This window comes from Salmo salar, chromosome ssa20 (assembly GCF_905237065.1).
Source record: "Salmo salar chromosome ssa20, Ssal_v3.1, whole genome shotgun sequence".
NCBI lineage: Eukaryota > Metazoa > Chordata > Actinopteri > Salmoniformes > Salmonidae > Salmo > Salmo salar.
The window spans coordinates 61,910,272-62,054,100 of record NC_059461.1 but is presented as its reverse complement, the minus strand read 5'-3'; the positions used below and the strand labels follow the sequence as shown (position 1 = coordinate 62,054,100).

Here is a 143,829-nt window from a genome sequence, read left to right as displayed (position 1 = left end):
AGTGCGCATAATCGCACGCACGTGCACACACACACACAAATTCCCAGGAGACAAACATCACAAACAACAACCCCTGCGCTTTTATCTGAATGTGTGAGGCCCACCAGGCTCAGATTAGAAATGCTGCTGTGTGCATATTATGATATCAGAGAGCATGACGTGGGCAAGATACAACACAGCAGATTCAGAATTTACATAATTGAACAACACACACACCCGGCTGCAGCAGAGACAGCTAACGTGGCTGCTTGATATTTGGCCAACTACAGGACGTGGCTTAAATACAGGAATCTTCAGAAGTTATTTGACACAGAGGCAGTGAGAGGGGATGAGGTGGGGGAGAAAAGGAAAAGAGGAAACTAGTGTCAGTCCACCCATCCATCCATCATCAGTGAGTGACTAACTTACCAGGCACCAGTTAAAAAAAGTAATCTCCAGTAAGGCGGCTGTTTAATCCACATACATCAGGGTTTAATGTGTGCGTGTTAGGCCAGTTCTCACTGAGAGACGAAAGGTATCAGAAAGCACAGAGTAAGCCCTTACTAACACAGTACTGAGTAAGCCTAGGACAAGCCAGAATACAAGCCAGAGTGGTACATGCAGCTGTTGTACATCGTCTCAAATGGCTGCATCACTGTGACTGCCTGGCCTGCAGATTGATTCTGGGTTCTGGTTGACTGGTAAAGAGTTTAGATATAAAACCACAAGACATTTGGTGGGTTATTTTAAATCTATTTGATGCCAGGCTTTATGGCAGCAGCATAACATATTTCTACATGTTTCATAGAGTTTTCATAGTATTTTGCTTGAGTCATGGCAGTGGAAACATTACTAAACATGTTGGACTGCCTTGCATGACTGTTAAATGGCAGGGTGTGTGTAAACCCCAGTCTAGTTGTGCTAAGCTGACAGCTGTGGTGAAACAGATCAACAGGGCAGTCCCCTACGTGAGCCTGTTTTACAGAGTTCTTTAGGGATGTTAGTTCAGGATGGTTCTCAGGGGCTTAGTCCCATATGGTGACACCAGCAGGGTGCAACAGGCCTAGGCTGTCTCTGACAGTGCCTCTATGGACACTGGCTAATAACCTTAGCATGAAAAAAGACTATCGTTTGCATTGTAACAATGCTCTAAATAATAGTCACGTTATACAGACTTTTTAGTGTTTAACAAAACTGGCCTGGGAACACCTGTGATGTGTCATATTGTGACATGTCATATTAGATAATATCTGAGAGCAAACATCCTCCAGAGATAGAGCTCACGACAGGACCTCTAGCCTATCAGTCCCACCCGCCACCATCCTCCCTTCAGGCAGGATACACATGGCGTGATAGTGACACACCGTCGTCTTACTGTGAGGAAACCATTGTGTCTATATCTATCACCTGACCCAAGCCCCGGATAAAGCCCCCAGATTTCATAGATGAGATCTATACATAATATAAGAACGGATGGCGTTAAAATGGCTGTGTGGGGTTAAATATACACTAGGTCTGTTACTTCCTGTTTACTTTACTTACAACCACAGGCTCTGAAGTGGTAGAGGACAGAGCAAAAGAATAACAGGAATTAATGTAACACTACTGTTATCAGCCCTTGTTGTAGTTTGTGGGTTTTCTGACATCGATTCCGAAATGTGCATGTGTGAAAACCAGAACTAGGTTAAAATTGTAAGGCAATGTATTTACCTTCAAATATACATTAGTGTATTGTGTCAGCTGCGTTTGATTGAATTTCAATTGATACATTTTCCAACGCAATGTCACAAAAAACATCCATAATGTGACACAGTTATTGTCCAAGAGTCTCCTTGGGAGTTGTTGTACAATAACCTCACAGCCCAAGACAAGCAGATCAAAATTGATTCATTCCAGAATCCAGACAAATGCTACAAACACAAAGCTGCTAGGTATATGAATACAGGATACCTAATCCGGCTAGTAAGAAAACAATCCCGTTTGAATGACATTTTAGTGCAGAGCTGGAGCAACCAGGCCTTCAGTATTGTAACTGTAAATGAAGCCACATATGCTCTTTAATATAGTTCACTACCACAGCATAATGATTTGTGCTGATGGCTGTTAAAAGGCTAGCTGTGATGTCATTGAGCTAGAAAATAACAGCATATCTATGAGATTATTATCAGTTAGAAAAACAAATATAACTGGAACAACAGATCTATAGTAGTCCAAGCAATTCTCATTTCAGCCTCATGTTAAGTCATGATGATACACTAAACCAGACATAATTGTCACGGATCCCCCCGGAACTTTCATTACGCACATCTGGCCCCTATTCCCAGTGATTAGTAATTGTACAAGTGTGCCCTTGGTTTACCAGTGTCCTGTCGATTATTGTTACAATGTCCGTTGGTTTGTGCGAGTACCTGTGCTGTGTGTTTTGGCTTTCGTGCCATTGTGGATTGCGCAGATGATTACGGGTCTCGTCCTGTGTGTTAATCATTGTGCACTTGTCATATTTATTCGAGGTACTCCTCGCTCTTTTGTTTGGGTTTCAACCCTGTGTTTTCTATAGTGTTTGTTTGGTCTTCGTCCCCGTGCATTTACACAGCACGCCGTAATTTGGGTAAGAAATAAACATTATCATTTTTCTTTTAAATAGGCAGGCGAAATCGTAATGTCTCCCGATCTTTCATACCAACGTGACAATAATAGAGACCACAGGGTACCAAGATCAACGGAACTGACTGTTGTCATCCAAATGAGGAGATACAGGTGAGAGAGGGAGAAGAGAATCTTTATTTAGGATAAATAAGTAGCCCTGTGCCAATGACCAGATGCACTCAGACTATGAGAGAACGCATAGTCCGATGACGAGAAAGCAGCTGTAGTAGCACTGTTCTCTGGGGTAGTCCAAGTGTCCGTCAGGGCCAAAAAGTGAAGGGATGAACTCAGCTTTCTTGACCACAGATCGGTAGTTCCAAACGCCGCTGGAATTCCACATTGGTTGTGCACGCAGAGTAAACTAAATGAGGTTTGCTGCCAAGGCGTGGGAAGTGTCTGTAAAACCCACAAAGCGAGGAGCGAGCAGGGTTATCTGAACAGTTATCTGGCCAGCCGGCCGGACCTACAGTGCATTCGGAAAGTATTCAGACCCCTTGACTTCTAACACATTCTGTTACGTTACAGCCTTATTCTAATATTGATTAAATCGTTTTTTTCACTCTTCACACAATATGGACAAAGCAAAAACAGGTTTAGACATTTTTTGCAAATTGATGTAAAAATAAATATTACATTTACATAAGTATTCAGACCCTTTACTCAGTACTTTGTTGAAGCACCTTTGGCAGCGATTACAGCCTCGAGTCTTCTTGGGTATGACGCTTCAAGCTAGGCACACCTGTATATGGAGAGTTTCTCCCATTCTTCCCTGCAAATCAACCTGACAGAGCTTGAGAGGGATGCGGAGCGTCACTGCACAGCTTTTCTGGTCTCTCCAGAGATGTTCGATCAGTTTTAAGTCCGGGCTCTGGCTGGGCCACAATGACATTCAGAGACTTGCCTCGAAGCCATGCCTGCGTTGTCTTGGCTGTGTGCTTAGGGTCGTTGTCCTGTTGGAAGGTCAACCTTCACACCAGACTGAGGTCCTGAGCGCTCTGGAGCAGGTTTTCATCAAGGATCTCTCTGTACTTTGCTCTGTTCATCTATCCCTCGATCCCGACTAGTCTCCCAGTCCCTGCCACTGAAAAACATCCCCACAGCATGATGCTGCCACTACCGTGCTTCACCAAAGGGGGGGTTCCAGGTGTCCTCCAGACGTGATGCTCGGCATTCAGGCCAAAGAGTTCAATCTTGGTTTCATCAGACCAGAGAATCTTGTTTCTCATGGTCTGAGTCCTCTAGGTGCCTTTTTGGCAAACTCCAAGTGGGCTGTCATGTGCCTTTTACTGAGGAGTGGCTTTCGTCTGGCCACACCACCATAAAGGCCTGATTGGTGGATCGCTGCAGAGATGGTTGTCCTTCTGGAAGGTTCTCCCATCTCCACAGAGGAGCTCTGTCAGAGTGACCATTGGGTTCTTGGTCACCTCCCTGCCGAAGGCCCTTCTCCCCTGATTGCTCAGTTTGGCAGGGCGGCCAGCTCTAGGAAGAGTCTTGTTGGTTCCAAACTTCTTCCATTTAAGAATGATGAAATGCTGCAGAAATGTTTTGGTACCCTTCCCCAAATCTGTGCCTTGACACAATCCTGTCTCGGAGCTGAAACTAGCTATCTGGGTCGGCCGTGCAATGGCTAATTCATTAAAAACATAGGCTTTGGCTTGCTTGTATAGATCAGGTACTATCTGTTTGCTGAATTGGGTGCAAGAGGGAAGTTCATAATGTGTCTCGAACTTTCACGAGGTGCTGAAACCCCATATTCTCACCCACAGAATGGGCGCATATACACAGCAATAAACCAAAGACTAAAAAATATAAACATAGCCTACTTATTGCTATTGTAATTTATTTTCAAGGGTTGCTTGAATGCAGAGAGGAGGTGACGTTGTGGCGGTTCTTTACATTTCCATCTTGCTCCGGTACACTGGGGGTGATGTTGGCGTAAATGTGTCAAAATATTTGCGGTGTTGGCAGCTGCATAGGTGTCACGATCGTCTAAAGGAGTAGACCAAGGCGCAGCATGCTTAGAGTTCCACATGTTTAATAAATATGAAAACTCACCAAAACAATACCGATGAAGACGAAGCGTGACGTTCTGTGCTGCTCACAGGCAGCTACACAAACACAAGATCCCATAAAGCACAGGTGGGAAAAGGCTGCCTAAGTATGATTCCTAATCAGAGACAACGATAGACAGCTGCCTCTGATTAGGAACCCTACTCGGCCCAAAACAAAGAAATACAAAAACATAGAAAAGGAACAGAATGCCCACCCATGTAACACCCTGGCTTAACCAAAATAAAGAACAAAAAACCCCTCTTTATGGCCAGGGCGTTACAATAGGCTATTCTCATTGAGCGAGGCGACGTAATGTTAAGAATTTTATCCACAATTCTGTCCATCGCCGTTGTAGTCTACTGGGAAGCCGAAATATTCCCAAACTGGAGATTTACACAATGGAGGATAGCTCCAATTCACAAAAGGTCAGTTTGAAATGTGCCAATTAAGATTTGAATTTTGACAATAACAAGCGCATAGGCTTTAGTTGTTTTAACGGAAATTGTTTTTTTTTCAGCTCAAATTTACTCAAGAGGCATGAGCCTACAAAACAGCGTAGGCATAGCTTATATGTCTAGTCTTTATTTTGAAAATATTTTTATGTATTCACTCAGGTTCACAAATATTTGCTACTCTTGTAGGACCTGATATCCTTCCAAACTTTAGATGAGGCACTAAGACTGGGGCCAAGTGAAACTCCTTAAATAGTCATGGAAGACAGGTAAGAAGTGGACACTCCCCCTTAAAACACCCGACAGTTACCATGACTATTACATAAATAGGCCTGAAAAGAATCCACAGCAAGTCACAACAGTTCAATGTAGGTTGGCTACTAAGTAGACAACACTTAAATTAAATTGCCCTAGCAAGACCATACCAACTGCAACTTATTGAATTTTAGTTTCACATCTAAAATCAAGGGACAGTGTATTAGTGGTTTGTATTGACTGGAAGAGCACATTTTACTCTAGTGCTTGTTGGCAGTGTGTAAAATGCTCTGTTTGTAGCTAGCAGTAGGACAGGTTTTTTTTTCTCACTATGTGACCAGAACACCAGGAAACTCCCTAGATATACATTAACTAGGGAAGTGGTCAACAACCTTTTCTGAATCAAGATCATTTTGAGTCAAAATGGAAGGCTTGTAAGGCACAGCTGAGTGAGCATAACTAGTTGTTTTTTTTACTGGACTGATGGCCCGCATCTAATGGTCAGTCTGAGGGGAGGGAGCAGCAGTGAGGCTGCCTGTCACCCGACTCACTGTCCCTCCTTTCTCCCTCCCTCCGCTGAGAAAGGGGACAGTCTTCCAGCTGATGGCAAAACTTAAGTAACACTGCATTATTTCTGCCTCATGCACCAATTCATGGTCATCCTATGACCAGAGAAAGTGAAATATTCCTCTATATTAAAAAAGACAAGCTGCAAATAATAACGGAAGCTTTTCGAAACACTTTGCTATACTCATTCATTGCAGCTGCAATGCTGGTTGTAGCGTGAGTGGAAGTAAGGTTAACGTGCATTTTATGGCTTATAAACAAAGTGACAGTGCTGAATAACTTACTCATAAAAACAGCAGATATTTGTTGAGTCTCTAGTCATGGTTTTCATAGTTTTGAAATGTCAAAACTTTGTCAACTTTACTGTGTGTTCGAGGAACCTGTGCAGACACGGTGATGTGTTCGAGGAACCTGTGCAGACACGGTGATCTGGGCTTCTGATTTGCCAGCGGTAGGCCTATAAGTGCACTTGATTTGCTCTTTGGGCCTGCTGGGTAGGCGGGGTTCTACATCCAGACACATGAAGCGGTTAAAAATGGGAACACAATGCCTTCCCAGCACTGCTGAATCAAGTGCATCTACTGACAACAGCACAAAACGAATAAAATAAAGCAATATTTTTTTATTTTACCTTTATTTAACCAGGTAAGCTAGTTGAAAATAAGTTCTCATGTAAAGCTGCGACCTGGCCAAGATAAAGCAAAGCAGTGCGACACAAACAATACAGGGTTACACATGGAATAAACAAGCGTACAGTCAATAACACTAGAAACGATTTGGTTGACCGTTTTATGTGTGGATTAATTGTCGGAGCAGAGGACCTTGTGCATTTCAGGAAAAATAACTCAATGTTTATATCCCAGGACAAATTAGCTAGCAACAGCAAGCTAGCTAAACAGGACAAATTAGCTAGCAAGTGCAAGCTAGCGAGCTAAATTGCCATAAATGTTTAATGCTTTTCAACCTGTCCCCAAATTAATATAATTGGTTCAGAGTTTGTTTGATATTGTGTGTCGTGATTGGTGTGGGGGGACAAAATACATTTATGCACGATGGCGCACGCGAGCAGCCGGATTGGGTTCTGTGTTACGCCTTGTTTGCAGTAGCAGCGATGCCTGAACCCTATGCGCTTTTATCCAAGCAATCTGATGATCTAAAGCTGTCAAACTTGTGACGTATTACATTGCACTTTTGAAGTCATGGAGTTCCACATCTGCGCCGCCTGTTTCATTAAATCAAGGTAAGTTATGCACGTCGCTTAATCAGTGGTGGAAAAAGTACTCAATTGTCATACTAGTAAACCTTAATAGAAAATGACAAGTAAGTCATCCAGTAAAATACTACTTGAGTAAAAGTATTTGGTTTAAAATATACTTAACTATCAAAAGTAAATGGAATTGCTAAAATATACTTAAGTATCAAAAGCATAAAGCATTTAAAATTGCTTACATTAAGCAAACCAGATGTCACAATTAAATGTTTTATTTACAGATAGCCAGGGGCACTCCAACGCTCAAGACATTATTTAAAAACAAAGCATTTGTGTTTAGTGAGTACGCCAGATCAGAAGCAGTAGGGATTACCTGTAACGATCGTCGTATGAAATGGACCAAGGCGCAGCGGGTTGCGTGCTCATTTTAACTTTTAATTAGAACACTGAAAACACAAAACACACAGCAATGCAAAAACAACTTCCCACAAACCACAGGTGAAAAAAGGGCTATCAGAAAAAACGATGTACAGCTGTTCCTGATTGAGAGCCATAGCAGGCCAACAAAGAAATACACAACATAGAAAACCATAGAAATACAAAACAAGAACATTACCCAAAAACCCCGGAACACATAAAACAAACATCCCTCTTACATAAATACATATCCCAATAAATCCCAAACCACATAAAACAAATACCCCCTGCCACGTCCTGACCAAACTACAATAACCAATAACCCCTTATACTGGTCAGGACGTGACATTACCAGGGATGTTCTCTTGATAAGTGTGTGTGAGAATTGGACCATATTCCTGTCAAAATGTAACGAGTACTTTTGGGTGTCAGGAAAAAATTTATGGAGTAAAAAGTACTTTTCTTTCTTTTTTTAGGAATGTAGTGAAGTAGAAGTTGGCAAAAATATTAATAAGTACAGATATGCCAAAAAAAAAGAATTAAGTAGTACTTTAAAGTATTTTTACTTCAGTACTTTACACCACTGCGCTTAATGCAGTAGCCTACACTGACACTTATTCTATTTTGCAAGGTGCATGAGTATATAGCCGCATCATCAAGTAATTCTGCTAAGGAGGAGATACGATGGAGAGACGCATCAAGGCAAATTGGTGATGTGACATCGTTGCAGCAACGGCAAAACGTAATCTAGCTACAAATCAAGGAGCCAATAACTATTCTCAATGAAAAATTGTTGGTAACACTGTGTTCTACCTCTTTCGCGGCGTTAGGCCGCGTTCACCGGTTAGTTGAAACTAGTGGTGCTTTCAAGACAACTGGGAACTCGGAAATAACCAAGGTTAGGCTAAATCATGACTTTGGCGATCTTCAGGTCGGTAAATCTGAGCTCTAGAAAGACGCCATAGTTTCCGATTTGGAATTCCGAGTTGGATGACAGTTCAAAACGATTTTCCCAGCTGGAGGTCGTTTTTTTTAAGTTCCCAGTTGTCTTGAACGCACTAAAGTCAGAAATCGGAGATTAAGCTCTATGAAAGCGGCACATGAAACTCAAATGTCCGATTTGCTAATTGGTTGTAGTTAATCCGGTGCCGAGTTCAACCAGTTAGCAAGTCGGAAATTTCTGTTTCTAGTTCCGACTAGGACGTCAATGCAGCCGTCATTGTAAGAATTTGTTCTTAACGGACTTGCCTAGTTAAAAAGTAAAATGCAGCGTTCAAAACAGCGAATTGGTGCCGCGTTCAAAAACAATTGGGAAATTGGTAATCTCCGACTTCAGTGCCTCCAAGACAACTGGGCACTCTGGGAAAGAAACTCCGACTGGGATTTTTATTTTATTTTACAATCATCCAACTCGGAAACTCTGGCATCTTTGTATAACTCAGACTTTCCCACCTGGAGATCACTGACATCATGATCCCAGTTTTCTTGAAAGCACCATTTGTGTTGCTTTTGACAAGCCTCGCCGGCGCTCAGAGCCGTTATCCCTGTGGCCGTGATGGGGACAACAACAAAAAGGAGGAAGACCAAAAATTTAACGCATAGTTTCGGCGCTGTATGTTATGTTCCCGCAAAGATGTTGCCATGTTTCTGACTCTCCTTGTAATATATGAAGATAATGATAAACACAAGGGAGTTATGGACTAACAGCCAATCAATATCACTCGTGAGGTTGAAGGTCAAGGGGATATGTAAATGAGCGCCTTGCAATTTGAAGTGCTTGCATGCAGTGTTAATTCTTACCAAAGTTAAAAGTCATAATACTTCAGTCTCCATTGTCAAGTTAATTCTACCATGCCATCTAGAGCACCCCACTTCTCCACACTTCACACACAACTTACTAGCAACTCTTGAAAACATCATGGCTTGTGAAATAAAAAGGTATATGATAAAAACATTTCTAACTATCTAGAATTTTGATAGCTGTCTCTCCGGCCAGCCTGCCAGTGTCTGCATCCAACTCATCTGATCATCTGATGTCAGTCTCCTCCTTGAGGAGGAGCCTCTTTTTAAGGTCCACGCTATCCGGGGTTAAGTTAAGGGTTAGGGTTACGTAATGGTTGTTTCAAGTTAGGGTAAGAGTAGGGGTTAGGGTTTAGGGCAGGGACACCCCAAGGAATCCAGATCGGATTGACCCTCCTTTTTAAGGTGGCTTGAAGAAGCTAGACTTTGAGACAACATGTACAGCGCATTTTAGTTCTGTACAATGATGTCAACATTAATCAGTAATGTAATATATATACATTGTATGATATTTCTGAAATGTGGTAAGTCGTAAATTGCCAATATTACCATAGTCTCAATTTCCCAAACATATTTCCTCATACATTATAGGCTATTGATACTAAATTGCATAGGATAGGCCTGACAGACACTATGCATTTAGGCAAGATTTGGCACTGAATTGAGACTCACTGGGTTTTTTAGTGTTGCCTGAGAGGGCGCTGTTGGATAAACACTTTGATATCTTATCTTTTTACTGTTTTATTTATTTACTTACCTATTGTTCACCTAATACCTTTTTTTGCACTATTGGTTAGCCTGTAAGTAAGCATTTCACTGTAAGGTCTAATTAATGTTTAATTAAAACATTTTACATTACACTAAGTATTTAATTTCAGTCATTATTAAATCTTTGTATTGTATATTGAATTATGGCTAAAATACGTTGATTACTGGAGTTTCTAACCGTGTGCTGTGCGATAGGGTGTAACAGTTTGCTTTCAGTATGAAGGTCCACTTAGTAGACACTTTATATTTCTTAACCATATTTTCTATATTTCTTATAAGCAAGGGTGAAATTAGTTTGTTCAAGGTGATGGAACTACTGTACATAAAATTAACTGACATTATAGGGTCATTTCAACTAAGAGTTTATAGCTACTTGTCTGCTACTGTAGGCTTGTAAGGGTAGGCCTAGAAGTGGTGGAATGCTGTGGTGTAACTCCAGCCCAGTTTGACCTGTTTTATAGGGACCGGAAACCTGATGCTGAACATGAACCAGTAGATTATAGCCCTTTTGTATGGTAGGCCGGTGCATATTGACAAAACCAACTCTACTAACTTCTATTACAGACACTGAAGACTTCATTAGAAAGTAGTCGCCTACAGAGGAAAGGGCTGAGAAAAGATGCACAAGAAGACAGTGAAAAGAGTAAAGACACCAGAGCAGGTTAATAGCAGACTCTTGTATCACTGTTTATTGTTGTTGCTCATTTTCTCTTTATTGATCACTGTGACTGTGAATTCCCCGTGACAACACTGAAGAACAGCATCAAAGCCTGGCTTGTACCACCACATCACCCGAGACCCTTCACTCCGATTGATGTGGGATGCATCTGTCACTTTTCTATCTTATTCTTTCGTTCTCTCGTTTTTCTTCTTTTGGCGATGGAACAAAACAAAAGTGCTGTAAACATGTTTGTAGCTGTGGAGCACCAGAAGCTTCAGGAGCCGTTGGTCTTGGAGGTCTAACAGGACTACTGGTCAAGCTTGGAATGATAGGGCGAAGGAGGGATGAGGGAAAGGAGGAGGAAGAGGAGGGGTGAAAGAGGGAGGAAGCTGTGGACGCTCTTACTGCTGGATGCGACGCAGAGACTGGACCTGGGAGGTCTGAGCGTGGGAGCCCCACTCCCTGTAGTGTTTGTACTCTCCGCCATGACGGTCGCACTCCATGATGTACTGGTAGCCACGGTAACCAGGGAACTGGTAGCACACCCAGCTAAAGGGGGAGATGGAGAGGAAGTGGGTGAAGTGAGAAAATACCAAGAAACAAGCCCCAGTCCTTACCCTGTAGAGCAGGGATGGGCAACTGGTGGCCACTTTTGTAGGTCCGCAGATCAAGTTCCACAAACAAATTAAAAATACTAAAGGTGCAATTTCAAAATTTGGTTGTTCATAAGCAGTTTTTCTTTTTATGACAGTCACTCACAATTAGCCCATGTCAGCAAAAAATGTTTAGATTGGTAAATTAGTCTAGCAAGCTATCTAAACTTGTAATCATCGTTGAATTACCAATCGGTTATTTTTATATATATATATATTTCTCTCCACCACATGGCAAAATGAGTAGAGTTGCAGCAAACTTACTTTAAACTGAAACATTTTCTCTACGCTTGCCCCCCAGCCACTGTGGCCCCTCATGATGTTCAGAGTCTAGGCACTTGCAGATCAGAAAGAGTTGGCCTCTACAGTACATGTTAGTCCTCTGTATAATATCCAGGGACACCATATAATAGCTATTTCTTTCAAGAAAGCTCGGGAGAGGCGAAGGTGGAGTCATGCGTCCTCCAAAACATGACCCACCTAACCCCGCTCCTGAACACCCGCCCGCTTAACCCGGAAGCCAGCCACACCAATGTGTTGGAGGAAACACCGTTCAACTGGCGACTGGGGTCAGCCTGCAGGCACCCGACCCACCACAAGAAGTTGCTAGAGCGCGATGAGCCAAGTAAAGCCCCTCCGGCCAAACCCACCCCTAACTCTGACGTAGCTGGGCCAATTGTGTGCCGTCCTATGGGACAGCCCAGGAATGAACCCGGGTCTGTAGTAACGCCTCTAGCACTGCCATGCTGTGCCACTCGGGAGGCCTGATTCCTCTATTTCTGATTTGTTATGAGCATAGTCTTCTGTAGTGTGAAAAAGGAAGCCAGGATTTCTACTCCTACTACTTACGCTCCGCTCTGGACCTGCATGGATCCGATCTCGTTGTTGCCCCAGCCCATGGCCTGCAGGGAGGGGTAGTCATCGTTCATCTCCCACTGCTTGCCAATGAAGTTCTCCCTTTCGAACACCACAATCTTGGACTCCTTATGGTTCTGTGCAGTTCAGAGAGAGGAGTAGGCAATGTCAGGTTACATTCAACCTGTTTCACTCCAAACTATTTACAAAAGATATATTGTGTAGAATTATGAATGAAAGTATGAAATCTTTATAATACTGTGTTTTATTCACTTTGTCATTTAGTACTTTTAATAATGCTGGTAGAGCCTATCAAGGACAGCTACTTTTATCTGTTAAATGTAATGTCGCTGTCAGTAATACTGAGTAGAGCTGGACTCTGTCAGTGTCAGTCACAAGAGCCAGAGACATAGACTGAGGACAGAACCCAGGCTTCTGTTCCAATATCGGTACTAGCTTACTATGTGAATGTATTGGGCATTCTAAGTGGAATTCTACAATGGATATTGGAACATATTCCACAGAGGAGAGTGTCTGTCTGGCCTGGTCTGGCAGGAACAGGAAGTAGGCTTGGATAGTACACTCACAGCAGAGCAGACTGGGCGGAAGGACATCAACCTTTCGATGTGGTAGGCGTTGCTGCCGCTCCAGGACTCCCAGCGAGGGTACTCTCCACGCTCCAACACAAACTGCTGCCCAGAGAAGCTGGAGTGCTCGTACCCTACCCAGCTACACATACACAGAGAGAGCGAGGGAAACATGGGAAGTCGGACAGATACAAAGTGATAGAGATTAATAGCGAGACATGGAGAGACAGAGGGATAGCGATATACAGTACATGTGGATAGTTGCAAAGGTGGGGCAAAGACTTTGGCATGTGTCCATGATACAGTAGGTGTCTATCAGTATCCCTTAGAAATTGTTGCCTGTGCAATGGTCCCCTGGCTTGAAGGATAATGTGTAACCTGTCAGGGAGATAAATATCCTACAGTATGTACATGTGTTTTGGCGGGCTGGCTGACTTACGCTCCACACTCGACCTTCAGGGAGCGGATGTTGTCCACACCACACTCCATGATGTTCTGGCAGGAAGCAGTGAACTCCATACGCTTTCCCTGGAAGTTCTCCTGGTCGTAGACCGTGATCTAGGACAGAGGATATAGTACATATTTGTAATCTGCCTGACCCGCTATTGCTGTTTTAAAAAAAAATATATATTTTCTGACTGTTTTTAACACAACCAGTATCTCTGCTAGAGAATGCACTTCCGTGTGCAAAGCTTTCCTTTCTCCTCTTACGTCTGTTAATTAAGGAAAAATGGAAAAGGTTGTGGAAACGTGGTGTACCTAACACTGACTCACCTTCCATGGTCCCACTGGGTTAGGAGTAGTCAGCGCCATGTTTGATATCTCAGTAATAATTGACCTGCAGTGCAGAAAGCACACAGTCACAGTCAGTTACGCAGTCACATTTCTGTTTGGCCTTACAGGGAGACCAGGGTAGACCTGACTAAACCCCAATGGACCTCATCTCCACTCAGCTCTAGCTCTTGCATTAGTCTGTGCCCAGCAGCTAATGCCCAAATATATTAATGTTATGCTAATGTGGCTGGAACTAGAGAATCTATGCAAGAGACTCATGACAAGCCCAAACAAAGCACTGTCCTGTGCTGTTGCTGATGATAATACAATGCACATAGGGCTGAGGGAGGAGGTGCACGCCACAAAAACAGCTAGCTAAAGAGAGGCATGCTACAAAAATAGCTGGCTAAAGCCAGAGTGACGATACAAAGCAGAAAACAGATACCAACAGAGAAGTGCAAATACTATAATATAATTTTGAAAAAACTCCTCTCTAATACATAGGCCTGGTATGTAACGTTGGTATGTAATACCATGAATAAAATAGTACAATGCAAAGCATCCATCCACATTTCTGAATGATATGTGATAATTATGTTTTTCTTTATTAGTTGTTATAAATTCTACATGGTGAACCATTGTGTCATGTGCCTGGATGTCATGCCATTGTCACATCCTGAGTGTGTAAAGTAAACTATGCTGTTGATGGCATCATGTATGATGTTGACTATGATGACGATTGGCGTGTCCATTTAGAGAATGTGTGTGTGCGTATGACCCTTTCTATACATTCCCAAGGCTCAGCAGAAAACAGCAAAGGAAAAAAACAGGACAATAGACAATGTAAATGGGCAACAATGCTGGCAAAAGGCTATAGGCTGAACGGTCTAAAGATGGAGGGCTTACCTGACCTACCCCAAAAAATTGCTGTGTAGCGCTCACGGGGGGCTCCACAAAACGATGTCCTGACCCCTGAGTAAACGGGCCTATTTATACACAGTGGTGGTAAATGGAGCCCAGGCCTGTGGGACGGGGTAGGAGTCAGCACATTGCTGGGCCCTCCATTGTTCCATACTGAGCCACAGGGCTTTAGGCTCTCCCCCGCCTGCCACGGTGTGCTGGTGTACTGGTCTGGACGCAGGGCACCGTGCCCAGTGCCGATTAACACAAGCCCCTGGACAAACGTCCGGACCCCGTGATTATACAGACATAGACTACACCCAGTCCTGGTCATAGCCCAACCCCTAACCCACGACACGATTGCAGTAGTTAATGTATATGCTGTTGAGGAAAAAAATAGAGACACACGTCAGAAAGAGGATGTACCAAAATTCTAACCATTTAAAAATGTGTTTCTTAGATGACAATTGGGGAGATCAATGAGCCAATTAGAAGCTGGGGGTGATTAGGTGGCCATGATGGTCAGATTGGGAATTTAGCCAGGACACCAGGGTTAACACCCCTACTCATACAATAAGTGTCATGGGATGTTTAGTGACCACAGAGAGCCAGGACACCCATTTCACCTTGCATCTGAAAGACAGCACCCTACACAGGGCAATGTCCCCAATCACTGCCTTGGGGAAATGATTTATTTTTTGACCAGAAGAAAGTGTCTCCTACTGGCCCTACAAACACCACTTCCAGCAGCATCTGGTCTCCCATCCAGGACCAACCCTGAGATTGAGATTTAAACCAGAAGTGGGATGCAGAATGTTATGCAGCTGGCTCCATTCATTGTAGTTTTTTTGTGTGGACAAAACAGTACAGTGACTACTGTAGTATACTGAAGTATTAAATATATATATATTTTTAACCTTTTAACTAGGAAAGTATTTTACAGTTAACTATAGTATAAATACTGTAGTAAAAAAACTGTAGTGTATATACTACAGTAATTAATGTAGTGTTTTTGCAGATTGTAGTATACCATAATATGAACTGTAATGTTGTTGCTGACTGTAGTATTTACTGTAGTGTTCCTGCAGACACTACTGTAGTATTTTTGTTTTATTATCTTTGACATAGAAGTGCAGGCTTTCTCCTTGAGGAAACTTACTGGAGAAATACTAAACGAGAACATTTTCTTTAAAGGGTAACTCTCAACCCCAATTTCATCCTTTGCCCAACCCCCTTCAAATTTAAAACAAAATACATTCAGGTGAGACGTTGTGGCTGGGTGGAATTTTTCATAAATATGAGAAAAAAAATTGGGGGGGGGTAGTTGTACCTGATCCCAACACTTTCTCACTAAAGCATACTTACCAGAAATCCATTGGCACACTCTGATAATAAGATTATGTGCATCTAGAGCAAACACTGCTCTGGACAGTTAGCTCACAGTGGTAAATTCCAGAGTTCCTGACATCTATTGCAACTTGCTGTGTAATTTTGAATTCCCAAAGAAAATGTAACTTACTGCCTTTTGAATTTTGTTTAATGTCAGTGGTCTAGTCAAGGAAGCATCATGCAAATATTGACACACTCCACTTACCACAGCCTGGTCTCATAGACTAGATGTAACATTAGTATGATATGGTACGTTTGGTATGGTTACTTAAGGCAAAATGAAAGTAGGGTGGTTGGTGAGGGTGCAACTTTAGCATTTTAGCTAATTTTCAACTGCTTACTACTTTGCAACTGCTTAGCATGTTAGCTAACCCTTCCCCTAACCTTAACCCTTCTCCTAACCCTAACCCTTTAACCTAACTCCTAAACTTAACCCTAACTTTAACCCTAACCCCTAGCCTAGCTAATGTTAGCAGCCAGCTAATGTTAGCCACCTAGCTACCTAGCTAGAATTTGTAACATATCATACGTTTTGCAGATTTGTAACATATTCGTAAAATATAATATGAATTGCAATTCGTAACATATCAGGACTTTCCAGAGGGTGGTGCAGTCTGCACAACGCATCACCGGGGGCAAACTACCTGCCCTCCGGGACACCTACAGCACCTGATGTCACAGGAAGGCCAAAAAGATCATCAAGGACAACAACCACCCGAGCCACTGCCTGTTCACCCCGCTACTATCTAGAAGGCGAGGTCCGTACAGGTGCATTAAAGCTGGGACTGAGAGACTGAAAAACAGCTTCTATCTCAAGGCCATCAGACTGTTAAACAGCCATCACCAACACAGAGAGGCTGCTGCCTACATACAGACTTAAAATCATTGGCCACTTTAGTAAATGGAACACTAGTCACTTTAATAATGTATATACTGTATTCTATACTATCTATTGCATCTTAGCTTACGCCTCTCTGACATCCATATATATATTCTTATTCCATTCCTTACTTAGATTTGTGTGTATTAGGTATTTGTTGTGGAATTGTTAGATATTGCTACACTGTTGGAACTAGAAGCACAAGCATTTCGCTACACTCAGAATAACATCTGCTAACCATGTGTACTGTATGTGACCAATAAAATTTGATTCTGATTTGAAACGGGTAATGGACATCCACAAATGAATAGATACCATACGCAACATAACATATCATACTAAATGGAGTGTCTCGGATTTACGTACAAAATAATACGAAATGCTTTGAGACCAGGTAAGGCACACTCTCACCTGCTTTTATAGTAAGCCTTGAAGTGGTACCACCCAGCACATCTAGAAGGGAGTGTATTTCATACTGAACCCCTCCCTTTTGATGACATAGAGGCACAATCACGATTTCAATGGTAGAGTTGAACTGCATGGGCTGCATCTCAATCCTCCGCATCTGCGGTGGAAGGTGGCCGAGCTACAGCAGTGTTTGTCAAACCATGTGACATCCCGAAAATCGGTCATCTCATGAAAATGTCCGTAGCGTCTGAACCGTTTAGGCTACAAACTAATATGACTCCATAAGTGTCACGGGACTCATTTGAAGGTAACCCGTACAAATGAATGGAATTATGGAGATGGTTAAATATATATATATATATATATATATACATTCTTTTTTTTATTTATGTATTTATTATTATTTTTTCCTGCGCTTTCTTATGTCTCCTAGATATAGGACAGACACTTCAAATCCTTATTATTTATTTTTTTGACTGTCTTTGTTGCCATTTATGAAGGTGTTATTCAATGCATTTCTATGGGCTATAGTAGTAAATCTTTTTTTTCTACCTAAGTGTCCTACATTTCAAAATCAAATAGCTAAATGATCCATGATTCGATCATCTTAAAACAATTCCATATGTTAGCTTAGTATAACCCCCCCCCCCCAACAGCTTAGACTTGCAGAGTATATTAAGTACCATTATCAATGAGCACTATTTCTATCCTAATCCACTTGACCCCCCCCCCTTTTCTTTGATATGATGTACTATATAATGTGACACCTGTACCAAACATGCTTTACAAACCTGCTTTCTTCACCCAACTGTACCTGATGATTTCCACTTAGGCCAGGCAGAGAATACAGTGAGGGAAAAAAGTATTTGATCCCCTGCTGATTTTGTACGTTTGCCCACTGACAAAGAAATGATCAGTCTATAATTTTAATGGTAGGTTTATTTGAACAGTGAGAGACAGAATAACAAAAAAATATCCAGAAAAACGCATGTCAAAAATGTTATAAATTGATTTGCATTTTAATGAGGGAAATAAGTATTTGACCCCCTCTCAATCAGAAAGATTTCTGGCTCCCAGGTGTCTTTTATACAGGTAACGAGCTGAGATTAGGAGCACACTATTAAAGGGAGTGCTCCTAATCTCATCTTGTTACCTGTATAAAAGACACCTGTCCACAGAAGCAATCAATCAATCAGAGTCCAAACTCTCCACCATGGCCAAGACCAAAGAGCTCTCCAAGGATGTCAGGGACAAGATTGTAGACATACACAAGGCTGGAATGGGCTACAAGACCATCGCCAAGCAGCTTGGTGAGAAGGTGACAACAGTTGGTGCGATTATTCGCAAATGGAAGAAACAAAAGTACTGTCAATCTCCCTCGACCTGGGGCTCCATGCAAGATCTCACCTCGTGGAGTTGCAATGATCATGAGAATGGTGAGGAATCAGCCCAGAACTACACGGGAGGATCTTGTCAATGATCTCAAGGCTGCTGGGACCATAGTCACCAAGAAAACAATTGGTAACACACTACGCCGTGACGGACTGAAATCCTGCAGTGCCCGCAAGGTCCCCCTGCTCAAGAAAGCACATATACATGCCCGCCTGAAGTTTGCCAATGAACATCTGAATGATTCAGAGGACAACTGGGTGTAAGTGTTGTGGTCAGATGAGACCAAAATTGAGCTCTTTGGCATCAACTCAACTCGCCGTGTTTGGAGGAGGAGGAATGCTGCATATGACCCCAAGAACACCATCCTCACCGTCAAACATGGAGGTGGAAACATTATGCTTTGGGGGTGTTTTTCTGCTAAGGGGACAGGACAACTTCACCGCATCAAAGGGACGATGGATGGGGCCATGTACCGTCAAATCTTGGGTGAGAACCTCCTTCCCTCAGCCAGGGCATTGAAAATGGGTCGTGGAATGGGTATTCCAGCATGACAATGACCCAAAACACACAGCCAAGACAACAAAGGAGTGGCTCAAGAGGAAGCACATTAAGGTCCTGGAGTGGCCTAGCCAGTCTTCAGACCTTAATCCCATAGAAAATCTGTGGAGGGAGCTGAAGATTCGAGTTGCCAAACGTCAGCCTCAAAACCTTAATGACTTGGAGAAGATCTGCAAAGAGGAGTGGGACAAAATCCCTCCTGAGATGTGTGCAAACCTGGTGGCCAACTGCAAGAAACGTCTGACCTCTGTGATTGCCAACAAGGGTTTTGCCACCAAGTACTAAGTCATATTTTGCAGAGGGGTCAAATACTTATTTCCCTCATTAAAATGCAAATCATTTTATAACATTTTTTATATGCGTTTTTCGGGATTTTTTGGTTGTTATTCTGTCTCTCACTGTTCAAATAAATCTACCATTAAAATTATAGACTGATCATTTCTTTGTCAGTGGGCAAACGTACAAAATCAGCAGGGGATCAAATACTTTTTTCCCTCACTGTATCTAGCTATGTCATGTTCTGACTGTTTCACTGTAAACCATTCTTGTATTGTAAAATGACATGGGTGCCAAGTCCTTTGCTGTGTTCCTCTTACTATACTAGATGTTGGCAGCCTGACAGACACTACTGTCCGTTGAGGTGTCCCATGCTATAGCAGAAAACAAAACTTAGCAAACACCAAACTGTGTGTGTGCATACCTGTCTCCCTGCGTGCCAGTTCCAACTGAACAGTAGCCGGCCCGCCTATTCGCACTACACACAATAGGTCAGCACATTGCTTGCTCTGCTAGAGAGAGCGAGACAGCGAGAGATCCACCACACAGCGCAGGACAACAAAGCGAGCAGCCAACTCAGCATGGCTTAGTGGAGATCAGCATATATGACCCCTGAACCCCCCCTAAAGAGAACCCTGCTCATCCAATGACGAGGTGGGATCCCGGCCCAATAGGCAGCATGGGGATGTAATTGTATATATATCACCACTCTGGGGGCTTTATTCCAACTCTTAGGCTTATCTTTCTGGACGTCTGTTCCTCCCTTGTACCTGACAACCAGCCGCTTGGTGAGATTCACACTCAGGGAAGGGGGTTGTGAGCGAGAGAGATGGGGGGCAAAGGTGTGGTCTCTTCGTCCCATGACCTAAATCAAGGACTGTCAAATTGAAGCTTTTGACTTCAATTAACTCTGGGATGTTCTTTGTCTTATATCCAGAGAGTGATGTTTTGCATTACTTTGACGTTCTGTCTGTTTCGTGGTTCATTTAATGGGAAATGGCAGTGAGAGAGATGAGCCCATGTTTGACTGTGATCTTCTCTCAGCTCAGTAATACTACATGACAGGCCTACCTGCGTCTGGCAGATGAAAGTGTGCTCAGTGTCACTGAATTTAGTAATTGTAAGAAAAATATGTTTGAGCATGTTGTTTAAAAAAATCTTTGGAGATTCTTTTTTTTCACAGAGGAATTGCTCTTTATGGAATATTTACTGGGGGTAAATTGCACAGGCAAGTCTCTTAGAACAGGCTTCAACATCAAAAGGTGTGTTTTGGGGTAGAGTTAATGAGAGAGGGAAAAGCCTATAAACCAGTCTAGATTAAGACCTTGAGTGACTAGATACAAGTAGATTATGTTCTCATTAATAGTTTGGGTGGATAAGTGGGTTTTCATATGGAGTTTTGCCAAAAGACGAATATTGAAATCTGTTTATAGTCATTGAGTTGAACATGAACTACCGTTCGTCTTTTTTTGTCTTTTGTATCTGAAACTGGTGGGAAACATTCTTTTATCTATTTAGCTAAACAGATATGACATGAATAGATACACAGCTGGGACATGGGCTGCAGGTAGCTTAGTGGTTAAGGGTGTTGGGCCATGAACTAAAAGGTCGCTGGTTCAAATCTCTGAGCCAACGAGGTGAAAAAATCTGTTGATGTTCCCTTGAGCAAAGCACTTAACCCTAGTTGCCCTGGATAAGAATGTCTGCGAAATGACTAAAATGAGTGTCACAATATGAAGGTCAAAGGAAGCTGTTTTTCCAAGAGGCCATGCTTTACCCCTCTTTATTTCTCTCCCTCCCTCCCACTCTCTTCCTGATCGGCCACAGATTCAACCATGTCCCACTCCGGAGCCCAGGGCAGCATTGGGAGCCACCCAGCCATGGGGCTGCGTGCCCACAAAGTAGGTCAACACACTTTTTTAACAAACTACTTATCATAACTAATAATCTCTAGCGAAGATACAGCATTTACAGTTGTTTTAAATGCCCAAGACCTGCATCTTGATCAAAGATCTCCATATCAAATCATTAACAGTATTATATTATAGCTTATTACGGTAAATTACCATACTGTGGTATTCGCTATCTTTACAGATGTACCTGTTTGAGTTTGAGAACTTCCAGGGTCGTATGATGGAGTGCATCACTGAGTGCCGTAACCTGTGTGAGAAGGGCTTTGAGAGGATCGGCTCCATCAGGGTGGAGTGTGGACCGTACGTCATATCTAACTTCATCTGTTTACATAGAAGATTAAAAAAAACATTCATAGGGATTCATATTATAAGAGTGAAGTTGTCAGCTGGAGCGTGTCCAGAAGAAAGCTTGCAGAATAATTCTGAGCGGGTCGTACACCAGCTACTGGGAAGCCTTCAAAACCCTCGGAATCATGTCCTTCGACAGCAGACGGGAGCAGATCTGCCTGACATTTGCTAAATCCCTACAGAACTCCCAGTTTGCAGACTGGCTCCCCCCTACCAGACCTCAGATTACTGGACAGGCAACCCGCAACAGCCACAAACTGAACACTCCCATAACACACACAGGCGCTATCAGGACTCTCCCATTCCATACTTCACTAAACTGATCAATGCACACACCATATAGCCCAGGGGCCTTAGAAATGCCTTCCTAAGAACTCTGAAGATGCCTTTTCTAAAGCTACCACCCCAAACCTTGTTGTCGTAGTATTGTTTTGTATATATTACATATTTTTACATTTTATTATATTAAGTGTTTTGATAGTACAATCCTAAGCTATTTGATAATTATGTGATTGATGTTATGATTGTAAATTGGTTTACAATTCAGTCTATGACTGAGAGAAACCAATAAAACCTACTAATACTAACGTTATCTTAGTCCAGTGAGACAGCTGATACATAGTTAATTTACAACATGCAATTTCCAAAGATACATGACTTTTGCGATGAACATGTGACATCTAACATGATGTCACCTAGGAACCTTCTAATCACTTAGCTGTACCTAGCCTCAAGGCTTCTGATCATGTTGATAAGAGTTGTGTTAATTCATTATAAGTGTGTTATAGTTGTGCTGTAACACTTTTATAATGTCCCCATACAGCTGGGTGGGCTATGAGCAGCAGAACCTGAGTGGAGAAATGTTCATGCTGGAGAAGGGAGAGTACCCCCGCTGGGATACCTGGAGCAACAGCTACAGGTGTGACCGCTTCATGTCCGTCAGGCCCGTTCGCATGGTTAGTCTGTCCATCCATCCATTCATTCATTCATCCATCCATCCATCCACTACATGGATACTCTAGTCTAAGTGGCTTCCCCTCCTCGTCTGAGGGATGTGGGTGAATAGGTGGTAAACTCTATTGCTGATATCCCTCCCTCTGTCCCTCTATGCCTACAGGACACCCAGGACCACAAGATCTGCCTGTTTGAGTGTAATAACTTTGAGGGCCGTAAGATGGAGGTGTGTGATGAGGATATCCCCAGTCTGTGGTCCTACGGCTTCCAGGACCGTGTGGCCAGCATCCAGGTCACTGGTGGAACGTGAGTTGGCATATTAACTTATCAATCAATCCATCCATCTACACATCCATTTGATTTAAGATGTTAACTTCCATTTCTCTCTCTCATTATCTCCATCTGTTTCTCTGGATGACAGTTGGGTTGGCTACCAGTACCCCGGTTACCGTGGCTACCAGTATGTGTTCGAGTACGGTGTCTTCAAGCACTGGAACGAGTGGGGCGCCCACCATCCCCAGATCCAGTCCATCCGTAGAGTGAGGGACATGCAGACACATCGCAGAGGCTGCTTTGAGTGGACCGCCTAGAAGGGGCCAGGCAGGCGACGGGTCATGGGCCAGCAGGACAGAGGGGAAGGGGCCTGGCTTGCCCTGGAGCTAACCATCCCTGGGTCTGGAGCTCCATCTTGGAACTCCACACAGCCAACATAAGCTAATAGCGTACATCACTGGCTCCACCTCAATCACTTTTACAAGTAGTAACATTCAGGGTGTGTGTACTGTGATGCACAATTCTTGAATGAAGACAGTGCCACCTACTGGGCAAAGGTTGCTACTGCAGTTCACCTGCAGCTGACTTCCACAATGCCTGAATATAATAATACTGGTGAAAGTGATAGCTGTACTCTCTGTTCCAAGACCTGATGGAATTATAGCATGAGAAGATTTATGATATTTATGATGGGGATTTTAATTGGAGAAAGGGAATTAGTTAACAAATATTTTAATAAGTTATATAACTTCATTAGTTTGTGTTCACTAGTTTGTTTCCATATCTGCAAACCCCATTTATTTTATACATCTTAGTTGCTTATGTGTTTCTTAGCTATATACCTAATGATGCCAAATAAGCCTGTTCATTACAAGGCTCTACCCTCCTGCGATCTGTGAATGATTTTAGAGAGCAGAGATACTACATACTGCTCTCACTCCAGTCTCTAAGCTACGATGGACAGCTGCCAGCCTTCTGTGCTCTGTCCATGCCCTGCAGTGAGCTCAATCCCTACGGGAGACACTGTTTCCCCATATACTCTCCCCCAAGGCCACCTTCTAGTCTAGGGATTGCACCTCAACCATAATTTCCCCAATGACATTCTACCTTCAAGGCTTCAAAGCTATGCCCATGACCCACTCAGTCTATGGCAGTGAAGCTATGCCCATGACCCACTCAATCTAGGGCAGTGAAGCTATGCCCATGACCCACTCAGTCTATGGCAGGGAAGCTATGCCCATGACCCACTCAGTCTAGGGCAGTGAGGCTGTCGGAAGTGAGCTAGGGGGCATGATTGGGAGACAGGCTGCTGTAGGCTACCTGGTAGTGTTTTTCTAGACATGCTGACCTTTTGGAAAGCCCCCCCCCTCTTAATGATGGGGTGGCCGAGGAATCTTGTTATATACACTATATATTTCTCAGGGATGCTGGCATCTGGAAAGCAACTTTCCAATAAAATAAAATAAATGAATGAAGATTCCTAACCTCAGTGCTGGAAATGCAATCAGTGGCTCATGTCAAGTTACTTGTTTGACTTTTTGTTCTCTTGTGTTTTGTATGATTATCTGTGGTGTTTGTCCCACGTTTTCATATAAGTTATGCTGAACATTGAAAAAATAATTCTACATAATATAGATATCCTCACAAAGGCAATCCTGCATCAACATCAAAAGTGACAAATTGTAACCATGTCATGTTCATGCAATCCAACAAATAGTCCATGAGCCAGACCCCCAAATGTGGACTGTCGGGGGCTCACTTGGGCCGATGTCATAGTGATGTTTTTTTTTTTTTAAGTCTATGTCCCTAATGTTGGAAAATGTGTGATAACAGTGCAGCAATGGTATCTTTCTGTGTGTTATCACTTTCTTTCATCCCTCCATCCCAATGTTTTTTCATAGGGAATTTACCCTATGACAAACAATGTCAATATGCAACAAGTTATTTCTCGCTTATACCCTTTAATCATATATCATTGGAAAGCTTAGATTCACAGTTATACATCAGATACATGTTCAGAAAGTTCACGTCAACAGAACTTTGACCTCTGACCTCTAGGGTACAAATCAAAATGACCTGTATAAATGGCTTTATACAGGTAAATTACCTTTCAAATTATATACAGTACCAGTCAAAAGTTTGGATACACCTACTCATTCAAGGGTTTTTATTTATGTATTTTCTACATTGTAGAATAATAGTGAAGACATCAAAACTATGGAATAACACATATGGAATGATGTAGTAACCAAAAAAGTGTTAAACAAATATATTATATATTTTACATTCTTCAAAGTAGCCACCATTTGCCTTGATGATAGCTTTGCCAGTGGTGAAAAAAGTATCCAACTGTCATACTTGAGTAAAAGTCACCCAGTAAAATTCTACTTGAGTAAAAGTCTAAAAGTATTTGGTTTTAAATATACTTAAAAACCTGTTAGTGATCCCTTCCCGCGCCAATCCCGTTAGCGGGATCGATTTGACAACATCCAGTGAAATTGCAGAGCGCTAAATTCAAACTACAGAAATATCAATATTCAAGATAACCAAAAATATAAGTGTAATACATCAAAATAAGCTTAACTTCTTGTTAATCCAGCCGCAGTGTCAGATTTCAAAAAGGCTTTATGGCGAAAGCAGACCATGTGATTATCTGAGGACAGCGCCCCACATACAAACACATGAAAATAATTTTCAACCAGGCAGGTGGCGACACAAAAGTCAGAAATAAGGATATAATAAATGCCTTACCTTTGAAGATCTTCTTCTGTTGGCACTCCAAAATGTCCCAGAAATATCACAAATGGTCCTTTTGTTCGATAATGTCCTTCTTTATATCCCCAAAATGTCCATTTATTTGGCGCGTTAGATTCAGAAATACACCGGTTCCAACCTGCCCAACATGACTACAAAGTATCTAATAAGTTACCTGTAAACTTGGTCCAAACATTTCAAACAACGTTCCTAATCCAACGTAAGGTATCCTAAAATGTAAATAATCGATAAAATTTAAGACGGAATATACTGTGTTCAAAACCGGATAAAACAACGTGAAGCACGTTCCAGTTCACGCACACCAAACAGTAGAATCCATCTGGAGTGACACTTACAGAACAGCCATACTTCTTCATTTCTCAAAAAAACATCAATTTCTAAAGATTGTTTACATCTAGTGGAAGCCATAGGAACTGCCACCAGGTTCCTATTAAATAGGGCTTTCAATAGAAAACCAATGGGAAATACTATGACCTCAATTTTATTTTTTTCCTGGATGGTTTGTCCTCAGGGTTTCACCTGCCAAATCAGTTCTGTTATACTCACAGACATTTTAACAGTTTTAGAAACTTTAGAGTGTTTTCTATCCAAATCTACCAATTATATGCATATCCTAGCTTCTGGGCCTGAGTAGCAGGCAGTTTACTTTGGGCACGCTTTTCATCCAGATGTGAAAATACTGCCCCCTATGCCTAAGAAGTTTTTAGTATCAAAAGTAAAAGTATAAATAATTTCAAATTCCTTATATTAATCAGACCAGATGGCACCATTTTCTTGTTTTTTTTTATTTACGGAAAGCCAGGGGCACACTCCAACATCATTTACAAACAAAGAATTTGTGTTTAGTGAGTCCACCAGATCAGAGGCAGTAGGGATGACCAGGGATGTTCGGTTGATGTGAATTTGACTATTTCCCTTGTCCTGCTAAGCATTCAAAATGTATCAAGTACTTTTGGGTGTCAAGGAAAATGTATTTTCTTAAGGAATGTAGTGAAGTAAAAGTAGTCAAAAATATAAATAGTAAAGTAAAGTACAGATACCCAAAACAATGACTTAAGTAGTACTTTAAAGTATTTTTACTTAAGTACTTTACACCACTGAGGTTTGCACACTCTTGGCATTCTCTCATCCAGCTTCATATGGAATGTTTCTCCAACAGTCTTGAAGAAGTTCCCACAAATGCTGTGCACTTGTTGGCTGCTTTTCCTTCACGATGCGGTCTAACTCATCCCAAACCATCTCAATTGGGTTGAGGTCGGGTGATTGTGGAGGCCAGGTCATCTGATGTACTGCTCCATCACTCTTGTTGGTCAAATAACCCTTACACAGCCTGGAGGTGTGTTTTGGGCCACTGTCCTGTTGAAAAACAAATGATAGTCCCACTAAGCGCAAACCAGATGGGATTGTTAAACAGCCATCACTAACATTGAGTGGCTGCTGCCAACATACTGACTCATCTCTAGCCACTTTAATAATGAAAAATTGATGGGGGAATGGACTGGGGGCCATCGCTGGAGGCTCCGGACTGGGGGCCGTCGCCGGAGGCTCCGGACTGGGAACTGTCGCCGGAAGTTCTGGACTGGGAAGGCACACTGGAGGCATGATACGTGGGGCTGGCACAGGTGGCGCCAGACTGGTAACACGCACCTCAGGGCGAGTGCGGCGAGCAGGCACAGGGCATACCAGGCTGGATAGACTCACTGGAGGCCGGGTGTATGGGGCAGGTACAGGATATACTGGACCGTGGAGGCCCATCGGAGGTCTCGAGCATAGAGCTGGCACAACTCGTCCTGGCTGGATGCTTACTTTCGCCCGGGAAATGCGGGGCACTGGCACAGGACGCACTGGGCTGTGAATGCGCACTGGCGACACAGTGCGCGGAGCCGGCGCAGGATATACTGGACCGAGGAGGCGTACTGGAGACCAGGAGCGCTGAGCTGGCACCACCCTTCCTGGCTAAATGCTCACTCTAGCCCGGCAAATGCAGGGTGCTGGCACAAGACACACTGGGCTGTGAATGCACACTGGCGACACAGTGCGCGGAGCCGGCGCAGGATATCCTGGACCGAGGAGGCGTACTGGAGACCAGGAGCGCTGAGCTGGTACCACCCTTCCTGACTGAATGCTCACTCTAGCCCGGAAAATGCGGGGCGCTGGCAACGAGCACCCCGAGCTGTGAATGCGCACTGTATCTCCAGTGCGCATCACCGCATAACACGGTGCCCGACTGGTCACATGCTCCCCACGGTAAGCATGGGGAGTTGGCTCAGGTCTGAACCCTGACTCTGCCAATCTCCCCGTGTGCCTCTCGTGCTTGCCTTGATGATATAACGCCTCGTAATATCGCCGTTCTGCTCTCGCTGCTTCAATCTCCTCCTTCGGACGGCGATACTCCCCGGCCTTGTCCAGGGTCCTGCTCCATCCAGGTTTCCTCCCAGGTCCAGTCCTCCAGACCCCGCTGCTTGGTCCGTTGGTGGTGGGAGATTCTGTCACGTTTGTCGTATGATGAAGGAGACCAAGGCGCAGCGTATGTATTGTTCCACATTTTATTATAACTGTGAAACTATGTAAGACATACAAATAAACTACTAAACAAAATAACAGACCGTGACGAAGAGGTGAAACATACACTGCCTCAAAATAATCTCCCACAAAACCTAGTGGGAAAAACAACAACTTAAATATGATCCCCAATTAGAGACAACGATGACCAGCTGCCTCTAATTGGAGATCATCCCCCCAAAAAATAGAAAAACAGAAACTAGAACCACACAACATAGACATTTTAAACTAGACAAAACCCCCTGTCACGCCCTGACCTACTCTACCATAGAAAATAAAAGCGTTCTATGGTCAGGACGTGACATCAACTTTGAAAGCATCATCTGCAACTATTGTTTAAAAATCGCCCATATTGTGCCATTAGCATTAGAATGTTGGACGTTTAGCCATATAATTCCATGTAATGTGGCAACTACGTTTTTGGATTGCAACTTTGGTGATTGAGGCACAGGGTAGAACTGGGTTTTAAAAAAGATTTGTAGCTATAGGGCCATCACATAATTCACTAGCCCCACAGAAGCTCTTTTCCAATATGGCTACCAAACAACTCAATGTGGTTTTATCATAAAATTTCGCAGGACCATAACTGTATGAAATATAATTGTAATATGCCCTGAAATATCTTAAAATGTTCATAGTGATGTAGAATACACAACCACGTCTGCCAGTTGTACCAGATACAGTATATAAGGATGTTAAATTATTCACAGAATTTTGGTAAGAATGTGTCCAAAAAGCTGTCTGAATCGCTGATTTCTGTAGGTATGATCAATAATTGCAAAATATCTGCAAAAGTAAATTGCATATGTACACGTGAATAGTCATGGATGTGAGCTGATTAAAAGGGACAACTGCTTGACATGACCTACACTGGCCAAGTGGACATTTTTACAGTTTCTGGGAATCATGTAATGATCATGTCATAAATTGATGAGAAGTTACAGTAACAATTGAATGAGTCATAGGCTGTTCAATGCGGGAGCGCATGTCCATGCGCTAGTTGGCCACCGCAGAGATACATGTAGGGTGAAAGGACTCAGTTTATGTGAGAATATCCTGCTATCATTTGAGTTTATATGTATTTTCATGAACTGTTTATGATGCTTTCGTATGAGCGCAGACGACCCACCACATCCTTCCTTCCTCTCTCTACATTCTGAAGTCTGTAAACCCCCACCACCACACGCGCGCTCCAAGAGCAAGGGCTATTCAGCCGCCGCACACAAGCAGTCACGGACAGACGGCTTTAAAGAACTTAAGGATTTAAATTGCATACCGAGTGAGAGAGCCGTTGAGCCTTGGGTGAGGGAGGGAGAGAGACTGATTTGTATCTTCACCAGACCGGGAGGGGGAGGAGGCACGGAGAATGAGCTATTCTTGTACCAGCACAGAGGCTGTGTGTAATAGCCAGGACGCACCAAACGCCAGTGCGAAGAAAGCGGCTACTAATAATACGAACCGTGGCAGCGGAGATCTCGACAGCAGCAGCAGCAGAAGCCCTAGTTCCCGCCAGTCGCACCCTAAACCGCTCGTGGCCATGAAAGTGAAGAAAGGCTGCAACTCGACAGACGCTGGGGTCCCGGTTACATCGGAAGACGAGTTGCTAAGAAACCCCGTAATATCGCCTGAGGATGTACTTGGGTTACAGAAGATCACTGAAAGTAAGTAGGCTACTAATTGGTCTGAAGGGTAGCTTCATGGCTACCTGAACCGTTCTGGCCACAGCGCACCTGCTGTTGCTCCGATGCCTGGCATGAAGCATCCGGTCCACAGCAACAACGTTACATTGTTAACGTGCAGCCAGCCATCCATCTATTCATCCATCCGCGTAGTAGCATATTAGTTGCCCTCGTGCCAGGTTTTCATTTTTCAAGGGTATACTGCCAGTGCATTGGATAGCGACATAGAGGAACATTAGGCTAAAGTAGTATATTTGTGGGTGGAAATACAGGTTATATAGGCTAGCGAAATGTATACCTGAATGTTTCTGTGTGGGCAATCTGGGCATAATAGATAATGATGTAAAACAGGGGAGTAGGCTATCAGCCTCTAGCTCAGACAGGTTTAGTAGACCGGAACATAGGTATGCACACAACCCTGTGTGTGGGTGTGTTTGTGTGTGTGTGAGAGAGAGAGAGAGAGAGAGAGAGAGAAGGAGCTAGAAAGAGGGATAAAGACAGAAAATGTTGGAACAAGCAAGAGAGAGTGTGTGTAAATATTACAGGCAGGGATTAATGTGATTGTTCTTTCTAATGCCCGCTGTTGTCCATGTTGATGAAAAAAAGAAAATCAGACTTTTCTTAAATCCTTTCCCCAACCTGAAGAACCTGTTTCCTCTTAGGTAACAGGTGGTCAGTGCTCTGTGCCTGCCAACTGAGATTGAGACAGTCAGAGCCTATTTAAAGATCTGTATTAGATTGTTACATGACACAACAACACAGCTACAGTCACTTGGGACACAGATAGGCTTTTTGTTGTTGTTGTATAAAACACATCCACTCTCTGTTCCTTCTGCATTCACACTAGGTTACTGGTGACTGGTGAAACTTCTGCATTCACACTAGGTTACTGGTGACTGGTGATCCTTCTGCATTCACACTAGGTTACTGGTGACTGGTGAAACTTCTGCATTCACACTAGGTTACTGGTGACTGGTGAAACTTCTGCATTCACACTAGGTTACTGGTGACTGGTGATCCTTCTGCATTCACACTAGGTTACTGGTGACTGGTGATCCTTCTGCATTCACACTAGGTTACTGGTGACTGGTGATCCTTCTGCATTCACACTAGGTTACTGGTGACTGGTGAAACTTCTGCATTCACACTAGGTTACTGGTGACTGGTGATCCTTCTGCATTCACACTAGGTTACTGGTGACTGGTGATCCTTCTGCATTCACACTAGGTTACTGGTGACTGGTGATCCTTCTGCATTCACACTAGGTTACTGGTGACTGGTGATCCTTCTGCATTCACACTAGGTTACTGGTGACTGGTGATCCTTCTGCATTCACACTAGGTTACTGGTGACTGGTGATCCTTCTGCATTCACACTAGGTTACTGGTGACTGGTGAAACTTCTGCATTCACACTAGGTTACTGGTGACTGGTGATCCTTCTGCATTCACACTAGGTTACTGGTGACTGGTGATCCTTCTGCATTCACACTAGGTTACTGGTGACTGGTGATCCTTCTGCATTCACACTAGGTTACTGGTGACTGGTGATCCTTCTGCATTCACACTAGGTTACTGGTGACTGGTGATCCTTCTGCATTCACACTAGGTTACTGGTGACTGGTGATCCTTCTGCATTCACACTAGGTTACTGGTGACTGGTGATCCTTCTGCATTCACACTAGGTTACTGGTGACTGGTGATCCTTCTGCATTCACACTAGGTTACTGGTGACTGGTGAAACTTCTGCATTCACACTAGGTTACTGGTGACTGGTGAAACTTCTGCATTCACACTAGGTTACTGGTGACTGGTGAGTTGTAAAAGTAATTTTACGGGGTCATCTTTATGTCAACTACCTGAGTGCATCCTGGTTCTATCAAGTGGCTTTGTCCTGGTCTGAAAGAGACTGCTTCTCAGGTTAAAATGAATTGCACCAGCCTCACAAAGTATACAGACTGGTGGCTGTTGTATTGCTTGCATCAATTCACCTTTCACATCAGTAGCTGATATACAGTACAATAGAACGAAGGCCAGGCATACTACGGTACTATTCTGTAGGCACTGTAGGATAAGGGACTTCTAGGCCACTTTAGAGACTTGGGATGCATCCATTTTGTACTTGACACGCTAGTTCCATTTTATATCACAAACCAATGCTCTGTGGTTGTGGGTTAGCTAGATGGTAATAAGGCCTTTAACCTAAGCCTCCATGTACGATGAGTCATTTCAATATACTGTACATACAGACTTGTGTCTGAACAATTTGGTTGCTATGCAGAGAGTCTCTGCTTTAAGCAAAGGGCATTTCTCATCATGCAGAGCAGTACTCATCCCAAAAGGCGCACTAGCCTGCCGACATCATCACTTTTATCCATGTTGCTGTCCGATAGTGTTAGCTGTTTGGTTCTGTAACCCCCAGAGGAACAGCAGAAGAGCAGCATCGGGCTGCAGTGGCGAGATAATACAGAAATCACTGATGATGGCTGCATAGTGATAATCTCTGCTCTCCACTGACATGTAATCTGGATTATGTCAGAAAGGAAGGGAATGTGGCGCTTCTATGACCTGATTGACTCTAGTTAATTAATGCTTCAGAGTCAAGCAGCATGCAACAAAACACTCAATGAAGAACACATCCGGAAATTTGTTTACAGGGCATATCATTTCTGATTAGAAGCCAAGTTTAGCTGATACTATATGTGTTACATTTTCTGTGTTCACTGTTTTGGTCTATAGTCCACATAGTTGCAGTTTAGGATACATTCAGGAAACCATAGATCAAATGGCATAAATGGCATTTCTCTGACAAATGCTTTATGATAGCCATCAGCTATGGCCTAATAATTATTTGATTCATGGTCATTGTATAGAATATCGTTGTTGTCCCCCTCCTTTAGGAGATGCAGTCGTATTGAATTTGGCCCTATGGTTGCCTTACTCCCTTTGAATCAGCACAGTACATACTGTATTAATGAACCAGAGAATCTTCATTATTCAGTCAATACATATGCTACATGCATGCCAAGACTGTACAGAGATCAATTTTGTCCATTTTCTGCTCAGTGGAGGAGAAATAACCAGTGAAAGACTGAAGCAGAAAATTGCAAGGCTTGCTGTGTAAATGACTTTCATGGCAGTGCTTTGGGAGGAAACTGCGTCCATTTTGTGGCGGCAGGGAGACACAGTGGCTCAGCGCTGATAAGGGAGGGAGACACACTGTTTCTCTGAGACAGGCATGATGAGGAAAATAAATGTCATCTAACCAGTAGAGAGAGAGTGTTTTGTTAAATGAGAAATGGTTTCTTATCAGTGTACTACTGTATGTATGCTGCATGGGGCTTATGCTATAAGGGAAGGAAAGGGGATCATAGGGGGCCCAGGGAGAAGGGATATCAAATATAGTAGTCACTGCAGGAATTTATTCAGCTTGCAGAATGCCATGTATTTAATAGTATGTAAGATTTGAAGAGTTTCATTCCAAAACGCTATATATGCATTTTCATAAATGTTGGTAAATTAGCTTTTATTCTTTATAGAAAATATGAAAGAGATTGGTGTGTTCTTTCACTATCTAATCATGGCATGGGGTTGTTCGATGGCAGACATGTATTTATTTAAAATCTATCACTCGATGGTTTCATTTCAGGGAGCCAAATAATCATGTTTTTTTGAAAAATTCTATATACCCACCTCAGTCTGAGAGAAAGATGTAGTACTGTTAGGTTTGACACAGTCAAATCTAATAAATAACTACATCTGTCATAAATACATGTACAAATGATACATTTGTGACATCAATATTATTATTATTTTTTATATATATAATTCAATACAGTAATATGAGATTTGTGTGTAAAACATTTGCATTTGACATTTGAGTCATTTAGCAGACAATCTTATCAGAGTGACAGTAAGTGCATTGATCTTAAGATAGCTAGGTGAGACAACCACATATCACAGTCCAATACAGGATACGAACACGCCATTCCAGCTAAACAACTGATATATAGAGAACACATTTTCATATACATCTAAAATCTATTCATCAAAAATCTGAGAACAGTAATATTTTATACACACACACACACATAAGAAATCATTTCTGATGAAAAAACACAAATGTGAAAAATTGGTGGATATAGTGTTTTGGAAACTCTTCCTGTACAGTATATTTCATTCTGTTATGAGATACGATGCAAATGCATCACAATACAATCTGTCCCGCGGGCCATTTGACATTTAATGTGACTAGTTCACACAACATTGGATGTCATCCTATTACTCAGATGTAGTCAGATGGCCCGCTTTGTTGTGATAATATTAATCATAATTGCTTCAGATTGTTCACCAGGGAGAATCCTTTCTCAGGGATAGCTCATTCCACTCTAGTCAGCCAACACTAACCCAACAGGCTTTTGGCTCTCAGGAAGTGTCTCACCACACAAGCAATTGCTTGAATATAGGCCACTACTCTTGGAAAACCATCCTAGGTAGCCAAAGCCAACAATACATCAACAGGCTTTTGGCAGAATACTGGGCTGCTCTGTATGTGTGCGGTGAAGTGGGGAACCAACCTGTATACTGGCAGGTCTCAGTCTTACCACATCAGATATATAGGCCACTTCAATCAGTTGCCCTTAGGTAACATAATGAGATCCTAAAAGTACAACTTTAGCTTTTTTTTCTCACACTTATTGACTTCTTACTGTAGTTGTCGAGCCACATCAAAAAGTAACAGTACTATACTTAAGTAATAAGGCCCGAGGAGGTGTGTTGCGACGTGCCTAAGAACAGTCCTTAGCCGTGGTATATTGGCCATATATCACAAACATCCGAGGAGCCTAATTGCTATTATAAACTAGTTACCAACATAATTAGAGCAGTAAAACTAAAACTAAACCACCCGGTTTATAATGTATATTAGCTATTGCTTGTTATTTTTTACACCTTGTCACCTCCAACTGTTGTCCAGTCCTCCTCACTCATTGTGTGTGTTTATTTGTCTGCAGTGTAATTGTCTTTTCTTCAAATGAGTGAATGAAAGACATTACTGTAAGTATATTACTATAAGTATATTAGCTCTCCAGTAAAGAATCTCTTATTCAGTGAGTCCAGCCCACTTCACGTCCAGCTCCTATACAGTCTCTCGATGTCTCTGTCATCATAGAGAGACTGAATTAAAGCCAGGGAAACACTGCATCACTGTCTGTCTGATAAACAACAACCTTTCCCTCTAACTGTATATTCCTATGACTGTATTTACAGTCTCTGGACTTGACTGTCACCACAATGGCTGGAGCTTTAAAAGCAAATTGATGTGTGTGGCTGGCCTAATTGAAATCTGCTGTCACAAGGTAAGCTACTGTTCTATGGGGGTCATTCATCTGATGTCGATGGGCAGGACAGTCCTCTCCTCTCTTCTATTCTCTTCTCCTGCCCTGTCCTGTCCTCTCCCGTCCTGTCCTCTCCCGTCCTGTCCTCTCCCGTCCTGTCCTCTCCCGTCCTGTCCTCTCCTGTGCTCTTCTGTCTTCTCCTCTAATTTTTGCATGTGGATAGATAGTCTTGCGGTGGGCATATTGTTCCTCACTTAGGTCAAAGCAACTCAACTCTAAATCTGATTAAACAAGTGTAATCTTTAGTATAACAAACAGTTGTGAAAGCCTGTTGATTTGAAGGTTAACAATTAACGCAAGTCCAATAACGATTCATTGACTGTCAATGTTTGCATTTGCTGTGAAACTCATCCACAGATAGGCCTAAGTAATACAACATGTATGATCTATTGAGTGGCACATTGGGGTATTGAGAATGCATCATTGCTTGTTGAAAGCAGCAAGCCATTGACTCATTTTCTTCTGATGAGGATTGTGTCAGTCAGTATGGCCTGTGTGTGTGTGTGTGTGTGTGTGTGTGTGTGTGTGTGTGTGTGTGTGTGTGTGTGTGTGTGTGTGTGTGTGTGTGTGTGTGTGTGTGTGTGTGTGTGCGTGCCAGCTGACCACAGAGTCTGCACCAGTAGAGAGGAATAAGAAGGAGCCACTCACTCAACACACTGTTGGTGGAGGAGGAAATGACTTCTTCGGTCAGGGACACACAAACCCTCCACCCTATGGCTGTACCCGGCCCACCATGACATTTCCATGTGGCCCTCAACATTATGTATTACTTAAGCAAAACCTTCCACATTATGCTATCGTATAATTTGCATAATGAAAGATACTAAAATATTATTACGCTTTTATTGTCGGACAGACCATTGTTACACCAGTCTTAGGATATGTGTTACTATTGAATGATGCAGGTCTCAAAAAAGGTTCACATGATATTTGAATGTATCTGTGCCTAAGGTGCTGGGGTAGGGGAGTCTGTTTCCAGACAGACCGGTGAACTCAGTATACCACGTAGTGGAAAGAGACCCTGGAGGAATATATGAGCTTAGTCATACTGCCACGAGTGTGAGTGTGTTAAAGTGTGTGTGTGTGTGTGTGTGTGTGTGTGTGTGTGTGTGTGTGTGTGTGTGTGTGTGTGTGTGTGTGTGTGTGTGTGTGTGTGTGTTGTTCACCCTCTGAATGGGATGGCGTGGTGGTCTGAGCCGATTCGCGTTCAAGCTAAAACAGCCCTACGGTACAATAACAGAACAGTACTTCTTACCAAGCCGTATTCATTTCACTTGCCTCCATTCTTTGTGACGTTTGGCACAGAATCCTATCAACATAGAGCAGAGTTTAAAATGGCCGCCGGCCTTTTCTCTCTCAACTGGTAGCAGTGTGACCCTGGGGGCCCAGTGAAGTATTGTAGTGGTAGATATCAGAGGAAAGCTGTCAGAGTGATGTGCTACTGCAGTGTAGCTGGAACTCCCATTGCTTTGTTTATTGTGCCTATGGCCCTAAAACATGGCTCCAACTAGGCCAACATGGCCAAGCTGCAAAGTCAAACTTGGCTATAACATTATACTTTTTTGCCCTAGAATATGCTTATTTTAAGGTTAAGGGTCAGAGCTTTTCCTTTGATCCTCCACCTCCTAGTATGTGTCTTTACTTGTTCCTGGTTGGCTGAAGCAGTGTAGTAACCTGTAGCAGCCTATATTGTGGCTTCTACTGTTCTGCCTCTGATAAAAATAGATTTGCTTCTCAAAGTTCTAAAGCAGATGAATAAAAGGATTGTGACCAGTAAACAAAACATCATAGGAAGGTTTGTTTAAATCAAAACTAAATGATAGACATTTTCTATCACTTAGTAGGTCCATGTTGTGTGTGTTTAAAATAGGCCTAGTTTTATAGTCAATGACTTACCGTCACATATTGTTGTTATAGGCTACTGTAGACACACAGTTGGTCCACTTCCTCCATTTTGTTGAAGTGGGAAACAGTTAACTAGCTGTCTGTTGCAGATGCATCTCTACAGGGTTAATGCAGTTAACCCTTTCAGGACAGCAGCACCCCCTGCTGATCATCAAATCCCCAAGCCAGTGTGCTGCGGACAGTAGCTTTCTACCTGGCTGTATGTGCAGTAAATGTGAGTGAGAGGGCTTCTCCAGACAGTTACCACAGCCACCTGCATTACAAAGCAAGAGGCCTGCATCATGATAAAGGAGCAGTACACTATGTTAACATGTAGACCTAACTCACACTAACATTAGATAAGATGGTGGTATTAGTCTAGTAAATGTGACAGACCTGTAAATGTAAGTGGAGCATTAATTGCTGTGTTGTTGTATTGCACAACTGGCAATGATATTTAATATGTCAATGGCAGGAAATGAGGATATGCGGTGTGTGTGTGTGTGTGTGTGTGTGTGTGTGTGTGTGTGTGTGTGTGTGTGTGTGTGTGTGTGTGTGTGTGTGTGTGTGTGTGTGTGTGTGTGTGTGTGTGTGTGAGTGAGATAGTGAGGTGTGTTTATGTGTGTGTTGGGGTCAGACCGGGAGGGTTCCATCTCTATTACTGTAAGTCAGCAGAGTAAAGCTTGAACAGGAAGTGAGGTTATTTGTGCATCCCAAATTACACCCTATTCTGTATCAAGTGCAATAGTTTTGGTCAAAAGTAGTGCACTACATAGGGAATAGGGTGCCATTTGGAATGTAACCTATTTGATAAGTGAGGCAATCTCTTAGTTGCCCTGATGTGTGTGGTTAGCGTGATGTAGCGCCTAGCACAACAGAACATAGTGTTCAATCACAGGGCTTGTGAACAGAGCTAGTATGTTCTGCAGAGCAACCACACAGCAACACTTCTCTCACAGCCAATTGCAGCTCAAATTCAGACCTTAACGCCTCGATCACACCGACAGCTTCATTGCATTTTGGTACACCAGAAGTACATTCAATTCCAATGGAATTCTGCGTTTGCCTTGCAGCATTGCGATGCAGAGGCAGTTGCAGTGCATTCTGTGTGGTGCATACATTGGATTTATCGAACGTATGTATCAAACACTATGCGTAGACGGCTTGACAGAAATGGTAGCAGAAAGTGAGTATTGAACTTTTGTTGCACACATATCCAGATGATGCTGCGTACCATTTTGCTCAATGTGTGATGTGAGGTGTGATGGAGGCGTAAACCCTCCTGATACATCTCCCCCAGACCGTTATACAAACAGACACAGGCCCTCTCACGCATTCCCTTCAAAATCAAGCTGCTTTAGCACACCGACCGAACAACAGACCAAGCGGAGGCTGAGGAGGAAGATAAGAGGAGGGAGGAGATCTCATCTGCATTCAGCTCTTTAAAAAAAACACAACCTTTCAATGAACCTCATAGCCAGTCAGCCAATCACCTCACAGTCAGCCAGCCAGCCAGCCAGCCAATCACCTCACAGTCAGCCAGGCAGCCAACCAGTAGCCTACAGGCAGCATATCTGAGACATGCTGTGTGAAGAAGCATAATAAAAAGCCTATCACTATCATCCTGAAAAAAAAAACTATTTCAAATGTAGATTTGTTCCTGTGGGAGACTGTCAAATGTTAGGTTTTGGGCATGTACTGTAAATAGGTCTCCTTGTGTATTTATCCATGTTGATTGACAGCTCGAGTCAAGTCAAAAGAAAGAAAGTGGGAGATGTGAATGAAGCTTGTGGCTGAAAAGTCTTCTAACTCCTCCTGGCTAATCTGGGGGATTAGGAGCTATAAATGACAGACAGTCGCTTGCTGATGATGAATGCCATGAACAGACATCTTGTGTCAAAACAGGTCCCTTTCTTTAAGAACTACATATGGCAGTCGCTTGCTGTTGATGAATGCCATGAACGGCCATCTTGTGTCATACAGGTCCTTTCTATAAGAACAGCATGACTCAAGACTGAGTCTAATTTTACTCCTCTGCAATACTTCTGTGAGCTTTGAAGCATTCGATGCAAGAAATGCAGATCAGTGTCAGCCCATGCTGTATTGTGTCCAGTTTTGGAATAACCTGAGGCTCTATCATATCCTGTAGCCTTGTCGTCTACTGTGTATGAATATAAGGACTGTACATAAAGCATAGAACCTGCATAAAACCCACATTCCTATTACGTGGAGTTCATGTCAAAGTACCATGTTGTATGTTGACAGGTCTGTTCCAAGACATATCTGAAAGTGTTCTGCATCACACTAATGTGTTACAGGCAGAGCCTCAGGCAGTAACAGCCAAATTACTTTCTCATCTCATTTATTTTTTGTATTTTTTATTTGAGTCAACGCTGTTATCCAGAGCAACTTACTTAGGGTTAAGTGCCTTTGCTCAAGGGTACAGACAGATTTTCCACCTAGTCGTCTCGGAGATTCAAACCGGCAACCTTTCTGTTACTGGCCCTACCTCCTGTTAAGTTCCAGACAGAGAAAGACACACGGACACACACACACATGCACACACACACAGCAGGAGGCCCAGTGGTCTGACACCACTTTATCAGATCACTGTAAAGTAGCATTTCATTACCCTGATTTTTCATGACAACAACAATATAAGTTACATCTATACAGCACAAACAGATCTAACACCAGCTGATAGTGTTTCATTACCATTTTAATTAACCCTAACATGATCCGTTCAGCTCTGCTTTGTCTTGCTAATGCAAAGTGGACAGGTGGAGGGGAGGGGAGGTAGAGGAGGAGGACGTGGGTGGAGGGGAGGAAAGGTAGAGGAGGAGGAGGTGGGTGGAGGGGAGGAAAGGTAGAGGAGGAGGAGGTGGGTGGAGGGGAGGAAAGGTAGAGGAGGAGGAGGTGGGTGGAGGGGAGGAAAGGTAGAGGAGGAGGAGAGGTGGGTGGGGGGGAGGAATGGTAGAGGTGGAGGGGAGGAAAGGTAGAGGAGGAGGGGAGGAAAGGTAGAGGAGGAGGACGTGGGTGGAGGGGAGGAAAGGTAGAGGAGGAGGAGGTGGGTGGAGGGGAGGAAAGGTAGAGGTGGAGGGGAGGAAAGGTGGAGGGGAGGAAAGGTAGAGGAGGAGGAGAGGTGGGTGGAGGGGAGGAAAGGTAGAGGTGGAGGGGAGGAAAGGTAGAGGTGGAGGGGAGGAAAGGTAGAGGAGGAGGTGGGTGGAGGGGAGGAAAGGTAGAGGTGGAGGGGAGGAAAGGTAGAGGAGGAGGAAAGGTGGGTGGAGGGGAGGAAAGGTAGAGGTAGAGGGGAGGAAAGGTAGAGGAGGAGGAGAGGTGGGTGGAGGGGAGGAAAGGTAGAGGAGGAGAGGTGGGTGGTGAGGAGGAAAGGGGGTTGAGGAGGAGGAGAGGTGGGTGGAGGGGAGGAAAGGGGGGTTGAGGAGGAGGAGAGGTGGGTGGAGGGGAGGAAAGGGGGTTGAGGAGGAGAGAGGTGGGTGGAGAGGAGGAAAGGGGGTTGAGGAGGAGGAGAGGTGGGTGGAGGGGAGGAAAGGGGGTTGAGGAGAGGTGGGTGGAGGGGAGGAAAGGGGGTTGAGGAGGAGAGAGGGGTGGAGAGGAGGAAAGGGTGTTGAGGAGGAGGAGAGGTGGGTGGAGGGGAGGAAAGGGGGTTGAGGAGGAGAGAGGTGGGTGGAGAGGAGGAAAGGGTGTTGAGGAGGAGGAGAGGTGGGTGGAGAGGAGGAAAGGGGGTTGAGGAGGAGGAGAGGTGGGTGGAGGGGAGGAAAGGGGGTTGAGGAGAGGTGGGTGGAGGGGAGGAAAGGGGGTTGAGGAGGAGAGAGGGGTGGAGAGGAGGAAAGGGTGTTGAGGAGGAGGAGAGGTGGGTGGAGGGGAGGAAAGGGGGTTGAGGAGGAGAGAGGTGGGTGGAGAGGAGGAAAGGGTGTTGAGGAGGAGGAGAGGTGGGTGGAGAGGAGGAAAGGGGGTTGAGGAGGAGGAGAGGTGGGTGGAGGGGAGGAAAGGGGGTAGAGGTGGAGCAGAAAGCAGAATGTCCTGGCACGGCATCAGAAGGAGCGTTGCTAGGTGATGCTGTTAAAGGAAGGGAGAGAGAGGGAGAGAAAAAGAGGGAAAGAGAGAGAGAGGCATTGAGAGAGAGACAGAGGGAACCTGGGAGACGCTGCCACTTCAGAGCCTTCCGGCATCTGGCTGCCACCGAGCTGCTGACACACATGGGCAAGCACACAGACAAACACACACACACACAGTCGCACAGGAAGAGATACACACACGCATAGCCACATATTATTCATAAACACTCATAGAGCTCATAGACACTCATAGAGCAATAACACTCATAGAGCTCATAGACACTCATAGAGCATAAACACTCATAGAGCTCATAGACACTCATAGAGCAATAACACTCATAGAGCTCATAGACACTCATAGAGCAATAACACTCATAGAGCTCATAGACACTCATAGAGCTCATAGACACTCATAGAGCATAAACACTCATAGAGCTCATAGACACTCATAGAGCAATAACACTCATAGAGCTCATAGACACTCATAGAGCAGGGTCCCTTATGTTCACACATACACAGACAGAACCACACATAGGATTCCAGACCAACCAGATCTCCATGACCATATGGAGCAGCGGCAGCCCGTAGAACGCAGACTGAGAGGACAGTGACACCCTATATCTAATTACACCCAGGATCCTTGATTCACACACAGAACAACCAAACTATACACACAAAGAACCATCCATCAATATGTACACACGCACAGACAAACCACAGGGCCTGTCTGTGCTGCAGAGCTCAGCTAATACAAAGCATCCCATATAGCACACACTGATATACTGTATCTAGATGAGAGACAGAGGACACAGTGATATACTGTATCTAGATGAGAGACAGAGGACACAGTGATATACTGTATCTAGATGAGAGACAGAGGACACAGTGATATACTGTATCTAGATGAGAGACAGAGGACACAGTGATATACTGTATCTAGATGAGAGACAGAGGACACAGTGATATACTGTATCTAGATGAGAGACAGAGGACACAGTGATATACTGTATCTAGATGAGAGACAGAGGACACAGTGATATACTCTATCTAGGCTAGAGACAGAGAGAATAAAATAATATACTGTATCTAGATGAGAGACAGAGGACACAGTGATATACTGTATCTAGATGAGAGACAGAGGACACAGTGATATACTGTATCTAGATGAGAAACAGAGGACACAGTGATATACTGTATCTAGATGAGAGACAGAGGACACAGTGATATACTGTATCTAGATGAGAGACAGAGGACACAGTGATATACTGTATCTAGATGAGAAACAGAGGACACAGTGATATACTGTATCCGCCGGATCCTAATTCACACTGAACGATCCATAGAGCTCGACTCACACTCTGTGAAGACCATTTCTATCCCACACACAGTATCTACAGTGCCTCCATAATCACATACAATAAGACCTAGAGCTCACAGTATTATCAGGTGCCAGACTGCTTCCGTTAGGATGACATGCTTCCTCACAAACAGGGAACAAAAACTTTTATCAGTTATGAATTCTATCAATATTAGAGTTGGTTCTCATGAACTGTATAATGTCACCCACCTGTCATTTTAATATCCATTTTTAGTCATTACAGGTTGATGAATGGCCACCTGTATGGCAATTTTCTTGTGATGCAGTACACACACACACACAAACGCACACTCACACACACGCTGAAGTCAGCAAGACAACAGTGGTACTCTGTGTAGACTAGACTACAAAGTCAACTGGCCTTTTAACTGCACAGTGCAGTGGCATCCCTCAAGTCTCTGCCAAGCAGCTCCTGTCTGATATCTGCACCGCCAGCAGTTTGAAGGAAGTGTTTTGGTGAAGTTCATTACAGAGAGAATCCCTCTGCTTTGAAGAGTATGCAGTAAGCCACTGCTCAATGTTCTGACTCACTGAACCATGCTGGTACTGGAAAATCAATACACCTGACAATGTAGGCATCTACAAGCATTTCGCTACACCCACAATAACATCTAGCTAAATATGTGTATGTGACCAATAAAATGAAAATTTGATTTGATTTTGGCTGCAGACTGATAGGTTCATTTGTGCTCTGTCCTGCTGCATACTGGAAGTGTGCTTGGACCAATCAGACTGAATTTAGACAGAGACAAATGTATTAATTACAAAGGAATACACACACACACACACATACACACACACAGAGACACACATACATACTTTACACACACACACACATGCATATACATATACCCTCCATAGATGCGTAGATCACCTAGGCCACCTTGCTCAATGATATCAATAGGCTGTCTCTACTCAGACAGTTATGTATTGTAATATGCAGGTCAACTCCTGGTGGGATTGCAGAAATGTCCTTTTGATGGTTTTCTCTGTAAATGAAGCCATAGCTTTATTCATCTTTATTAGCCTAGTTACTCCAGGGAATACTGGTAAAGGTCATCATGGACCAGGATGTTGCTGTGATGCAGTTAATGAACATAACTATTTTAACATTCAATTACAATGTATAGTCTTCCTCTTCTCTCCTCCCACCTCTCATCGAATCCTCTCCATTCCTTTCTTCCTCTCCTCTCATCCTTCTCTCCTTTCATCTCTTCCTCTCCTCTCCTTCTCTCCTCTTCAAGGATAACCATTCAGATGAATAAGAAGTGGAACCTCTTCATGTTGAATATGATGATTCATGACATATTTGTCGTGACTCCGTCATTCTGTCCCTCTCTCAATGTTTTAGACGTAAATCACAATCTTGTGTTGTCGTTCCTTGTGAGGAAATATACACAATGATCACTTAAATGACCCTTAAAGTACAGTGGATGAGGTCTGTTAGGATTTTAACAGCGGCTATTACTGTACTTATGTCCATCTATTATGTACATGCAGGCCTTACTCAGTGAGAGAGAATGGAGAGACATTTAGGAGCTGTGATTGCAGGGCTTGTTGGTGACTCGTTGGGTATGACATTTGTTTACAAGTAGAGTACATTTATTTCTATGCAAATGTTCACACGTCTGGATCACGATGAGGGAAATTAGCGCAGGTTAATTAGCATAGTGTGGAATGTGATGACATTCTCTCTCCATCTGTAATTCTGGCTGACTTGGTGTGTGTGTGTGTGTGTGTGTGTGTGTGTGTGTGTGTGTGTGTGTGTGTGTGTGTGTGTGTGTGTGTGTGTGTGTGTGTGTGTAAGTAACTTGGCGTGTTGCTATCCCTCCTCTGCAGGGCATCTGTCGGTAATCTGTCCAGTCAGCTTCAGATTTATAATCACACACGCGTTTTACAGTGCAGTGTTTCACAGGGCCAAAGATTCAATTTAACGCTAGGCAGCCATGTAGTGTATTCTCTCCCTACCTACCTGCTCACTGGACTGGATGAGTGGGCAAAGCTAAAGCTACAACAGAAATCAATCAGAAAGTAGAATTCCCAATGAGGAAGCTGACATGATCACTTATATGATGTGCGGTGTATATTGTGTATCGGGATGTGAAGCGAAGGGAATACAATATTTAGGCTACATGAATAATCAGGGATGGCATTTTAACGTGGCCCATGCCATGTTAGTTGAAATGATTGAATAGCTCATGCTCATACAAGCATTACAGTGAGTCATCATGACAGTCTCTGATGGAACAGGGTCCAGTCTCTGATGGAACAGGGTCCAGTCTCTGATGCTATCTTACTCTGAGCCTTCAGCATTTCAGAGCCTGTTACTTCAGATGTCTCAATGACTATTGGACCTACAGTAGGTACAGATAATGTAGTGGTATTGTAACGGCTGTCTTCGTGAAGAGAGGACCAAGGCGCAGCGGGTTGCGTGCTCATCATTATATTTTATTAAATGTGAACAACGAAACCGTTTTGCAGGCTACACCAACGCAATGCAAAAACAACTACCCACAATTAACAAACAAAACACATCCCTATATATAGGACTCTCAATCAAAGGCAACTACAAACACCTGCCTTCAATTGAGAGTCCAACACCCAATTACCTAACATAGAAAATACTAAACTAGAAAGAACATAGAAATACAAAAACATAGAACATAACCCAAAACCCGGAAATTATAAATCAAACACTCTTCTAAACAAACCACCACCCCGAACCACATAAAACAAATACCCTCTGCCACGTCCTGACCAAACTACAATCACAAATAACCTCTATACTGGTCAGGACGTGAAAGGTATTATCTGTGTCATCTTTTGTGATGAGCAATGGAGTATTGGTCACTTTGGGTGTGTCTCAATAGTCTCTCCTCGTCTCCTTCCGACAATCTACACTGACATGAATGAAATGAACAGGTGAAAGCAATTTCCTGGTTCAGTTGGCATCCTCCATAATTGATTTGTCTGTGTTCAGATCAGTAAAGGGGAGGAAGCCACTTTAGACTATTGAGATGCGGCCTTCTTTGTACTGTGGGTCATGGGGACGACTATTGAGATGCAGCCTTTGTACTGCAGTATGGGTAGTGGGGCTGATACAATTTGCTCGTGGAACTCCTGTTTAGCTAGCTGATCTGTAGCCGTCTCATGTTCTGAGAACATCACTCTTATCAGACATCACAGTCACAGTAAAGAAGGCAAGGATGCCATGTGCCAAGAACATAGTGCCAGTGTTGCCAGGGTAACAGCGCCTTCAGTTCCAACACACTGTGGCTGTAGAAATGTGGGTGGAGCCTTTGGGGTTGAGTGACAGATTGGAAAAAGGGACGTCGATTATAGAAATTGAATGGTCATATTAACGTAATTTGTTACAATTTTGCGTACGGCACAGCGTTATTTTTTCAACCAGAGATTGAATGTACACTTGACTTTTCTTACACTGTGATGCAGCATGGTTGTGTGTTGATGAGGATTTAATGGCTATTCTGCTCTACCACTTGTTAGCCGATGCCTGGACACAGCTTGGGCCTCTGATCTAACGTGTTAGGTGTTAGATAACACCTACCTTATGGCACCAGAGTCAGAGTGCAAATGAAGGTCATTCAGTCACTACACATATAACTGACCTACAATCATGTTATAGAGCTGTAATAGTCTACAGTGTTTTGTTATGAATATTTACATTCTAACACTGTAGATCTGTTCTATAATTCTTTGTTTATTATTGAGGGGACAGCAACATTTCATTTGAAATGTATTATTTCACACCGATTTGAACCTGAATGGCCTGTGCTCCCCAAGGAGCAAAAGGTTAGCCTAAGAGCTGTAAGTTAGTGTTTGAACTCAATGGTCAATTATTTAACATATACTGTAGTGTGCAGCCCTCCGTATTCCTACTGTTTATTTACCACATTTACCCCTAAATCACTGTGTTATTCACCTACAGCTACAGTATCTACCTCAATACTCCAGTATCACTACACATTGTCCATTGGGTATTAGCACCGACCTTGAATATAGCTGACATCCTTCTGTTTTTGTCTTTTTCTTCCTCTCTTATTTCTCAAGTTTTTATATTTTAATTTTTATATTAGTTATACTATTTTGATATTGAATACTGCACTGTTGGATAGGGCTTACAAGTTAAGCATGTCACTGTACGTGTGTATGTGACAAATAAAACTTCAAACTTGACTCTGGCATAATATTCTTAGTAGTACAGATAAGTGTCATACATCAACATCAGTTATTTTGTGAACCACTGTAACCCTCAACCTTACAGTAGGTTGGCCTCAGAAGTAAAAATCACAGAATTTGTGGTTGCTGGTTTAAGTTGGAGAGCTACATGTACAGTAAATCTGTTGACTGGTCTGTTATTCCAGCAGACATGTGATGTTGTGTGGCTATCCCAGTACTGAGTGCTTTCCCATCAACTCCACTGAGATAACCTTTCTGGACTTAGACATAGACCCCTGATCTTACATATTAAAAAGGTCCATTATCCCACCAGTACATAATACACAGGCACGCACACACACACGTACAGTATATACAGTTGTTACTATCTATCTGTGGGTGTAGTAGTACTGTGGTGTGGATTATAATGACAGGTGGGTAGTAGGTGAGCTGGAAAGTAGCCAGGAGACCCAGTCACAACTCACAAGGGAATTACTGCCATCTGCACACACACACACACACACACACACACACACACACACACACACACACACACAGCAGAGTCCAAAGCCTGCTACCAATTATATTAATGAACCTAACAACACCGGGGCCGGAGCAGGGAACGAGGGCGTCGTCTAAAGACCTCAGCAGATTTGTGTGAAGGCCCTTTGAGTCCAACACTCCCCTCTCCTCCACTCACATAGACACACATGTATGTGAGCGCACACATACACACAGACACACACGCGTGCATGCCTATACACAAACACACACACAAGACCTTTCATACTCACGCATACACCCACCTCCCCTCTCCATGTAGCACAGCTAGGTAACAGGAAGGCTAAAAATATCTCCTGGCCATTGGCTTGCCAGTTTGGTCCATCTGCTTCCTAACCCTTAGGTAAGTAAAGAACTGAAGAGAGAGAGGAAGAGAGACGGAGAGAGAGAGAGAAAGAGAGAGAGTGCACACAGTGTATGTTTTGTGTGTGTTTGAAGGCTCGCTGAACTCTTACTAGAATGTGCTCTTACTATTATACCTCAGTACAGTTTTGACATGAAGTTATATCAAAGGCTTAGAGGCAGGTGCCCACCTGTAGTTTCCATTAATGGGACGCAGGTAGGGAGGGGTGTATGAAAGGGGTGTAGTGGGTAATGTGTCGGGGTGGTGTCGGGGGAATGGAGGTTATAGTACAGCAAAACTATAGTTTCCCTAAATCCCCTTAACGTCTTCCAATCTGTCCATGTGACGGTGAAACAATGTAAGCCTCTTAGTCCTAATCCACAGCCTGTGGGGAGGTGAGTCTATGCCACAGGGCTGTAGATGCTGTCCCTTAGGCACAGATCTGTAAAAAGGGTGCTATCTAGAACCTAAAAGGGTTCTACGCCTTAACCCATGGGATAACCCTTTGAAGAACCCTTTTTGGTTCCAGCTAGAAGTCTTTTAGGTTTCATGTATTATCCTTTCCACAGAGAGGGCTCAACATGGAACCAAACAGGATTCTACCTGGAACAAAAAAGGGTTAATCTATAGAGACAGCCGAAGAACCCTTTTGGAACCTTTTTTTTCAAAGAGTGTGGGATCAGCGTAAAGTACCCTCGACCCAAACCTTAGGTTATGTTGGCTGGCCCCCTGGTGTTGCCCTGGTGTTGCCCTGTTGTTGCCCTGGTGTTGTCCTGGTGTTGTCCTGGTGTTGTCCTGGTGTTGTCGACAACATGCTCCAACCAACTGAGCTGTATTGGAACCATACGTCTTTGTTAGTGTTCTATTTCTGTCCTAATATTTTCCCTTCCACATATTCCAAGCTGTCAGTTCTGTGAGAGGAACTTATAGAAGTGTCTCATATTCCAAACTGTCAGTTCTGTTAGTGTGACACAAAACACTGTGGGCCTGCATGTTATCACAGAGAAGTTCTGTGGTTATTGTCAGTGTCACATCTTGGCAGACTCAAGGATTAGAGGAGTAAAAATAGCTATTTCTGTCTCTGTGTTAGGTGAGGATCTGACAGGCTGGCCAAGTGGCTGGATGGGGCAGGGTCAGAGTGCTTAGTGAAGGGGCATGTTTTGGAAGAAAACAGGCTGTAACAACTGCATAATTGTCTTATAACATAGATATCATTACTTGTAGTCCAGGTGTACCAAGTTTCATGCTTTTACATTCCTTTATTTGATTAAAGTGAACTTTTATACTAATATATTACCCCAAAGCCAATTCGTCCTTTGGCCGCCTTTCCTTCCAGTACTCTGCTGCCAATGACTGGAACGAACTGCAAAAATCTCTGAAGCTGGAGACTCATATCTCCCTCACTAGCTTTAAGCACCAGCTGTCAGAGCAGCTCACAGATCACTGCACCTGTACATAGCCCATCTGTAAACAGCCCATCTATCTACCTACCTCATCCTCATACTGTATTTATTTATTCATCTTGCTCCTTTGCACCCCAGTATCTCTACTTGCACATTCATCTTCTGCACATCTACCATTCCAGTGTTTAATTTCTATATTGTAATTACTTCGCCACCATGGCCTATTTATTGCCTTAACTTACCTCATTTGCACTCACTGTATATAGACTTTTTGTTTTCTTTTGTTCTACTGTATTATTGACTGTATGTTTTGTTTATTCCATGGGTAACTCTGTGTTGTTGTATGTGTCGAATTGCTACGCTTTATCTTGGCCAGGTCGCAGTTGCGAATGAGAACTTGTTCTCAACTAGCCTACCTGGTTAAATAAAGGTGAAATAAAATAAATAAATAAAACAATTCTGGTTTGTATGCAAGAGGTTGACAATTCTAGAATGTTCATGAACTTGAACTAATGTATCGTAAAAGTATCACATAGTCTTTGTGGAGCTACTGTTCATTCTTTTGATTAAAAGGTGTTCTATAGAGTATGTACCCCTCCTGTAGCCCTCCTGTATTCAGATTAAAAGGTGTTCTGTAGAGTATGTACCCCTCCTGTATTCAGATTAAAAGGTGTTCTATAGAGTATGTAGCCCTCCTGTATTCAGATTAAAAGGTGTTCTATAGAGTATGTCGCCCTCCTGTAGCCCTCCTGTATTCAGATTAAAAGGTGTTCTATAGAGTATGTCGCCCTCCTGTATTCAGATTAAAAGGTGTTCTGTAGAGTATGTACCCCTCCTGTATTCAGATTAAAAGGTGTTCTGTAGAGTATGTAGCCCTCCTGTATTCAGATTAAAAGGTGTTCTATAGAGTATGTCGCCCTCCTGTAGCCCTCCTGTATTCAGATTAAAAGGTGTTCTGTAGAGTATGTAGCCCTCCTGTATTCAGATTAAAAGGTGTTCTGTAGAGTATGTAGCCCTCCTGTATTCAGATTAAAAGGTGTTCTGTAGAGTATGTAGCCCTCCTGTATTCAGATTAAAAGGTGTTCTGTAGAGTATGTAGCCCTCCTGTATTCAGATTAAAAGGTGTTCTGTAGAGTATGTAGCCCTCCTGTATTCAGATTAAAAGGGGTTCTGTCTCCTTTCTGTTTCAGACTACCTATGTTCCCCAGAGGAGAACGTTCACATGATCGACTTCACGCGGTTCAAGATCCGAGACATGGAGACAGGAACAGTTCTGTTTGAGATCACCAAGCCCCCTGCACCAGGTATGTGCTATGTCGAAACTATCATATTATACAGTACAGATATTAGATACATGTCCCCCATTGTAATGTATTTAATCAAGACATGGAGACAGGGGCGGGGCTGTTTGAGATCACCAAACCTCCAGCACCAGGTCAGTAATAGGCCTGTCTGTGCTATATACACCACCGTTCAAAACACTACAAAACACTACAATAGTCATTTACAGCATTAACAATGTCTACACTGTATTTCTGATTTAATGTTATTTTAATGGACAAAAAAATGCTTTTCTTTCAATAACAAGAACATTTCTTAGTGACCCCAAACTTTTGAACGGTAGCGTATAACCGTTAGTATTTGTGTCCCCTAACATATTCATAGATACATGTTAGCATATTCTCTATTATTAGACCCTAGGATATATGACTTGTGGCACTAAACTACAGGTCATAGCCTCTGATGACGAATAGGTTTTAAGACCTACAGTATGTGTGAGCAGCTTATACAGTTGAAGTCGGAGGTTTACATACACTTAGGTTGGAGTCATTAAAACTTGTTTTTCAACCACTCCACAAATTTCTTGTTAACAAACTATAGTTTTGGCAAGTCGGTTAGGACATCTACTTTGTGCATGACACAAGTCCCTTTTCCAACAATTGTTTACAGATAGATTATTTCACTTATAATTAATTCACTGTATCACAATTCCAGTGGATCAGAAGTTTACATACACTAAGTTGACTGTGCCTTTAAACAGCTTGGAAAATTCCAGAAAATGATGTCATGGCTTTATAAGCTTCTGATAGGCTAATTGACATCATTTGAGTCAATTGGAGGTGTACCTGTGGATGTATTTCAAGGCCTACCTTCACACTCAGTGCCTCTTTACTTGACATCATGGGAAAATCTAAAGAAATCAGCCAAGACCTCAGAAAAAAATTGTAGACCTCCACAAGTCTGTCTCCTAGAGATGAACGTACTTTGGTGCGAAAGTGCAAATCAATCCCAGAACAACAGCAAAGGACCTTGTGAAGATGCTGGAGGAAACAGGGACAAAAGTATCTATATACACAGTAAAACGAGTCCTATATCGATATAACCTGAAAGGCCGCTCAGCAAGGAAGAAGCCACTGCTCCAAAACCGCCATAAAAAGCCAGACTACGGTTTGCAGCTGCACATGGGGACAAAGATCGTACTTTTTGGAGAAATGTCCTCTGGTGTGATGAAACAAAAATAGAACTGTTTGGCCATAATGACCATCATTATGTTTGGAGGAAAAAGGGGGAGGCTTGCAAGCCGAAGAACCCCATCCCAACCGTGAAGCACGGGGTGGCAGCATCATGTTGTGGGGATGCTTTGCTGCAGGAAGGACTGGTGCACTTCACAAAATAGATGGCACCATGAGGATGGAAAATTATGTGGATATATTGAAGCAACATCTTAAGACATCAGTCAGGAAGTTAAAGCTTGGTCGCAAATGGGTCATCCAAATGGACAATGGCCCCAAGCATACTTCCAAAGTTGTGGCAAAATGGCTTAAGGACAACAAAGTCAAGTTATTGGAGTGGCCATCACAAAGCCCTAACCTCAAGCCTATGGAAAATTTGTGTGCAGAACTGAAAAGGCGTGTGCGAGCAAGGAGGCCTACAAACCAGACTCAGTTACACCAGCTCTGTCAGGAGGAATGGGCCAAAATTCACCCAACTTATTGTGGGAATCTTGTGGAAGGCTACACGAAATGTTTGACCCAAGTTAAACAATTTAAAGGCAATGCTACCAAATACTTATTGAGTGTATGTAAACTTCTGACCCACTGGGAATGTGATGAAAGAAATAAAATCTGAAATAAACAATTCTCTCTACTATTTATTCTGGCATTTCACATTCTTAAAACAAAGTGGTGATCCTAACTGACCTAAGACAGGGAATCTTTACTAGGATTAAATGTCAGGAATTGTGAAAAACTGAGTTTAAATGTATTTGGCTAAGGTGTATGTAAACTTCCGACTTCAACTGTACCTCTGGGTTAACTAGGCCCAGGCAGTAATATGCATGATTCATGAATGAATTACTCCTATTATCTAGGTCGCCATTGAGAAGGTGTTATTTCGCTGTGTGAGTTGATCATCTAAGGCTCTGAAACAGTGTCTATTCAGAGAGGTACACAGCAGAGAGACCGTGCTTCAAAACAGCAGGCTTGTTAATACTGTCTCTTTTGTGACACTGTGGCAGCGGGCGAAAAGAAGGACTTGGACCCCAACGGAGGTCGCTTCGTCCGTTACCAGTTCACCCCCGCCTTCCTGCAGCTGCGCCAGGTCGGAGCCACGTAAGTCACAGCTAAGATGGCCGCCAGGGTGTGTGGGTGTGTAAGAATGGTGGTGCGGTGGACACTCAGTGCCCTGCTGCTCTATGAAGAAGAGACAGATGGGGAGGGCTATTCTCGGAGAGTGAGAGGAGGTGAGAGTATGTACATGCCTACGTGCTTGCGTGCGTGTTTGTGAGTGACAGATACCAAAGAGCCAGGAAGGCCGTACAGTAGGGGGCAGAGAGAAAGAGAGAGGGAGAGAGAGATGAGGAAAAGGACATTTGGGCCAGTTGTTATTAATTACTGCAGTGGGCTAAATCACTCTTTCTTGGTAGTCTTAAACAAATCTACTTTGAAACCAAAGTATACACCTCACACACATGGTTATGGGCTTAAAGAAAAGAAGACACCTGTACTATTTCAGATATAGAGTTGAAATGTTTGGAGTTTGCATCCCAATACTACACTTTATATAGATCACAGAAGACTGAAATATAACAGAATCGTTTGACATAGAAACACCAGATGTTCGAAAGTTGTTTAAAATCATCTTTATTAATTAGGAAATTCTGAAAAATATGAATAACATTCCACCCATGAGGCCAGTGTTTCACTGGACTGCAGGAAAGGGCTACAGAATGGGGGCAGATGAGGAAACATGGAATTATACTTCTGTTCTGCAGCAAACTATAACAAACTAATGATGTGTGTAAGTGTGTTTCCAAGAGTTTATCGAATCTCTCTGTCTCCCTGTCCTCTCTGACACAGTGTGGAGTTCACAGTGGGAGACATGCCCATCAACAACTTCAGAATGATTGAGAGGCACTACTTCAGAGAGCAGCTCCTCAAGAGCTTTGATTTTGAGTTTGGTTTCTGTATGCCCAGCAGCAAGAACACCTGTGAACACATCTACGAGTTCCCCCCTCTGTCTGAGGACATCAGTGAGTATAGACACACATAGAAACAGAGACACAGACATAGCATGCATGCACTTCCTGTACCCATACCGGACAGTCCGACACACACACACACACACACATACATACACATGCACGCACACACACACACACACGTTCACTCAAACACACACACACACACACATTCACTCAAACACACTCACGCTAACACACACACTGATGTGTCCTTCCTCTCCCTTCTTCCTCAGTGCGTGAGATGATCCTGCACCCATACAAAACGCAGTCCGACAGCTTCTACTTTGTGGACAACAAGCTGGTGATGCACAACAAGGCAGACTACTCTTACAGTGGGAGTCCATAGGACCCCAGGACCCCCCTAGACACCTAGACCCACCCCAACTCCAACTCAACTCACCCCCCCCCCATGGGACCACGGACAGACAGACAGACGGACGTGCTGACAGATGACGAATGGAGAGATGTATGGATGGACTGACAGGTCACAAGCAACAGGACTGATGGACAGCCTCTCGCACTCTCAGCAGCTTTATTTCTCCAATCAGAATTACCCCATTGCTTGTTATCGCCTCAATTGCAATCCCCTACTCCAAGTCTCTTGCATTGACCTCTCAACTTATGTTTCTGTGTCTGATAGAGAGTGTTGTAGATGTGTTCACAGTCTAGCATACATAAACACACACAGACCTTCGTAATGGGACACATCTGATGTGGCCTGATCTAGACAAAATAAATGCACAACAAGTACAGTATGTAAGGGCCAGTAACAATGAATGAGATTGAATGTCTAGTCAGTGTTTTCTGAAGGGCTCAGTCAATCTGCTAAAGAGAAAAAGAGAGCAGGAAAGAGAGTAAAAGGAGAGACAGAAAGAATTGGGCGAGAGAGAAAGAGAGATAGAGAGAGGGTCTGCTTATCTGCACTTCATCTCATTGACATGAAGCTATTTAAACAACAGAGACAGACAGACAGACTCACCAGTTGTCTGTCGCAGGACCAAGTGACACAGACACACAATTCTCTGACATCCTCAAAACATGTATTCTAGTCGAGCAAGCAGAACCTATATATTTCTACTAGGGTTCAGCATCTTTTTTTTTACTCTTAAAGAAAGTCCAAAAAGTTTATTGAATTTCTAATAAATAGCCATTAGCTCTGAAGGACTCGATGTCCCTGATAGGAATAGTACTACTGTTTGATGAAGTTCTTTGTCGATCACCATTCCACTAGAAACCAGTCGAATGCCATTAGGGTACAGTAAGTCGTAGAATGGGACAGGTACTCTTTTAAAGTGAATGTGTCGTATTTAGGGTTGTAAAATTCTAGCTTTCCCAAAATTCCCTGGTTTTCCAGAAGTCCTGTTTGGAGGATTCCTGCGTTTCTTATTCCAACCTGATTCTCGGAATCTTCCAACCCGGATTTACGGAAAACTTGGGAATTTTAGGAAAGTTACTGGAATTTTGCAATCCTAGTCGTGTTAATTTCCGTATACTCATAGTTTTATGTTCTAAAGTATTTTTTTAAATAGCCACTTTGAGGAGTTAAAAGTAGGTGAAGGATAGTCATATAGGAACTCAAATCCAGATATTCATTTTGATATCCAGCACATATTTAGTCTCAAGTGATCTGCAGATTTATTTAAAATAAATGTGGTTTTTGTAAATGAAAACAAAATATTGTGTAAAGTTTAGACGGTTGAAATGCCACTTTGAGAAATAAATATATGTGATTTTTTGGGAAGTCTTGAGATGCGTCTTGTGGTCTTTATTCACTTGATAGGAAGATGATGATATGTGGGAACAGCCAATCACAGTGCATTCGGAAATTATACAAGACCCCTTGACTTTTTACACATTTTGTTACGTTACAGCCTTATTCTAAAATGGATTCAATCGTTTTTTTCCCCTCATCAATCTACACACTATAACCCATAATGGCGAAGCAAAAACAGGTTTTAGAAATGTTTGCAAATATTTAAGAAATAAAAACTGAAATATCACATAAGTATTCAGACCCTTTACTCAGTACTTTGTTGAAGCACCTTTGGCAGCGATCACAGCGTCGAGTCTTCTTGGGTATGATGCTTCAAGCTTGCCACACCTGTATTTGGGGAGTTTCTCCCATTCTTCTCTGTAGATACTCCTAAGCTCTGTCAGGTTGGATGGGGAGTGTCGCTGCACAGCTATTTTCAGGTCTCTCCAGAGATGTTCCATCGCATTCAAGTCTGAGCTCTGGCTGGGCCACTCAAGGACATTCAGAGACTTGTCCTGAAGCCACTCCTGAGTTGTCTTGGCTGTGTGCTTAGGGTTGTTGTCCTGTTAGAAGGCGAACCTTCGCCCCAGTCTGAGGTCCTGAGCGCTCTGGAGCAGGTTTTCATCAAGGATCTCTCTGTACTTTGCTCCGTTCATCTTTCCCTTGATCCTGACTAGTCTTCCAGTCCCTGCCGCTGAAAACCGTCGCCACAGCGTGATGCTGCCACCACCATGCTTCACTGTAGGGAGGGTGCCAGGTTTCCTCCAGACGTGAGGTATTTCTGTTTTTTATTTTAATAAATAAAATATAAACTGTTTTCGCTTTATCATTATGGGGTATTATGTGTAGATTGATGAGGAAGATTTTTTTATTTAATCCATTTTAGAATAAGGCTGTAACGTAACAAAATGTAGAAAACATCGAGGGGTCTGAATACTTTCAGAATGCACTGTATAACAATGTTGTTTTACAATGACTGGATAGACCTGTGACAGAAATTAGAAAAAGGAATTGCATAGATAGACACAGAACAATTGTCTAGACTAGAATATAAATTCATGAATGAATTCAAGCGCTATAAATCAAAAACAGTTTACTATATAGTCAGTTAAGTCATACAAGAAAAAGGGGCTTTTCACACATGCTTTGACAAAAAAAATGTGTCTGGTGAGGTGATGTCATCTTTATTATGAGATAGTGCCTGCGGGAACCAGATGAAGGCCTGAGAACAGTCGTCTGGCTCTGCCTTGATATTGACTTCCATCCTCAATGGTAATTTAGCTATAAAGCTTTGAAAACTATTTATAGAAAGCAAAATGAATTGAGTAAACAGTGAGTATGCTCCCTGTTTCATATCAGAAATTATGCTAAGACAAATTTTGTAATTGAATTCATTAGCTTTGAGCTAAAAAACAACTGGCTTGAATCATCTCTTGTCACCATAAGCTGTATAAAATGCTAATTGCAATAGTGGGAACATATCACACCAGGGGGCTTATTCAGGAGAATGCGACTTCACAGAATGTTCAACATAGAAATGTATTGTGTAGAACATATATGATTCTCTGTAGTGTAGAATAAGGAAAAAATGTCATCAGTGCTGTAGTTGTCTACAACTTTAAAGTTCCCAGTAATTACAGCTCTCTGCTGCCATCTTGTGTGGAGTTAGGTCATACTGCACTCTACTCCTAATCACTGAACAGTCAGGTGTGACATGAGCTTTTGGATACATTCATTCTCATGAATTTCAAATCTTGACTTTGACCCAGCCAAAGTCATTGTTATGAATAAAAACATATTGTTAACACGGTTATGGGGAAGGTCTTTGTGAGCTATTCCACGAAGGGAGCCCTATTCCTGGGCTTCAAAGCAAAGGTATGGGGGTGTTCCCCATAGAAGTGAGGTAACCAGCCAAGCTCTCCACACCTGGGTATGTTGTGTGATACTGTCCATTAATATGGAGGTCTGATGGACCTCCACATCCTCCTCCCATCTCCTCCTCATCTTCCTCATCTTCCTTCCCCAGCCCGTCGGAGATCCACTCTGATGTCTGGTTGACAGGACCGGTGCTTCTCAGACTGGACCCCAGGTGGAGGTGTGTTGGCTGGGAAGAGGAGGGGGACAGGGAGGGGCTGATTACCACCAGCGAATCAGGAGCCAGGCTGTCCTCTCTCAGCTCCTCCCACAAGTAACCTGAGAGGAGAGAGGAGTGAACAGGGTTGTAAATCTTGTTGTAGATTGTATAAAAATAATTCCTGAATATGGTTCTCTCTCTCTATCTCTCTCACTCTCTATCTCTCTCTTTCATCCTTACCGTGGAGCTGCAGGTCAGTCAAGCTGGGGTTGAGCGTGTCGATATCGTTACTAGCATCTTCATCTAGCTGTAGCTCCTGTATGCTCCTGGGCCCAACGTCATACTCTGCCTGTATGGTGGCGCTACAGGTGGAGGGTGTCTGCCCCGCCAGAGGGGAACCCAGGGTACCCACATTGGGGGGGATTCCCGATGGAGGCTGCTGTCTGCAGGGGGAGTAGTAGGAGAAGGGGTGGGGGGGGTTGGGGGGCAGGTATCGGGGGTGCTGTTGGACTGTCAGGGAGGGAGGGGGGACGTGGGGGTAGAGGGGACGTCGAAGAGGGTGACAGGGCTCTGGAGGATGGGATGTGAAGGAGGAAGGGGTAGGGATCTGGTTGTGGTAAGAAGGTAAAGATTTCAGCTTCTCTGGTCTTTCCCCCAACAGGCGATCCAGGTCCTCTGAAGAAAACAGAGAAAGAGAGAGAGAGAGACTGTGGGTAAATTGAGATGACCTTGCACTTATCTCCTGTAACAGCTACCACAAAGCCTGAGTAGATAGAATCACCAAAACGCTGGAGTTGCCCGGTATGTAACAGCTTCTTATTTAGTTTGTAAATATATGCCATGACGGACCTGAGAATTGCCAAGCTTACCCTCCACCTAAAATACTGGCATCCGAACTTTGAGGAAGCGCAAATAAAACATAGCCCAGGTCTAAGGGGAGTCCTGGTCTGTGATGTATAGACCACCTACCTGGCCTGGCCATGCTCTTGCGGACAGTGAGGGGGTCTTTGCGGCGCCACTTGTGTAGCTCTTCCTGCATCTTCTCTATCTTGGCTGGGTTGAGGGCCCACAGGCAGCCCTTACGGGAAGAGTTGCCAATCTTATTCTCCGCCTTCTCAAAGCACTTATTCAGAGACAGGTTGTGGCGGACCGAGTTCTTCCATCCATCTGGAGCCGTCTGAGAGACAGAAAGGAGAGGAAAAACTTACAGTAACAGTGGACTTTTACATTTTCCATGGGATACTTTTTTTTCTCTTAAATTGTTCAATTTTGATATACTATTGTACAGTTTGTACGTAAATAATCAAGATATTGCTTTGAAGTATAGTTAACATTTATTTATTCCTTAAAGGGGCTATCTGCGATTGACGTATCCGTTTTTGGACTTTTCAATTCATGATATTTACCCATCAGTGGAGGCTGCTGTGGGGAGGACGGCTCATAATAATGGCTGGAACAGCACAAATGACCTCGAGCCCGTCCTCCCCAATTAAGGTGCCACCAACCTCCTGTGTTACCCACTGGTCCTTGAAGAATATAACTTATAAGTTAGTTCAGAACCCAAAATATATGCTTGTTTTACTCCACTGTTTGTAAACATTAAATGTAAACAAACAATATACACCTTGCGTCCATAGCTTTGTCCAGCCCCATCCCTCAGCTTTTTACCCCAAACAGGGGCGGGCAGAACGCTGAGTTATTGTTTCAACTGCCGAAACCCTAACCGATTAAGTAATTCAAAATCAAGTCAAAAGTAAAGAGGAACCAAAGCAGTGGGAGTGCCACGTTGCACACACACACACACATGTGCACACTCACTTGCACACACACCCCCTGAGGTAGTCTCTCAGTCAAAGGTCTTACTGTATGTTTGGCTGGAGAGGAGCCAAAGCTGTTGCAGTGCCACGTTGCACCTTCCTCCACCTCCTCCTACAAACAGCCAGCCAACAAACAGCCAACCATTTCCTGGGTCTATAACCACTGGGATGGATGGGAAGACACTGATCAAGCCCTAACGGGTATCAGCCAGGGTGGCCCACGGTTATCCTCGTTAAACACTGCTGTGTCCAAAATGGCACCCTGTTACCTAGTGCACTACTTTGACTACGTCCTATAGGCCACGGCTGTATTCTCTATGGAATGGGTAGGGGTCGAGAATGCCTAACAAATGGCTGGGGAAGAGGCTAGCCTACGGCTGCTTCTGCTTTGGCACACTGTTGAATCTATATACACTATTACTGTATCATTCATCATTCATCTATGGAGGCTTGCCAGGAGATCTGGAAACTGCTAGGTGGTAGAGCCAATCCTTCCTACGGTCTAAAGAAAATATATGGTTTCTCTCTCTCTCTCTTGATTTCACTCTCTCTTTCTCTCTCTCTCTCCATCTCTCTCTCCCTCTCCATGTCTTTCTATAAAGGGCATATCGCCAGATAAGAGAGGGTTGAAGATCAACAGGCGTTGATCTCTCAGTGATTGAGTCTTTTAAACCACATGTAAATACTACAAGGTATTTACTTTACAAGTGTGGTTATGCCCAATGCATAACAAACTTATGTGTCTGTTTTGGAAAGTTAGGTGATGCAAAGTTCATGCAATTTCTCAGTGCATGATTTATAGCAATAGTTATAACAACTCTGCCTGTCACATTGCACAGATAAAATACATAGGATGAGAATAATGAAAGAGTTATGAAAACACAGCGATGACTGTTGGGTCAGTGAGAAGCCATAATGTCCTCCTGCTGTACCTTGAAGTAGGGGAAGTGTTCAGTCATGAACCTGTAGATCTCACTAACTGGGAGACTCCCTGTCTTACTGTTCCTCAGAGCCATGAAGATCAGGATGCTACGGATAGAAGACAAACATTGTAGTCAGTGTAGTCAATCAGATGTAGTCAATATTATATTATTATTATATTTATTATTACGTATATTACATTATATCATTTAACATCACAGTGTTGTTTCTCCATTTTATATACACTACACTCTCAGAAAAAAGGGTTCCAAAAGGGTTCATCGACTGTCCCCATAGGCATAGGGGAACCCTTTGAATAACCCTTTTTGATTCCAGGTAGAGCCCTTTTGGGTTCCATGAGGAACCGTCTGTAGAAAGGGTTCTACCTGGAACCAAAAAGGGTTATTCAAAGGGTTCTCCTATGGGGGCAGCCCTTTAAGGTTCTAGATAGCATATTCTTTTCTACGAGTGTAGATTCATGACAAGGATCCATGATGACATCCACAAAACACAAGGAAACGAGGACATTCACGTTGTTATTATTATACTAATTCAGTCTTTGAGGAGAAAGTCTGAAAATAAGTATAGTAGATACAGTAGAATTGACATTATCTTAAATAAAAGCACGAATGGTCTTCCGTAGTGGGTTTGAATAAGAGGCTGTGCTGTGTGTGCAGAACCAGTGAAGATCTAGGGCATGGGCCACCACACACACCCCCATCCACCTCTCACTCACACACACACACACACACACACACACACACACACACACACACACACACACACACCCCATCCACCTCACACACCCCATCCACCTCACACCTGCAAGCCTGAGGGATAACGGGGATTATTTGTATTATGTAACATTGATACTTGAAAGGAGTTTTGGTTAAATCATTATTGAAATATATACCATCTGGTCCTCAGAGGACCAGAGTACAAAATGTGCAGAAACGAACTGAAATCATAGCTGAACACTGAATACTTGGGTACACTTTCAATCCAAGCTGGTAAACTGGTTTTAGGGGTTATTAAAGAACTGATATGCTTACAGCTCAACTTCTTTTTGTTTCACCTTGTAAACATTATTTCAAACATGCAGAGAAAGAAGAGTGATGAAGAGTGAGAAATGGGTTTGATTAAATATGGTCTTGTCACGTTCACTGTCCTCAAACTCCCCGTCATAAATCAGCCAAGGCGCAGCGTGCCAGTAATTCCACGTTCTTTATTTGAAGATAACCGAACAAAACAATAAACAGAAATAAACATGACGCAACAGTGGCACACACAAAACACTCACAGAAATAATAATTACCCACAAACACAGGTGGGGAAAAGGCTGCCTAAGTATGATTCCCAATCAGAGACAACGATAGACAGCTGCCTCTGATTGGGAACCATACCCGGCCAAAACAAAGAAATACGAAAACTAGATTGCCCACCCCACATCACACCCTGACCTAACCAAATAAAAACGGCTCTCTAAGGTCAGGGCGTGACAGGTCTTGATTGAATAAGGTCTTTAGTATATAATTAATGTTGCACCAAAGTCCAAAACCTGATTGTACAGGTTGGTAAAAGATTGTGATTATGCACATGTATGGAGTATCGAAGTAGTGTCATGTCCTGACCAGTAAGGGGTTATTTGTTATTGTAGTTTGGTCAGGACGTGGCAGGGGGTGTTTGTTTTATGTGTTCCGGGGTTTTTTGGTCTATGTTCTATGTTAGTGTATTTCTATGTTCAGGCTAGTCTATCTATTTCTATGTTTAGTTCATTGGATTGACATTCAATTGGAGGCAGCTGTTCCTCGTTGCCTCTGATTGAAGGTCCTATGTATAGGGGTGTTTTTGTAATGGGATTTGTGGGTAGTTGTCTCCTGTTTTGTGTCTGTGCGCCTAACAGGACTGTTTAGTGGCGGTCGTTGTTTTGTAAACGTGGTTTGTTTTTCCTTCTTTTGATTTAATAAAGAAGATGAGTATACACGTTCCCGCTGCACCTCGGTCCAATCCTTTCGACGCCCGTTACAAGTAGGGTGTTGTCATGACTCTTTCCTGGGTGAGGATCAAAGGTGCCAGATCAGCTTGGCAAATGGCTGAGAGATTGGGCTGGTTTTGATACCTTCACACCCTGTCATAAATTAAGGGAGAGAGAACTCTCCTTCTGGCTCTCTAGTAGCAAGGTTGGAATGTGCTTTGTGTAGAGAGAGACTTTTGCCGCCAAAACCTTTTTGTCCAGAAGTGAATATGGGAACAATATTTATAAGATAGGAATGTTAAGAATGATCCGTGGGGATCTAAAGAATAATCAGTCATATTGTTTATTATTTTGTGATGTCATTAAGGATGGCATAGTAACTGTAACTCTGAAAGTGTACGCATTCTATGTATCAAGTTACATTCTAAATGTTGTATAAAATATATGACTAAATATGAGAACAGTTTTGTGAAGATAGTGATGTGATTTTAGCCTTCTAAATGAGCTAATTGTTTTTCATTTAAACTTGTGCCCAGTCAGTGACCACACCCAAGTGAACAGACATTGTGTCGGCGTGATGGAATGCCCCCCTTTTTACCCGATGATAAAAGCCTTGGAAACTAAATTTACATTAGACCAAAACATGCCGGGTTGCTGCTGGCGTGTAAAGTGGTCGGGAGCCTGAATCTGAATAATCAGCCTAGAGACCATTATGAGACCAGCCAACGTACAGCGTGAGCTGAACGTGACAAATGGTTTAAACTCTACGGAGCAGAAAATGTGAGACGGTAGTCCATATGTTTGAAATGGTGAAACTCTGAAACTCTCAATTGCTACACAAGAAGAAGAAACTCACTAGACCGTAGCATTTACCAGTCTGCAGCTGGCATGTAAAGTAGTCTAGGACATTTGACCAAAGACACGAGGGGAAAGAATAGGTCCCTCTCAGACACCCATTGGCACATCTGAAGTATCTAATCTAACAAACACTCCACTACCAGAGAAGCTCTGCAAAAGACATTGTGACCTCTGCTGGACAAACCAGAACCTTACATCCATCGACAACTTCACCATAGGAGTCATCGAGTTCAACAGAAATAGACGACGATCAAGGACAGCTACGCGTAAATGTATATATTCTTATCCGAATGAGCGGTGGTTCATGTGCAAAGTATTACTATTCCTTTGAGTGTAGGTTCCAAATATAACAACGATAAGTTGACTCTTTGTCTCTCCCTCTCTTTACCGACCCTTCCCTCTCCATATGTGTAACCAGCCGTCATATCTTGTCAGTCCACTAGGGACTTTTATCTCATGTAAGTGTGTATGTGTATTCTGTGTTATTATTTAGTTAGTTAGTAAATAAATGATTAAATCAATTTGTGTAGTACTGAATATTCAGAAGGGCTAGGGTTCTTGCGGATCCAAGAATTATGCGACGTTCAGAATGAGACTGCTGAGGTAATAATTCCTAATGGTCTGTTATTGATGTAAGAGATATCTACATATCTTTAGAGTTTAATTTAGGAGATGGTAAGTCACTAAACAACTTATTCCATGGTGCCCCAAATTCCTAATGAATGAATTGTTACATGATTAATTTAATTGAGTAACAATTAAACATAGTTAGTTGACAAAATAAATAACAGTCATTAGATTAATGATAGTCACATCACGACAGTGTTCACCTGTATGAGTAGATGGGCTTGGGGAAGAGGGACTGCATGCTACTGTCCTGATGGGTTGGAGTGGAGAGGCACTGGAGAGAGAACTGAGAACTTTTGGATTGTCCACTGGTAGAATACACACCTGGTGAGAACTGGAGAGAACACACACACACGTACACACGCGCATACATACACACACATTGTTACAGCAGAACTTGTATTACTTTAGTAACAGAGTGTGTACACAGTGAGGTTTTTCCAAACCGCACAGCTGTGTGCTGCAAAGCCTACAACTGTAAACAAGTTCACGGTATGATATAATCAAGCCCTGTTGGCAAAGTGTTATTTTCCTTGGCAAGGTGTTTGACAAGGTATTTGGCAGAGTGGCACTAATCCTTGGAAAGATATGCAGTAGAATACACACCTAATAGGAAAGATATGCAGTACCGTAGATGGTTTCTATGTCAATCAACCTATACAACGCCAAAATTCCACCCAAACAAAAAGAGGTCGCCAGTTTGTAGTCCTAAAAAACAGAAATTACTTTTGTTCTTTGAGAGAATATTAATCAGTAAACATGACATTTATGAATTATGAAGCCTTAAGTGCTTTGTGTGCTTGTTTCGATTACATAAATGCTTCAAAATTCAAAAATGTTTACGTTAGCAGATGAAGATTATCTCATAGAACAAAACATATACTATAAGATCTCCTAAGCCTGTGTTTACCACTGACCTTATTTTCTGTGCAATTCCAAAATCACCCCATTGAGATAAGCTCCTCTAAGAACCTCCCCCTTAAGTTATCACCTCCCCCTGTACTTTGGTCCTGCCCACTCACCTGCGGCAGCGGGGCTAGGGGGCTGTAGGAGGCGTGGCCTTGGGACAGGAAGCAGGAAGGTTCCTCGGGTGCATCCGGTGGTTCTGTGTAAGAGCGCTGGGAGCCCTGCTGTGTTGAATGAAGATAATAGCATGATTCAAGTGATGAAATCTGAGAAAACTCATTGGCAGCACTAGTATCAACGTGATGTGTGGGTGGGTGGGTGTGTGGATAGGAGCTGTAGGTGTGTATGAGAGATCTGTTTATGGGGAACTACTTGCGCATGTGGGGCTCTCCCCGATGGCCATGTACACCTGGGTATGGTACTACAGTTCAGCTGGTGGCGTGTACTATGAATGAATAGCCATTTAGAGTATGAGTATCACTGTATCATACCATCAGTCTGGAAGCCTGGAAACTCCCGTTGTATGGATCCCAGGATGTCTGTTCCTCACTGGTAGATGTGTGTGTGGCAGCGAAGCTATCTGGAGCCTCTACCTGTCTGAGACAGACGAAGGTACGAGACCCAGGGGCACCAGGGGCCAGGCAACCCGTGCCAACCCCATCATCGCTGAACTGATGTCGGTAGGGGTGGAAGCGGTCAGCCGATCCTGACCCTAAGTTTGACCTTTGACTCTGTCCCACCATGGCTCCATCAACACTGTGCCTCCTGCAGCTCTCTGCAGCGGCATTCCTCTGTCTGTAGGTGGCGCTCTCTCTCGCGGGCTGGGCAGTGGTAAATGACACAGAACTGCTCTCCTCACACTGCGGGGAGATGAATATACCATTTCTAAGCTGGTTATTTAGCAACATCCAGAATCTCTTGGCTAGCATCTGCAATCATAAAACAATGCAAGTGGAAATAGCCAACAATCACCTATATTTTATCTCCTGGCATTGTCTGTGTCCCAAGTGGCATCCTATTTAGGGAATAGGGTGCTATTTGGGACGCAGACATTATTTCTGTTTAAACACATCTCCTGCCTGTTTCAGGAGGGGTGTGGCCGTATTTTGATCTCTAGATAGACATTACTGCCCCAAGGGTGGGTAATTAATTAGTCCAGCAGAAAAGAAATGTGATTAATGTCAGGATAAAACTTAACACATTTCCTCCAGGGCATCTTGTCCTTGAAAAGGTCCTGTGTGTGTGATCGGTAGATAGTTTACATCCTTTTAGATTCACTCATAAACAATCTCTCTGTTGCAAGCAGACCTGGGCTCGAACAGTATTCATTTTCATTCAAATACTTTATCTGGCACACTGGAACCAATGAAAATGACAAATGAAAAGCAACCAATGGAACAAAAAAAAGGTACATTTTTCAAAACCTGTCCATCTACCACTCCAAGCAGGCTGAAGCAAATGCTCAAAGTATTTGAAAGATAACTAATACTACTTGCACTGAGGTTTGGTTAGTCAAACAGCTAAGGGCTAATGCACTAAGATCACAGTGTGGATTCTGGAATTACCACTGGAGGAACAGTAGCCTAATGCAGGTGCAGGAAAGGAGATGATATGGGTAAAGCATGCCTGGCTTTGGGTGAGATCAAATTGGAGGGAGTGTTTCCATGCCCATGGCTAACATCTGGATTGTTTATGGGTGAAAATGGGTGCAACTTTAAAATAAAAAAATGTCAGTGGATTCTTGTACCTGTGAGTGCGCCATCTGCTGGAAGGAGGACCCTGGAGGCTCAGAGGTGCGTAGGGAGGAGGTCTGAGGGGCTGGTGTCGTTGTCAGGAACCTGTTGGCACTGGGTGTAAATGTGGAGCTGGGAGAGTCTGTAGACATGATGGTGTGCCTAGAAAAAAATCTTGCACCCGGGAAGAAAATATATTTTTTTTTATTTAACTAGGCAAGTCAGTTAAGAACAAATTCTTATTTACAATGATAGCCTAGGAACAGTGGGTTAACTGCCTTGTTCAGGGGGACAATGACAGATTTTTACCTTCTCAGCTCAGGGACTCGATCTTGCAACCTTTCGGTTACTAGTCCAACGCTCTAACCACTAGGCTACCTGCCGCCCCTCAAACATGTTTGAGTTTGGGGTGTGATATACACTGATTGTACAAAACCTTAGGAACACCTTCCTAATATTGAGTTGCACCCCTTTTAGCTCTCAGAACAGCCTCAATTTATCAGGGCATGGAATCTACAAGGTGTTCTTTGGGTGGTGGACCATTCTTGATACACACAGGAAACTGTTGAGCATGAAACACCCAGCAGCGTTGCAATTCTTGACACACTCAAACTGAGCCTGACACCTACTACCACACCCCATTCAAAGACACTTACATATTTTTTCTTGCACATTCACCCTCTGAATGGCACATATACACAATCCATATCTGAATTGTCTCAAGGCTTAAAAATCCTTCTTTAACCTGTCTCCTCCCCTTCTACACTGATAGAAGGATCATAGCTTTCACCTGGATTTACCTGGTCAGTCTATGTGGTCAGTCTATGTTTTGTACACTCAGTGTAGCTCAACATGTGTGTTATGAGTCACAATCCGATTCCCTGTGTTTTTTCTCTATGTGATTTGGAATTGGAAATGTGTCATGACTAGCTTTCACAGGTCCATGACATGTACTGTATGCACAGTGGCTTGTATGATTCATCTCTTTGTGGTTGATGCTTGCCAGTGCCATCCATGCGTTACATTATACTCTTATTGTATCCTTCAGTCTGGGTCATTCATAGTATGAATGTACATTTCAGGTAGGCTACAGCGCTTAACCCCAGTGTAACGTCTCAGTGGTCTTCTGGGCATCTCTGAGTTATCATTGTAGAAGACTAGGAGCGATACAGTATGTGATCTTTAAGTGTACAGGTGTGGGTACTTTAGGTTCGATGGAACAGTTTCCCGGACACAGATTAAGTCTAATCTTGGACTAAGAAGCACTTTAAATGGAGAAACCTTTTGTCTAGGACTCTATGGAAGGAGGCAAGGTGCTCTTCCATCTTCATCAGTTGACAGTTCTGTTATCAGCAGAGGTGTGAGGCACGTGGCAGAGGTTCCAGGGAGGGTAACCTCATAGACACACATATTCGCACGCACACACGCACACACACACACACACTCCTCAAAGCTCATTAAAATTGGCAACAAACTGTGAAGATTAGGTCACTTAAAACCAGCTATTGCTGAGGTGGGTGGAAGGGTGAAATCAAGACCCTTTTGTTATGTTGTGTGTGTGTGTGTGTGTGTGTGTGTGTGTGTGTGTGTGTGTGTGTGTGTGTGTGTGTGTGTGTGTGTGTGTGTGTGTGTGTGTGTGTGTGTGTGTAAAAGGTCAAATTGAGGGTGCTTATATCTGTCCTGTTTTCTGCATGTACATGTGGGAAACCTGTACTTGTGTAAAATTTAAATGTGTTTTTTGCATATCCCAACTCTCCCTGAGACACCCTCGGAGAGTGGGGTCATGGCCAGGGATCAGCCATTATTGATGGCGACTCGTTTCAGAGATGTAGAGAGAGAGAGAGAGAGAGAGAGGGAGAGAGAGAGAGAGAGAGAGAGAGAGAGAGAGAGAGAGAGAGAGAGAGAGAGAGAGAGAGAGAGAGAGAGAGAGAGAGAGAGAGAGAGAGAGAGAGAGAGAGAGAGAGAGAGAGAGAGAGAGAGAGAGAGAGAGAGAGAGAGAGATCTTGTGGAAGTTTTCATACAGGAGTGAAATGTCAGAGTTGAGACAGCCTTTGATCTGTTGCAGCAACAGCTCCTTTAACTTTTGACCTGTTTGACACAAACCTCTGATTGGCTGTTTGGAGTTGCACTGACGAAGAAGAATAACTGATCAAGAAAAAAAATCACTGTGCTGCCATTTCTTTGGCCAAAGATGGTTAACTGGATTTAAGGTGGAGCGGGGATCTGTGGATGGTTGAGGACTATAGTGAGACATCCCTGTTTGTAAGCGTACTGTGACCTCTGACAAAAGGGCTGGACCTTTATGACATAGGTGTAGTGCACTTGCTATGTAACAGCAGGGTCCTTCGTTAGACTAACCAAAATACTGCAATACATCTTCACAATTAACCTTAATGTCTAAATGATTTGACTCAAGGAACTGTGTACTGATAATGGTCTCCACAACCAGAAGCTAATACTGACAAATGTACAATATGTGCCATGCAGATGAACAAACGCTGCCATTGTCTGTGAGTTGATGTGGGAAAAGGAATGGCAGCAATCTGCCATGTTATCATAAAACTAGAAAAAAAACGACCCATTAAAAATCAGGTATCAAAATGTCCACAGTTTGTCCTGGGGATATTCCCACAATTTAGGAGCCAAAATGTATGAATGAATGGTTCTCATCTGATTTAAAAACAAAAACATATATGTGAATAATTTGATACACCAATGTTTAGTGGCGCTGGTTTTCCTTTAAGTGTCCAATTCCTCTTTAAAGCTCTTCTAAAGCTGAACGGTGTGCTGGTTCCTGACAGACCTGGGTCCAAATGGTATTTGAAATCATTTTGAATACTTTATCTGTGCCTGATTGAGCATGCTTGCTTAATGGACCAATAGAATAGTCCCAAAACTGTAAATCCCACCCATCTGGCACTCGGGGCAAGCTAGAGCAGACACTCAAACTATTTTAAAGATTTCAAATAGTATTTGAACCCAAGTGTGTTTGTTTCTGAGCATGTTTCAGCTGTCCCAGTCCTGAGATGTTGCCATAACTAACCCTCACCTTGACTGGCAGTTCTAATGGACCAAGAACGTCTACGTTTTCACTTTCATCCATCATGTAATTAGGAAGTACTTATTTTCGTCTCCTTTGCTCTGTCGGTTCCTGAGTTGTGTTGTTATAACTGAAGCCCAGAGTGCCAGCAGTTAGATGAGGTGAGAAAACTAATATAATCTCAAAGAATGAATACTGGAGACTTAACCCTTGTTCACTTTACTTACAGTTTTGTGACCTGTTGACATTCCAAGTCATCCATCACAGACGTTATAAGCATCTGTGCAGTACCTCTATGCTCCTACATGTCATGTCACAGAGAGTAACACAGGGGTGGGCAACTTCTGACTCAGCGCTAACACACCTGTTTCAACTAACACAAGTCTAAATTGAAGATCATGATTAGTTGTTGTGTTGAATCAGGTGTGTTAGAGCTGGGCTGAAACAAAAGCCTTCAAATATTGTGGCTACTGTTTCCTGCCCCTTAACTACAGTGCATTCAGAAAGTATTCAGACCCCTCCCCTTTTTATTTTTACATTACAACCAGTGATGACCCGTCATTCAGGGCAGGTGGGGCAGAGCCCACATTTTCAGCAAAAAAAATACATACACTACCGTTCAATGGTTTGGAGTCACTTAGAAATGTCCTTGTTTTTGAAAGAAAAGCATTTTTTTTATCCATTAAAATAACATCAAAATTGATCAGAAATACAGCGTAGACATTGTTAATGTTGTAAATGACTATTGTAGCTGGAAACTGCTGATTTCTTATGGAATATCTACATAGGCGTACAGAGGCCCATTATCAGCAATCATCACACCTATGTTCCAATGGCACATTGTGTTAGCTAATCCATAATTATAATTTTAAAAGGCTTTCTTTAGACTAGTTGAGTATCTGGAGCATCAGCAATGTGGGTTCGATTACAGGCTCAAAATGGCCAGAAACAAAGGACTTTCTTCTGAAATACGTCAGTCTATTCTTGTTCTGAGAAATTAAGGCTATTCCATGCGAGAAATTGCCAAGAAACTGAGGATTTCGTACAATGCTGTGTACTACTCCCTTCACAGAACAGCACAAACTGGCTCTAACCAGAATAGAAAGAGGAGTGGGAGGCCCCGGTGCACAACTGAGCAAGAGGACAAGCACATTAGAGTGTCTAGTTTGAGAAACAGAAACCTCACAAGTCCTCGACTGGCAGCTTCATTAAATAGTACCCGCAAAACACCAGTCTTAACGTCAACAGTGAAGAGGCGACATCGGGATGCTGGCCTTCTAGGCAGAGTTCCTCTATCCAGTGTCTGTGTTCTTTTTCTCAACGTCAAAAGTGAAGAGGCGATTCCAACATGCATGTGTTTCAGCCTAGCTCAGTGCTTTCTGTGGTGGTGGGGCAGCCAGAAGAAAATACTATGAAAAAAATTTGCTCCGACTGGAAAAATAACTTTTTGAACGGTCATCCAACTCGGAATTGTAAGTCAGGAACTCGGGGCTCTTTCTAGAGCTTCGACCTGAAGATCACTGACGTCATCATGTTCAACCTTGTTTTTGGTTTTTTTGAGTTCCCGGGTTGTCTTGAAAGCACCATAAACCCAAAGAATGCCAGACTTTGATGACAAAGTTTGATGACACAATTTGCCCACGAAGGACTGCCGCGCCAGCTTCCTGTTCAAGTGAGCACAGCACAAGCGTCGTCCGGGTTTTGCCGGGGTAGGCCGACATTGTGAATAAGAAGTTGTTCTTAACTGACTTGCCTCGTTAAATAAAGGTTAAATAAAATAAATAAATAAAAACAAGGTGAGTCCAAAAATGCATTGTACGCTGCTGCATAAATTATGTAATATGCCAGGGAGATATGTATACTGTAGCTAAGAAAGTAATACTAAGTGTACAGTTGAAGTCGGAAGTTTACATACACTTAGCTTGGAGTCATTAAAACTCATTTTTCAACCACTCAACAAATTTCTTGTTAACAAACTATAGTTTTGGCAAGTCGGTTAGGACATCTACCTTGTGCATGACACAAGTCCTTTTTCCAACAATTGTTTACAGACAGATTATTTAATTTATAATTCACTGTATCACAATTCCAGTGTTCAGAAGTTTACATACACTAAGTTGACTGTGTCTTTAAACAGCTTGGAAAATTCCAGAAAATGATGTCATGGCTTTAGAAGCTTCTGATAGGCTAATTGACATCAATTGAGTCAATTGGAGGTGTACCTGTGGATATATTTCAAGGCCTACCTTCAAACTCAGTGCCTCTTTGCTTGACATCATGGGAAAATCAAAAGAAATCAGCCAAGACCTCAGAAAAAAAATTGTAGACCTCCACAAGTCTGGTTCATCCTTGTCTGGTTCATCCAAACGCCTGAAGGTACCACATTCGTCTGTACAAACAATAGTACACAAATATAAACACCATGGGACCACGCAGCCGTCATACCGCTCAGGAAGGAGACGCATTCTGTCTTCTAGAGATGAATGTACTTTGGTGCGAAAAGTGCAAATCAATCCCAGAACAACAGCAAAGGACCTTGTGAAGATGCTGGAGGAAACAGGTACAAAAGTATCTATATCCACAGTAAAACGAGTCCTATATCAACATAACCTGAAACGCCATAAAAAAAGCCAGACTACGGTTTGCAGCTGCACATGGGGACAAAGATCGTACTTTCTGGAGAAATGTCCTCTGGTCTGTTGACACCAAAATAGAACTGTTTGGCCATAATGACCATCGTTATGTTTGGGGGGAAAAGGGGAGGCTTGCAAGCCGAAGAACAACATCCCAACCGTGAAGCACGAGGGTGGCAGCATCATGTTGTGGGGGTGCTTTGCTGCAGGAGGGACTGGTGCACTTCACAAAATAGATGGCTTCATGAGAAATGAAAATTATGTGGATATATTGAAGCAACATCTCAAGATATCAGTCAGGAAGTTAAAGCTTGGTCACAAATGGGTCTTCCAAACGGACAATGACCCCAAGCATACTTCCAAAGTTGTGGCAAAATGGCTTAAGGACAACAAAGTCAAGGTATTGGAGTGGCCATCACAAAGCCCTGACCTCAATCCTATGGAATATTTGTGGGCAGAACTGAAAAAGCGTGTGCGAGCAAGGACACCTACAAACCTGACTCAGTTACACCATCTCTGTCAGGAGGAATGGGCCAAAATTCACCCAACTTATTGTGGGAAGCTTGTGGAATACTAATTGAGTGTATGTGAACTTCTGACCCACTGGGAATGTGATGAAAGAAATAAAAGCTGAAATAGATCATTCTCTCTACTATTATTCTGACATTTGACATTATTAAAATAAAGTGGTGATCCTAACTGACCTAAGACATGGCATTTTTACTAGGATTAAATGTCAGGAATTGTGAAAAACTGAGTTTAAATGTATTTGGCTAAGGTGTATGTAAACTTCCGACTTCAACTGTATGTTGTGTAGTAAGCTTTTAGTAGCCCATGTACCTCACCCTAATAATTTGGTCTATTTTCCCTCTCTTAATTTTGCCTACTGTTCTGACTTGGTGGATAACATGTAGCCTATAACCTGTTTTATAAAAATGTAATCATCAAATATTGTAAGAGCTGTCATTGTCGGCTTATATGCCCCCTTTATTTATCCTATGGTTCTGACTTGGTGTACAGGGAGAACACTGTAAGAATGGCCCATGTCCTGAATTCTGCCACTGTACATTTCAAAGGTGCTGAACAAATGGTTATATTGACTACATCCGTCCTAGCTCGCTCGTTAATGTCTTAATCGAATTTACGGATTGGCTCTTATCTGCTTGTCGTCCCCTTATGCCATAGTTTGTACATCTTAATTGTCAGTAGAAACCACATTTGTTTAAGCAAGTCAGCCATATCAGCTATGTTTTTTTTAAAGTCAGGAAATTTGGCTGAATGAACTGTTTCACTGCCAGACAAGGCTCCGCTGATAGCCAGGTGTAACAGTGGTAAGGTGTTGGGACTGCTGTTGGGACTCTGCTGTTGTGACAGCTTTACGTAGGCCATAATAGCTTGTGAGCATAGTTTGTCACCGTTATAGTGCAATTAATGTATTGTTTAGTGATGTATTGTGTAGTGAAGTGGCTTTGCTGGCATGCATCCCCCCCAAAAATGTTTGTTTCCCCATCAAGATTTACATGCTAAAATCGCCACTGGTTACAACCTTATTCTAAAATGGATAAAATAAAAAAATATCCTCATCAATCTGCACACAATACCCCATAATGACAAAGTGAAAACAGTTTTTTAGAAATACCTTATTTATGTAAGTATTCAGACCCATTGCTATGAGACTCGAAATTGAGCTCAGGTGCATCCTGATTCCATTGATCGTCCTTGAGATGTTTCTACAATTTGATTGGAGTCCACCTGTGGTAAATTCAATTGATTGGACATGATTTAGAATGGCACACATTTGTCTATATAAGGTCCCACAGTTGACAGTGCATGTCAGAGCAAAAACCAATCCATGAGGTTGAAGGAGTTGTCCGTAAAGCTCTGAGACAGGATTGTGTCGAGGAACAGATCTGGGGAAGGGTACCAAAAAGATTCTGCAGCATTGAAGGTCCCCAAGAACACAGTGGCATCTTAATTCTTAAATGGAAGAAGTTTAGAACCACCAAGACTCTTCCTAGAGCTGGCCGCCCGGCCAAATCGGGATAGAAGGGCCTTGGTCAGGGAGATGACCAATAACCTGATGGTCACTCTGACAGAGCTCCAGAGTTCCTCTGTGGAGATGATAGAACCTTCCAGAAGGACAACCATCTCTGCAGCACTCCACAAATCAGGCTTTTATGGTAGAGTGGCCAGACGGACGCCACTACTCAATAAAAGGCACATGACAGCCCGCTTGGAGTTTGCCAAAAAGCACCTAAAGGACTCTTGAGAAATGAGAAATTGAGAAAGAAGATTCTCAGAATTGATGAAACCAAGATTAAACTCTTTGGCCTGAATGCCAAGCGTCACGACTGGATGAAACCTGGCACCATCCCTACAGTGAAGCATAGTGTGGGGATGTTTTTCAGCAGCAGGGACTGGGAGACTAGTCGGGATCAAGGGAAAGAAGAACGGAGCAAAGTACAGAGAGATCCTTGATGAAAACCTGCTCCAGAGCTCTCAGGACCTCAGACTGGAGCGAAGGTTCATGTTCCAACAGGACAACAACCCTAAGCACACAGCCAAGACAATACAGGAGTGGCTTCGGTACAAGTCTCTGAATGTCCTTGAGTGGGCCAGCCAGAGCCCAGATTTGAACCCGATCGAACATCTCTGGAGAGACCTGAAAATAGCTGTGTAGCGACGCTCCCCATCCAACCTGACAGAGCTTGAGAGGATCTGCAGAGAAGAATGGGAGAAACTCCCCAAATACAGGTGTGCCAAGCTTGTAGTGTCATTCCCAAGAAGACTTGAGGTTGTAATCGCTGCCAAAAGTGCTTCAACAAAGTACTGAGTAAAAGGTCTGAATACTTTTGTAAATATCTTTTCCAGGTTTTTGGGGGGATACATTTGCAAACATTTCTAATAACCTGTTTTTGCTTTGCCATTATGGGTTATTGTGTGTAGATTGATAAGAAAAAATAAATAATTCAAATAAGGCTGTAACGTAACAAAATGTGGAAAAAGTCAAGGGGTCTGAATACTTTCCCGAGTACACCGTATATGCTTTTCTTGAGGAATTAAGATAGGGTGCTCCTCCAACCTGTTTACCATGAATTAGTAATTTTGGGGAAGTTTTTCCTGGAAACCATTGGATAGGACCATGAAACCAGGCAAAGGCATAATCCCATAGCCTCTCCTCTCTGTACAGGCTCTCATGCCTACATGTGAAAGTGCTGGCTTGCCTGTTGTCAACAATGTGATAGTCATATTATACAACTCACAGCGCTAATGTTAGTTCTCACATGTCATGTACTATTTAGTCAAACAAACACTGACAGTGTTCCAAAATGCATACTTGTGTTCTATCTAGAGCGTATAGCAAGTACGAAAGTCAACTGTCATTTTTCAAGTGCGATTCCAAACATAAGAATGTAAAAAGACAAGTATGTATTAAGTTACCGGGAGTTCTGGAAAACAAAGCACGCATGGGAGCATACTTTTTCATTCCCTTTGGTGGGGAGGGTATCCCATAACACCTTGCGACACAGCGAGAATTCCAAAAACGTCTGAATTAATGGTGGACTGTTATGGTCCCTGTTCGGGAGAAAATGTTACAGTTCTAGCCAGCCAAGTTGTTTGTGCATTCTCACATGATCAGTCAATACTGTACATGCATGTAGTGTCTGTTTAACTAACGTTAGCAAGCTAGCTAACTTTCTTCTTGTCACTTTCCCCTCCCCTCGTGTTTCACCATTGCATATGAAGAAAATGTTTTGAATAATGAAATGATACATTTAAAGTAAATCAGGGACAACTTGATCAAGCCTATGAATATGAAAACTGTTTACAAAACCATTGCACATTAGCAAAGGTAATCTGAGCAGTGAGGTTAATTTCTGCTTCCTTAGCCTCATGATTCTGCTCTGTTCTCCTCAGGTTGAAGCACATCCCACCCCATCACCCAGACAGATGGAAAGAACTTGGGAACCTTCCGTCCACCAGGAAAATCACCCTATCCCAGGAGTTTAGTCAGGAGTTTATTCAGCACTGTGCAACATCACTATGTTAGAAGTAGATTCACAAGTTATTCTCTATCATGCAGAATTGTCAGCTCATTGTAACATATGACTGTCATTCTAAAATACAGACATTGGTGATTTCTGTCCCAGTGAACTGCACCATGAGCCAGTGGCGGTTCTAGACCATTTCAACTGGGGGGGCCAAGCTGGGGCCAGTTGTACTGTTAGAGGGGCCAGTTACATTAGACGTTATTGTTGTCATATCGTTTTCTTCACTGCATTGCAGGCATTAGCAGGCAAAAGACCATGTTCATAATCATCATCGTTGCCACTGTCTAATAACGGATGTAAAAAAAGAACGATAGCAAAAAATTGTTATGTAAAAAATGATTTCATACTCCACATTTAGGGGGGCCACAAGGGGGTCCAAAATTGTTGTCACAGGGGCACTGCCCCCCCCCCCAGAACCGCTAGTGCCGTGTGCAAGTATTTATTCCTGCCCAGCAAACACCATGTTCAACTATTCATCGTCTACAATTTAGACCACAACAAGTTGAATGAGGTGTTAGTGAAAGTCTGGAACAAAAATCTGTAAACTCCTGTCCTGTGTATAAAAAACATGTGGCTGTCATAACAAAATTTGCCCTCATTAACTGATCAAGCTTTTGAATGTTAATCTCCTTGATATTATTCACTTGCTAGAAGGTTTATTCTACTGAGCCATTTGCTTTATGTTTGTATTCTTATCTTTTAATATTTCTTATTGTCACCGCTAAAAAAGCATCCATAACATTATTTGCCAATTACAATTTCAGGCTCAAGATTAATGTTATGTAAGTGTTTCAAAATAAGATGTTTATTCTCTGTAAACTACAGAAACCTTTAGGTCCCAGGCACCATGTCATTATGTCATTATGGAACCTGTCATTAATCGGTAGTAAAGATGTCATTATAACCTTTCCCACTGGGAGATTTATTGACAGCGGTCATGCTAATGTTTCTAATCTCTCACGTCATCTCTAGATTATCTGATTGTCTCTGTGCCTCCCCCTGACCTAGATTACCTTGCCTCTAACTTTGTTGTGCTATATAACTTTAGCCACTGTCACAGGCTTTCATCTCACTATCGGTAGCAAACCCTGGGAGCTGACGCTAAAATAACCCTAATCTTAACCCTAACCCTAACCCTAACCCGGACATGATACATATATTTGCTTAGAATAATTTATACTTTAGCATTTGGCTCTATAACACCTAATCCATATATTTGAAAGTCACAGATGCTTGGATTGACAGTAATGATTTAAGTCTGTTAAACATTTTATCATGAGTCAGTTGTAGGAAGACTTTGTAGCGAAGTTGATCATACAGTAGGGGTAGTTACTCAGTCCATTATGGCTGACACAGGGCCAGAAGGCCACTAAAGCATGCTTAATGTCGTTAGTCGGTGCCCTTTCACCCGCTAAACACCAGAGTTGCAGGTAAGAAGACAAGACTCATCTTTGTTCAACGACACAGCTTTTCACCCCAGCAAACACACAACCACCAAACAAGGTCCTCTCCTTGTGGGCCTTAACATCACAGGTATGTCACACTTAATAAAGAAACAATAGCTGGTTAGAAGCACAGACAGGTGTAATGCCATAGGTTCGGCATATTTGCTCCAAAGTTTCCAACCGTTTCCCATCCTTGACCATTTAGAGATGCTCAACTCACCCTCCTTGATTCGACAACAATCTTGTTCTGCCAGTAGGCCACAGTATCTTATTTGGATCTCGTGGTGACAATCAATCATTCCAGTCCAGTCTGGGGAAGAAGAAGAATTGATCAGATTCACACAATCCACATGGTTTAGCCTATACACCTGGAACACTTTCCAACAGAGCGATTCTTCTTTTGAAGAATACTGTTGAAGATATATTGACTAAGAAGAATGTGGTAGTAGGAAGCAGAGCTGAAGGGCTGGTTCCAGCCTTCAGAGCATTAATCTCATGCTCATTCTCTCTCTTCTTTCACTCTCTCTCTCTCTTTTTCTCTCTTTCTGTCTGGCCCTCAGCCAACCCACGGCAGCCCAGCAGAGCGCTATGAGATACATAGAAGGAAACCTGTCACAACAAGTTCCAAAGGCCTAGCTACTGTACTGCTGAAGTCACCACTTCTGTTTCTCTCTCTCCTTCCCTCTTTCTTTACCTGGTTCGAAGAAGGTGACTTGTGTGAATGGGGCATCAGATACACTTTAATCACATCCCCTATCCACTGGCAGAGAGTGGGTACTTAGCCCTGGTTTCGGAGCTCGTCCACATCAATAGGCCCTGTAGGATAGGATCTGATTCTCCCTGTGTAATTGCACCAATCATAAGAGCCTGTATAGCACATTAGTTCAATTATCTAGTTTGGTCTGACACTAATTGCTGTTCTTTGATTGCATCAGGGCTCTCATTTGCTACGGCAATATATTATCATTTTATATTTTTTTTGTAGATTTAACATTTGTGACATTTTGATGCACCTGCATAAAAGAGCATTAGTTAACGAATGAAACCGCTGGATTAGACGTACCCTGATGTGTCCAGGTGTGTCGCTGACGCAGTGCCAGGCGTTCAGGTGCTGAGCAGACGGCACAGGCTCAGAGAAGAAGTGCCAGGTGTGTCACACTCTGTCAGACCGGTCACATGCCAAGGTGGTTGTTGGTTTAGATAGACTGAGCGGCGCTGGGTAGAGGAGAGCGGTTGACCCTTTGAGCCTCTCATTGAGAAAGGAAATGATGGACTGAACCGCTGAAGACCTCTTCCAAACTTTTATACTGACAGATGGATCAAGACCAACACCTGAGCCAGAGAGGGAGAGAAGGGGAGGAGGGGGGGAAGGAGAGGGAGAGAAAGAAAGTAAGAGAGAGGAGTGGAAGAAGTATGTCAATACAGGTAAATTCCTATCCTACCCTCCAAGTAAACCAAGAAAGTAGCACCCTCCCTCCCTCTCTCTCTCTCTCTCTCTCTCTCTCTCCTTCCCTCTCTCTCTCCTTCCCTCTCTCTCTCTCCTAGCCTCTCTCTCTCTCCCTCTCTCTCTCTCAGCTGCCTTATTATTCAAACCAGACTGAGGTGAATGATAGATAGACAGAGGGATAAGTTACAGATGAATAAAATCTTAGGTTACAGTGGGAGGTCTCAGCCAACCTCTCAACGCAGTCAAGTAGCCGCAGGGGGCTCCTCCTGACAGAAACAGCGATTTCTGAAGAGGTGGAATGTGGGAAAGAAGTCCTAAAGGACACTTTGATGAAATGACACCAAACCCCACTTGGTAAAAACAAAAAACGTCCTGTAGCACTGAGGTGTCCTTGTTTGCTGTTGTTTTACTAGAATGGTTTATTTTCGGGCAATGGAAGGGGGTGCTACATATCTACAGTATGTTACATATCTACAGTGTAATACATATCTACAGTATGTTACATATCTACAGTGTAATACATATCTACAGTATGTTACATATCTACAGTGTAATACATATCTACAGTGTAATACATATCTACAGTATGTTACATATCTACAGTGTAATACATATCTACAGTATGTTACATATCTACAGTATGTTACATATCTACAGTGTAATACATATCTACAGTATGTTACATATCTACAGTGTAATACATATCTACAGTATGTTACATATCTACAGTATGTTACATATCTACAGTGTAATACATATCTACAGTATGTTACATATCTACAGTGTAATACATATCTACAGTGTAATACATATCTACAGTATGTTACATATCTACAGTGTAATACATATCTACAGTATGTTACATATCTACAGTGTAATACATATCTACAGTGTAATACATATCTACAGTGTGTTACATATCTACAGTGTAATACATATCTACAGTGTGTTACATATCTACAGTGTAATACATATCTACAGTGTGTTACATATCTACAGTGTAATACATACCTACAGTGTAATACATATCTACAGTATGTTACATATCTACAGTGTAATACATATCTACAGTGTAATACATATCTACAGTGTGTTACATATCTACAGTATGTTACATATCTACAGTGTAATACATATCTACAGTGTAATACATATCTACAGTGTGTTACATATCTACAGTGTAATACATATCTACAGTTATATACATATCTACAGTGTGTTACATATCTACAGTGTGTTACATTTCTACAGTGTAATACATATCTACAGAGTAATACATATCTACAGTGTAATACATATCTACAGTGTGTTACATATCTACAGTGTAATACATATCTACAGTGTAATACATATCTACAGTGTGTTACATATCTACAGTGTAATACATATCTACAGTGTAATACATATCTACAGTGTAATACATATAAGCCCGTCTATCTACCTACCTCATCCCCATACTGTATTTATTTATTTATCTTGCTCCTTTGCACCCCAGTATCTCTACTTGCACATTCATCTTCTGCACATCCACCATTCCAGTGTTTAATTGCTATATTGTAATTACTTCGCCACCATGGCCTATTTATTGCCTTAACTTACCTCATTTGCACTCACTGTATATAGACTTTTTGTTTTCTTTTGTTCTACTGTATTATTGACTGTATGTTTTGTTTATTCCATGTGTAACTCTGTGTTGTTGTATGTGTCGAATTGCTACGCTTTATCTTGGCCAGGTCGCAGTTGCAAATGAGAACTTGTTCTCAACTAGCCTACCTGGTTAAATAAAGGTGAAATCAAATAAAATAAATAAATACAAATATTTACAGTGTAATACATATCTACAGTGTGTTACATATCTACAGTGTAATACATATCTACAGTATGTTACATATCTACAGTATGTTACATATCTACAGTGTAATACATATCTACAGTGTAATACATATCTACAGTATGTTACATATCTACAGTGTAATACATATTTTCAGTGTAATACATATCTACAGTGTGTTACATATCTACAGTGTAATACATATCTACAGTGTAATACATATCTACAGTATGTTACATATCTACAGTGTAATACATATCTACAGTGTAATACATATCTACAGTGTAATACATATCTACAGTGTGTTACATATCTACAGTGTAATACATATCTACAGTGTAATACATATCTACAGTATGTTACATATCTACAGTGTAATACATATCTACAGTGTAATACATATCTACAGTATGTTACATATATACAGTGTAATACATATTTACAGTGTGTTACATATCTACAGTATGTTACATATCTACAGTGTAATACATATCTACAGTGTGTTACATATCTACAGTGTAATACATATCTACAGTGTGTTACATATCTACAGTGTAATACATATCTACAGTGTGTTACATATCTACAGTGTATTGCATATCTACAGTATGTTACATATCTACAGTGTGTTACATATCTACAGTGTAATACATATCTACAGTGTGTTACATATCTACAGTGTATTGCATATCTACAGTGTGTTACATATCTACAGTGTGTTACATATCTACAGTGTAATACATATCTACAGTGTGTTACATATCTACAGTGTGTTACATATCTACAGTGTAATACATATCTACAGTATGTTACATATCTACAGTGTGTTACATATCTACAGTGTGTTACATATCTACAGTATGTTACATATCTACAGTGTGTTACATATCTACAGTGTGTTACATATCTACAGTGTGTTACATAGGTGTAGGGGCTACTTCAGGTAAAGTATTGCCAGTTTGTTAAATCTGAAATTACGTGTGTCATTACTACAGTACAATACAATACAGTTAACTTTAATCCCACACTTTATTTTTCTCAAGGTAGTGTCGGTGCCAATGATTAAATCAAGCTATACCAACAAACACCACTTGAACATCAGAAGAGAAAGGAAACCATAAGATGGCTGTCCCCACAGGAGATAAATGACAACAGACTGACTTACTGTGACCTCAACCTCTTGTTGTGTTGCTTGCCTGCTGCCATGTCATCAGAATGACTCATACTGCATCTGGGACTCTTATATGTAATCAGTTCAGCAAATCAGAACACATATACATATACATATACATACACATATTCACATACATATACATATACGACATATACATATACATATACATATACATACACATATACATATGAATGAGAACTTTCAATCAATCACCTATTCTGTTACTGTGAGTTTTTATTGTGGATATTTGGCTCAGGTGCTGACATGGGTGCTCCCTGTACACACCTGCTTACTGCTTACCTGATAACACCTGACAACAGCTGCCCTGGAAATAATAGAGAGCTGCCAATCAGAGCTCTGCTCTTACTAGACTGGTAACCCAGGTAAGAGATGCTAAGTGAAGATGCCACACACAGCCAGGTCAGGCCCGACAGGGTAGCTTGACTACAGTACAGACAGTCCTGATGCCAGTGACCTGGCAGAGAGCTAGATGCTAAAGTTGTGTAAACTGTCAATACTAAATTATTTTAACAAAGTGATGTTTATAACACATGTAAAACACAGTGTTTCTTATAGAACAAGACTGTGGGTACTGTATGTGGTACTGTATGTGGGCAGCTTGATGATGATTGATGCCAATGTGAGAGGCAGGTGAGAGAGGTAACATGTTGATGACCTGGTTTACTCAGAAAGAGAGGAATATTGTGTCCTTAAATATCATGATTTATGAGTTCATTTTTTAAAACTTTAAAAAGAACACTCCCAACCCCCAGGGAACATAAATAGATTTATAACTTAGTGATTCCACTCTTGGCTCATGGTAAAGGTATATAAAATAGATATTTATTTACTCTCCCAGTAACATCCCAAGGAACATCCCAAATGGCACCCTATGCACTTTTGACCTGTGCCCTGTCAAAACTAGTGTACAATGGAGGAAACGGGGTGCCATTTGGGACACATTGTATATGCAATTAAACAGCAGCTGTCTACCCAGCAGACATATTAGAACAATATTATGCAGGTCTCTTATTTTAGCTCTCTTTGAAAAGAAAAATGGGCATAAAAACACACCGTGAAAATATAACATGTACCTTATCTTTAACAGAGTGCAGTAGCCTATAGAAAATGTGTGAATGATCTACAGTGCATTCAGAATATATTCAGACCCCTTGACTTTTTCCACATTTTGTTACATTACAACCTTATTCTAAAATGGATTAAATTGTTTTTTCCCCTCATTAATCTACACGCAATATCCCATAATGACAAAGCAAAAACAGTTTTTTTGAAATATCACATTTACATAAGTATTCAGACCCTTTACTCAGTACTTTGTTGAAGCACCTTTGGCAGCGATTACAGCCTTGAGTCTTCTTGGGTATGACGTTACAAGCTTGGCACACCTGCATTTGGGGAGTTTCTCCCATTCTTCTCTGCAGATCCTCTCAAGTTCTGTCAGGTTGGATGGGGAGCGTCACTACACAGCTATTTTCAGGTCTCTCCAGAGATGTTAGATCGGGTTCAAGTCCGGGCTCTGGCTGGGCCACTCAAGGACATTCAGAGACTTGTCCCGTAGCCACTCCTGCGTTGTCTTGGCTGTGTGCGTAGGGTCGTGTGCGTAGCGACTTCTGTGGCGGGCCGGGTGCAAGCACGCTGATACGGTCGCCAGGTGCACGGTGTTTCCTCCGACACATTGGTGCGGCTGGCTTCTGAGTTAAGTGGGCATTGAGTCAAGAAGCAGTGTGGCTTGGTTGGGTTGTGTTTCGGAGGACGCATGGCTCTCGACCTTCGCCTCTCCCGAGTTGAAGCGAGGAGACAAGACTGTAACTACCAATTGGATACCACGAAATTGGGGGGAAAAAGGTGTAAAAAAAAAATATATATATATATAATAATGGTCTTAAAGGCTCACCCGTTATGGAAACTGTGGTAGTAAGTCGTCTGTCACTCTCCTCAATTCTCCTCAAGACAGAGTTGCTGGAAGGAAACACCCGACTATGCATGGAACCACCCTACCACCCGACTATGCATGGAACCACCCTACCACCCAACTATGCATGGAACCACCCTACCACCTAACTATGCATGGAACCACCCTACCACCTGACTATGCATGGAACCACCCTACCACCCGACTATGCAAGGTACTACCCTACTACCCATCTATACATGGAACCACTCTACCACCCAACTATGCATGGTACCACCCTACCTATCTATGCATGGTACCACCCTACCACCCGACTATGCAAGGTACTACCCTACTACCCATCTATACATGGAACCACCCTACCACCCGACTATGCAAGGTACTACCCTACTACCCATCTATACATGGAACCACCCTACCACCCGACTATGCAAGGTGCCACCCTACTACCCATCTATGCATGAAACCACCGAGTGTTTCTCTTGTTTGTTTGTCCTCTGAGTGACACTACCATGCAATGATCATGGCAGAATGTTACCCAGATTATAACCCAAATGTTTTTATATCTCATTTTATTACCAACCGCCCTGATGACCCTAGGTCATGGAAAGGTCATCCTGTCAGTTGTTCCTTTAATTAATTCTATAAATTGTAATTACATTTTATTTTATTCATTTCCTTCTTTACCCTAAATTATTATTTAGTATTTTCCTTTATTTTTTTACCTACTGCTTTGAAAGGATTCTGAATTATCTGAAAGCTATATAATTGAAAAGAACAATAAGAACATTGAAATAGAAATGATTTGCCTTCCGTACCCTTCAAACCAATTGGGGTCTCCATCAGTGGGCATAATCCTATGGGTGCCAATGGGATTTGAGGCTATCATTTTTTCCCAAATTCATATTCTGCAATCCTACAGGATGTGGGTATGAAGGGAGCAGTGGCACAAAACGTATGAACCCAAGAAATCAATGTGCAACCCAAATAGTAATGTCATAATCAGACATTAACTATAATGCAATTATAACCAATACAAATAATTCCACATTTAGTTTGAGATGGCCTGTACTTGGACACTTGAAATTACTCTCCTATTTGGAGGGGTTGTGTGTGCAGCATTTAATACAGTAGACATAAAAACTGTTGAAACAATAATAAAAAAATATATACATTTTGTGCAACAGCTGTAAGGACTAAGAGCACAACGTTTCATAATAATATGCCACTGATGGAGTTCCTGACGTCAAAATAACATTTTGTATTCCAACACAGATTGCCATTCACATTAAATAGATGTTTGTTAGTTTGTTGTTGTTTTTGACATAATAATGTGTTCAGAGAAACATAAATGATCTCATAGATTACCCTTATAATCCCCTAACCTCAAATAGAGTTATATTATATTCTATTCTGTTCTGTTCTATTCCCCAAACAAACACAGTGTTTTCACCTCATGCCCACTCCTCTAAACTTAAGCAGATTTGGCTATCTCAAAAAGGATCAAATACGACCTGCATAGTTCAGCTGTACAAAAACCATTTAAATGTATTCATTTAAATTAATTTAATTCAAATCGATCAAAACTTTGACAGAGTGGAGGAGGAGTACCAGTCCAACCGGTAAACATACTGTGTGTGTTGTTATATGGAGTGTGTATACAGTAGCAGCTTTAGATCACCCTGAGTGGGTTGACCATCAGCACTGTCTTCTGTTTACAGCCTGCCCCAGATAGAGGTGTACATACAGCATCTCTCCCCTCTTCCCATCCCTCCACTCTCCTCCTCCTCCTCCTTCCCTCCTTCCTTCCTTTCTGGTGTCTCTGGATCAGGGGGTGGGTATGGTGGTAACATTGGCCCAGTCAGGGAATGTGTTGAGATTGAACATGGCTGCTCCCCAGGTGTTCAGTGCGATGTTGATGGTGATGACACCAATAATGTTCAGCACGAATCCAGCCTTCACCTGTTGTCAGTGCAGTGAAAAACATGGGTCACAGACAGAATGTTTCACAACCATGTATTCTACTAGCCTGCATCCAAACTGAATTGCTCCGTTTCACTACTGGTTTCAATGACTCAATCAATCAATCACATTTATTTACAGGATAAAACCCTTTCTATATCAGTAATTACCACAAAGTGTTTTTTACAATGAAGAGATGACCAGACTGAAATCATGAACTGAAAAATAACAATTCAGTTTGGATCCAGTACTGTATTTCACTCTACACAAAGTACTGTATGGAGAGAGGTGCGAGGTGAGGGGTGAAGGGTCGTAGGTCGTACCATGTCCATGACTTTGAGGTTGCCATAGGAGAAGGCGATGGCATTAGGGGCGGTGGCCACCGGCAACATGAAGGCCAGCGAGGCACAGATGGTGCAGGGCAGCATGACGTACAGCGGGTGGAGCTTAATGGCTACGGCCTGGAAACAGACAGACAGGATCACACATGGGTCAAAGGGGTGAAATGAACATGTAGTGTATGCCTAAGTGTCAGACCTGGGTCCAATACACATGTCGTATACTTTGCTGTGCTTGATTTAGTTTTCCCGGTAAAATGGAACCAATGGAATAGTCCCAAAAGGACAAACTCCAAACTAAATCTAGCATCACTTAAAACCCTTGATCCAAGTTTTCTAAGTGAACATCTGTGTTATCATGTGTGTTGCCTGGGTGTGGGTATGCAAATTTGTAAGGGATTCTCTCTGCTCTTACCATAATGGCCAGTATAGGCAGGAACAGTGTGGTAGTAGCTACGTTACTGGAGCACTCAGTGAAAGTGGAGATGAGTAGAGACAGGAGGAAAGAGATGGCAACGGGAGGGATGGACTGCAGGGGGGCCAGACTTTCTCCTAGCCACTGAGACAGACCAGACGTCTTCACACGGATAAAAACATAACCACAGTTGTCATAATTTTTGTTACAAAAAATATAACACAGACAGACACACAGACCAATTCAGACCGACCGACCTAACAGACTGACGGTACCTCGCTGCCCCGGGCCAGAGCGAAGCCTCCTCCCACTAGCAGGAAAATGTTCCAGGGCATCTTCTTATGGACCATGTCCCAGTTGAGCAGGGTGGGAGGGGCCTTCAGGGGCTTTCCTATAGGGACAAGGCACACACTGGAGAATGACACAAGGTTTACAATCACGGTCCTTATAGCCTCGATTCCAGGCACTCCTGCAGGAACTTGGTAGTATGGTAATGCAAGTTAGAAAGGTACATTGTATCTCTGTCCAAATCTATATGGTCAGAGATTATATTGTTACAGTGTACTGGACTCTGTCCTAGATGGTACTGTACTAAGTTATGGCTACTTACATTGCTACTCAGGAATCAAAGGCCATCGTTAAATCCTAGATACTAACATGACCACAAAAACACTCTTTGCCAGGAATACGAAAACAGAAGTCAAAGAGCCATGACAAGGGAGCTCAAAGTCTGCCTCGCAAACCCTGCTGCCCCTCACTCCAAACTCTAACTCTTCACTAAGTGCCTTTAATCATTGTGACACACATGTATTTACCAAACACATTGAGCTGCCGCCGTTTAGAGGTAGGTGCTGAATTACTGGAGCCCTCCGTTTAGAGGTAGGTGCTGAATTACTGGAGCCCTCCGTTTAGAGGTAGGGGCTGAATTACTGGAGCCCTCCGTTTAGAGGTAGGTGCTGAATTACTGGAGCCCTCCGTTTAGAGGTAGGGGCTGAATTACTGGAGCCCTCCGTTTAGAGGTAGGGGCTGAATTACTGGAGCCCTCCGTTTAGAGGTAGGTGCTGAATTACTGGAGCCCTCCGTTTAGAGGTAGGTGCTGAATTACTGGAGCCCTCCGTTTAGAGGTAGGTGCTGAATTACTGGAGCCCTCCGTTTAGAGTTAGGGGCTGAATTACTGGAGCCCTCCGTTTTGCAGCTTGATCTTGTCACTTATCAGGAGTAAGAACACTAAACTCAGCTTAGGTTACAGAGGGAGAAAAGGGAATATGTATTTATGTGTCCACCAGTCATTTATTGATTTGAAAGTTGTTTATTTCAGGGACAAAACAGAGATTAGTGCCATGTAGGGCTGACCTTGAGGCTAGCGCTATCACCATGCAGCTCCCTCTGATGTTTCTTGGACTGTGTGTGTGTGTGTGTGTGTGTGTGTGTGTGTGTGTGTGTGTGTGTGTGTGTGTGTGTGTGTGTGTGTGTGTGTGTGTGTGTGTGTGTGTGTGTGTGTGTGTGTGTGTGTGTGTGTGTGTGTGCGCGCGCGAGCATGTGTGAGCCCTGGGAAGTGAGAGTGCTATCAGGACAATTACAAAGCACTGAGTCAGCAAGATTGCATTTCTATACCAGGGGTTCTTAAACTTGTTCAGCCTGGTACCCAAATGAGAAATTCCTGGGACCCAAGCTCCTAAAAACATGCCCTATTTTGGGGGCCCTCCTGCACGCGGGCAAAATATTTTAGAGGCCCCCTCCTGGAGGCGGAGGGAAACATTTTAGTTTTAAAGTTAATTCCCTACAATTCTACACATTTTGCCATGTTAATATGATATCTGATTGAGAGTGACTAACAAAAGCAATGGGGACGGAGGTCAGGACCCCTGTGCATGTGCCCTGCATGCCCGGTCGCTATTCAGCCATGATTTCTACAAGTTTAGATAGTTGGGTAGACTAACTTACCAATATAAAAATGTTAGCTCGCATGGCTAATTGAGAGACTGCCAATGACTGACATAACTAGAGGAAAACTGCTGGTGGACAACCACATGTCAAAATTACACCTTGTGTATTTTAATATTCTAACTTTCAACAGTAAGTTGAGACGCCGACTGAGTCCCCCCAAAAAAAGAATGTCACGACTCACCATTAACATGTCCAACCCTACTTTAAGAAATACTTTAAGAAAGGCCGCTCTATACAATAGTATCACAGACAGGCAGACACACACACCATCTCTCTCAATCGCACACTCGTAAACACACCCATGTCAAATCAAATCAAATATTTTGGTCACATACACATGGTTAGCAGATGTTAATGCGAGTGTAGCGAAATGCTTGTGCTTCTAGTTCCAACACTGCAGTAATATCTAACAAATAATCTAACAATTCCCCAACAACTACCTAATACACACAAATCTAACAAATAATCTAACAATTCCCCAACAACTACCTAATACACACAATCTAAAGGGGTGAATGAGAATATGTACATATAAATATATGGATGAGCGATGGCAGAGCGGCATAGTCAAGGTGCAGTAGATGGTATAAAATACAGTATATACATGTGATATGAGCAATGTAAGATATGTAAACACTATTAAACTGGCATTGTTTAACGTGACTAGTGATCCATTTATTAAAGTGTCCAGTGATTGGGTCTCAATGTACTCACCACTCAAAGATATATTGACAAAAAACACACACATGCACAAACGTGCATACACACACACACATACCATTCTCAGAGTACCCGCCACATCTGGGTAGTTGGGATGGGATCAGAAAGAACAGCGTTGACATCAGCATAGCCACCGTGCCATCAGTGACATACCTGGGACATATAAATCTACATATAAACAATGTCTCTCAGTCCCACTCAAGGTGTCCCTATGTATTAGTATGGTAGTTACATAGGCATGTACAGTGTAATTACAGTTTATGTACATATTATGTGTATAGCTGTATTTGTTGCTTACAAAGAGCAAAGACTGGGAAACACAGCAGAAAGCTATCAGATTTAAAAAAACGAGATAACCAGGCAGAACCACAGGGAGTTACAACATAGAACATACTGATATCTATCACTTACAGTCTGTCCTTGTTGAAGAGCACAGTGGCCCAGCCGGGCATGAAGCCTGGTTCTCTGGTGAACCAGAGCAGGACCAGCAGGACAAACAGCACCAGGATGCAGCCCTCAGCGAAGGACACACTGCCCAGCTTTTTATACTCATTCTTTATCATCCCGTACGGCTCCTTGTCACCATCTTTATTCGTCCCACAGCCAAACAACTTCTTCATGCTGTGGGTGAATGGACAGAATAGATCCCAGACATATCAGAGATCTCTAAACAGTACCGGGTCTTATATAGGCTTTTATCTACTTTGTCTATAGGTCAATGTCTAACATAAATGGATATCTACATAAGTGAAATATGACCATAAACCATTACCTTCTATTGTTTTACTATGCTTATTATACTGCATTTGATGATTGGATATGTTCGTGAATGTGTCCCCTTTCAACATGGATTGCAGGCACCTAATCACATTGCTTCGGCTTCCTGCCAAGAGACAGTGTTGTGGATGTTACTGACTGGAGGTAAAACATAACAGGAAAGAAGGACTCACTTGCAGCCCAGGTACATAGACTGCAGCCACAGCCAGGAGATGATCAGCATCAGAACCATGTTGGGGAAGGAGAAACCAAACCAGCTGGCAAAGTTGATGATGTCTCCATTTCCTGGGAACAGTCTGTGGGGAAAGAAGGATAGAATGATAGAATTAGAACTAGCATCAGTTACATGAACATTCCAAAGGGTACTGTACTGTAGGTACACCCAACATGTCCGCCGGGCGGTGCACCCACCAAAAAATGCTGCGTTGAACGGGAATGTGCAGGGAATTCTAATTCTATCGAGGAAGTGACAGAGATGTTAGCTAACTCCCAAGCCAAGGAACTACTGTACAGTCAGTGTATCCAGCCTTGTGCTTTAGCTGCTGTAAACAAAGTACACTGGGCACTGCAGTTTTCCCAGAGAAGAACAGTTGCTAAACCAGTGTGCAATACTGTATCCACACACAATAACCCTTTAATGAGAGCTACTCAGATGGGTATCTTACTGTATTTACTTGTAATACTACCCATACATAGTAAGGCTTTATAAACAGACATATAAACATACTCGTCGACCTGTCCTTTGAGGATGAGGTTCGGGGCGGAGCCGGTAAGGGTGGCTGTTCCTCCGATGCTGGCAGCGTAACACACACTGAGACTCATGCCTTTACCCAGTTTCAGGTACTTAGCCTCCCTCTTTAGCCTCCTCTCCCTCGCCTCCGGACTCTCCTCCACCCCTGTCTCGGGCTTTGGAGGGAGAGAACCATGGGTCAGCCAATCAGAATGTTCAGGGGTTAGAGGTCAGTCTGTCAGAAGTTGTCCTAAGGGTAACTAAGGGATTAGGGCAAATATTTTCCGCCTGTTGTTTTCAGGGAGTCTGAAACAGGGATGATATAGAATATGATGTACAATATGTCTGAGTCAGTTGTATTCCATCTTAGCCAGACGAGATAAGTCCAAACAATCTTGTCTTGAACAGACAAAATCAATAAGGTCACATCCTGAATAAGCTTATCAATATCTCTTACTTACTTGTGTTCCTCTACTAAGATGAATGGTTGAATAATTGACAGAAAGGTGTTCCAGGGAATCCACAACAGCTGTGAATGAGGTGTGTTAGTCCTTGGCTGGAACAAAAGCCTGTCCACCCTGTGGGTTTCAAGGACCATGACTGAGGAACACTGACGTTGAGAGAACACACACTGTATTCTACTTACCTAACTGAATTCCATTCTTCATGGGCTTGACATCCTTTGTACATTTAGTAGCACCTCCATCATCTGCCAAATAAGGGAGATATCATTTATTACAAAAACAGAAAGATGTGAATCAGCTTGTGATTTTGAAAGCTCATGGCGAACTTATGGACACATAGTCTTGTGGTACCAGGCTGTATTTTGGGTTAAGAATGGCTTGAGAACCTAGAACGGATGGTGTCGAGGCTAATGGACACGAAACAAATTACTCTCAACACACACACACACATACATACAAACATACACACACACACCCCGCCCCACACACACACACCACTTCCTCTTAACAACACACACATATGGTAATACTGTTCTCCTTGTCACCCATATCAAAGGCTTGGTTGTCCTGGCCCTTAGGTATCCCAGTCCCGGGCCCGGCCCCCCTGATGGCCATCAGGTCCATCTCCCCCTCCTCTGCCTGGGCCTCGGTGTCACACAGCTGCTTCAGCACAGCATTAGTGATGGGCAGCATCATGGCAGTGGAGGCTGTGTTACTGATCCACATGGACAGGAAGGCTGTGATGCCCATGAAGCCAAACATCAGACTGGAGAGACAGGAAGGGGAGCGAGAGAGAGAGAGAGAGAGAGAGAGAGAGAGAGAGAGAGAGAGAGAGAGAGAGAGAGAGAGAGAGAGAGAGAGAGAGAAAGAGAGAGAGAGAGAGAGAGAGAGAGAGAGAGAGAGAGAGAGAGAGAGAGAGAAAGAGAGAGAGAGAGAGACCATTTAAAAAGGAAACAGATAAGACATTTAATATGAATTCAACATTGGGCTATCAGAACACTAGACCAAACAGCTCTGTAATAGTAGAATTAAAACAGGTAAAGGGGGTCTCTTACAGGGCAGGCCTCACCCCTACTATGAGAAGTACTCTGAGGGCGATGCGTTTGTGAAGGTTCCATTGTTCCACAGCTATAGCCATCAACAGCCCTCCGACGAACAGCATGTTAGAGTCCTTCATGTACTGGGTACACACCTGGATGAGAGACAGACAGGGGGGTTCTGAATGACTGTACTGGCCTGAGACAGGTTCTGCTTATAAATACCATAATATACTAAACATGGGATCAACAGTAAGGACTTTATCAACAGTACTTACACTACTGTTCTAAAGGTTGAGGTCACTTTGAAAATGTCCTTGTTTTTGAAAGAAAAGCACATTTTTTGTCCATTAAAATAACATATAATTGATCAGAAATACAATGTAGATATTGCTAATATTGTAATTGACTATTGTAGCTGGAAACGGCAGACTTTTAATGGAATATCTACATAGGCGTACACAGGCCCATTATCAGCAACCATCACTCCTGTGTTTCAATGGCACGTTGTGTTAGCTAATCCAAGTTTATCATTTTAAAAGGCTAATTGATCATTAGAAAACCTTTTGCAGTTATGTTAGCACAGCTGAAATCTGTTGTCTTGATTAAAGAAGAAATAAACCTGGCCTTCTTTAGACTAGTTGAGTATCTGGAGCATCATCATTTGTGGGTTCGATTACAGGCTCAAAATGGCTAGAAACAAAGAACTTCTGAAACTCGTCAGTCTATTCTTGTTCTGAGAAATGAAGGCTATTCCATGCGAGAAATTGCCAAGAAACTGAAGATCTCGTACAACTCTGTGTACTACTCCCTTCACAGAACAGTGCAAACTGGCTCTATCCAGAATAGAAAGAGGAGTGGGAGGCTCCGGTGCACAACTGAGCAAGAGGACAAGTACATTAGAGTGTCTAGTTTGAGAAACAGAAGCCTCACAAGTCCTCGACTGGCAGCTTCATTAAATAGTACCCGCAAAACACCAGTCTTAATGTCAACAGTGAAGAGGCGACATTGGGATGCTGGCCTTCTAGGCAGAGTTCCTCTGTCCAGTGTCTGTGTTCTTTTTCCCATCTTAATCTTTTATTTTTATTGGCCAGTCTGAGATATGGCTTTTTCTTTGCAACTCTGCCTAGAAGGCCAGCATCCCGGAGTCGCTTCTTCACTGTTGATGTTGAGACACCGTACGCCTATCTAGATATTCCATTATAAACCAGTCATTTATAACATTAACAATGTCTACACTGTATTTCTGATCAATTTGATGTTATTTTAATTGACCAAAAAATTAGCTTTTCTTTCAAAAACAAGGAAAATACTAAGTGACCCCAAACCTTTGAATGGTAGTATAGGTGCCTTATTCATACGTCCTCAACACTGTCTCTATTAAACCAAGATTTACATTTCACATTTTAGTCATAACAACGGTTGACCTGTTTATTCTGATCATAAAACAGAATCGTGTTGTCTCCACTGCTGAGTCTAATGGGTGGGTAAGATCCAGTCATTAGGTATGAAGGTGATTGAGTAGAGAGGGGAGAGGATAGTGGTGTTGGTACCTCGCTTGACTCCATGATGCCCATCATAGGGAAGAGGATGACAGGCAGCAGACCGGTCACAGCCAGGGGCATACACTCTGTACACCAGTACAGGGTCATCAGGATGATCACATAACCACAACTAGCCTCCTGTACACACACACACACACACACAAACACACAGAGACAGACAGGGACTGTGAGAGGGCTGTTGAGGTAGGTAGCATACAACAACTGTTGTTGTAGGACAACACGTACAAACACGTACAACACACAGTCATTCCACTCTCAGGACCATTTTGTTCTCAGTGAACAACCATCTGAGACAACAGCCAACAGCATCAAAGCACTGACAAGTAGTAAAACTATTTTAGAACATAAAGATATCTTATTGTGTGCAATTCAATACATCTGTTCAATAAGTTAGTTTCAGTTACAGTTGTTCTTACAATGTGTCACGTCTTGGCCATAGAGAGGGTTTTTGTTCTCTATTTTGGTTAGGCCAGGGTGTGACTAGGGTGGGCATTCTATGTGCCCTTTTCTATGTTTTGTGTATTTCTTTGTTTTGGTCGGGTATGGTTCTCAATCAGGGACAGCTGTCTATCGTTGTCTCTGATTGGGAACCATACTTAGGTAGCCTTTTCCCACAGGGTTTTTGTGGGTAGTTAATTTCTGTTTAGTGTTTTGCACCTTACGGAACTGTTTCGGTTCTTCTCTTTGTTAGTTTTGTTTTAGTGTTCAGTTTATTAAAGAAAGCATGAACACTTACCACGCTGCGTTTTGGTCCGATGATTCTTCCTCTTCAGATGACGAAGACTGTTACAGAACTACCCACCACCAACGGACCAAGCAGCGTGGTATGGAGGAGCAGAGGGTTCAGGACTCCTGGACGTGGGAGGAGATTTTTGACAGAAAGGGACCCTGGAGACAGGCTGGGGAGTATCGCCGCCCGAAGGAGGAACTAGAGGCAGCGAAAGCTGAGAGGCGGCGATATGAGGCAAGGCAGCGCAGCAGGCACGAGAGGCAGCCCCAAAAACAATTGGGGGGGTGGGGGCACACGGGGAGATTGGCGGAGTCAGGCGATAGACCTGAGACAACTCCCCGTGCTTACCGGAAGCAGTGTGGTACTGGTCAGGCACCGTGTTATGCAGTGAGGCGCACGGTGTCTCCAGTACGCGCTCATAGCCCAGAGCGCTATATGCCAGCCCCCCGCAAGTGCTATGCGAGAGTGGGCATCCAGCCAGGGCGGATTGTGCCAGCTCAGTGCGTCTGGTCTCCAGACGGATTGCGCCAGCTCTGCGTACTGTGTCTCCGGGTTGCTGGGAGGGCTCAGTTCGTCCTATGCCTGCGCTCCGCCCGTGCTGGGCAAAAGTGGTCATTCAGCCTGGAAGAGTGGTGTCAAGACTACGCACCAGATCTCCAGTGCTCACCCACAGCCCGGTCTATTCTGTGCCTGCTCCCAGAGCCAGGCCTCCTGCATGTCTCCCCAGCCTGGTGAGTCCTGTGCCTGCTCCCAGAGCCAGGCCTCCTGCATGTCTCCCCAGCCTGGTAAATCCTGTGCCTGCTCCCAGAGCCAGCCCTCCTGCATGTCTCCCCAGCCTGGTGAGTCCTGTGCCTGACCCCAGTCCGGAGCTGCCAGAGTCGCCCTACAGTCCGGAGCTGCCAGGCCGGAGTCGCCCGCCTGTCCCGAGCGGCCGGAGTCGCTCGCCTGTCCGGAGCGGCCGGAGTCGCCCGCCTGTCTGGGGCTCGCTGCGAGGGTCCCCAGTCCGGGGTTGGCGGTGAGGGTCCCCCCTCCAGAGGCACCACCTAAGTGGGCCAAGCCTAAGGTGGAGCGGGTCCACGTCCCGCACCAGAGCCACTGCCGTAAAGAAGGCCCACCCGGACCCTCCCCTTTAGAGTCAGGTTTTGCAGCCGGAGTCCGCACCTTTGGGGAGGTACTGTCACGCCCAGGCCATAGAGAGGGTTTTTGTTCTCTATTTTGGTTAGGCCAGGGTGTGACTAGGGTGGGCATTCTATGTGCCCTTTTCTGTGAGTCCTGGTATGGTTCTCAATCAGGGACAGCTGTCTATCGTTGTCTCTGATTGGGAACCATACTTAGGTAGCCTTTTCCCACAGGCATTTTGTGGGTAGTTCATTTCTGTTTAGTGTTTTGCACCTTACAGAACTGTTTCGGTTCTTCTCTTTGTTATTTTTGTTTTAGTGTTCAGTTTATTAAAGAAAGCATGAACACTTACCACGCTGCGTTTTGGTCTGATGATTCTTCCTCTTCAGATGATGAAGACTGTTACACAATGCATAGTAAATAACAATAATTCTTGAAGAATATAACTTATATTGCTTAATGAGCTTAGTTCAACTGTCATACTCTATCAGAACCCAAAATATGAGCTTGTTTTACTCCAGTGTAATGTAAACACACTCTATATAGTCTGAAAACATGGTTAAAACTATCATTTTTATACCATGGATGGTCAGTCCTTGCATCCCTAGCTCCGTCTATGAATTTGAGAGTGGTTATATTTCCCCAGCCCCATCCCTCAGCTTTTACCAAAAGTTTTAATCAGACGGGTGAACCTTTGTAGTTGTTTGAACTGCAGATTGCCCCCTTTAATATATATTTTGATACATGAAGTTAATCAAATACATTCTTAAAGGGGAAAACGGGCTTGGATTTTATAGAAACAAATATATTTTATGACACACGGTAAGCCATTGATGACAAAAGATGAAGAACTATAAAGTGCCTGTAATGCAAGTCTTTCATTCATGATGATTTATTGTCCTGGAGGACAACCGTAACTCACAGGGAGCTCAACCTGTAACGTGCATGGCTGCTGAAGCTCCTATCTACACACACTAAATTACCAGTCTACAGTACATTCCTGGATATTGTGAAATAATTCAAAATGTCACAAATACAATGGAAATGTCACTTTAAGAAATACATACAGACGTGTAACCAAAATATTCAGTGAAGCTTTAATAAACATATAGAGTTGTCTAGGAATTTCGGCATTCAATTTGTGTACGACCAGGACTTGAAATGCTTCAGAACTTTATCCTCAACTAAGAATAACTTCTGAACTTTCAAGAGGGTTAAAACAAACACATCAAAGCCTTAGTTATACACAAACAAACACACGCATACACGCACACACACTCTTACCGGTCCCCCAACTATTATGGGTAGAGGTAGAATCAACAGTGGGGTGAGGAATATGATCAGGTAATTCCGATACCTCCATAGCCCAGTCAGACACACCACCATGGCTGGTCCAGATATCCAGAGAGTAGCTCAGGTACACGGAGAAGAGAGATAGATATATTAGACAGAAAATCTAATTGGAGTGTGGGTGCAAAGGTTTTACGACATAATTGGGGACGCTACCACACTGTTTAAAGACAGAACAGGAGATAAAGTTGCAGTATATATACAGTATATCACATAGAGGCTGAATTAAATATTAACTTTTGAGTGAGGTGACTGGGCTGAGGAGGGAGTGTGTTGTACAACACAAGAAAGTAGTGTGAGTGAGGGAGGAGGTGAGTGAGTGAGTGAGTGAGTGAGTGAGTGAGTGAGTGAGTGAGTGAGTGAGTGAGTGAGTGAGTGAGTGAGTGAGTGAGTGAGTGAGAGAGAGAGAGAGAGAGAGAGCGAGAGAGAGTGTGAGTCAGTGAGTGAGTCAGTGAATGATTCAGTCACACATTGTAGAGTTCATGCCCCGAATAACTGAGGGCAAAAGGGGGTGCAATTTAATATTAGGAAGGTGTTCCTAATGTTTTGTACACTGTGCATCTCCCACCCCATCCTACCCCCAGCCCTTAAGGCACTGCTCTCTTAGCAAGTATTACCTATTTCTCTGTTGATCCATTGGGTACCCTGTCACGTGGTCATCACATTAACCTGAGGATGCATCACCCATCCCACCTCTCCCTTGTTTGGGTTGTGCTGAAGTCTATTGAAGAGAAAAACAATGACAAGAGCTGGACAGAGGGCCTTGTCATTTAAATACCTGCATAAGGGCCTCTCCTACCGAAATCTGGGTGGTGTTCAGTAACTATAACCTGAAGACAACGGGGCGGTACAATCTGAATGTTTCTAATACGAGACGCTCATATACCGTTTCCATTGCAAAACATTTTGCTGCAGGATTCCCTAATGAACACGACCCATGAACTCCATCTTCTGTTGAAGCCAGTTTATTGTCCCATAACAACAGTTGTCTGTTGTACAGAAGAATTATAGTTGTTGGAACAACCCTAAGCCACTATGTTCTCAGAGTGAAAACATATTAGACTAGGAAATGTAAGTTCCTAAGCATGTTTGGTGCTTTAACCACTGTCATTACTGTCACACCTGCTCCTGCCACGCCCTCTACTGCTCATCCTGTGTCTCCTTGACCTGCCGCCACTCCCCCAGTACTCTCTCCCTCTCCCTCTCTGTGTGTGTGTGTGATTGTGTGGGCGGAGACAGGTGTGCTGGAGTCAGAGCAGAACCCCACCAGCTGCAACCTGTTCCATAATCAAGACCTCTACAAATACTCATCCCTGCCACTTCCACGCGTCCAGATCGTAATCTCTGCACAGTCAGTCTACGTTTCTAGCCGTTTATTACTATTCAGATCCTGTTATCCTGTTGTGTCTGTTTTCCTTGCCTGACGCTGTTTTCCTCTCCGCTACAGTTCTGCCCGCTCTGACTCTGGTCCCTGTCTCCAGTCCCACATCTCGTCATCCTGCTACTCTGCCCTGGATTCCCCACTCTACTACTCCCTTGGATTCCCCTCTGGACCTGCTTACCCTGTCTCAACCCCTCTCGCTTCAGCCTCAGCACCTGGTTTCCAGCAACCCGCCTGAGCTTCCCCTGACCTGCACTCCATCTCCCCCTGTGTTTCAATAAATACCTTGGTTACTTCATCCCAGTTTCCTTGTCTGAGTCTGCTCTTGGGTTCCCCTGTTCCACTCCGTGTAACAATTACATGGTGTCATCATCTCTGGGCAAAGTACACACACCACTGTTTAGAAACAAAGGAATATTCCTCCATGCCACCCGTAACTCAGATTCGCAGAATTGTGTGTGTGTGTGTGTGTGTGTGTGTGTGTGTGTGTGTGTGTGTGTGTGTGTGTGTGTGTGTGTGTCACGTCCTGACCAGCAGATGGAGCTGTTGTTGTAGTTTTGGGGTCAGGACGTGGCAGTCTTGTGTTCTGTGTTGGTCTTGTGACTCCTGATCAGGAACAGCTGGGGATCGTTGTTCCTGATTGGGAGTCATATATGTAGGAGTATGTTTGTCACTTGGTTTTGTGGGTAGTTGATTTTGCACTGCTGTATGTAAGTACTTAGCCTGTAAAACTGTCGGTCTGTCGTTCTCTTTTGTTTATTGTTTTTCCCGTGTTCACGTTTATTTAATAAATTATCATGATGAACACGCAACCTGCTGCACCTTGGTCCATTTCCACAGAAGACAGCCGTTACAGAACTACCCACCACCAAAGGACCAAGCAGCAGAAGAGGAGGAAGCCACAGGAGAGAAAAAGGGAACAATGGACATGGGAGGACGTCCTGGACGGCAAGGGAGCCTACACCTGGGAAGAGATCCTGGCCGGAAGGGATCGCCTCCCATGGGAACAGGTGGAGGCACTCAGGAGAGTGGAGGCAGCTGGACAGAGGAACCATCGGGAAAGTTACGCTGGAACACGGTTGGCTAGGAAACCCGAGAGGCAGCCCCAAGATTTTTTTGGGGGGGCACACGGGTAGCTTGGCCAGGCCAGGGAAGAGCCGTAAGCCAGCTACCCGTGACTACAGGGAGGTGCGTACGAGGTGGAGGGCGTCATGTTACGCTGAGGTGCGCACCATCTCGCCTATACGGACGCACAGCCCAGTGCGCCCAGTACCAGCGCCCCGCAGGTGCCAGGGCAAGGGGAGCATCGAGCCGGAAGGGGTGATGCCAACCCTGCACTCAAGACCGCCAGTGCGCCCTTTCGGTCCGGTGTTTCCCGCTAGACACACTAGCATGGAGGTGCGTGTCTCCAGGCTGGTACGTCCAATACCTGCCCCACGCATCAGGAGTCAACAGTCGTCATCAGAGCTGCCCGCCAGTCAACAGTCGCCAGAGCTGCCCGCCAGTCAACAGTCGTCGGAGCTGCCCGCCAGTCAACAGTCGTCGGAGCTGCCCGCCAGTCAACAGTCGTCGGAGCTGCCCGCCAGTCAACAGTCGTCGGAGCTGCCCGCCAGTCAACAGTCGTCGGAGCTGCCCGCCAGTCAACAGTCGTCGGAGCTGCCCGCCAGTCAACAGTCGCCGGAGCTGGCCGGACTGCGCTGAACTGCCGGAGTGGCCGGACTGCGCTGAACTGCCGGAGTGGTCGGACTGCGCTGAACTGCCGGAGTGGCCGGACTGCGCTGAACTGCCGGAGTGGCCGGACTGCCCTGAACTGCCGGAGTGGCCGGACTGCCCTGAACTGCCGGAGTGGCCGGACTGCCCTGTTCTGCCGGAGTGGCCGGACTGCCCTGTTCTGCCGGAGTGGCCGGACTGCCCTGTTCTGCCGGAGTGGCCGGACTGCCCTGTTCTGCCGGAGTGGCCGGACTGCCCTGTTCTGCCGGAGTGGCCGGACTGCCCTGTTCTGCCGGAGTGGCCGGACTGCCCTGTTCTGCGGAGTGGCCGGACTGCCCTGTTCTGCCGGAGTGGCCGGACTGCCCTGTTCTGCCGGAGTGGCCGGACTGCCCTGTTCTGCCGGAGTGGCCGGACTGCCCTGTTCTGCCAGAGTGGCCGGACTGCCCTGTTCTGCCAGAGTGGCTGGACTGCCCTGTTCTGCCAGAGTGGCCGGACTGCCCTGTTCTGCCAGAGTGGCCGGACTGCCCTGTTCTGCCAGAGTGGCCGGACTGCCCTGTTCTGCCAGAGTGGCCGGACTGCCCTGTTCTGCCAGAGTGGCCGGACTGCCCTGTTCTGCCAGAGTGGCCGGACTGCCCGGTTCTGCCAGAGGTGCCCGCCTGCCCTGATCTGCCAGGGTGCCCGGCCTGTCAGGATCAGCCCGAGGGGTCCTCCTGCCCTTCGGTCCAGCCCGAGTGGTCCTCCTGCCCTCCGGTCCAGCCCGAGTGGTCCTCCTGCCCTCCGGTCCAGCCCGAGTGGCCCGCATGCCTTCCGGTCCCAGCCCGAGTGGCCCGCATGCCTTCCGGCCCAGCCCGAGTGGCCCGCATGCCTTCCGGCCCAGCCCGAGTGGCCCGCATGCCTTCCGGCCCAGCCCGAGGGGCCCGCATGCCTTCCGGCCCAGCCCGAGGGGCCCTCCTGCCCCCCGGCCCAGCCCGAGGGGCCCTCCTGTCCCCCGGCCCAGCCCGAGGGGCCCTCCTGTCCCCCGGCCCAGCCCGAGGGGCCCTCCTGTCCCCCGGCCCGGCTCGAGGGGTCCGTCTGCCTGGCGCAGCTATCGGCTCCACCGAAGTGGGCGACGCCGAGGGTGGAGCAGGGTCCACGTCCTGCACCGGAGCCACCTCCAGGATAGGTGGGTTGGGGAGGGAGGGTGTAGCACAGTGCCGTCGTTGACGGCAGCCACCCTCCCTTCCCTCCCTTATTGTTTAGGGGTTATTGTTTATGGGTTTTGTTGGGGATTTTGTTTGTTGGTGTTTTTTTCGTTGTTAGGTGCATTCCGGGGTCTGCACCTTGAGGGGGGGGTACTGTCACGTCCTGACCAGCAGATGGAGCTGTTGTTGTAGTTTTGGGGTCAGGACGTGGCAGTCTTGTGTTCTGTGTTGGTCTTGTGACTCCTGATCAGGAACAGCTGGGGATCGTTGTTCCTGATTGGGAGTCATATATGTAGGAGTATGTTTGTCACTTGGTTTTGTGGGTAGTTGATTTTGCACTGCTGTATGTAAGTACTTAGCCTGTAAAACTGTCGGTCTGTTGTTCTCTTTTGTTTATTGTTTTTCCCGTGTTCACGTTTATTTAATAAATTATCATGATGAACACGCAACCTGCTGCACCTTGGTCCATTTCCACAGAAGACAGCCGTGTGTGTGTGTGTGTGTGTGTGTGTGTGTGTGTGTGTGTGTGTGTGTGTGTGTGTGTGTGTGTGTGTGTGTGTGTGTGTGTGTGTGTGTGTGTGTGTGTGTGTGTGTGTGTGTGTGTGTGTGTGTGTGTGTGTGTGTGTGTGTGTGTGTGTGTGTGTGTGTGTGTGTGTGTGTGTGTGTGTGTGTGTGTGTGTGTGTGTGTGTGTGTGTGTGTGTGTGTGTGTGTGTGTGTGTGTACCACAATAAGTAAACCAAGGAAAAGTAAGAGTTTTCATGTCAACTCTCCCATGTCAAGACAATGTTACATAAATTGTACTTTACATAAACACTGTATTGCACAATGCAGCCTTGAATTGGGTTGAAATTACTCTTCAGCACAAATTCCAGTTGAGTTATAAAGAAACATTTTTATATGACCTGTTTAACAGTGCACTTCAATTGCTGTAGCTGGAAGTCAAAGGTCCCTTTCTCCCAACAAACCTTTTGTCCTCAGAAATAGTGGAATTTGAATTGCAATAATGGAAAGTACTTTTTCATCGATATGATTGATTGCTTAATTTTGGGTTATTTAGGCAATTCTGATAGTAAACTCGTTTCAAATGATGTTCTGGAATTCTGTGCCTTTAATGTACGGATACTGTATCGTAGACATTACTTGGAAATTTTATGTAATGCATCTTTAATACAACAGGATATGTGAGGATATTTCTGAGAGGGATTGGTGAAACATGTGAGGGCACATGCAGGATGAAAATTCCTTTTTATGCAAATAAACCGATTTAAACTTTGGCAAAAAGAGAGCAGAATTGGACCTGTATCAAATACCTACACAAATACCTGTATCAACTTGTAGCACATTAAAGCTAAGGCAATACTGTGACAGCATCCAGAAGGTTATTGAAAATGATAAATCATCACCCAATAAAGTTATTTTCAGTGTAATACTTTAAAAAGGTCAATTTGCGAGTGGTACATCTATTTTTGGACTTTTAAATTGATAACGTATACACTGAGTGTACAAAACATTAAGAACACATTCCTAATATTGAGTTGCACCCCCTTTTGCCCTCAGAACAGTCTCAGTTAGTCAGGGCATGGACTCTACAAGATGTCGGAAGTGTTCCACAGGGATGCTGGCCCATGTTGACTCCAATGCTTCCCACAGTTGTGTCAAGTTGGCTGGATGTCCTTTGGCTGGTGGACCATTCTTGATATGGGAAACCCTTGAGCATGAAAATCCAAGCAGCGTTGCAGTTCTTAACACACTCAAACCGGTGCGCCTGTCATCTACTACCATACCACGTTCAAAGGCAGTTAAATCTTTGTCTTGCCCATTCACCCTCTGAATGGTACACATACACAATCCATGTCTCAATTGTCTCAAGGCTTAAAAGTCCTTCTTTAACCTGTCTCCTCCCCTCCATCTACACTGATTGAAGTGGATTTAACAGGTTACATCAATAAGGGATCATAGCTTTGCCCTAGATTCACCTGGTCAGTCTATGACATGGGAAACACAGGTGTTCCTAATGTTTTGTACACTCAGTGTATTTCCATTGATTCTTGAAAATGTATTAATGTCTCATGAGTACAACTGTCATACCCCACCAGAATCCAAAATATAAGCTTCTTTTACTCCATTGTTTGTAAACAAACACTGTATGGCCTCAAAACATGGTTAAAACTATTATTTTGGTATAATGGATCATGGACAGTCCTTGTATCAATAACTCTGTCTATGAATTTGAGAACGTGATTACATTTTTCCAGCCCCGTCCCTCAGGTGTTTCCCAAATGTTTTAAACAGTGACGGGTGAACCTTTGTAGTTGTTTGAACTGCAGATTGCCCCTTTAACATGTATTTTGATAAATTAAGCTCATAAAATCAATTGTTAGAGGGGAAAAAACAGACTTGGATTTTATAGCAACAAATATATTTTTAAGAAACTTTTTTAATAAATGTCAGTTTCTGCAATGATCTAGGCCTGTTAAGCTATTATAAGGCTACATGTGTAATAATATCTAATAACATAAAGAGTGCAGAATGTGTAATCATTCGTAGATTAAATGTCTAAATGTTTGACCATTATTTTGAAATTACTTGATGAAATAAAACAAATGCATGTGGTGACATTGTGACAATTTGTTGATGGGAAATTCCAAGGTAACAGAGGGACAAAGCCTCCGATTTTTCTATTTAAAATGTATGTCAAACCAAAACCAATGATTGCAAAGTTAAATTAACCATACAACTCTATGCACAAGGACCAGGTCTACTTTTAACAATTCCCACGGAACATTTTACAAAAACACATTTACTTGAAGAACAGTGCAAATGCAAAGTTTGGTAACAGAATGACAGCACCACAAATAAAACAATGAGACAAATATTTCACCGGATGTATAAATGTGAAGCATTTGGTTGGCTTTTCCACTCACTACCAAATATGATGTTGAGAGGAAGCCCAGTGGCAGTCGGAAAATGGAGCAAGATGGATTTTGGCCGACATTCTTCACATTTTCTCATCGATTAAGCATTTGATCTCAATAAATGTTTCTGTTTCCAAAACTAGAATCTGTTATGAACAGAGTAGACAACGTTTTGTAGAGTTTACCCTTTGCCAAAGTGTCAATAAATTGCGTTGTTTAGAAGGAGTGCATGGGCGAGTTATTGCACACTGCACTTCACAAAGTAGGCGTTCTCTAACGGAAATATTCAAATACATGCTAGAATGCACCAATAGGCTCTCGCGAGCTTGTGCTTTGCTCTGCTCACTTCCTTGCTTGTTCTGTCCGCTATGATTAATTTGCTTACGTTGGAGACTACAGGCTGTGGTCTATTTTGGGTTACTTCTAAAAAATCTTTGACAGCAGAAACCATAATTTTGTTATCAAACATTGCATCTGCACTGTTCTTCAAGTAAATGTATTTTTGTACATTTTTCAGTGGAAATTGTTAAAAGTAGTCCTTGTGCATAGAGGTGTGTGGTTTGTTTAACTTTGCAATCATTGGTTTTTGTTTCATTCATTTTAAAGTGACATCTGTGTGACTCTGATACCTTGGAATTGTCCTGAAATCAGAAAGCAACAAAAGCTCGAGGTGCAGTTTAAAGCTTTGTCCAGATGGAGCGATCTCGAGACCATTACATGCTGACCAGACCGCATGCGTGTGCGGTCTTGTCCACCCACACCAGACGCGTTCAGGACACGCAGGTTGAAATATCAAAACAAACTCTGAACCAACTATATTAATTTGGGGACAGGTCGAAAAACATTAAACATGAATGGCAATTTAGCTAGCAAGTTTGCTGTTGCTAGCTAATTTGTCCTGGGATATAAAGATTGGGTTGATATTTAACCTGATAGGCTCAAGGTCCTCTCCTCCTTCAGGCTTCTTCTTCAGCTTCTTTGGACTTTATATGGTGGTTGGTAACCAACTTTAAGCTGCATTACCAGTACTAACTGGACTAGAGTTCATCATTCAAAACCAATTGGTTTTTAGGAGCATATACCCACGTGGGTGATTGAAAGATGAACTGAGGTCCACGCTCCAGTCCAGAATCAATTAGTTGCTAGTGCCGATTAACCAATTAATCTGCTTTATCATTGTGGGCACCCTTGACTGACTTTTATTTTTATTTATTTATTTCACCGTTATTTAACCAGGTAGGCTAGTTGAGAACAAGTTCTCATTTGCAACTGCGACCTGGCCAAGATAAAGCGTAGCAGTTTGACACATACAACAACACAGAGTTACACATGGAATAAACAAAACATACAGTCAATAATACAGCAGAACAAAAGAAAACAAAAAGTCTATATACAGTGAGTGCAAATGAGGTAAGTTAAGGCAATAAATAGGCCATGGTGACGAAGTAATTACAATATAGCAATTAAACACTGGAATGGTAGATGTGCAGAAGATGAATGTGCAAGTAGAGATACTGGGGTGCAAAGGAGCAAGATAAATAAATAAATACAGTATGGGGATGCGGTAGGTAGATAGATGGGCTGTTTACAGATGGGCTATGTACAGGTGCAGTGATCTGTGAGCTGCTCTTACAGCTGGTGCTTAAAGCTAGTGAGGGAGATGTGAGTCTTCAGCTTCAGAGATTTTTGCAGTTCGTTCCAGTTATTGGCAGCAGAGTACTGGAAGGAAAGACGACCAAAGGAGGAATTGGCTTTGGGGGTGACCAGTGAGATATACCTGCTGGAGCGAGTTCTACGAGTGGGTGCTGCTATGGTGACCAGTGAGCTGAGATAAGGCGGGGCTTTACCTAGCAGAGACTTGTAGATAACCTGTAGCCAGTGGGTTTGGCGACGAGTATGAAGCGAGGGCCAACCAACGAGAGCGTACAGGTTGCAATGGTGGGTAGTGTATGGGGCTTTGGTGACAAAACGGATGGCACTGTGAAAGACTGCATCCAGTTTGTTGAGTAGAGTGTTGGAGGCTATTTTATAGATGACATCACCGAAGTCGTGGATCGGTAGGATGGTCAGTTTTACGAGGGTATGTTTTGCAGCATGAGTGAAGGATGCTTTGTTGTGATATAGGAAGCCGATTCTAGATTTAATTTTGGATTGGAGATGCTTAATGTGAGTCTGGAAGGAGAGTTTACAGTCTAACCAGACACCCAGGTATTTGTAGTTGTCCACGTATTCTAAGTCAGAGCCGTCCAGAGTAGTGATGCTGGACTGGCGAGCAGGTGCGGGCAGTGATCGATTGAATAGCATGCATTTAGTTTTACTTGCGTTTAAGAGCAGTTGGAGGCCACGGAAGGAGAGTTGTATGGCATTGAAGCTCGTCTGGAGGTGAGTTAACACAGTGTCCAAAGAGGGGCCAGAAGTATACAGAATGGTGTTGTCTGCGTAGAGGTGGATCAGAGAATCACCAGCAGCAAAACAACATCATTGATGTATACAGAGAAGAGAGTCAGCCCGAGAATTGAACCCTGTGGCACACCCATAGAGACTGCCAGAGGTCCGGACAACAGGCCCTCCAATTTGTCACACTGAACGCTATCAGAGAAGTAGTTGGTAAACCAGGCGAGGCAATCATTTGAGAAACCAAGGCTGTCGAGTCTGCCAATAAGAATGTGGTGATTGACAGAGTCGAAAGCCTTGGCCAGGTCGATGAAGACGGCTGCACGGTAATGTCTCTTATCGATGGCGGTTATGATGTCGTTTAGGACCTTGAGCGTGGCTGAAGTGCACCCATGACCAGCTCGGAAACCATATTGCATAGCGGAGAAGGTACGGTGGGATTCGAAATGGTTGGTAATCTGTTTGTTAACTTGGCTTTCGAAGACTTTAGAAAGACCGGGTAGGATAGATATAGGTCTGTAGCAGTTTGGGTCTAGAGTGTCACCCCCTTTGAAGAGGGGGATGACCGCGGCAGCTTTCCAATCTTTGGGAATCTCAGACGATACGAAAGAGAGGTTGAACAGGCTAGTAATAGGGGTTGCAACAATTTCGGCAGATACATTTAGAAAGAGAGGGTCCAGATTGTCTAGCCCGGCTGATTTGTATGGGTCCAGATTTTGCAGCTCTTTCAGAACATCAGCTATCTGGATTTGGGTGAAGGAGAAAGGGTGGGGGCATTGGCGGGTTGCTGTGGGGGGTGCCAGGCAGTTGACCGGGGTAGGGGTAGCCAGGTGGAAAGCATGGCCAGCCGTAGAGAAATGCTTATTGAAATGATCAATTATAGTGGATTTATCGGTGGTAACAGTGTTTCCTAGCCTCAGAGCAGTGGGCAGCTGGGAGGAGGTGCTCTTATTCTCTATGGACTTTACAGTGTCCCAGAACTTTTTTGAGTTAGTATTACAGGATGCAAATTTCTGTTTGAAAACGCTAGCCTTAGCTTTTCTAACTGCCTGTGTATATTTGGATGTTTTGTGCTGGTCAAGGGCAGACAGGTCAGGAGTGAACCTAGGACTATATCTATTCTTAGTTCAACATTTTTTGAGTGGGGCATGCTTATTTAAGATGGTGAGTAAGGCACATTTAAAGAATAACCAGGCGTCATCTACTGACGGGATGAGGTCAATATCATTCCAGGATAACCCGGCCAGGTCGATTAGAAAGGCCTGCTCGCAGAAGTGTTTTAGGGAGCGTCTGACAGTGATGAGGGATGGTCGTTTGGTCGCTGACCCATTACGGATGCAGGCACTGAGGCAGTGATCGCTGAGATCTTGATTGAAAACAGCAGAGGTGTATTTGGAGGGCAAGTTAGTTAGGATGACATCTATGAGGGTGCCCGTGTTTACGGATTTGGGGTTGTACCTGGTAGGTTCATTGATAATTTGTGTGAGATTGAGGGCATCACGCTTAGATTGTAGGATGGCCGGGGTGTTAAGCATGTCCCAGTTTAGGTCACCTAGTAGCACGAGCTCAGAAGATAGATGGAGGGGCAATCAATTCACATATGGTATCGAGGGCACAGCTGGGGGCAGAGGGAGGTCTATAGCAAGCAGCAACAGTGAGAGACTTGTTTCTGGAAAGGTGAATTTTTAGAAGTAAAAGCTCGAATTGTTTGGGTACAGACTTGGATAGTAACTCTGCAGGCTATCTTTGCAGTAGATTGCAACACCGCCCCCTTTGGCAGTTCTATCTTGGCGGAAAATGTTGTAGTTAGCGATGGAGATTTCAGGGTTTTTGGTGGTTTCCTAAGCCAGGATTCAGACACTGCTAAGACATCCGGGTTGGCAGAGTGTGCTAAAGCAGTGAGTAAAACAAACTTAGGGAGTAGTCTTCTAATGTTAACATGCATGAAACCAAGGCTTTTACGGTTACAGAATTCAACAAATGAGAGCACCTGGGGAGTGGAGCTAGGCACTGCAGGACCTGGATTAACCTCCACATCACCAGAGGAACAGAGGAGAAGTAGGATAAGGGTACGGCTAAAGGCTATACCAACTGGCCGTCTAGCACATTCGGAACAGAGAGTAAAGGAGCAGGTTTCTGGGCACGATAGCATAGATTCAAGGCATAGTGTACAGACAAAGGTAAGGTAGGATGTGAGTACATTGGAGGTAAACCTAGGCATTGAGTAATGATGAGAGAGATACAGTCTCTAGAGATGTTTAAACCAGGTGATGTCACCAGATATGTGGGAAGTGGGGCTAAATGGTTGGTTCAGGCATATTGAGCAGGGCTAGAGGCTCTACAGTGAAATAAGACAGTAATCACTAACCAGGACAGTAATGGACGAGGCATATTGATATTAGAGAGAGTCATGTGTAGCCAAGTGAACATATGGGTCCAGTGAGTGGTTGGGCTGGCTGGGGACATGGCTTATCGATGAATCAACTAACTCATCCTTACTCTCAGGCGACTTCAACACCATCCAGACATTTTGCTTTGCCTATGTGGCTGATATCAGCGACAGGGCCTCTCAGACCTTCAGTGTGGCAGTGCTGGAGGCCTATCTGGGACTGGCTGGCATGCTGGCCAGAATCATAGGGGGGCAGTGGTGACAGGCACAAGGGTAGGTTATTCAACGTTAAGATGGCCCAAGGTCGCTAGCTATCTGTGGACTGAAAACATATCATTGTCTTATTCTTCTTCAATTCATACTTTGATTACAGTATGTTTATACGCGTCTAAACTTGTGATATAGTAATGTAACTGGATAACACTTATACTTCTCATGGGGACTTTTCCTCCCCAGGTACATTGACACATTCTGGCTGGTGCTGGTCACTAACCTGGCTGCTGCCCTCTATGCCTACCTGTGTGTACCCAAGTCCGTCACCCCTGACCCCAGTGCCAAACTCTTCACCACGCGCCACCACCGCGCCGTCTACCACCTCGACTCTGTACTTGGCAACCCCACCGAGGCTGGCAGTTACACAAAATGGAGGAGGTACAAACTGTGGCTCTACACCTCCTGCTTCTTCCTGGTGGTGGTCCACTTTGGCAAGCTGTATGTTCTGTATGAGCTGAGCTCTCCGCTGTGCTGGGGCCCACGGCTGATCGGCTGGGGGTCTGCAGCCCAGAACCTGGCCTACCTCAGCAGCCTCCTGGAGTTAAGGACCTTGCAGAGATGCCTAGAGAACTCCTGGGTGTCTCTGGTGGGACTGGCCTCAAACATGACCGGCCTGGTGGTCATCTCACTGGCCAACACTACTGAACTCATGCTCACAGGTGAGAGGCTATCCCAGAAGACAAAATCAGTTCAAATGTCATCATTACATCAGTTTAGAGTTTACTAGATGTCTTTATTGTTATGAACATGTGTTCTTGGCTCAGCTAGCAACAGAATAAGTCAGCAGTATTATCTGGTGGTGTGTCTGGAGAACAGTGCACAGGGGGAAATGCTCTAGTATCACACAGTAAAACACATGTCTCCCAGAGTAATAGATCAATAAGCATGCCCTGGAGGAGTTCTGTTTTCTCTCTCCTCCTGTCTTGTTTCCTCCACAGAAAACACACAGCTGGGTAAAGGTCGCAAAACTCTTCGCTTATTCACTGCCCTCTAGTGATGGTGATAGATTAATACATGGAAAATACCCAAGTAAACTTCCATAGTGTACCTTTAACAGGTAAATGTGTATCCACTCCCCTTTTCTAACAGGCTATGGGCTGTGCTTCCTCTACATGGCAGCCACTCCAGTCATCAGGGCCAAGCTGTCCAAGCTGGTGGGGCCTGAAGAACAAGTTGAGAGAGAGCTTTCAAATGAGGGCCCTTAGCTGGAATAAGTTCTCAATATGTCACGGCCTCTCATGTATACAGTTTCATGACTACATCTATAAGGTGCTATAAATGTTCATAATGTAGCATAACATTTCATAAGAATATGCTTTAAGTATTACAGACATCCTCTATGTCCTTTGTGTTTCAGGTGAGTTGTTTGCTTCGGTGGCCTGTGTGAAGGGGCTGTGATCCCTGGTGGCCAGCGGCCTCTTTAACTCTTTCTACGCAGCCACCCTGCACATCACGAATCAAATCAAATCAAATTGTATTTGTCACATGCGTCGAATACAACAGGTGTAGACCTTACAGTGAAATTCTTACTTACAGACATCCTTAACAAGCCCTTAACCAACAACACAGGTTTAAGAAAATACCAAAAAAAGCAAAAGTAAGAAAAAAGTAAGAGATAACAAAAACAAAAACAAATTCCCCTTCCTGTTCGGAGCCCTCCTCCTCATCCCCACAGGAATCATTGGGTAAGCCCTCCCTTTCCTGAATTTCCTATTTCAGTTTTCCTCATTTAAAACACTGCAGCCATAAACACCTTGTGATTCATGCATGTTGTTGTGTGTTTAGGATAGTGGAGTGTCGGAAATCAGAGGACAGACAGAAGAGAGGACTCTGCAACATCCTGACACAGTCAGACAGTCAGTCAGTCAGTCAGTCAGTCAGTCAGACAGACAGACAGACAGACAGACAGACAGACAGACAGACAGACAGACAGACAGACAGACAGACAGACAGACAGACAGACAGACAGACAGACAGACAGACAGACAGACAGACAGACAGACAGACAGACAGACAGACAGACAGACAGACAGACAGACAGACAGACAGACAGAACTTCATCACATCACAGCTTGAGCCTCTGGAAGAACACAGCTTCTGCTGCCCTACATACACCTTTTCAACAGTGTGTAGGAGAGGTAGCTAACTGTCATTAGACCACACAGAGCTTGGATTCCATGGCTTCAACACCAAAAGACCAAAACCAAAAAGCTGGAACCACCAGCCAACCCCCCATGACAGACATCACCGTGAGACAAGAAAATAAATAAGTCTGGGTTCCCTGTTGTATTTTAAACTGAACATCTAATGTGAGCTGACATACAATTGTGGTCAAATATAGTTTTTACAATCACTTTGGCACTAATTTCAGAATCTTGATGTCATTTTTCAAAACTCTAACACTTTTTCCAATTGCTTGGATACAATACACATAAAGCTAAGATCATTTGTTCATTGAACTAAAATCACCTGTTCAAAATGACAACTTAACATCAAAGTATTACCATTTCAAAATGCAATTCACACATTACATCTGAGATGACTGTCTATTCATTTCATTACAATGATCTAACTATCAATTGATACAACTGCTCAAAATGATAAGTAACTGTTGCATTACTCTTAATGCATAGTTTTATGGAAACTGACAAACAATATTCCATGTTTAGATCATGAAAGTTTCAGGATAATGAGATCCATTGACACCCATTACTGTGGAACATGAACCAATTGGACTACATTATCTCATGGGCCTCGTTTGAGAGGTGTGGGGGAACGTGATAGAGGACAAGACCACGGACCAAGACAGCGGCAGCAACAGCAAAGAGTGTCCAATGAAACCCGAGCAATAGTTGTAGACCATGTCGTAAATCATGGCATGACAATGACTGAGGCAGCTACAATGACTCAACCAAACCTCAGAAGATCAACCGTGGCCTCAATCATCAGAACTTTCCGCAATGAGAACCGCTAAGTCTTCAGCATGCACTAAACATTAGGCTACTCTCAATTGTCAAATGACTGTACAGTATACTGCATGCCAATGTGTACCACAGAGTAGGTGATGTGACTAAATGTGTTCTTACTGTAATTTTCCCTGCAGAATTGAGACTAGGCCAAATAGGGGAGGCAGAGGCAAAATTCTGACTGACCAACAAGAGCCGGCTGTGGTCAATTTGGTTCGGGCCAGAAATTATATTCGCCTTACAGAAATTCGGCAGCACATCTTGGACAATGACGACATGTTCAACAATGTGGAAGCCATAGGTTTGCCAACTATTGCCCGCATGCTGAAAAGACACCAGGTGTCTCTAAAACAGCTATATTGTGTGCCTTTTGAAAGAAATACAGACAGAGTGAAGCAACTGAGGACTGAGTATCTTCAGGTATGTTCAGTTTCAAGATGCCTGTTGTGAAAAATTCCCCCAAAATTCTACATCATTGTAATCAATAATTCTCTTTCCAAAATGTCTTTTTAGAGAGTGATGGAGCTGGATGCTGATGAAAACCATCACAAATTCCTCTTTTTGGATGAGGCAGGCTTCAACCTGGCCAAGACAAGGAGGAGAGGTCGGAATTTCACTGGCCAGCGGGCAACCATCCAAGTACCTGGACAACGTGGGGCAAACATCACCATGTGTGCGGCTATATCGGAAGATGGTGTGGTGGGACGCAGACCTTGTATTGGATCATATAATGCAGCTCTCCTTGTAACCTTCCTTGATGAGCTAAATCCGGTCTGTAGAGCTGATGGTGTGACCTATGTCATTGTGTGGGATAATGTCAGGTTCCTAGAGGCAAAAGAAATGCACACATATTTAGGCGAGGTGCTGGCTAGCGGAGTAGAACACTTGAAAAATTAAAGGAGAGCCGCACACTCTAGGAGCTCAGATGCAAAAATGTTTATGTCCAACGTTTCAACAGACAAGCTGTCTTCATCAGGGTATAATGACAAACACTGCGGGGTGACTCGTTTATATAGTGTCAAAGGACACACACAGGTGTCTGTAATCATGGCCGGGTGTGGCCTGATATCATTGGTTAATTCTCATATATTAAAAGAGTAGATCAAAGTCTATGTTGAGACTGAAGGGAGCAAGGGTCTTTAAATTAAAGATCCAGGCAGCCTCTCTTTTTAACAATAAATTATCGAGGTCACCCCCTCTCCTAGGGAGGGTGACATGTTCGATGCCAATATAACGTAGGGACGAAATCGAGTGGTTTGCTTCCAAAAAGTGGGTAAGTTGAGTTTTTACACCTAATGGTGCTACGATGCTCCGAAACTTTGATCTGAAGCCATTCTTGTGATTATTGTGATTTTGCTGTTATAAATGTTTGTAGGCCTATGTAGCCCAATTGTATCTATGATCATACGCTATCCATTTATGTTTTTTGTATGCTATTTTAATATATGAGAATTAACCAATGATATCAGGCCACACCCGGCCATGATTACAGACACCTGTGTGTCCTTTGACACTATATAAACGAGTCACCCCGCAGTGTCAGTCATTATACCCTGATGAAGACAGCTTGTCTGTCGAAACGTTGGACATAACATGTTTTGCATCTGAGCTCCTAGAGCTCCTTTATTTTTCATAATGTCAGGTTCCGCCATGCTCAAATGGTGCAAGCATGGTTTCAGGCCCATCCACCATGTACTTACCCCCATAGTCTCCTTTCCTTAACCCGATTGAGACATTCTTCTCCACATTGAGGTGGAAGGTATATAATAGGTTCGTGAGGACGAACAAGCCACCCTTCTCCAGGCCATGGATGACGCATGCAATGACATCACGGCAGACCAGTGTCAGGCCTGGATTCGCCATGCCCAATGTTTCTTCCCAAGATGTTTGGCTAATGAAAACATCCATTGTGATGTGGATGAGAACCTGTGGCTGAATCCACAAGACAGGGTTGATGGAAATATAGAAGTACAGTAATCAACCTTTGTTTTGCTTTTTACAGTAAGCCAGGTGAAGAACACTGTAGTTGCCGTTTTACTGTAGTTCTTTTCTTTTTTGTAGCTAATTATTTTTGCTCTGATTGAAAGAAACCAGTGTTGTGATTTTATTGTATTTCATCAATAAATTTCTGATTTTGTTCAATGATTCCACTGTGTCTGTAGTATTCTCTCTAATTGTCCTTTTACAGTGATGTATTTACGTGTAGTACCATAATGAAACATATTACATATTTTGTACTACAATATTTAATGATTGTAAGAAACACTACACAGTGAAACTATCGGTATCTCGTGTGTAGGTAATCTAAATTAATGTTCCTATGGTATTTCATGATAAAAAAAAATTGAAATTCAATTGCTAAAATGCATTGGTCAAAACTGAAGTCACATTGTCAAAACTCTTCACACAGTCAGCGAAACAGAAGTGTATGTGGACCAAACTGAATAATTTTTCATTGCTTTCACACAAAATGAATTCAATGACCACATTCTCTGAAATCCATTAACATTTTCTCATTCACTCCACCACCTGCAAAACTATATATTTGCAGCTCGTTTTCAAATGCTACCACACTGTTTCCAAAACTTAAAAACGCATTCAAAACAGAATGATGGCAAATGTTGTGCATTTCTGCAGTAACCAGATTGAAACAGTGGGTAAACTGCCTTGTTCAGGGGCAGAAGGACAGATTTTTACCTTGTCAGCTCAGGGATTCGTTCTAGCAACCTTTTGGTTACTATTTCAATGCTCTAACCACTAGGCTACCTGCCTCTAACCATATGGCTACCTGCCTCTAACCACTAGGCTACCTGCCTCTAACCACTAGGCTACCTGCCTCTAACCACTAGGCTACCTGCCTCTAACCACTAGGCTACCTGCCTCTAACCACTAGGCTACCTGCCTCTAACCACTAGGCTACCTGCCTCTAACCACTAGGCTACCTGCCTCTAACCACTAGGCTACCTGCCTCTAACCACTAGGCTACCTGCCTCTAACCACTATGCTACCTGCCTCTAACCACTATGCTACCTGCCTCTAACCACTAGGCTACCTGCCTCTAACCACTAGGCTACCTGCCTCTAACCATTAGGCTACCTGCCTCTAACCACTAGGCTACCTGCCTCTAACCACTAGGCTACCTGCCTCTAACCACTAGGCTACCTGCCTCTAACCACTAGGCTACCTGCCTCTAACCACTAGGCTACCTGCCTCTAACCACTAGGCTACCTGCCTCTAACCACTAGGCTACCTGCCTCTAACCACTAGGCTACCTGCCTCTAACCATTAGGCTACCTGCCTCTAACCACTAGGCTACCTGCCTCTAACCACTAGGCTACCTGCCTCTAACCACTAGGCTACCTGCCTCTAACCATTAGGCTACCTGCCTCTAACCACTAGGCTACCTGCCTCTAACCATTAGGCTACCTGCCTCTAACCACTAGGCTACCTGCCTCTAACCACTAGGCTACCTGCCTCTAACCACTAGGCTACCTGCCTCTAACCACTAGGCTACCTGCCGCCCAGTACAAGTGATTATACTATTATACTACTATGTTATAGTTTTTTCAGGAATTTGTTTTTGTTTCAACTTTTTATTTTTCACAAGTAAATGACTATATGCAAAGATATAGAAAAAATAAAGGCTATTTAAGCAAATTGCTGCATTTCTGATTAATTCTTGTTACATAAACTTTAGTACAGTCAATAAAGTGAAAAGGTGTTATTCTTATTCAATAATTAAATACTGATTTATGTAAAAAATCATTCAAACTTCAAAGAGAAGTTAATGTATGTAATGTTAGTGATTTTTAGGTCAGTGTATTCTGAGTGACAGCGTATGCTTTCTGAGTGACAGCGTATGCTTTCTGAGTGACAATTGTTGCCAGTGTTGTGGTCGAACGAGCTTATTTTGAGACATGTATGAAGTGTTTTGGTGGTTTGAGTGAGTTTTGGAGGTAAGATGAACTGTTTGGCCAAGATGCATGTTGGTAATGCAGACTGTGAAGAGTTTTGAAAAAGTGGCTTCAGTATTGACGGATGCTTGTTAGCAATTGAAAAAACGAGTTATTTGAACCAAGGATTCTGCAAGTGCAAGGTTTCTGTAAAGATATGAATGCACAATGCAATGTTTTGAACATTGGACAGCCTGTGTTACAAGTGATGACCGTTTTGAGTTTTGTGTCTAGAGTTTTGAAAAATGACCAAGGTTCTGAAATGAGTGCCAAAGTGATTGTAAAAAACTGTAATACCCACACTACTATATCAAACAATCCAAGGGTAGGCAGAAAATACATGACTCAGAAAATATGAAATTCAATAACAGTGGATCTCGATGTCACCCTAACATACGAGCAGCAGATAGATTGGCTTTAGCCCAACTTGTCCAGACTCAACCATTAGTATCTCTTAACAAAACGAGACTGATCGGCTTCTAGCAGCAGTCAGGGAGTACTGAGTTACACTGCTTACAGTTTACTGTCATCCCTCCATTCAACAGATAGCCCAGTCTAACCCCTTAAGTGGCCTCACACAGCAACCCTGTCACCCCTCCATACAATACACATACACAGAGAAGTCTCTGTGTGTGTGTGTGTCTGTCTGTGTCTGTCAATTGATGGCTTAGTCTAAACTCCCTGCTCCCTAAAGTGTTCCCACATAGCAACACATGATAACCCCTGAACATGAGGCCTCAGCAAACACACACACCACACACACTGACCTGGGTTCAACCCTCAGTAGCACAGAGGGGCAACCAGATCTCTTATAACACATTTAAATGGTGCAACGGAACTGAGAGTTTGAGGCCATGGGAAGGGTTGAAGCATTACTGTCACTCAGTATTTGTGATGATTTCTTTTGATTGGCTGTTAGGGGGAAGGAAGGCCAATGATAGGCCTACTGGCTTCCTATACAAGTATTTTTATTTAACTAGGCAAGTCAGTTAAGAACAAATTCTTATTTACAATGACGGCCTAGGAACAGTGGGTTAACTGCCTTGATTAGGGGAAGAATGACAGATTTTTACCTTGTCAGCTCTGGGATATGCTCTAGCAACCGATCGGTTACTGGCCCAACGCTCTAACCACTAGACTACCTGCCACCCCAAATCATGTAACCAATTTTTTCAATGCACTGACTGGAAGTTTCTTTGGATTAAAGTTTCTGCTAAATGACTAAAATGTAAATGTAAACTCAGCAAAAAAAGAAACATCCCTTTTTCAGGACCCTGTCTATCAAAGATAATTCATAAAAATTCAAATAACTTCACAGGCCTTCATTGTAAAGGGTTTAAACACTGTTTCCCATGCTTGTTCAATGAACCATAAACAATTAATGAACATGCACTGTGGAACGGTCGTTAAGACACTAACAGCTTACAGACGGTAAGCAATTAAGGTCACAGTTATGTAAACTTAGGACACTAGAGGCTTTTCCATTGACTCTGAAAAACACCAAAAGAAAAATGCCCAGGGTCCCTGCTCATCTGCGAGAACATGCTGCAAGGAGGCATGAGGACTGCAGATGTGGCCAGGGCAATAAATTGCAATGTCTGTACTGTGAGACGCCTAAGACAGCGCTACAGGGAGACAGGACGGACAGCTGATCGTCCTCGCAGTGGCAGACCACGTGTAACAACACCTGCACAGGATCGGTACATCCGAACATCACACCTGCGGGACAGGTACAGGATGGCAACAACAACTGCCCGAGTTACACCAGGAACGCACAATCCCTCCATCAGTGCTCAGACTGTCCGCAATAGGCTGAGAGATACTGGACTGAGGGCTTGTAGGCCTGTTGCAAGGCAGGTCCTCACCAGACATCCCCGGCAACAACGTTTTTTCATGATTTCCTGCAAGACAGGAATGTCAGTGTTCTTCCATGGCCAGCGAAGAGCCCGGGTCTCAAACCCATTGAGCGCGTCTGGGACCTGTTGGATTGGAGGGTGAGGGCTAGGGCCATTCCCCCCAGAAATGTCCGGGAACTTGCAGGTGCCTTGGTGGAAGAGTGGGGTAACATCTCACAGCAAGAACTGGCAAATCTGGTGCAGTCCATGAGGAGGAGATGCACTGCAGTACTTAATGCAGCTGGTGGCCACACCAGATACTGACTGTTACTTTTGATTTTGACCCCCCCCCTTTGTTCAGGGACACATTATTCAATTTCTGTTAGTCACATGTCTGTGGAACTTGTTCAGTTTATGTGTCAGTTGTTGAATCTTGTTATGTTCATACAAATATTTACACGTTAAGTTTGCTGAAAATAAACGCAGTTGACTGTGAGAGGACGTTTCTTTTTTTTCTGAGTTTATGTGAGAAAATATTGTGAATTGATTTTGTCTGCACCGTACAGTATAACGGATTGTTAGATACAGTGAATGATATTTATCATATTTAAAAAGGGAACGAATGAATGATTAAATCATGCAGATGATATACTTGGTAACACTTAACTTTAATTGGCTTCTGATGAAATGTTATTGCCTTATAAAACATTCATAGCACCTTGTAGATTCAGATGTGGAACATATAAAACTCTACAATAAAGCAAGACACAAAAGTTTGTGTTTTATCATGAGCGTTTCACAACTATGGGCCTTCTGCCTCATGCCTTACTGATTTAGTCTGCACTTTCATAAAACAATTGCATCTATTAGCTGCTAAGAATATGTCAATTATAATAAGGCATTATAACAGTGTTGCACAGAAAGAATCACAGACGTACTTTATCCTCAGGTTAGTAGTTTTTATTGCGTCACTGTATTGTTAAATGACAACACTGCCTAAATCTTCAATAAAAGAAGTAAACAAGAACATGTCCATGTATACAGTATTTCATCAACATACCTGTATTGAGAGCAACACATATATTAAGGCAACAGGGGAAATAGCCCAGAAGAGCCATCAAAACAGTGACAAGATATAGCTAGTAGTGCTGAGAGCAAATACTGTAGCTTTAGACTGAGGTGACATTTTGTGTTTGCCTTCCTGCACACCATTTAGCACAGGTGTGGGTACATACAGTATCTACATCATTAACAGATATGAATCTACAAAACAAACATGTCACTGAACCTAAGAATTCCATGTTTAAAATAATGTTTTACCATTCCACTTCATTTAATTGTAAATACAATAACCTGGTGATTTCATGACTTCTGCGGTCATTTTGCAACACTTACGTAATATCTAAACTGATAATCAGACACTGAATGATTGTTTTGGTTGGATGTTTCTAGAATCTTTATCTTGTCACAGATAATAGTATAGTAAGACTGTAGGTGATTTAGACAGGGGTGGTGCATGCTGGTACATGTCTAAGAAGGATCCTCAATGTGAGCCAAGTATACATTATTTAGCTCTGCCCTCAATGTGATAACATTTATCTACTGAACTGCTTCTATCCAATAGATACAAGCAAGTGAACTAAGGCTAACTGTCAAGCAGCCAAATCAATGACAGAATCTCTTAGCGTTATGAAGGAACCAAACCACAAATCAGTATTGTAGATACAGCGGTTTAGCCGAACAAAGTAACGCAGCATGTTGTGACTGTATACTACAAGACTTTCTGACAGGAAGATGATGGAACCTTTTCCATGGAGTAGCTTCAGCCTTAAGGGTTAGTGTAGATATTGGTTTTGTAAACGAATTGTATCTTTCTGAACAGAGAGTGAGAGCATCTATCTGTTTTCACATCAGCAAGATGCTTTGATAATGGTATTTTTCATTGCCTTAAGCTTGGTTGAGAGAGAGTTCTTTGTGAACTTCTGGTTGTTGCTAAGCACATGAGCGCAAGTTTGTAATGAGTATATGTAGCTGGTGGGATCAGTACCCCTCTCTCCTGGTCGGGAAACTAACATCTTAACCATTAAACTAATTCCCCCTTGGGCAGAGGGTGACACTGGCTACAAGTCACAGGCAGGGCTACCTCATCACGAGAGCAGGATTCCAAATCACTGTTACATATAGAGATCGTACATCATCTCTGTTGGATTAGGCTGTTTGCCATCACCTAGGTTACACTATCGTAAAGAGACATATCAAATACGGGCAACAGTTGACCACCAATGAGCATACAGGGTTTAATGTATAAGCACCATGGGAAAAAAAGAGATATAGTATTTCCCATAAGCTATATAGTTTACACTGGATCATTATTAAAATCCAGGATATTGTTTTGTCTTAGAAAGTATGGGCCTATTTAAAACAATGAGAGTGTAGTGCTATTTAGAGGCAACAGAGATACTCCAGATTGTTATTATGTGTTATGCTCGGTGCCAGCGATAGCTGATTTATCACACTAGTTATTTCCTGAGAGACACAAAATATCCCTGACCACGCCAATAACAGCTTATGAATGTGGCCCTGCAATTTAAGGGAGTAGTACATGGTATTTAGAAGTACTGAAACCCCAAATTACATTTAGTATTTACGCTATGGACTATAATTTCATTAACTTTACATCTGGATCAGCGGCTAGTAGCAAAGCCATCTCATTAGCATATGATCTAAATACAGCCTATTAAACATGTCTTCACATGCACAGGGTTAGACCTGACCAACCAGAGCTCAGAGCACACTCTGTTTGGTATTATTGATTACTGATCACTATTGGTCACCATTTTACATCATCACAGACCAGAGGACCTCCAATCAGAGGCCTCTATTTCTTCTGTGGTCCTTGAGGCTCCTTGGGGCAGTCTGTATTGGGGCTGTCGGTCAGGTCTTGGCTGGGGTTGCCCATGAGGAAACGTAGGATCTTCTCAATGGTGGCCTCCTGGTACTCATGGGACCACCTGTATCCAGAGAGAGAGAGGAAGGGAGGGAGAGTCAGAGGAAGAGAGAGGGAAGGAGAAAGAGAGGGAGAAAGAGAGAGAGGGGTGAAGAGAGATGGAAAGAGAAAGTGATGGAGAATGAAAATGAAAGATAGATTTGATTCCTAATAAGTACACTTCAGATAAATGTCCAAACTGCCAATCATTCTCAAACAGATTCTGCGGTACTGTATCTCTCTCTGTGACTCACTTGATGCCATTGAAGTTTAGGATAGTTTTCATGTCCTCGGGAAGAGTGTTTGGGTCAGGCCACAGGAAGTTATCAGTTACAGGGACAATGTTCTTCTTTCCAGCCAGAGCTGTGACAATCTCCTGCAGGATTTACGAGAGGTACGTTAAATCACGGACAGACACAGAATGCCCCCGCAGACATGGAATGTCTACACTTGTAAGGGACAGGGGTATATGGGAAAAATAATCTCTCAACTGTAACATTGTTCTGTATGGAGGGGACCTCTCTATGTCTAATATTGTATATCACCAACATATAGATGGAACATCTAGACATGTAAAGGCCAGGGTGACTGGATTATACACATAGAAAATAATTGTAATTCCATCTAGATACTATAGGATCTACAGTTGAAGTCGGAAGTTTACATACACCTTAGCCAAATACATTTAAACTCAGTTTTTCACAATTCCTGACATTTAATCCTAGTAAAAATTCCCTGTCTTAGGTCAGTTAGGATCACCATTTTATTTTGAGAATGTGAAATGTCAGAATAATAGTAGAGATAATGATTTATTTCAGCTTTTATTTCTTTCATCACATTCCCAGTGGGTTAGAAGTTTACATACACTCAATTAGTATTTGGTAGCATTGCCTTGAAATTGTTTAACTTCGGTCAAACGTTTTGGGTAGCCTTCCACAAGCTTCCCACAATAAGTTGGATGAATTTTGGCCCATTCCTCCTGACAGAGCTGGTGTAACTGAGTCAGGTTTGTAGGCGTCCTTGTTCGCACACGCTTTTTCAGTTCTGCCCACAAATTTTCTATGGGATTGAGGTCAGGGCTTTGTGATGGCCACTCCAATATCTTGACTTTGCTGTCCTTAAGCCATTTTGTCACAACTTTGGAAGTATGCTTGGGGTCATTGTCCATTTGGAAGACCCATTTGCGACCAAGCTTTAACTTCCTGGCTGATGTCTTGAGATGTTGCTTCAATATATCCACATAATTTTCATTTCTCATGAAGCCATCTATTTTGTGAAGTGCACCAGTCCCTCCTGCAGCAAAGCACCCCCACAACATGTTCTTCGGCTTGCAAGCCGCCCCCTTTTTCTTCCAAACATAACGATGGTCATTATGGCCAAACAGTTCTATTTTTGTTTCATCAGACCAGAGGACATTTCTTCAAAAAGTACGATCTTTGTCCCCATGGGCAGTTGCAAACTGTAGTCTGGCTTTTTTGGGGCGGTTTTGGAGCAGTGGCTTCATCCTTGCTGAGCGGCCTTTAAGGTTATGTCAATACAGGACTCGTTTTACTGTGGATATAGATACTTTTGTATCTGTTTCCTCCAGCATCTTCACAAGGTCCTTTGCTGTTGTTCTGGGATTGATTTGCACTTTTAGCATCAAAGTACGTTCATCTCTAGGAGACAGAACGCGTCTCCTTCCTGAGCGGTATGACGGCTGCGTGGTCTCATGGTGTTTATACTTGCGTACTATTGTTTCTACAGATGAACATGGTACCTTCAGGTGTTTGGAAATTGCTCCCAAGGATGAACCAGACCTGTGGAGGTCTAATATTTTTCTGCTGAGGTCTTGGCTGATTTCTTTTGATTTTCCCATGATCAAGCAAAGAGGGACTGAGTTTGAAGGTAGGCCTTGAAATACATCCACAGGTATACCTCCAATTGACAAAAATTCTGTCAATTGGCCTATCAGAAGCTTCTAAAGCCATGACATCATTTTCTGGAATTTTCCAAGATGTTTAAAGGCACAATCAACTTAGTGTATGTAAACTTCTGACCCACTGGAATTGTGATACAGTGAATTATAAGTGAAATAATCTGTCAGTAAACAATTGTTGGAAAAATGTATTGTGTCATGCATAAAGTAGATGTCCTAACCGACTCGCCAAAACTATAGTTTGTTAAAAAGAAATTTGTGGAGTGGTTGAAAAACGAGTTTTAATGACTCAAACCTAAAAGTATGTAAACTTCCGACTTCAACTGTATGTGAGAATGCTGTTCATCGACTACAACTCAGCGTTCAACACTATAGGGCCCTCCAAGCTCATCACCAAGCTCAGGACCCTGGGACTGAACTCCTTCATCTGTTCTCAATCCTGGACTTCCTGACGGGCCGCCCCCATGCGGTGAGGGTAGGCAACAACACATCCGCCACGCTAACCCTCAACACGTGGGCCCTCGTCACATACACTGCTGCTACTTTTTATTATCCGTCCTGTTGCCTAGTCACTTTAGCCCTACCTATATGTACATATCTAACTCAATTACCTCGTACCCCTGCACAAGGATTCGGTACTGGTACCCTGTGTATATAGCCAAGTTATCTTTACTCATTGTGGATTTATTCTGTGTGTTATTCTTTTTTCTATATATTTTTCTCTGCATTGTTGGAAAGTAAGTAAGCATTTCACTGTTTGTCTACACCTGTTGTTTTCGAAGCATGTGACAAATACAATTTGATTTTAACATCTATACAGGTAGCTGCAGCTGTATACTATTGGATCTATATTGTTCTCTATGCAGCACACATCTATGTGTAGATCTGTCTATGTCTGACCTTGTGTACCCAGTCCTTCATGCCAGTGTCGCCCATGCACTTGTCGAGGGCGTTGGCAGACAGCACCAGGACGAAGTTCCGTGCACGCTGGACGCTCTGGATCAGCTTGTCAGCAAACTTCCCTGCTTCCAGCTTCTCCACGTCAATGAACACACTGAAACCTCTGACCTGAAGGTGGACCTTCAACAGACTGGGGGGAGAGAGAGAGGGGAGGGGAGAGAGAGGGAGTGGAGAGAGGGAGATAGAGAAAAAGGTGGGGAGAAAGTAACGATTGACGATCTACAGATCTTAGACTCCAGATAATCCTAACAAACATGATTAAGTTGTTTGTCTTCCAAAGCTCCCTAGCTTTCCCTCTCCCTAGCTTTCCCGCTCTCCCTCTCCCTCTCTCCATACCTGGCGAGCTGGGAACCGGTGGTCCTGCGGTAGCTAATAAACACATCCGGTCCAGGGGGTTGGGCATCGGTCAGACACGGCTTTATCGGCCTACGGGTGGCTGCCAGGATCTTGGCGCGGTGGATGCCGTTCTCTAGAAGGAGAAAATTAATACTTTATTCTCCATTATAAACAGGGTGGTTCGAGCCGTGAATGCTGATTGGCTGACAGCCGTGGCATTCTACCGGTATGACAAAACATTTATTTTTACTGCTCCCCTTTGCATCGTGCCTAAGAACAGCACTTAGCTGTGGTATATTGGCAATATACCACACCCCCTCGGGCCTTGTTGCTTAATTGTCTTGCAGGGAACGTAAATGTGTCTTTTGGTTCACAACCCACCTACGTAACAGTCTGACTGGAGCTGCTGGTCGGTGAGGTGGAGGACGTTCTTGCGGTCCACTCCAGACTGTACCAGGCCGTAGGTGTACTGGCGGAAGCGCGGGTCCACCTCACCCAGCCAGTCAGCCATGTTGTTGGGGTCACAGGTCGAGTAGTTGGCGTAGGTCTTCAGCACGCGCAGGTCACGGAGGAACCTAGAAGACAACACAAAATGAGTGGGCAGGGTAAGTCAAGGATTTTATTTCAATGTTCAATTTCACTGAAGTTGACTGGTGTAGCAGACATTTTATAAGCTTGACATAAACTTGACAGATGACTGAACTAACCTCTTGCGAGTGAGTCCTGCAGTCATACCCAGGTCAGTGCTCAGATCCTGGTCTGTGATGTTTAGCAGTAGGTTGCCATCCACCTGCAGCTCCTGAAGGACGGGCACAGAGAGGAGAGAGAAAGACTGAGTGAATATAGTGAGGAAGAGGCTAAGGAGAAATACGGGTAACTGACAAAATAAAAGGAACACCAACAAAAAGTGTCTTAATAAGGCGTTGGGTCACCACAAACCAGAACAGCTTCAATACGCCTTGGCATAGATTCTACTGGTGTCTGGAACTCTATTGGAGGGATGCGACACCATTTTTCCATGAGAAATTCCATAATTTGGTGTTTTGTTGATGGTGGTGGAAAATGCAATCTCAGGCGCCGCTGCAGCAGAATCTCCCAAAAGTGTTTAATTGGGTTGGGATCTGGTGACTGAGACGGCCATGGCATATGGTTTACATCGTTTTCATGCTCATCAAACCATTCAGTGACCACTCGTGCCCTGTAGATGGGGCCATTGTCATGTTATGGGGGCATAGCCATGGTAGACAAAATAATGGCCAAAATAATGGCCTGCCCAGCATTTTTATACATGACCCTAACCACACCTGCGTGAAAGCTGCTTTCAATGTACTTTGTATCCCTCATTTACTCAAGTGTTTCTATTATTTTGACAGTTACTTGTAGGTATCCATATCTAATCGATATAAAATCAAACATTCACCTTATTTTCTCAACATCTCTACAAGGACTATAGAAGAGCATTCGCATTCGTTATTGTTCAAACCTTGTCTTTTGCTATCGCTTTCGCTATCTCTATCTCTCTTTTTCTCTCACACACACACACACACACACACACACACACACACACACACACACACACACACACACACACACACACACACACACACACACACACACACACACACACACACACACACACACACACACACTCACACACACACACTGAGACACAGAAACACACACCTGGAAGCGCTCAGTGTAAGCGCTGAATCCAATCACTTGGAGCCATCTCTGCACCTCACAACCCTTCCAGTTGGGCACGGAGGACAGGATTCGTCGTGGCACCTCCTCCCCCATCATCCTTAGTGCACGCTTGGCCAGGGCACAGGCCGTCCCATTGCTGGAGTACATGACGATCCTTTTCAGGCTCTGCACCGCACCTATCTCCTGGAAGATCTAGGAGGAAGAATGCACACACATTCAATTGTATGTCTATTGATATTGTAGGACCGGTGATTTTAATGCAGGGAAACTTAACAATTTTTTACCAAATGTTTTACCACCATGTCACCTGTGCAACTACAGGCAACAAAACTCTTTATCACATGTATTCCATACACAGAAACACATACAAGGTGCTACCTCGCCCTCCCTTTAGCAAATCTCACCATAACCCTATCCTCCTGATTCCTGCTTACAAGCAAAGTACCAGTGATGCGCTCAATACGGAAGTGGTCCGATGAAGCGGATGCTAATGTCACGCCCTGACATTAGAGATCCCTTTTATTCTCTATTTGGTTAGGTCAGGGTGTGACTAGGGTGGGAAATCTATGTTTCTATTTCTTTGTTGGTCTAGTATGGTTCCCAATCAGAGGCAGCTGTTTGTCGTTGTCTCTGATTGGGGATCATACTTAGGCAGCCCTTTTTCCCACCTTAGTTTGTGGGATCTTGTTTTTGGTACTGTGCTGTATGCCCTACTGAACGTTACGTTTTCGTTTTGTATTTATTTTGGTTTTGTTTCGGTGTTCGTCTAATAAAGAAAGATGTACGCTTACCACGCTGCACCTTGGTCTAATTCTTCCCTCAATGAATGTAACAGCTAAACTAAGGGGCTATTTCATTAGCACAGACTGGAAAAGTTCCAGAATTCATCCGATAACATTGAGGAGTTTACCACATCAGTCACCGGCTTCATTAGTAAGTGCATCGACGACGTCTTCTCTATAGTGACCGTACGTACATAATCAAATAACATGGATTACAGGCAACATCTGAACTGAGCTGCAGGCTAAAGCTACTGCTTTCAAGGAGCGGGACAATAATCCAGACGCTTATAAGAAATCCTGCTACAACCTCCGACGAGCCATCAAACAGGCAAAGGATCAATACAGGACTAAGACCAAATCCTACTACACCAGCTCTAAAGCTCGTCAGATGTGTCAGGGCTTGCAAACTATCACGGATTACAAAGTGAAATGCAGCTGCGAGCTGCCCAGTGACGCTAGCCTACCAGATGAGCTAAATGCCTTCTATGCTTGCTTCGAAGCAAGTAACACTGAACCATGCATGAGAGCACCAGCAGTTCCGGACGACTGTGTGATCTCGCTGTCAGTAGCCGATGTAAGACCTTTAAACATGTTAACAATCACAAGGCCGTGGGGCTAGACGGATACAGAACACGTACTCGGAGCACATACTTCACTGAGATTTTTAACCTCTCCCTGACCGAGTCTGTAATACCTACATGTTTCAAGCAGACCACCGTAGTCCCTTCACCCAAGAACGCCAAGGTAACCTGTCTAAATGTCTATCGCCCGGAGCACTCACATCTGTAGTCATGAAATGCTTTGAAAGGCTGGTGATGGCACACATCAACACCATCATCCCAGACACGCTGGACCCACTCCAATTCGCATATCGCCCCAACAGATCCACAGACGACAGTATCTCTATTGCACTCCACACTGCCCTCTCCCACCTGGACAAGAGGAACACCTATGTGAGAATGCTATTCATTGACTACAGTTCAGCATTCAATACCATAGTGCCCTCCAAGCTTATCACTCAGTTCAGGACCCTGGGACTGAACACTTCCCTCTGCAACTGGATCCTGGACTTCCTGGCAGGGCATCCTCAGGTGGTGAGAGTAGGCAACAACACATCCGCCACACTGACCCGCAACATGGGGGCCCCACAGGGATGCGGGTTTAGTCCCCTCCTGTACTCCCTGTTCACCCATAACTGCGTGTCTGTGCACGACTCCAACACCATCATTATGTTTTCTGATGACACGTCAGTGGTAGGCCTGATCACCGACAACGATGAGACCACCTACAGAGAGGAGTTCAGTGACCTGACAGTGTGGTGCCAGGACAACAACTTCTCCCTAAATGTCAGCAAGACAAAGGAGCTGATTGTGGACTACAGGAAACGTAGGGCCGAGTACGCCCCCATCCACATCATCAGTGCTGTAGTGGAGCGGGTTGAGAGCTTCAAGTTCCTTGTGTCCACATCACTAAGGAATTAACATGGTACACACACAGAAGAAGAAGGCACGACAACGCCTCTTCCCTTTTAAGAGGCTGAAAAAATGTGGCATGGGCCCTCAGATCCTCAAAAGGTTCTACAGCTGCACCATTGCATCTTGAATGGCTGCATCACCACTTGGTATGGTAACTGCTTGGCATCCGACCTCAAGACGCTACAGAGGGTAGTGCGTACGGTTCAGTACATCACTTGGGTCAGAGGAAGGCCCTAAAAATATTCAAAGACTTCATCCATCCAAGTCATAGACTGTTCTACATTTACATTTACATTTAAGTCATTTAGCAGACGCTCTTATCCAGAGCGACTTACAAATTGGTGGATTCACCTTATGATATCCAGTGGAACCGATGCACTGCAAGTCTGGAACCAACAGGACTCTGAACAGCTTCTACCCCCAAGCCATAAGACTATTAAATAGTTAACCAAATAGCTACCTGGACTATCTGCATTGAACCTTTTTGCTCTTTTGACTGATTACATATGCTGCTGCTACTGTTTATTATCTATCCTGTTACCTAGTCACTTTACCACTACCTATATGTACATATCTAACTCAATTACCTCGTACCCCTGCACAAGGACTCAGTATTGGTACCCTGAGTATATAGCCAAGTTATCGTTACTCATTGTGTATTTATTCCTTGTGTTATTATGTTTCTATATTTCTCTCTCTACATTGTAGGGAAGGGCCCGTAAGTAAACATTTCACTGTTAGACTACCCCTGTTGTTTACGAACCATGTGACAAATACAATTTGATTTGATTTGATATATAGTTAGGAAGTGGGCACCAGAATTAGTTTTAGGCCCCATAATGTTGTTGGATGAAATCCCTGTATCCACTACCCACTAAAGCAGGGTTTCCCAAACTCAGTCCTCGGGACCCCAAGGGGTGCACGTTTTGGTTTTTGTCCTAGCACTACACAGCTGATTAATTAATCAACTAATCATCACGCTTTGATAATATGAATCAGCTGTGTAGTGTTAGGGGCAAAACTAAAACGTGCACACTTCGGGTCCTGAGGACAGGGTTTGGGAAACGCTGGACTATAGTGCTTACCAACCATGTCGTAACTTGGAGAGCGTGCAAGCTTTTGTTCCAGCCCAGCACTCACATCTGAATTCAGCAAATCAACTGCTCATCAAGGATGAACCAGTTGTGCTTTTGTTCCCTGATACTGACCTTGGTGTTGCGCTGGCGTGACTTGATGCTGGTTTCGACACACAGGTAGAAGGCAGCGATACATTTCCCCTCCAGTCTGGCACCATCCAGTAGTGGCAGGAGCTGCTGTAGGTCTGCTGCCGTCCTCCCCTGCATGCTGTCCGCACTGTCCAGCAAGCTCCGGGCAAACTCATCAGGGTCCAGAGATGCAATAAAGGGCTCCACCAGCTCCAATGTCCCGGACTTCACCACCTATAATAATACATTTAACAGACACTTTAATCCAAGGTGATTTACAGTGTTATGCACATCCATATTTCCATATGGGTGGCCCGAGCAGGAATGGAACCAACCCCCCTGGCGTTACAAGCTCCATGCTCTACTAACTGAGCCACACAGGACCCACCTCCTTTTCAATCTCCCGGTTATTGGCTAGCACGGCCACCGCTAAACACGCATGGAAGCGGATGAGTTCGTCCTCTTTGGAGAACGCCAATGGAAACAACCATTCAGCTGCCTGCTTCTCAATCATCAGCCGCTGGCAGCGATGGCCGCCATACATGGCGCAGTTGGCGAGCGCAACGGCACAGTGGCGAAGGACGGTGGGGTCGGTACCGCGGCACCAGAAGAGCAGGGCATCCAGGGCGCCGTTGGCGATGAGCTGGGCGGACGTCTCCTCGGTGTGTTTGAACATGTGCTCCAGGATGCCTGAGACGCTGCGGGCCAGCTGGGCGTCCTCTGTCTCCCTCGTCAGGTTCAGGATCACCCCCAGACCCATGCGAGCCACGTAGTCTCTGGATAGGAAGAGAGAGAGAAGTGGAAAGGGTAAACAAAAAGACGAGTATACAACTAAGTTTATAAAGACTAAGACTTACTGTATGTGGGTCCTGGAAACTGGCCCTAACGGTTAGGACCAAGACAATATTTTGTATAACAGAAAAAGTGCATGTAGGCCTGTAGTGAATACACACCTGTTCTCAGAGACCAGTATCTGCTCCAGTAGTTTGGCAGACTCATAGGTGATCTCCACAGCAGGTGTCATGAGGAGTCGCAGGAGCAGCTCCAGTCCTCCGTCCAGTCGTATCCTGTTGCATATCTCCTCTGCGACCTGCCTGCCCACAGTGGGTAGAACCCAGGCCTCCTCTACTAACTGGAACGTCTCTGCTATGGCCCTGCGGGTCTCGTCTAGATCCGAGGTATCTTTGGCTGACTTCAGTGTCTTGATAGCGGAGCGCAGGGCTGGGAGCGAGGTGTCCAAAACATCCTGAACGTCGGCACCGTAGACACCCGGCGAGACCGGTGGTACTTTCGGTTCCGAGGATGAGCTAGAGCTGCCCGACCTCCGGTTCCCAATCCGGCTGACACATTCCGGTACCGTGAGTCTTTCAGAGGTGAACATGGAGAGGTATCGATAGAGTCTCCAGAGGAAAACGGTTAGAGATAAGAGCATCCACTGACTAGCTCTGACAGGGCCCAGAGGACTTGTGGCAGGCCCTGATCAATAACAGATCAATTGTCTATTTCTCAGGAGAAATAAACGTGTGCATATTAAGCTGGATAGAACTGAATGGGAAACAATGTTTGTCTTGCATTCGAGTTGTTTAGATACATAAACAAACCACAATAGGTGAAATTACAATCCCATCATCTGGACTGGATCCTAAACTTTAAATGAAAAGTGACAGCTTTTAGTAAATTGCATCATCATCACACTGATGTCATCTTTGAAAATAAGTGGATAAAGACTTACTCATCTCGCATTATCATGACCAAGCAGTCACACTATGCTTGCATTTAAACACGGATGTCCTCCGTTTTCTCCTATCATTTACACGAGGCCTTCTTGGATCAAATTATGTCTACTCAGAATAACCCGACTCCAAATAAATTATCAAGCCTTCACTGTATCCACTATGAAATAATGTATCACCACTGCGGATGTTCACAAAGCTGCTAGACGGGATTTTTTTTCTTCTCTAAAAGCCCGTTACACAAATGACGTTTACCAGCTGGATGGAGAAATATAAACAGCTCTGTTGTCTTCTGTATCACGCTTGCATTACGGAGATTTAATCCAGACAAAGACGCACTGTTCATCAAAATGCCTCTCACGGTTTTCCTTTTTCCTCTCTGTTCACATTACTCTCTATTGCTATGCTTTAAACCACAAAAAAATATATATCTTATTTCCGTATTATTAAAATAGCCTCTCTCTTTGACATCCTTGACTCAGCATCTTCGAGCATCCTGAAACTAGGACCGCCCATTACCTTCAGGATATATTTACAGACCAACTGTCATGCGGAGCTCTGCTCAGCAACAAAGCGCCAGTATGGTGCTCGTCTCCACTATGCCCCCTTGTGGATCAAGGTAGAAGCATAATCAGTCCACAAGGTGTTACACACATCAGCTGTGCTAAATATATTGTCATGGAGCTACAATAAGATAAAACTGTGCACATCAATTACTATATCAGCAGAAACAAATAACAATATGTTGTCCATTGTAGTCATTAGGCCTTTTACTGTTGCTTAAAGGGTCAATCTGGGATTTCTACATCAATCTTTGGACTTTTTAATTCATTATATAGGCTACAGTGCCTTCAGAAAGTATTCTTACCCTTTGATTTATTGCACATTCAATTAAAATTGATTAAATGAAACATTTTCTCACCCATCTCCACACCATAATGACAAAGTGGATTAAAACATTTTTTTTTGCAAATGTATTGAAAATGAAATACATACATATCTAATTTACATAAGTATTCACCCCCCTGAGTCATTACTTTGTAGAAGCACCTTTGGCAGCGATTACAGCTGTGAGTCTTTCTGGGTACGACTCTAAGAGCTTTCCCCACCTGGATTGTGAGACATTTGCCCATTATTCAAATTTTCCAAGCAGATTTAGATCAAAATGTTAACTCGGCCACTCAGGAACATTCACTGTCTTCTTGGTAAGCAACTCTTTCTAGTGACTAGATGTATTAATACACCAACATGTCAAATGTTACAGATCTCATATTACTGTATTGATTCATTTTGTAAAAACATTTTGTAATTATTGATGTCACAAATGTATCATTTGTACAGTTCTTTATTACAAATGTCGTTATTTGTTACTTTGACTATGTAAAACCAGCAGTACTACTTATTTCTCTGAGAGTGAGGCAGATATATAGCGTTTTGCAAAAAAACATGCTTATTTGTCTCTCTGAAATGAAACCATCAAGGGATAGACGTCATTGAACAACCCCATGCCATGATTAGAGAGTGATAAAAAACAATCTCTTTCACAAGTTCTTTAAACGATGAAAGCTAACTTACCAGCATTTGATATAAAGCATTTTTGAATGAAACTCTTTATTTACTGATTGCTACAGCAAAAACAAGGTTGATAACAAGGTTGAAACAAGGTTTAAGTAAACATTCTGCAGAGGTGAATGACACTGGTAGCCACTGCATTTCATTGGTAATTGATTAGTAGCACACTGTTCTCTATCCCCTGGGTCCTCTCCGTCACATACCCAGAGAGACCCAGAAAGACAGACAGCATGAGGCTCGGGCTGATACTCCTGCTAGCTGGGATAGCTACTGTGTTTGCTGCAGAGGGTAAGTATACCATTAAAAAATATATAGTCTAGGTTGACTTGAAAATGTATTGGGGACGTTTTGGTTGAAATTAAACTGAGTTGTTACTGGTGAAAGAGAACTCATGAATTTCCAGATAGTATTTGGAAACTCAGTATTTGGAGTTGGTGGAGGTATTACCAAACATTTTTGCTGTTCTATAGTCATTTATAAGTTACCTCTCTGTGCTGTCCTTGTGTGTCAGAGTCATGCATGGACCGCTGTGAGAATGGCTTCGACTCCAAGAAGGATTGCCAGTGTGACACCATGTGTCGGTACTACAAGAGCTGCTGCTCGGACTACGAGACTGCCTGTCATATGAAAAGTAAGTAGAGTGTATGTGTGTGTGTGTGTGTGTGTGTGTGTGTGTGTGTGTGTGTGTGTGTGTGTGTGTGTGTGTGTGTGCGCGTGTGTGTGTGCGTGTTTGTATATTGACTGTTAGAAAAGTCACAGATTTCCCTTTTAACAACCTTTAAAGGTCATATTGAATAATACACCACTGATTAACATGGTAATGAGTTGCATATGTTCATCATTCATATAATAATTTGCTATTAATTCATTGTGTGATTCATTTAATGTGACCTCTGTTTCCGTCAGCACGTGGGGACACCTTTGAATTTGCAGAGGATGATGATGGTCCATTTACCCCTACAACGCCCGCCTTCCCGACCCAACCTGAAGACGGGGAATCCAGCTCCTCAGGGGGCCAACATAGGCAACCCACACGCCTCAGAACCCCCAACACCACCCCTACTCCTGCCAAAATTGCCACAAAGATAACCCCAGTCACAGAGCCAGCTAGAGGCGCAGCTCGAGACCCACAGAGAGGCCAGTTCCCAGTGGTAGTCCCACTCCCGGAGGCAGCTAAAGCCACCAAGGCACCGTCGGCCACACAGGCAGGTAGAGGCTCAGATAGAGGCCAGTTCCCAGTGGTAGTCCCACTCCCGGAGACAGCTAAAGCCACCAAGGCACCGTCGGCCACACAGGCAGGTAGAGGCTCAGATAGAGGCCAGTTCCCAGTGGTAGTCCCACTCCCAGAGACAGCTATAGCCATCGAGGCAACATCAGTCCCACAGACAACCACAGAGGAAGTGGTGACGACCACCAAGGCTCCGGTAGTAGACCCAGATGCACAGCCATGCAGCAGCAGGCCCTGGGACTCCCTAATGCAGCTCAAGAACGGCTCTGTCTACGCCTTCAGAGGTAAGAGTCTTCATGGGTCTTACGCCGTCACCTTCAGAGGTAAGGGTCTTCATGGGTCTTACCCCGTCACCTTCAAAGGTAAGAGTCTTCATGGGTCTTACCCCGTCACCTTCAGAGGTAAGAGTCTTCATGGGTCTTACTCCGTCACCTTCAGAGGTAAGGGTCTTCATGGGTCTTACTCCGTCACCTTCAGAGGTAAGAGTCTTCATGGGTCTTACTCCATCACCTTCAGAGGTAAGGGTCTTCATGAGTCTTACTCCATCACCTTCAGAGGTAAGGGTCTTCATGGGTCTTACCCCGTCACCTTCAGAGGTAAGGGTCTTCATGGGTCTTACTCCGTCATCTTCAGAGGTAAGAGTCTTCATGGGTCTTACTCCGTCACCTTCAGAGGTAAGGGTCTTCATGGGTCTTACTCCGTCATCTTCAGAGGTAAGAGTCTTCATGGGTCTTACTCCGTCACCTTCAGAGGTAAGAGTCTTCATGGGTCTTACTCCGTCACCTTCAGAGGTAAGAGTCTTCATGGGTCTTACTCCGTCACCTTCAGAGGTAAGGGTCTTCATGGGTCTTACCCCGTCACCTTCAGAGGTAAGAGTCTTCATGGGTCTTACGCCATCACCTTCAGAGGTAAGGGTCTTCATGGGTCTTACTCCGTCATCTTCAGAGGTAAGAGTCTTCATGGGTCTTACTCCGTCACCTTCAGAGGTAAGAGTCTTCATGGGTCTTACTCCGTCACCTTCAGAGGTAAGAGTCTTCATGGGTCTTACTCCGTCACCTTCAGAGGTAAGGGTCTTCATGGGTCTTACCCCGTCACCTTCAGAGGTAAGGGTCTTCATGGGTCTTACTCCATCACCTTCAGAGGTAAGAGTCTTCATGGGTCTTACTCCGTCACCTTCAGACGTAAGGGTCTTCATGGGTCTTACCCCGTCACCTTCAGAGGTAAGGGTCTTCATGGTTCTTACCCCGTGTCGGTGAGTGGGAGAAAAACACCAGGAGAGGTTTTGTTTATCTGTATCTCTATGTAGGTGTTTGTTTTGTGTCTTTTCCTAGGGGAGTGGTTCTTTGAGCTGGATGAGAAGTCAGTGATGCCCGGCTACCCCAAACTGATCCAGAACATCTGGGGTATCAGAGGGCCTATAGATGCTGCCTTCACACGTATCAACTGCCAGGGCAAGACATACATATTCAAGGTGGGATGAATACCCTGGCTAGAGAGCGTAGATTAAAGATGAAATGTTGGTAGGACGGTAGAAGGTTGGTAATGGAAGTTATATCTCTAGCTGTCTGTATTTATTATACATTTTATAAATGTAATACATTTGTTATAAATTGCCAACTTCACTGATATAAATTACATTTATTCATTCCAAACTTACATTTATTCATTTCAAACAGATTTTTCAAATTGCAAATCCTCCACCAGGGTAACAAGTACTGGCGGTTTGATGATGGTGTGCTGGAGGAGGACTATCCCAGGGATATCAACGTGGGCTTTGAGAAGATACCAGACGACGTGGACGCAGCCTTCGCCATAGCAGCCCCTGGACACCACGGCAAAGAGAAGGTCTACTTCTTCAAAGGTCACACCAAATCTTAAATGAAGAACATACAATCCACTAGGCAGTTGCTAATTGATAAGTGATTAAATTCATTTTTATGTTTAAACTTGAGAATACCTCTCAATGATAGTCCTCCTCCTGAACTTATTCAAATGATGGAAGATATAGCCACAATGAAGTGACTAACTCACTGTTTCCAGTGTATTTCTTTTCACATAATCTGTTTTGTTAAAAGACCCGTTGTTTGTCTGTGTTCCCAGGTGACCAGTACTACCAGTATGAGTTCAAGCACCAGCCATCACATGAGGAGTGTATCAAGATGTCAGCTGGGTCTCCCTCTGCTCTGTTCACAGCCTACACTGACATCTACCACAACAACTGGGAGGAACTCTTCAACATGCTCTTCAGAGGCAGTAAGACGCTGTGGTGCTTTCTCAATTATCTTTTCTTGTGTCCTCACTTCCTCTTTCCATTCCTCCTTCTCAAAACGCATTGGAGAAGAAGATCCAAGTCTCTTACCTGTGGACCTTCTCATCCAATGCGTATTGAGGAGGTGAAGAAAGAGGATATAAGGAATCATTAATGGCACAATGTTGACTTTAAGAAAATGGTTGCTTAACAAACAAGAATAGTTTTAAAGCTAGCCCTCACCATCTAATGCTACATCTCATCTGTCATTCTCTCTCCCCCAGTCCCCAACCACCATGGTGGGCATCGGTTCATCAACAAGGACTGGATCGGCATCAAGGCCCCAGTGGACGCTGTCATGACAGGGAGACTCTACATCACCCCCAGGCCACTGGCCCCACCCCTGTTCCCACCCTTACCCCCTTTATGGGACCACAACGACGGGAGGCGCCAGCCATGGGACCAACAGTGGGGGCAGTATGGTCAACAGGATCAGTTAAATGGACAGCAAAATGGACAACAATATGGACAACAAGGGCAACAATATGGACAGCAGTGGGAACAGCAGTGGGGCCACCGCAGAAGTAGGCGCCAGTCTTACTGGGGTGCCGGGACGGGAATGGCTATGGGGCAGGCGTTCGCAGAGAAGGGGATGGATATGGGGAAAGGATTCGCTGAGAAGGGTATGGATCTCGGTCGGAAGCTGGCGGAGAGGGGGATGGCTATGGAGGGGATGTTTGGAGGGTGGGACATGCGCCGAACGGATGCCAGGGATGCAGACAGAGACAGGGATAGAAGGAGGGATGACCAGGATAGGAGGAGGGATGACCAGGACAGGAGGAGGGATGACCAGGACAGGAGAGGAGATGGATACAAATATGACTCCAGATACAATGCTGAGGGGAGGGCCTACTGGGAGTTTGTCAACAAGGGCCAGCCAGTGCAGAGCGTCTACTTCTTCAAGGGAGGTAAGGAAGGATACTTTATTGTCCTATTGCTTTTTTCTTTTTAACCTCCCATTAAACACACACCCTAAGGGCACAGAACAACTTCAAATCCACCAGACATATTCTCTGTATTTGTTTTCCAGATAAATACTACAGAGTGGATCTGAAGACCAAGAAAGTGGACCCAGCCAGCCCTCCTTACCCCAGGTCCATTGGCAAGTACTGGCTGGGCTGCCCTGAAAAACACCTGGAGGCCGAGAAGAAATAGTTTCACAACTGGATAAAGAAACATCTGCACTATGTCAAAACATGTTTTACATCAAAGACTCAAATAGACAGTAATTTAAAGCTAGATAATTAGAAGAATCACTTGAAAAATTAAAGGAGAGCCGCACACTCTAGGAGCTCAGAAGTAATAATTTAATAACCTCATATCCAACGTTTCGATAGACAAGCTGATACCCTGATGAAGACAGCTTGTCTGTCAAAACGTTGGATATGAGGTTATTAAATTATTACATCTGAGCTCCTAGTGTGCGGCTCTCCTTTAATTTTTCAAGTATTCTACTCCGCTAGCCAGCACCTCGCCTAAATATGTGTGCGTTTCTTTCGCCTCTAAATTAGAAGAATCACGTCACAAAAATGTTCTGATATGAGGACATTTCTCTTTGTACCTGGAATACTTGTGTGTAATACTTTTATAATTAAACACTTTCTAGCTATAAAGGGTATTGGGGGTATTGAAATTAATCCAAGGCTCAATTCAGTCAAACTAGCCTTGTAGTATTATTCAGTCAAACTAGCCTTGTAGTATTTACGCTGTAGCTCCCCTTATTGGAGATCAATGAAGGCCCACCCCCTCTGTTCCCCACCCATCTCTGTTCCCCACCCCCTCTGTTCCCCACCCATCTCTGTTCCCCACCCCCTCTGTTCCCCACCCATCTCTGTTCCCCACCCCCTCTGTTCCCCACCCCCTCTATTCCCCACCCCCTCTGTTCCCCACCCATCTCTGTTCCCCACCCATCTCTGTTCCCCACCCCCTCTGTTCCCCACCCCTCTGTTCCCCACCCATCTCTGTTCCCCACCCCCTCTGTTCCCCACCCATCTCTGTTCCCCACCCCCTCTGTTCCCCACCCCTCTGTTCCCCATGATTTGGGGCAAAGTTCAGCTGGTTATTTGGTGTGCAAACTGAAGTCCACAAAAACACTATAGTGAATACTATAGTAATTACTGTAGTATACTGTAGTATTTACAGTTAACTATAGTATACATACTGTAGTGAAAGAAAATTGTAATATATACTATAGTAATTAATGTAGTGTTTTTGCAGATTGTAGTATACTGTAGTATTTACTATAGTGTTTTTGCAGACAGTAGTATACTGTAGTATTTACTGTAGTGTTTTTGTTTTATTATCTTTGACATAGAAGTGGAGGCTTTCACAGTGTGTAGTATAGTATTCTACAGTATACTACTGACTTCTATTGTAAACTGTAATCATTTTACATGTGGGTTATCTCTCCTCTCTAATATCTGACCCAGTTTACAAGAGGGGTCTTTAAAGGTTGGATTGACAGTGTGATACAGAAACACTACTACCACCTAGTGAATGACAGGCTATAAAGACATCAACAAACACAACAACTCTGGACCACCAGGTCTCCATTTCCTGACTAGCGCTTTCAGTGGAATATGATGAAACTGTTTTTGGCTGCATAGAAGGACATGCTATGTGGGAGGCAAGCTTAACAGTGATCAAGAGGACACAGGCTTGGCAAAACCTACAGATAGTACATAGACTATGCTAGCCTGATAGTAGACTATGCCAGGTAGCCAGGGGATATCTGTTCCAATGAGACACCGTGCTGCATTATTTTACATTACAACTCAATTCCACAGCGTACACTGTCCGGACTTGTTGATTCACTGCTGATTTTTGGAAACATTCAGAAATTAGATTAAAGAAGATCAAGTCATCAATCGTCCATTCTAACCCTGTCTGTCAACCCCTCCTTAAATCCTGTACAAGCAGAGGTGGAGTGGTCACCATAGAGATGAATATAGTCTCTACAGATATGTCTATGGTGGCTTATTTTCTTTTATATGTAAATCCCAACACAACCAAAATGCTCTCAACCCTACAACATTGGGAATGCAGCTGACAGACACCATAATACCCATACATCAGATGCATGCAGCTGACAGACACCATAATACCCATACATCAGATGCATGCAGCTGACAGACACCATAATACCCATACATCAGATGCATGCAGCTGACAGACACCATAATACCCATACATCAGATGCATGCAGCTGACAGACACCATAATACCCATACATCAGATGCATGCAGCTGACAGACACCATAATACCCATACATCAGATGCATGCAGCTGACAGACACCATAATACCCATACATCAGATGAATGCAGCTGACAGACACCATAATACCCATACATCAGATGCATGCAGCTGACAGACACCATAATACCCATACATCAGATGCATGCAGCTGACAGACACCATAATACCCATACATCAGATGCATGCAGCTGACAGACACCATAATACCCATACATCAGATGCATGCAGCTGACAGACACCATAATACCCATACATCAGATGCATGCAGCTGACAGACACCATAATACCCATACATCAGATGCATGCAGCTGACAGACACCATAATACCCATACATCAGATGCATGCAGCTGACAGACACCATAATACCCATACATCAGATGCATGCAGCTGACAGACACCATAATACCCATACATCAGATGCATGCAGCTGACAGACACCATAATACCCATACATCAGATGCATGCAGCTGACAGACACCATAATACCCATACATCAGATGAATGCAGCTGACAGACACCATAATACCCATACATCAGATGCATGGCAGGTATCAGTTTCATCACTTGTTTTGTTTCACTCAGTGTGCATCCCAAATGGCACCCTGTTTCCTTTATAGTGCACTACTTTTGACCAGGGCCACTATAAAGGGAATAGGGTGCCATTTGGGACACAGGCTCGGTGTTCCAGTGAATAATACATATCACAGACAGGTGATGGTGATGCCAGTGCCCACACTTTTAAATGGTTCAAGCTGGCACCACAGAGTAATGTTATCCCAGTGATGACAGACACGTCAAAGTGAACAAAGTGCACAGGAGCATTTCTTTGTTTTCGTTTGCATAGTTGTTTCACACATGGCAGTTACAGTGTCAATAACTATTTGGTAAGGTGATTTCAACATTATCCTATTGTTGTATAACATACATACAGTACATATTGTACAGGACCATCATATACATATTGTAATTCATAAAATTGTATACTCAATATTGTAAAGATTGCTAGTTTATGTCAGACTTGACTGTTAACTCAGTACAGTAGGCTAGTTTCCAAATTCCTCATTCATTAGTAGTCGAACTACATACTCAATTGTGAGAAGAATCAGAGCACCACAGTCATTGCATCTGAAGTTAGGAATGCATAATCATCACGTTCTCATAAAGGTTAGGTCCATCGTCCACACCGGCCACCACTCCTTCATTGGCGATGACTTCACTCAGACTAACAGCATCCGTTACAAATCCAGCTGGCCCGATTGTTCGATATCCACTCTCAGTCTGCATCCCAGGGTCGCCGTTCTCTCCCCTCACCCCTGACCTTTCACCCCTGACCTCTGACCCAGCGACCTCTGGCACGCTTTTCAAAATGGAGGACAGGGGCCTCGTGGGCGTAACAGTGGCAGGGGCGTCCTCTGGTGGGGGTTGAGTGTTAGTGCCAGCGTCAGTGTTTCCCATGACAGCAGGGGAGCTGTGGTGGGCGTGCTGTTTCCTCCTACTGGGTTTCCTCATAGATACGCCTTCCCCTACAGCACCCTCCACCCCCGAAGGTGGGGGACCCCCCTGCTCCCACACACTGGCCCTAGTCCCCAGCTTCCTCCTGGGGGGGCTTGGTGATCCCCTCCGCCCCCGGGCACTTCCCCTTGGGCTTAGTTCCCACCTCCTGGTCTTTGTGTCTCTGGAGGCTGCCTAGCCTGCGTAGCACGGCCTGTACCGGGCCCTCCGAGCTGGGGAGCTCTAGTTTAGACAGGGGCCTCCCCACCCCCACCCCCACCTTCCCCACTGTCACATACACTGTGGTCACTTTGTCCATCCCTTTATCCATCTCTGCCTGCTGGCCATCGGATGTGGACCCTGGTGTTTGCCCACCCTTTCTGGGAACAGCAGCGTTGGATATGGTGCGTCTTCGCCCTACCACTGCTCCAGGCACCTGCAGGGTAGACATGGCTCGGGATGGGGTAGCTGTGTACCTGTCCACATCGGGGTCCCCTGCTTCACCACTGGATTCTGGGTCTTCCAATGGTCCAGTCCCACCTCCACATCCATCCACCCCCCCCCTCACCTGTCTCCGTCTCTTCCCCCTCTGAGGCCTTCCCTCCATGGGCCTGGAGGGCTGATAGCATCAGGACCCCCCAGGGGGACTTGGGTTTGGTGCGGGGGGCCCCGGGTGTCAAATCCTGGGCAGAGCCTCGGCGCTCCTTGGGGCTGAACCTCGGATGAGATGAGATTGTACTTTATTAATCCCGAAGGGTAATTTTTTTGGACACTCTCTCAACACTAAAAACAATCACAAAAAGAGAATTGAAGTGCTGCGTAGTGTCGTGTGGTGTGTGTAGTGCCCAATGTCCTCATTATGATGACTACAACCTGGTGTTACCTGGTGCCTTCGGCGAAGGAGACGGAGGGGCATTTGGACTTGGCGTTGCTGGAGGTGCGGGGAATGCCAAAGGGGAGGGACATGTCTTCTGCACTAATACTGAAGGCAGAGGGGTCAGGGAAGATGTTACACTTAGAACTCATCTCATGCTGGAACTCCTGGAACTCACCGCCCGCCACTGCTGGGATGTCTGAGGGAGGTAGAGCGGGGGGAAGGGAGGGACAGGGAGAGAGAGAGAAACAATGGAGTCAATCGAAACACAAAGGGTTGAACACACACACACACACACACACACATACACACACTGATTACCTTCTCTGGGGGGGACACAGTAGAGCACCTCTCCGGTCTCCTCATCACTGTCGAAGAAGGATCCCTCCGTCACCCAGCCTGAGGAGGGAGGCTCTATGAAGCTGTGGTTGAACGTCAGCTCAGGGTCGTGGTGGGACACTGGAGAGAGAAGCGTTTATTATTATTATTATTGTCATAATATTGTAATACGTATAGTATGGACACCACTCCTTTTTCCAAGCTCATGGAGAAAAACTTTAAGAGCATCCAAGTACTGGAGTTTGTTCCTTACATAGATACAGACATATGACATGATCTCTAGTGTGATATTGGACTGACCTGTGACTCTGGGCAGCCCAGAGGACCAGACAGAGATACAGGGTACAGCAGAGCTCACGTTGGCCAGGACGTTATACACATGACGCTTCATACGGACAGAGGTACCACCGTCACCCACTGCTACTCTGTAGGACCACAGCAAGGTCAGAGGTCAGAGGAACACACACACACCTGTCTTTGTCATCAGAATTATATACACACACCTGTCTTTGCCGTCAGAATTATATACACACACCTGTCTTTGCCGTCAGTAGGTCCTCCACAGCAGCAGCAGCAGCAGACCAGACCCAGCAGCACCAAGAGCAGAGGGACCAGGAGACCAGTGATCAGAGCCCTGTGACCACCTGACACCACACACACACACACACACACACACACACACACACACACACACACACACACACACACACACACACACACACACACACACACACACACACACACACACACACACACACAAACAAATGGGATTCAACCTCACATATTCCTTCTTGAGGAAAAACAAATATTTTAATCCATAGGCCCATCTACTATTACTTATCATTAGCTACACATTATCCACCAACTAGCACTGTATCCAATAGGAGGAGTACATACTATATGGACACGCCCCTGTAGCTGGGTGACAGGCGGTGCCCTCTCCACAATCACAGACAGAGGAACAGTTAAAGCCATACAGCTGGTCTGGACAGGTGATGTTACAACTGGAGACACAACAGAGAGAAACCTGTTAGTGACAGCCAGATACACAATAGATGTCTAAATCAGATGTCTAAATCCGACATTATTGGATTGGAGAAAGGTATTTATTTGAACCATTGTTTCACAGCACTTCAAGGAAGGGGGTAAGAAAGGATGCATTTTCAGAGTATTCGAACAGAACCTCTGTCTGCTTTCTCAGTAATCTCACCTCCGTCCCTGGAACCCAGGCCCACAGACACAACTTCCTGTCACGTGATCACAGTGGCCATGGAAACAGGGGCTGCACAGGGAGCGGCAGGCGTCCCCAAATGTCCTGTTAGAGCACGGCTCGTCACACCTGCAGACATACAGAGTGGCCAAGATAACAGAGGGACAACAAAACTATCAGCACTAGAAGAAACCACTGAACCTTTTCAGTATCATTGACACATGCATGTCTGGGAAGTGGAGTTACTGTAAAAGGTCTCAGATACGTTTCACTGGTAGTTAGCCATCAAACACACATACACACACACACCTGGGTTCGGTCCATCCTGGGTCACATCGTGAACACGCCCCCGTCCT

General features: G+C 43.7%; 8 protein-coding genes and 1 pseudogene across 12 annotated transcripts in view; 4 read left to right on the top strand and 5 right to left on the bottom strand.

The window, feature by feature from the left end:
• Window positions 1-10,808: 10,808 nt before the first annotated feature.
• On the bottom strand, window positions 10,809-14,863 carry crb12 (Beta-crystallin A1-2). Of its 3 annotated transcripts, none has more exons than XM_014162683.2 (6): window positions 14,583-14,863; window positions 13,677-13,740; window positions 13,342-13,460; window positions 12,903-13,044; window positions 12,310-12,452; window positions 10,809-11,356 (listed from the first exon to the last, which is right to left on the bottom strand). In XM_014162683.2, the coding sequence occupies exons 2-6, from the start codon at window positions 13,713-13,715 to the stop codon at window positions 11,209-11,211; spliced, it is 591 nt and encodes a 196-aa protein (XP_014018158.1). In that variant the 5' UTR covers window positions 13,716-13,740; window positions 14,583-14,863; the 3' UTR covers window positions 10,809-11,208. The 3 variants fall into 3 exon arrangements, with proteins under 3 accessions (XP_014018158.1, XP_014018159.1, NP_001134082.1); XM_014162684.2 differs by having other exon boundaries at window positions 14,592-14,825; NM_001140610.2 differs by lacking the exon at window positions 14,583-14,863 and having other exon boundaries at window positions 10,846-11,356; window positions 13,677-13,868.
• Window positions 14,864-20,115: 5,252 nt separating this feature from the next.
• Window positions 20,116-24,471, top strand: LOC106581035 (beta-crystallin B1). Of its 2 annotated transcripts, none has more exons than XM_014162707.2 (6): window positions 20,116-20,267; window positions 21,307-21,380; window positions 21,574-21,692; window positions 22,564-22,696; window positions 22,858-23,000; window positions 23,116-24,471. In XM_014162707.2, the coding sequence occupies exons 2-6, from the start codon at window positions 21,315-21,317 to the stop codon at window positions 23,282-23,284; spliced, it is 630 nt and encodes a 209-aa protein (XP_014018182.1). In that variant the 5' UTR covers window positions 20,116-20,267; window positions 21,307-21,314; the 3' UTR covers window positions 23,285-24,471. The 2 variants fall into 2 exon arrangements, with proteins under 2 accessions (XP_014018182.1, XP_045559697.1); XM_045703741.1 differs by lacking the exon at window positions 20,116-20,267 and adding an exon at window positions 20,294-20,321.
• Window positions 24,472-29,465: 4,994 nt separating this feature from the next.
• On the top strand, window positions 29,466-55,469 carry LOC106581034 (protein unc-119 homolog A). The gene is made up of 5 exons (XM_014162705.2): window positions 29,466-29,965; window positions 50,392-50,505; window positions 52,719-52,812; window positions 53,560-53,732; window positions 53,957-55,469. The coding sequence occupies exons 1-5, from the start codon at window positions 29,671-29,673 to the stop codon at window positions 54,067-54,069; spliced, it is 789 nt and encodes a 262-aa protein (XP_014018180.1). The 5' UTR covers window positions 29,466-29,670; the 3' UTR covers window positions 54,070-55,469.
• Window positions 55,470-56,552: 1,083 nt separating this feature from the next.
• LOC106581023 (forkhead box protein N1) lies at window positions 56,553-79,050 on the bottom strand. The gene is made up of 10 exons (XM_014162691.2): window positions 78,621-79,050; window positions 77,778-77,867; window positions 66,402-66,561; window positions 65,146-65,514; window positions 64,771-64,878; window positions 63,952-64,082; window positions 60,300-60,396; window positions 58,520-58,727; window positions 57,791-58,225; window positions 56,553-57,669 (listed from the first exon to the last, which is right to left on the bottom strand). Exons 3-10 carry the CDS (start codon window positions 66,537-66,539, stop codon window positions 57,341-57,343), a joined length of 1,815 nt encoding a protein of 604 aa, XP_014018166.2. The 5' UTR covers window positions 66,540-66,561; window positions 77,778-77,867; window positions 78,621-79,050; the 3' UTR covers window positions 56,553-57,340.
• Window positions 79,051-82,830: 3,780 nt separating this feature from the next.
• Window positions 82,831-97,256, bottom strand: LOC106581033 (solute carrier family 13 member 5). 2 transcript variants are annotated; one of them, XM_045703738.1, is made up of 14 exons: window positions 97,031-97,256; window positions 93,886-94,014; window positions 92,351-92,487; window positions 91,814-92,061; window positions 91,478-91,540; window positions 91,293-91,360; window positions 90,829-91,007; window positions 90,275-90,397; window positions 89,736-89,945; window positions 89,383-89,477; window positions 86,933-87,048; window positions 86,658-86,819; window positions 86,228-86,365; window positions 82,831-85,904 (listed from the first exon to the last, which is right to left on the bottom strand). In XM_045703738.1, the coding sequence occupies exons 1-14, from the start codon at window positions 97,130-97,132 to the stop codon at window positions 85,770-85,772; spliced, it is 1,905 nt and encodes a 634-aa protein (XP_045559694.1). In that variant the 5' UTR covers window positions 97,133-97,256; the 3' UTR covers window positions 82,831-85,769. The 2 variants fall into 2 exon arrangements, with proteins under 2 accessions (XP_045559694.1, XP_014018179.1); XM_014162704.2 differs by having other exon boundaries at window positions 91,841-92,061.
• An 11,676-nt stretch (window positions 97,257-108,932) lies between these two features.
• LOC106581022 (proton-coupled folate transporter-like) lies at window positions 108,933-112,449 on the top strand (annotated as a pseudogene).
• A 6,590-nt stretch (window positions 112,450-119,039) lies between these two features.
• LOC106581032 (NAD(+) hydrolase SARM1) lies at window positions 119,040-132,143 on the bottom strand. The gene is made up of 10 exons (XM_014162702.2): window positions 130,414-132,143; window positions 129,849-130,236; window positions 129,464-129,694; window positions 125,978-126,190; window positions 125,002-125,093; window positions 124,676-124,869; window positions 124,295-124,427; window positions 123,899-124,088; window positions 121,335-121,456; window positions 119,040-121,105 (listed from the first exon to the last, which is right to left on the bottom strand). Exons 1-10 carry the CDS (start codon window positions 130,890-130,892, stop codon window positions 120,973-120,975), a joined length of 2,175 nt encoding a protein of 724 aa, XP_014018177.1. The 5' UTR covers window positions 130,893-132,143; the 3' UTR covers window positions 119,040-120,972.
• A 754-nt stretch (window positions 132,144-132,897) lies between these two features.
• On the top strand, window positions 132,898-137,914 carry LOC106581031 (vitronectin). Its single transcript, XM_014162700.2, has 8 exons — window positions 132,898-133,053; window positions 133,277-133,396; window positions 133,672-134,277; window positions 135,325-135,464; window positions 135,698-135,854; window positions 136,094-136,246; window positions 136,526-137,209; window positions 137,332-137,914. Exons 1-8 carry the CDS (start codon window positions 132,996-132,998, stop codon window positions 137,454-137,456), a joined length of 2,043 nt encoding a protein of 680 aa, XP_014018175.1. The 5' UTR covers window positions 132,898-132,995; the 3' UTR covers window positions 137,457-137,914.
• Window positions 137,915-138,395: 481 nt separating this feature from the next.
• LOC106581030 (scavenger receptor class F member 1) overlaps window positions 138,396-143,829 on the bottom strand; it is a 9,834-nt gene continuing 4,400 nt past the window's right edge. The window contains 10 exon segments of the mRNA XM_045703737.1: window positions 138,396-141,164; window positions 141,166-141,569; window positions 141,607-141,767; window positions 141,934-142,123; window positions 142,246-142,383; window positions 142,564-142,688; window positions 142,799-142,907; window positions 143,161-143,267; window positions 143,474-143,602; window positions 143,783-143,829. The exon segment at window positions 143,783-143,829 is cut by the window's right edge and continues 172 nt beyond it. Coding sequence (XP_045559693.1) covers window positions 140,691-141,164; window positions 141,166-141,569; window positions 141,607-141,767; window positions 141,934-142,123; window positions 142,246-142,383; window positions 142,564-142,688; window positions 142,799-142,907; window positions 143,161-143,267; window positions 143,474-143,602; window positions 143,783-143,829 — 1,884 coding nt within the window. The 3' untranslated portion in view covers window positions 138,396-140,690.

Excerpts from the sequence above, each read along its gene's own strand:
- crb12 (XM_014162683.2), bottom strand. The coding sequence starts at position 13,715 with ATGGCGCTGACTACTCCTAACCCAGTGGGACCATGGAAG. Across the intron at positions 13,461-13,676 it reads ACCCAGTGGGACCATGGAAG|ATCACGGTCTACGACCAGGA; the intron begins GTGAGTCAGTGT and ends CCTCTGTCCTAG. Across the intron at positions 12,453-12,902 it reads TCCGCCCAGTCTGCTCTGCT|AACCATAAGGAGTCCAAGAT; the intron begins GTGAGTGTACTA and ends TGAACTGCACAG.
- LOC106581035 (XM_045703741.1), top strand. Across the intron at positions 21,693-22,563 it reads ATCAGGGTGGAGTGTGGACC|CTGGGTGGGCTATGAGCAGC; the intron begins GTACGTCATATC and ends GTCCCCATACAG. Across the intron at positions 23,001-23,115 it reads ATCCAGGTCACTGGTGGAAC|TTGGGTTGGCTACCAGTACC; the intron begins GTGAGTTGGCAT and ends TCTGGATGACAG.
- LOC106581034 (XM_014162705.2), top strand. The coding sequence starts at position 29,671 with ATGAGCTATTCTTGTACCAGCACAGAGGCTGTGTGTAATAGCCAGGAC. Across the intron at positions 29,966-50,391 it reads GTTACAGAAGATCACTGAAA|ACTACCTATGTTCCCCAGAG; the intron begins GTAAGTAGGCTA and ends TTTCTGTTTCAG. Across the intron at positions 52,813-53,559 it reads CTGCGCCAGGTCGGAGCCAC|TGTGGAGTTCACAGTGGGAG; the intron begins GTAAGTCACAGC and ends TCTCTGACACAG.
- LOC106581023 (XM_014162691.2), bottom strand. The coding sequence starts at position 66,539 with ATGTCTACAGACTCTCCCAGCTCCACATTTACACCCAGTGCCAACAGG. Across the intron at positions 60,397-63,951 it reads AAGCCCATCTACTCATACAG|CATCCTGATCTTCATGGCTC; the intron begins GTGAACACTGTC and ends TTCTATCCGTAG. Across the intron at positions 57,670-57,790 it reads GACTGACCTGCAGCTCCACG|GTTACTTGTGGGAGGAGCTG; the intron begins GTAAGGATGAAA and ends CTCTCCTCTCAG.
- LOC106581033 (XM_045703738.1), bottom strand. The coding sequence starts at position 97,132 with ATGGTGGTGTGTCTGACTGGGCTATGGAGGTATCGGAATTACCTGATC. Across the intron at positions 86,366-86,657 it reads TGCCTATACTGGCCATTATG|GCCGTAGCCATTAAGCTCCA; the intron begins GTAAGAGCAGAG and ends GTCTGTTTCCAG. Across the intron at positions 85,905-86,227 it reads ACCTCAAAGTCATGGACATG|GTGAAGGCTGGATTCGTGCT; the intron begins GTACGACCTACG and ends CACTGACAACAG.
- LOC106581032 (XM_014162702.2), bottom strand. The coding sequence starts at position 130,892 with ATGCTCTTATCTCTAACCGTTTTCCTCTGGAGACTCTATCGATACCTC. Across the intron at positions 129,695-129,848 it reads ACCGGGAGATTGAAAAGGAG|GTGGTGAAGTCCGGGACATT; the intron begins GTGGGTCCTGTG and ends GTATTATTATAG. Across the intron at positions 126,191-129,463 it reads CACGCCAGCGCAACACCAAG|ATCTTCCAGGAGATAGGTGC; the intron begins GTCAGTATCAGG and ends TCTTCCTCCTAG.
- LOC106581031 (XM_014162700.2), top strand. The coding sequence starts at position 132,996 with ATGAGGCTCGGGCTGATACTCCTGCTAGCTGGGATAGCTACTGTGTTT. Across the intron at positions 136,247-136,525 it reads CAACATGCTCTTCAGAGGCA|TCCCCAACCACCATGGTGGG; the intron begins GTAAGACGCTGT and ends TCTCTCCCCCAG. Across the intron at positions 137,210-137,331 it reads CGTCTACTTCTTCAAGGGAG|ATAAATACTACAGAGTGGAT; the intron begins GTAAGGAAGGAT and ends TTTGTTTTCCAG.